Source organism: Zea mays, chromosome 3 (assembly GCF_902167145.1).
Source record: "Zea mays cultivar B73 chromosome 3, Zm-B73-REFERENCE-NAM-5.0, whole genome shotgun sequence".
NCBI lineage: Eukaryota > Viridiplantae > Streptophyta > Magnoliopsida > Poales > Poaceae > Zea > Zea mays.
The window spans coordinates 219,078,437-219,221,247 of record NC_050098.1 but is presented as its reverse complement, the minus strand read 5'-3'; the positions used below and the strand labels follow the sequence as shown (position 1 = coordinate 219,221,247).

Below are 142,811 nucleotides of genomic sequence, written 5' to 3'. Positions count from 1 at the left end.
CCGCCCCCTTTTATAGACAGGGCGCGGCTCTCCGGGAAACCCGCAATCCAACAGGGCGCGGCGCTTCGGGAAACCCGCAATCCAACAGTACGCTGTCAATCAACGGTCATGTCAAAAACCCCCGCGGAACCACTTCGAGCGAGGGCAGCGTCTCCGCCATCTAGCGACGTCTTCGGCACCAGGTGACTTTGTCGAACTGGTCCCTCGGAGGGCAAATGTTGGGGCGAAGGCAAAGACGCCACCCTTCGCTCGAGGCCTTCGCTGCAGTCGCTGGTCTGACAGAGACAAAACGGGCAGGGACACCCTTCGCTCTATTCGGCACAAGACGAAGGCCTGCGATGGCGTCATCCCACAGTGCAGCCTCGCCCAGCTCAGAGGCCCACGTGTGATCCGGCCCACTGTAACGGGCCCTGCGTGGCCGCCGCGTGTTACGGGCCTAATTTGTAAAGGCATCCCTGTAATTACAGTCTGTAACCCTGCTTTATGGGAATATTCTGGGGATAACCTAGGTAGCTGAGGGCACATGCGTCCTTAACACAAGGCGCTGGGCGCTCAGGTACCTATAAATACCCCCGCACAGTGCCCGTGAGAGGCCAGATCAACAGAGCTATTGCCCACACGCGCGAGAGCCTTGCTTACGTCATTGCTCATCTTTGTTGGATCCCCTTGCAACTGGAGCAAGTTCCAACAGCCGCGTGCCCGCAGGCCACCGCTGCAGTTGCCAGGCGCGATATCGCCGTCTTGTGGAGTCACGGTCTCACAGACTCGTCCCATCCGGCGGTCCAGCGACTTCAGTCCCTTGTCGCTGGCCACTCTCTCATTACCGCCATGGAGGCCCAAGACCTAGAGCCAGAGGCGTGTGAAGGAGCCTAATCTCAGCCACCACGACGAAGTTCTTGTAGCGAATCAGTGAGCAAGCACGAGGATCGAGCTAGCTCATGAGTTAATCGAGCAGATTGAACTAGCTCGCGAGTTAAATGAATGCTCAACTTTGTGGCTGTTTTGATATCAAGCTGGCTCACGAGTTTAGCGAGCTGCTAAACGAGACGAGTCGAGCCGAGCCGCTTCTTTAGCTCGTTATGTTAACGAGTCGAGTCGAGCTGGCTCGTTATCATAACGAGCCAGAACGAGTCGAGTCAGCTCGATATCCAGGCCTAGTGCAACCTAAGAATCGTGCCATGCCTGGGCGTCTTTCTGGACTTGCGGTACCGCTCTGACATGATTATATTTTATTTTAAAACAATATATATATATATATATATATATATATATATATATATATATATAACGAATATGAGCTTTACCGGTTAGTTGTTCCGAATCCTGGCGACCACGTTTCGATTCCTTCGTTCGGAACAAGGCATGACACCGGTGCGACAGGACTAGAGATGGCAATAGAGTCCCGATATAGCGATCTTCGATTCCTCACGTGAAATTCTTCCATTAGGAGATGAAGATGAGAAAGTTTATTCACCCAAGAGAATGTAAACAGAGGAAAATTCTTCTTCGAAGGGTAAATGTGGATGAAGATGGGGGAGCTAAAACCCAACGAAGAATTTTCGGTTGCCATCATGTGCGTGGCCAAGAGGACAAGAGGCAGGACCTGTGCACGAGGAAGGACCGAAGGAGACACGAAGCAAGTAAGGAGAATGGCTTATACTCCGTATGATATATGGTCACGAGGAGGAAGAAAAGAAAAGAAAACAGACCACACATTTTTCTTTGTGATAGATAATCCTAGCCAATTTCACTTATTTATGAGTTTTTGAGATGCTCCAGAAAATCTATAGATTTAATCTTAGATCTTAAGTTTTGATTGATCTAGAGTTAATAGAAATGAGATGTTTAACTACAAGAATAGAATCTAAATCTAATTTTATTCTATATTTAAATGTGAGTTTATTCGTATGTCGTCTCCTCTAGCTCGTGAATGAATTTCCCATCCCGCGCGATATAAAAATGTGGTGTGGAGGATTCGAACCCTACTCACTTGGTATAAAGCATTTGGTGCTACTACTATAACTTATGTCTGTTTGTGTTATATAAATGAGTAAAATAAAAAATAATAATGTTTGAATAAATATCTCATTTAAACAAGTCTATCTATATGACATATAGAAACATAGCAATGTACGGGGCAACTAACTTTTAAATATAGAGCATTAAGAACAAAGACCTTATGTATAATCTTAGCTAAATATAGAGTTTCATAGTAGGCTATTTTAAATAGATAGCTAAATAAAATGTGAGTAAGAGCACCTCTAAAAGACTCTTTATTTTTTTCTCTCTATTTGACTCTTATTTGTCTCTCCATAAATAACTCTATATATAACATCTCATTCCAACAGACTCTCCACCATGCAAGTTAGCTTGACTAGCGAGAGTTGTTAACCAAATTTGGATAGGGGAAATTGTTTGAATTCTGTAAATTCTGTAATAAGACTTACCGTAGTCATGTCGTATTTTTAACAGCGAGAGAAGGTGACATTAATGTTTGGATTCTGTAGATTTTGTAATAAGACTGACAACAACCATGTCTTTTTCTTTGTATATGAATTCTAATATGCCATGCATGAGAATTGTGAAATATAATATCTGTGATTTGTTATGTTAAAATGTGATAAAAATAGAGAAAATTGTTTATGGTATTAGAACAGAATAACTCTCATGGGCTGCTAGAGGATGACGAGGGTTATGAAAAGAACACAATTATTCCCATGGGCTATTGGTGACCGATGGGAATTAGTGGTGTAACTCCCGTCGGCCCTCTCTGGCCGACGAGGATTAGTGGTGTGTGCCACGGTCGAGACGACACACATACAAGCCGACGGGAATTAATTAATTTCCGTCGGCGGCCGACGAGAATTAACTAAACCCCGACTAGGTATTCCTGTCGGTCGAGAACCGACGGGAATAAGTACTATACCGACGGGAATAACTAATTCCCGTCGGTATAGTGCTAATTCCTGTCGGTTCTTGGCCGACGGGAATTACTTGGATTCCTGTTGTGATAGGATTGTATTTTGTTGGTTCTTGTTCTGATCTCCAGATATATTCTTCAACCATCTTTTCCCCTTTATTAATAATTTCTATTTAGAATCATTAATCTGGGACCTGTAACATTATCAAGTTACTCCTTGTGCTGATGACTTTCTGTATTCTGTTTTTTGCATGCTTAATGATATTGGTGTTACTCTAATGACTACAGAAAATGGCATCGGATTTTCTGGGTACTTCTAGATTTGGGTTGATACGACTTGGTTTGTCTGTACAGTTTTGATCTGGCATGGTGTTTTTGACGATAGAGCTGCCTGACGCCAAGGGTGTGAAGCAGAACTTAAAGCCTAAAGGCCATTTCAACTTGTCAGCTAAGGGCTCAGATGACTCGCCCTGCGAGTTTGATCTTGAGTTGTTTGATGTTGTCTATTTAATACATGTTGAATGTAACGTTTCAGATTTTGATTGTATTGGCCTTCCTATTTGCAGGAGAGCAAAGCAGTTGTTGTCCCAAGAATCATATGCTACCAGAATAAGAAAGATGAGAGCGGTTGGTGGCCAAGGCTCGTGAAAAAGGACTTGTGTTCTTGAAGGTTGACTGGACAAATGGTAGGATGAGGATGGCGAAGATGTTGGATGTTATTATTTCACTTTTGGTTGATTATGTTTTTTTATGCGCCTGACAACTCTAGATATGCAACCAGACGTGCTTTATTCTTGTTCTTGTTTTGTTTTCCTTATGTATTAATTCCTTAACTTGTAATGCACATGATGTTTTTCTTATGTATTAATTCCTTAACTTGTAATGCACATGATGTTTTTATGTATTAATTCCTTAACTTTTAAAGCACATGATGAAGGCTGGTTGTCGGGTAAGTTCTCTTAAACTTTGGTAAGCTTACATACTTTTTCTTTGGATCTTTTGAATCAATTACAAGGTAATTCATTTAAAAATCGTAGTAACACACGTGTACCTAAATATCATATATAAAAGTCTGCATGATATTGATGTTTGCAATGTAGTGGTGAAACAACTAGATTAAAATAACAAAATTTATGTATGGATAGGATCACAAATGTATTAAGAAACATTTTCTCATAACAGTATCGTGGTATTATGTGTTTCCGTTGTAATGCACGGGCACTCCCCTAGTAAATACATATTCTAATAATTTTAAAATAAAAAATAATAATGTTTGAATAAATATCTCATTTAAACAAGTCTATCTATATGACATATAGAAACATAGCAATGTATGAGGCAACTAACTTTTAAATATAAAGCACTAAGAACAAAGACTTTATGTATAATCCTGGCTAAATATAGAGTTTCATAGTAGGCTATTTTAAATAGATAGCTAAATAAAATGTAGAGTAAGAGCACCTCTAAAAGACTCTTTATTTTTTGCTCTCTATTGGACTCTTATTTGTCTCTGCATAAATAACTCTATATATAACATATCATTCCAACAGACTCTCCACCAAGCAAGTTAGCTTGGCTAGCGAGGGTTGTTAGCCAAATTTGGCTAGTGAGGGAGTTAATTTAGAGAGCCAGATAGTTTAACAAGTTAAATAGCTAGTTTATTGGAGAGCTATTATGCTATTAAGTAGCTAAAATTTAGCTTGACAAGCTATTTAGCTAGTCTCTTAAAGATGCTCTAACTTGCCTTTCTTCTTTTCCTTTCTATATTCTCTTTTCTTGTCGAACGCACAACCCTTGTTTCCATCATTGTCACATGCATGTTATTAAGTTGCATGTACCAACCCAAAAGTTTAAGTTGATAGGAAGAAATGAACAATTTATTTATATACCTATCACGTCGAACCTCTCCTGGGTCTCAGACGTGGAATAGGAGCAGACAACAATTATTTTATTTTAATAATGCTAACCAAGATTCGAACTTGTGACCTCTGACTTTGGTACCATATTAAACTGCATGCATCAATCAATCAAACCCAAAAAATTAAGCTCATAGGAAGACATGGATAATTTACTTATATTATATTTCAACACATGCATTGTTGCCATCAGATCGCCACTTGAGGCCAAGGCCCAGTCCCCGCTGCCGCCCTGACTTGCCTGCATTGTATACATGTCAGTTTCATGTAAGCAGGGGCCCTCAATCAACATCTGCAGCAAATGCCAGCAGTGAAAAAATAATGAAGATGTGTACAAGCACAAAAAAATGGATCCCTCATGACACAACATACTCTGCAGTACACATGGCAACATCTGTCCATGTTAGTTCATACACATCCTCTATCAAAACTAAGTAACCTGGTAGAAAGCAAGAAGCAAGTATGCTAAACTAAAACTCATAAACAGATAAATCAGAGAGTAGAGATAGCATTGAGAGCTCTTCATCCACCATCCGTCAAAGCAGAAAGCAGAGATAGCATTGACAATTCTTCATCCACCGTGTGTCAAAGGAGAAAGTAGAGAAAGCAGAAATCGTACAAAACAGATAAAGCAATATGAAACACATAAGTTTTTGGTAAACAAAAAATTGGATTCCCGAACTTTAAACTAGTATAAAGTTGTGATGTTGGAGGTCTATACATGGCGGGGCGGGATGGTTGCGATGATGCGGGAAGACAGCGACGACGCGGGATGGTTGCGACGACGCTAGAAGATAGTGGCAACGCGGGATGCTTGCGACGACGACTATGAGAGGGTGGGACAGCGGGAGGGCACATGTAAGTCACGATGGTGCTGACGGCGCGGGAGCGGGAAAAAGCGTGGGAAAGGGAAACTTACACCACGCGTGGGAGGGCTACATGGTGTGATGGAGGGAGATGCCGAGTCGTACGTCCTTGACAAATATGCCTTGCGAGGGAGAGAGATACCGATCAAGATGGAGATGAAAGATAGATAGTAAATATGTTGGATGTGTCTTGAACTGGTTTTTTTCCCTTACCAAATCTAACAATTTACCTAAACTGTTGGAGTTGCTCTTAGGGCTATCCAAACACTCGCTCATTCTTTTTTCTACCGAAGTGAAGATCAATTTTTGGTCTAGTTTGGAACTCCTTTAGGATTGAAGAGAATTTAGGGAGAAATAAACTAATTTCGCCTTTAATCACCTCTAATTTAGAAGAGTATTTGAGTTTCCAAATTTGAGGCCGTTGTATTTATATATCTGTCGGTAGCCATAGCGATGTGAGTATGTGACTGTCCTACTGTCGCCAACTTTTCTGCCCTACAATCCGTCAATCCCACACATAAAGAGCTCACGGACGCATCTCCGGAAATCCTCTCTTTCCAGCCACCTCACTCTTCACTAGCCTCTGCTCCTCTGAAATGGCGGCGGCGACTTCCTCTTCCACCTACCTCGCCATCGGCCGCAAAACCCTAAACCCCGCCCCCTCCGTAGCCACAGCCGCCACCTCCGTCTCCTTCCCCGCCACGCAGCACCCATGCCTCGTCGCCGCCTCCGCGGACCGCCGCCGCGCCGTGGCTGCGAAGGTCTCGTCGCCGTCGGTCATCGGCACCGCCATGCCGTCGCTCGACTTCGAGACCTCCGTCTTCAAGAAGGAAAAGGTGTCCCTGGCCGGCCATGAGGAGGTACGATTTACAGGCTTAGACCATGCTATTGCCTTCCGTGCTGGCGTGCTCCTTCGTTGATTAGTTTTTGCGAACCCACACACGCTGCTGATTTTTCTTGTTTGTGTTGCAGTATATTGTGAGGGGTGGGAGGGATCTGTTCCCGCTGTTACCGGAGGCCTTCAAGGGAATCAAACAGATCGGTGTAATCGGCTGGGGCTCGCAGGTTAAAAGGCCGGCAAACTCTATTTTGTCTGACGGAATTGTTCTTGTTTGTGTCACTACCGTCGTTTACTTCTGTCAAATGTTTAGCGTTATTATATCTGAGCATAGATAAAATTCTTTGTAAGTACCCAAATGATCGTGTACTCTTTGGGAACTACAGGTTTAGATTTAGATTATATGGCTATTAACATTTTTGCTCGGTCGGATGAATATGGTAGGCCCAATTTGCTTGATGGTGACCTTGAGTGTTCACTGTGGGCAAAAGAATAAAAACGTTGTATGCTATTATTAATCGATTGAAACTAATATCGAACAATACAGCGCGCATGGTCTGGCTTGGTCCCTGCTATTGACTTGAGTGTTGCTGTGCTACTGTTACTATATATGATTATTAGGTATAGTTTGGTTTAGTAGGCATTGATATTGACGTTGCTATGTTTGTTGGTGTTGGATGCAGTGAATGCCTTCCCTAATGGCAGTATCTATAGAATTATCTAGACTAGATGTAAATGTACCAATCTGTATTTTCTTGTTAATTAATTGTTTAAGACTTTAAGTTATAGTTGTTAGTTTGTTACCATTGATATTTTTCCCATCTACTTTTGGACACGATCTTTTCTTTTTCTTTTTCTATAAATTGTGTAGAAGATTCGAGGCCTCTGCACATTGATGAAAACCATGTGCATGCAGTGACATAGTCATTATTAATTTTGCAGGGTCCTGCGCAAGCTCAGAACTTGAGAGACTCACTTGTTGAGGCAAAGTCAGATATTGTTGTTAAGGTTAGGTTTTCTTTGTATTCTGCTAGTACAGCATATCTTAGCCCTGATAGGTATAACTCAAAAATTCTAACAGATGGTAGCTCTAAATCATTACTTCAATGGGCCATCATATTTTCCTTGGTTTCTTGTTGACTCGATATTACTTAAGCAATAAGCAACATTTGCATCTCTGATTCTGTTGTTTTGGTTTCAGATTGGTCTCCGGAAAGGTTCTAAATCTTTTGAAGAAGCCCGAGCAGCAGGATTCACCGAAGAGAGTGGGACGCTGGGTGATATATGGGAGACTGTATCAAACAGTGATCTTGTTTTGCTACTGATATCTGATTCTGCTCAGGTTTGCTTTTTCATTGATCATAAGCTTTGCACCTTTCTGTTGATCATTCCCTGGTGTCCACTTTGTGTTTTCAACTATTATTGATTTGATTGTGTTGCTTTGAAGTGAGACTGATTCTAGTTGGTCACACTCTTGTCTGTTTAAATTTTGATGACATTTACGGTACTTCAATACTCTGTACAGGCTGATAACTACGAGAAAATTTTCTCGCACATGAAACCAAACAGTATTCTTGGTTTGTCACATGGATTTCTCCTTGGACATTTGCAATCTCTGGGTTTTGATTTCCCTAAAAGCATCAGTGTGATTGCTGTATGCCCCAAGGGAATGGGCCCATCAGTCAGAAGACTTTATGTTCAGGGCAAAGAGATCAATGGTGCTGGTATCAATGCTAGCTTTGCTGTTCACCAGGTGTGTTACATATGAGTATTGTCTGAATAGTTTATTACTTGTTTACCTTCACCAGGTATATTACATATGTTACACATGCTTGTTTTGTGTGGTTCTTCCTTCAAGTGTATATTTTTGAATCTCTATTGACATTCTTGTGTTGTTCTTTGCATTTTATAGGATGTTGATGGAAGGGCAACAGATGTAGCTCTAGGGTGGTCAGTAGCTTTAGGTTCTCCTTTCACATTTGCTACTACTCTAGAGCAGGAGTACCGGAGTGACATTTTTGGCGAGCGAGGTGAGTGGTGACTTTTTCTGTCTAATGAAATAAAGTTTTGCACTTTGAAGTTTGAATCTGTATTTGGTTATTTATTATGCAGGTATTTTGCTTGGTGCTGTCCATGGCATGGTGGAGGCTCTTTTCAGGAGATACACAGAACAAGGAATGGACGAGGACTCAGCATATAAGAATACTGTAGAGAGCATCACTGGAATTATATCGAAAACTATTTCAAAGAAGGTACACAAAGCTTTTTGTATCTTTTGATTGTTTCATTTTGGCTTTACTCATCGCATGTATTTCCATGGTACCAGGGTATGCTTGAAGTGTATAACTCCTTGACTGAAGAAGGAAAGAAGCAGTTTATTGAGGCCTATAGTGCAGCATATTACCCATGCATGGACATATTGTATGAGTGCTATGAAGACGTCTCTTCTGGAAGTGAGATTAGAAGTGTGGTGTTGGCTGGGAGGAGATTTTATGTATGCTTTCCCGTCTACTAAAATGCTAAATCATATTCTATTTGTGGATCTCCAATGAAACAAAACGAAATGATTACATGCATTTTCCTTTCTCTTAACAGGAGAAGGAAGGGCTCCCTGCTTTCCCTATGGGAAAAATTGATCAAACACGTATGTGGAAGGTGGGTGAAAGGGTCCGTTCAACCAGGCCACAAGGTGATCTTGGCCCACTGCATCCCTTCACTGCTGGAGTGTATGTTGCACTAATGATGGCTCAGGTTCGATCCCATATCCAGAAGGGTAATAGCGTCTCATTACACGCCGGTTAGTGAAATGTTTAACAGTCTTTTGTTTGAATCATTGTAGATTGAGGTCCTTAGGAAGAAGGGCCACTCTTACTCAGAGATAATTAATGAGAGCCTGATCGAGTCCGTGGACTCGTTGAACCCGTTCATGCATGCTCGCGGTGTGGCCTTCATGGTCGATAACTGCTCCACAACTGCTCGTTTGGGATCTAGGAAGTGGGCACCACGCTTCGATTACATCTTGACCCAACAGGCGTTTGTGACTGTTGACAAGAAAGCACCGATCAACCAAGACCTCATCAGCAACTTCATGTCTGACCCTGTCCACGGTGCCATCGAAGTCTGCGCTCAGCTGAGGCCCACTGTTGACATCTCAGTGACCGCTGATGCTGATTTCGTGCGTCCAGAGCTTCGACAGTCTTCATAAGCTTGTATGGATCCGCAGTGTGACTGCAATGGCTAGTTTGTAAGAACTTAATATGCCTGGGCTTTTGAACTCTTAGATTGTGCCTGTATTGCTCGTGCTTGAGGACCAGAAAAGTAAACTCTTGGCGGTGTGGTACTGTTGTGATTTGCAAGAATAAAAATAAATTTCTGTTGATCATTCCCTGGTGTCCAATTGTACACCTGAAGCTAATTTTGTTCACCATTTCGACTTCGATTTGCTAGTTCATGCCTAACTTGATTCCCTGATAGAAGAAAGGTCCACGTGGACTAAAAAAGGAACAATCTCCACGAGTAGCTGTGACATTCTCTCAACGTTTGCAGTTCTTCTGATTGACAGGAGAAGCCTGAACCGTCTTGTTGAGAGAGGGACAAGCATAGAGCATCGCACCGGCGGCATTTGCCGGGCAATCGGACTAGGCAATGCTGCAAACCCTGCGCCAAGCTGACAAGCAGACAACACTACCAACAAGTAGCATCGCTCGGTCATTCCGCCGTCGAACTCGAACATCCGCATCGCAAACTTCTAAAACCCCCAACGATTAATTCGAGGCCTGTCAGCACTCGTTCGCTTGGCGTTTCTTGGTCCACCCCCCCTCCCCTTATATAAATAAGAGAAACTCCCGACAGCCAGACGCAAAGCACAGCGTCGATCGATCAGCACAGGTAATTGAACGAGCAGGTCGATCAGCTAGCTAAGCAAAGCGGGCATATGGCCGAGAGGGCGGGCGGCGTGGTGAAGAAGGGGCACGAGGAGGGCCTGAAGATGGCGGTGTCGCTGCTGGAGGAGTTCGGGCTGCCGCTGGGCCTGCTGCCCCTGGCGGACGTGATCGAGGTCGGGTTCGTGCGCGCCACCGGGTACATGTGGATCGCGCAGCGGAAGAAGGTGGAGCACCAGTTCAAGCTGGTGGGCAAGCAGGTGAGCTACGACGTGGAGGTCACAGGGTACGTCAGCGCCAGGCGCATCAAGAAGCTCAAGGGCGTCAAGGCCAAGGAGCTCATGCTGTGGCCGCCCGTCAACGAGATCACCGTCGACGACCCGCCCACGGGCAAGATCCACTTCAAGAGCCTCGCCGGCGTCACCAAGACCTTCCCGGTCGAGGCGTTCGCCGCGGGACAGTAGCCGCGCGCGCGCGCACGCTGTGTGGGAAGCTCGCTTTGCTTTGCTTGTTTATGTTACCCCACCTCGTTGCTTGATGATTTGCCGCATCATGCATAAAAGGGCACCTACGTGATGCTAAACCATAAAATAGCACCGCGAGTCCACGACGCGATATGGATTTGTACGGTTTCGCCATCTGGTTATAATTATAAGGATGAACTACTACTCCAGCCTTACAGCTGCGCAATAGTCGAGAGTGCCAACACGTACTGTATCCTCCCGGTACATGTTTCGCGTTCAGCCGCGCGTTCCGGCAAGCTCCCGCATCTTGTAGGGTTCGCGCGTTCATGCACGTGGGCCGGACACCGGCGATGTGGCTCCCGGCCTGGGAAACTTTTGTTCCGCGTTTCATCATAGGCCCATGCCAACTTTTGTTCCAACGCTATTAGGCCCTATGAGCGGCGGAGCTTGGATCGGCAGTCCATCACAAAAATAAGTATAGACCCCACCTACAGGTCCATCAGATAAAGTTTTAGTTATATTATTGGTCTACGGGTGGGGTCTATACTCATTTTTATGAGAGGCTACAAACAGCCTGATTTACAGCCGGTCTGCAGCAAATTTTTTTCCCATCCACCGCTTTACTTGCACGAATGTTTACTAATCTAATTAGTTCAACGTATTAATCATTAAATCAGCGTCTTTCTATGGATGATGTACTTTATTCCAGGACTACCCTAGAGCATCTTCAACATATCTCAATCCTTAATTTAGGTAAAAATTTAAAAAACAGCCGTCCAACATAACTCTATTAACTGATCACATCTTTCCGCACGCGAAAAAAATTCCTTCGATGCAGAAATTTCCGCAGGCGCATGTCCTCTCAATCCCTTCTTTTTACCGTTCCCGCGTGAGAATCATCGTTCCCGCTCCTACTGAATGGTATGATCCCATCATCACGCTCTGGCTCTGCGCTGCCCTCCGCCGCCATCTCCCTCCTTTCCATCTACTCAGAGTCGTTGATCGTCTTTCTCCGATAGGATTGGGAGACGTTGCGCTCTACCTGCACAACGCTCTTGAAAGGGAAATGTGCCTTTGGGCCATTTCTAAGTATTTTGGTGATTGAGTGCAAACACAAGTGCTTAAATGTGAAAATGTGCCCATGGTTGAACAAAGTGCAAATCACAAGTAAAGGTATGTTTCTAAGCCTTAGTACATTGGTTTTGTGTACTAATATCTTGTCTAAGTGTTAGAAACAGGAAGAAGAAGAAAAGAAAAGAAGTGGAGAGTGGCTGTGTACAGCCAAAGGCTGTTTCGGGCTGGGGCACCGGACTGTCCGGTGTGCACCGGACAGTGTCCGGTGCGCCAGACCAGCGCGGAGCAAACCAGCCGCTCTCGGGTTTTTCTCCAGCGACTTCGGCTAAAATTCACCGGACTGTCCGGTGTGCACCGGACTGTCCGGTGAGCCAACGGTCGGCCGCGGAATCTGCGCGCGACACGTGGCCTGGCCAACGGTCGGGAGGGGGCACCGGACTGTCCGGTGCGCCAGATCTGCAACGGTCGGCAACGGTCGACTGGACTGTTTAAGGAAAGAAATCGGGCACCGGACAGTGTCCGGTGTGCACCGGACTGTCCGGTGCGCCCGACGACAGAAGGCAAGGATGGCCTTCTAGATTTGTTCTCAACGGCTCCTAGCTGCCTTGGGGCTATAAAAGGGACCCCTAGGCGCATGGAGGAGAAAACCAAGCATTCCTTGAGCACTCTTGATCACTCACACATCAATCTTGCACACTTGTTCGATATTCTAGTGATTTGAGCTCCGTTCTAGTGTGCTAGTCTTTTGAGCTCAAGTCTGGGTCTTGTGTGTGCGTATTCGCTGTGATCTTTGTGTTGTGTGTGAGTTGCTAATCCCTCCCTTGCTCCGTGATTCTCTGTGAACATCTTTTGTAAGGGCGAGAGGCTCCAAGTTGTGGAGATTCCTCGCAAACGGGATTGAGAAAAGAAAAGCAAGAACACCGTGGTATTCAAGTTGATCATTGGATCACTTGAGAGGAGTTGAGTGCAACTCTCGTCCGTTGGGACGCCACAACGTGGAGTAGGCAAGTTTTTGTACTTGGCCGAACCACGGGATAACCACCGCGTCATCTCTGTGATTGATTTCTTGTGGTTATTGTGTTTTGACTCCTCTCTAGCCACTTGGCCATACTTGTGCTAACACTTAACAAGTTTTTGTGGCTTAAGTTTTTGAAGTTTTACAGGATCACCTATTCACCCCCCCCCCCTCTAGGTGCTCTCAATTGGTATCGGAGCCGTTCTCTTCAAGAAAGGGACTAACCGCCCGAAGAGATGGATCCTAAGGGGAAGGGAATCGTGATCAACGATAAGGAGAAGGAGTCCTTCGTCAACGAGCCCAAAGATGACAAGCCTAACGACTCTGGCTCGGGTCATAGACGGAAGGAAGGAAAGAAGAAGAAGACAAGGCGCATCAAGGAGATCGTCTACTACGACGACAGTGATGAGTCTACTTCTTCCCAAAAGGACGACGACCACAACGACTACGAATAAAGGAAACCGGTTAATTCTAACTTTTCTTTTGACTACTCTCGAATTCCGCAAAGTTCAAATTCACATTTGCTTTCCATTCCACTCGGCAAGCCCCCACACTTTGATGGGGAGGACTACGGATTTTGGAGCCACAAAATGCGTAGTCACCTATTCTCTCTCCATCCTAGTATATGGGAGATTGTAGATAGTGGAATGCACTTTAATAGTTCGGATAGTCCTATATTCATTAATGAGCAAATCCATAAGAATGCACAAGCTACTACTGTTCTTCTAGCTTCATTGTGCAGGGATGAATATAACAAGGTGAGTGGCTTGGATAACGCCAAGCAAATCTGGGATACCCTCAAGATCTCTCATGAGGGAAATGACGCTACCTTGCTCACCAAAATGGAGTTGGTGGAGGGCGAGCTTGGACGGTTCGCGATGATAAGGGGCGAGGAGCCAACTCAAACATACAACCGGCTCAAGACCCTTATCAACAAAATAAGGAGCTACGGAAGCACGCGATGGACGGACCACGACGTCGTCCGCCTAATGCTAAGGTCCTTTACCGTTCTTGATCCTCATTTGGTGAATAATATTCGTGAGAATCCCAGGTACACCAAAATGTCGCCCGAAGAAATTCTTGGGAAGTTCGTAAGTGGGCGAATGATGATCAAGGAGGCAAGATACGTGGACGATGCGTTGAACGGTCCCATCCATGAGCCTCAACCCATTGCTCTCAAGGCAACAAGGAGCAAAGAAGCGCTACCAAGCAAGGTGGCGCAAGTTGAGGCGGCCGGGCTAAATAATGAGGAGATGGCCCTCATCATTAAGCGCTTCAAGACGGTGCTAAAAGGTCACAAAGGGCAGCCAAGCAAGACCAAGACGAAGGGGAAGCGCTCATGCTTCAAGTGCGGTAAGATTGGTCATTTTATCGCTAACTGCCCCGATAATGATAGTGACCAGGAAAAAGGAAACAAGAGGGAAAAGGAGAAGCATTACAAGAAGGCAAAGGGCGAGGCGCATCTAGGCAAGGAGTGGGACTCGGATTGCTCCTCTTCCGACTCCGACAATGAAGGACTCGCCGCCACCGCCTTCAACAAATCAACCCTCTTCCCCAACGAGCGTCACACATGCCTTATGGCAAGGGAGAAGAAGGTATGTACTCGCAACTCTACCTATGCTTCTTCAAGTGAGGACGAATCTAGTGATGAGGATGAAGTAGATTATTCATGTTTGTTCAAGGGCTTAGATAGATCTAAGATAGACAAAATTAATGAATTAATTGATGCCTTGAATGAAAAGAATATACTTTTAGAAAAGCAAGAGGATTTATTATATGAAGAACATGATAAGTTTGTAGAGGCTCAAAAATCCCTTGCATTAGAAATTAAGAGAAATGAAATGCTTGCTTGTGAAGTGTCAACATGCCATGATTCTATTTCTAACTTAAAGAGCATAAACGATGATTTAAATGCTAAACTAGTAGAAGCAAATAAATCCAACTCTTGTGTTGAATATGTTGAAATGTGCACTAGGTGTAAGGATATTGATATTAATGCTTGTAGCGAACACTTAGTTTCTATTTCAAAATTGAATGATGAATTAGCTAGTCTTAATGCTCAACTTAAGACTAGCAAGAGTAATTTTGATAAACTAAAATTTGCTAGGGATGCCTACACGGTTGGTAGACACCCCTCAATTAAGGATGGGCTTGGCTTCAAGAGAGAAGTCAAGAACTTGACAAGCCATAAGGCTCCTATCTCCGCCAAGGAGAAAGGGAAGGCTCCTATGGCTAGTAGCACTAAAAAGAACCATGCTTTTTTGTATCATGATAGAAGTGCTTATAGGGGTTATAATGCTTATGATGATTTTGATGCTCATAGTTCTTCCTTTATGCATGGTAGAAATATGTCTAGGAAAAATGCTATGCCTAGAAAGAATGTTATTCATGCTCCTAGGAAAGTAGTGAATGAACCTTCTACAATTTATTGTGCTTTAAATGCTTCCTTTGTTATTTGTAGAAAGGATAAGAAAATTGTTGCTAGGAAGTTAGGGGCAAAATGCAAGGGAGACAAAACTTGCATTTGGGTCCCTAAGGATATTTGCACTAACCTTGTAGGACCCAACATGAGTTGGGTACCTAAGTCCCAAGCCTAAATTTGCCTTGCAGGTTTATGCATCCGGGGGTTCAAGCTGGATTATCGACAGCGGATGCACAAACCATATGACGGGGGAGAAGAAGATGTTCACCTCCTACGTCAAGAATAAGGATTCCCAAGATTCAATCATATTCGGTGATGGGAATCAAGGCAAGGTAAAAGGGTTAGGTAAAATTGCAATCTCTAATGAGCACTCAATTTCCAATGTGTTTTTAGTTGAGTCTTTGGGATATAATTTATTATCTGTAAGTCAATTATGCAATATGGGATATAATTGTCTTTTTACAAATGTAGATGTGTCTGTCTTTAGAAGAAGTGATGATTCACTAGCTTTTAAGGGTGTATTAGACGGCAAACTTTATTTAGTTGATTTTGCAAAAGAAGAGGCCGGTCTAGATGCATGCTTAATAGCTAAGACTAGCATGGGCTGGCTGTGGCATCGCCGCTTAGCACATGTAGGGATGAAGAACCTTCACAAGCTTCTAAAGGGAGAACATGTGATAGGTTTGACTAACGTGCATTTCGAAAAAGATAGACCTTGTGCAGCTTGTCAAGCAGGTAAACAAGTGGGAGGAGCGCATCACAGCAAGAATGTGATGACCACTTCAAGACCCCTGGAGTTGCTGCATATGGATCTCTTCGGACCCGTCACCTATCTGAGCATAGGAGGGAGTAAGTATGGTCTAGTTATTGTTGATGACTTTTCCCGCTTCACTTGGGTGTTCTTTTTGCAGGATAAGTCTGAAACCCAAGGGACCCTCAAGCGCTTCCTCAGGAGAGCTCAAAATGAGTTTGAGCTCAAGGTGAAGAAGATAAGGAGCGACAACGGGTCCGAGTTCAAGAACCTTCAAGTGGAGGAGTTCCTTGAAGAGAAAGGGATCAAGCACGAGTTCTCCGCTCCCTACACACCACAGCAAAATGGTGTGGTAGAGAGGAAGAACATGACGCTCATCGACATGGCGAGGACGATGCTAGGAGAGTTCAAGACCCCCGAGTACTTTTGGACGGAAGCCGTAAACACGGCTTGCCACGCCATCAACAGGGTCTACCTTCATCGCCTCCTCAAGAAGACGTCGTATGAGCTACTAACCGGTAACAAACCCAATGTATCCTACTTTCGTGTATTTGGGAGCAAGTGCTACATTCTAGTGAAGAAGGGTAGAAATTCTAAATTTGCTCCCAAAGCAGTAGAAGGGTTTTTATTAGGTTATGACTCAAATACAAAGGCGTATAGAGTCTTCAACAAATCATCGGGTTTGGTTGAAGTCTCTAGCGACGTTGTATTTGATGAGACTAATGGCTCTCCAAGAGAGCAAGTTGTTGATTGTGATGATGTAGATGAAGAAGATGTTCCGACGGCCGCTATACGAACCATGGCGACTGGAGAAGTGCGGCCACAGGAACAAGATGAACGAGATCAACCATCTTCCTTAACCATGGTGCATCCCCCAACCCAAGATGACGAACAGGTACCTCAAGTGGAGGCGTGTGATCAAGGGGGAGCACAAGATGATCATGTGATGGAGGAAGAAGCGCAACTGGCACCTCCAACCCAAGTTCGAGCGGTGATTCAAAGGGATCATCCCGTCGACCAAATTCTGGGTGACATTAGCAAGGGAGTAACTACTCGGTCTCGATTAGTTAATTTTTGTGAACATTACTCCTTTGTCTCTTCGATTGAGCCTTTCAGGGTAGAAGAGGCCTTGCTAGATCCGGACTGGGTGTTGGCCATGCAGGAGGAGCTCAACAACTTCAAAAGGAATGAAGTTTGGACACTAGTGCCTCGTCCGAAGCAAAATGTTGTGGGAACCAAGTGGGTGTTCCGCAACAAACAGGACGAGCACGGGGTGGTGACGAGAAACAAGGCTCGACTTGTGGCAAAAGGTTATGCCCAAGTCGCAGGTTTGGATTTCGAGGAGACTTTTGCTCCTGTGGCTAGGCTAGAGTCAATTCGAATCTTGCTAGCATATGCCGCTCACCATTTTTTCAGGTTGTACCAAATAGATGTGAAGAGCGCTTTCCTCAACGGGCCAATCAAGGAGGAGGTGTACGTGGAGCAACCCCCTGGCTTCGAGGATGAACGGTACCCCGACCATGTGTGTAAGCTCTCTAAGGCGCTCTATGGACTTAAGCAAGCCCCAAGAGCATGGTATGAATGCCTTAGAGACTTTCTAATTGTTAATGCTTTCAAGGTTGGGAAAGCCGATCCAACTCTTTTCACAAAGACATGTGATGGTGATTTGTTTGTGTGTCAAATTTATGTCGATGACATAATATTTGGTTCTACTAACCAAAAGTCTTGTGAAGAGTTTAGCAGGGTGATGACGCAGAAATTCGAGATGTCGATGATGGGCGAGTTGAACTACTTCCTTGGGTTCCACGTGAAGCAACTCAAAGACGGCACTTTCATCTCCCAAACGAAGTACACGCAAGACTTGCTAAAGAGGTTTGGGATGAAGGACGCCAAGCCCGCAAAGACGCCGATGGGAACCGACGGACACACAGACCTCAACAAAGGAGGTAAGTCCGTTGATCAAAAAGCATACCGGTCCATGATAGGTTCTTTGCTTTATTTATGTGCTAGTAGACCGGATATTATGCTTAGCGTATGCATGTGTGCTAGATTTCAATCCGATCCTAAGGAGTGTCACTTAGTGGCGGTGAAGCGAATTCTTAGATATTTGGTTGCTACGCCTTGCTTCGGACTCTGGTATCCAAAAGGGTCTACCTTTGACTTGGTTGGATACTCAGATTCCGACTATGCTGGATGTAAGGTCGATAGGAAGAGTACATCAGGGACGTGCCAATTCTTAGGAAGGTCCCTGGTGTCATGGAACTCTAAGAAACAAACCTCCGTTGCCCTATCCACCGCTGAGGCCGAGTATGTTGCCGCAGGACAGTGTTGCGCGCAACTACTTTGGATGAGGCAAACCCTCCGGGACTTTGGCTACAATCTGAGCAAAGTCCCACTCCTATGTGATAATGAGAGTGCTATCCGCATGGCGGAAAATCCTGTTGAACACAGCCGCACAAAGCACATAGACATCCGGCATCACTTTTTGAGAGACCACCAGCAAAAGGGAGATATCGAAGTGTTTCATGTTAGCACCGAGAACCAGCTAGCCGATATCTTCACTAAGCCTCTAGATGAGAAGACCTTTTGCAGGTTGCGTAGTGAGCTCAATGTCTTAGATTCGCGGAACTTGGATTGAATTGTAGCATACATGTGTTTATGCCTTTGATCATGTTCATTCTGCATTTTGTTGCTTATTGTGGTGCTCAAGTTGTACAAACACTCCCTGGACCTCACAAGTCCGTTGCAAAGTGATGCACATGTTTAGGGGGAGATGTGTTACAACTTGACCCTTTGAGACTAACCATTTGCTTGAGTTTGCCTGATTTAGTCTCGAAGGTGAATTGAAAGGGGAAAGATGAACTTGGTCCATGCAAGACTTCCACTGCACTCCGATGAGAGGGTAATTTATTCCAAGTTCATCTCTATGATCTTATTGCCTTTGTACTCTTAATTGAAGATTTTGGTGAGGCAATGGGGTTAAAGGGCCACAGTTGATCCCGTTTTGGTGCTTGATGCCAAAGGGGGAGAAAATAAAGGCCAAAGCAATAAATGGATCAGCTACCACTTGAGAAATTTTGAAAATAGTTAAATAGAGCTTTTTGTCAAAACTCTCTTATTGTCTCTCTTGTCAAAAGTGGCTTCTTGTGGGGAGAAGTGTTGATTATGGGAAATAGGGGGAGTTTTTGAAATCTTTGATCAATCTCTTTTGGAATGACTCTCTTTATGCTTCAACATGTGTGTTTGACTTAAAGATAGAGATTTGAGTTTGATTTCAAAAACAAACCAAGTGGTGGCAAAGGATGATTCATATATGCCAAAATTGAATAGAACTCAAAATTATTCTATTTGAAGTGATTTTGCACTTGTTCTAGTTGCTTTATGTTGTGTTGGCATAAATCACCAAAAAGGGGGAGATTGAAAGGGAAATGTGCCTTTGGGCCATTTCTAAGTATTTTGGTGATTGAGTGCAAACACAAGTGCTTAAATGTGAAAATGTGCCCATGGTTGAACAAAGTGCAAATCACAAGTAAAGGTATGTTTCTAAGCCTTAGTACATTGGTTTTGTGTACTAATATCTTGTCTAAGTGTTAGAAACAGGAAGAAGAAGAAAAGAAAAGAAGTGGAGAGTGGCTGTGTACAGCCAAAGGCTGTTTCGGGCTGGGGCACCGGACTGTCCGGTGTGCACCGGACAGTGTCCGGTGCGCCAGACCAGCGCGGAGCAAACCAGCCGCTCTCGGGTTTTTCTCCGGCGACTTCGGCTAAAATTCACCGGACTGTCCGGTGTGCACCGGACTGTCCGGTGAGCCAACGGTCGGCCGAGCCAACGGTCGGCCGCGGAATCTGCGCGCGACACGTGGCCTGGCCAACGGTCGGGAGGGGGCACCGGACTGTCCGGTGTGCACCGGACTGTCCGGTGCGCCAGATCTGCAACGGTCGGCAACGGTCGACTGGACTGTTTAAGGAAAGAAATCGGGCACCGGACAGTGTCCGGTGTGCACCGGACTGTCCGGTGCGCCCGACGACAGAAGGCAAGGATGGCCTTCTAGATTTGTTCTCAACGGCTCCTAGCTGCCTTGGGGCTATAAAAGGGACCCCTAGGCGCATGGAGGAGAAAACCAAGCATTCCTTGAGCACTCTTGATCACTCACACATCAATCTTGCACACTTGTTCGATATTCTAGTGATTTGAGCTCCGTTCTAGTGTGCTAGTCTTTTGAGCTCAAGTCTGGGTCTTGTGTGTGCGTATTCGCTGTGATCTTTGTGTTGTGTGTGAGTTGCTAATCCCTCCCTTGCTCCGTGATTCTCTGTGAACATCTTTTGTAAGGGCGAGAGGCTCCAAGTTGTGGAGATTCCTCGCAAACGGGATTGAGAAAAGAAAAGCAAGAACACCGTGGTATTCAAGTTGATCATTGGATCACTTGAGAGGAGTTGAGTGCAACTCTCGTCCGTTGGGACGCCACAACGTGGAGTAGGCAAGTTTTTGTACTTGGCCGAACCACGGGATAACCACCGTGTCATCTCTGTGATTGATTTCTTGTGGTTATTGTGTTTTGACTCCTCTCTAGCCACTTGGCCATACTTGTGCTAACACTTAACAAGTTTTTGTGGCTTAAGTTTTTGAAGTTTTACAGGATCACCTATTCACCCCCCCTCTAGGTGCTCTCAGCTCTTCCTAGCTACCTCACCATACCCAGCGCCGTGCTAACTAGGGATGTCAATAGATATACTCCCTCCGTCCAAGTTTAACTGGCGTTTTAGCTCATTTTATTTGTCCAGAATTATGTGTCGTTCGTGGTCTACACCTCGATGCCATCATAGTTATCTCCTCGTTTCACACACCCGTTCGCTTCGTTCCCACACCAACGGACTCTTGGCCTCCTCTCATCCACCGTGGGGGCTGGAGGTTGTGAACCGTTTCGTGTCCTCAGCAGTAATTGCAATTAATACTTCACGCTAGATCACAGGGGTACATGCGTCTATTCTCTTGGCTGGTATTATGTCTGAGAAAAGCTAAAACGCCAGTTAAACTTGGACGGAGGGAGTAGGTAAATAACCATAGATAATTATCTATTTGGTATGGATATGGTGGAATTTAGTATCAACGAGTATGTGTATGGATATAATAGAGTATTCGTAGATAATTTTCCCCTTAAGGAGAAGCGCAACTGCACCGGTGAGAGCTGCTTCGTCTTCCTCTGCGCTCTTGCTGTGGACACATTGAGGTCCGTGCTTCCCCATCTCTCTAAAAATTCTCTTCCCATCTTTCATGGGACTTCTGCTACGGATTTTTAGTAAAAATTAAATGGAGCTGTTAGAGTATTGACTATTAGGTACTCATGTATTGGGAGAATAATTTTAGGAGCTATTAGAGATGCTCTTAGCAACAAATGAGTACACCCTAAAAGCCTCTCAATCCACCATAGAGTGCGTGAGCGTTAGAGCGTCGTTTTTGTTCGAGGATAACACGACAGCTCGTTAGTACATTACAGCCTAATCTAAAATGTAACGACTAAAGCTAGTCTAAGGCTATGGCTAATGGATTATGAATATAGACGTGTAAAACACTGCTTTATACTCTCTCTGTTTCTTTTTAGTTGTTGCTGGATAGTGCAAAATTAAACTATCCAGCGACAATTAAAAAGAAACAGAGGGAGTACCATTTTGTATTGTAAATTTATATAGGTAGGATTTTAAATAAGAGATGATGTAGAGTAAGGTGTTGGAGATAGCATAACAGATGCTGGCCACGGATGGCGATGGCTTCTCGTACTCGCTCCATCAAGACTGGCGTACGTTGCGTCTGTCGCCCCCCGTGCTCAGATCATCAACAGAGCAGTGGTTATATAAGATGGCCGGCGCGAGTAAAGTCCCGGCCGAAAGCGTCGGTGCGCAGCAAAACCGCACATCGACTACCCCATCTGCTCTGCTCATTCCTGCCGGAGCCCCGAAGCCGCCTGCTCCGAAAATTACGCAACCCGGCAATCGTCTCCTGCCTGTCAGCACCACTGCCGTGTACGGCTATGAGTAGTCCACGAACTCTTGCTCGCGAAGTTACCATTGATGCACCCACTGATTTAGCTGCAAGTGCGCACCACTGGTTTTGCATCAAGTTCGGAGCTGCTCATGGGTGTACGGGCCGCTGCGTGACCGCAGACATCACTCTGTACACGTACACTGGACGGGACCATCGCCTTCTGTGTGCTCACATGCTATTGTTGTTGCAGCCTTGCAGGGCATAGGTGTTTGCTGTGTGCGTTGCAACCTTTTACGCTCCCCATTTCTATCGCCCATCTTTAACTCTCGCAGTCTCTGGACACTCGCACCTTACCGTTTATTGGAGCAGGTATAAAAAAATACTAAACTATGCAAAAAGCTGAAAGATGGTGCGAAGAAGAGAGAAAAAGTAAATAAAGAAGGAAAGTAGATTACAAATTTACAGCTAAGTTACACGTAGAAAAAAAAAACTTCGTTAGAGAAAAAAACATAATATATATTATTAGTAACTAAGTTGACTGGGAGATGGCCTGCAAAAAAAATAATATATACAGCCATTAACAAGCTGTATTATTAATCTTGCACTCGGACATAATGATGTAGCAAACCCACGCGCTGTCGGCGCGCGCGTGTTTGAAACCGAGAAAACGCTGTAACCTTTGTAACAGTACCCCCTCCAGTGCAGTAAAGGTAGTCATTTAGGACATGATTGTGCATACCAAGAGTGATTAATTATCATAAAGTTTCCCTGTTTGCCCCTATTAAATAGGGATATGGGTGCATTAATGTCACCAAAACAATCAGACTTGATTGGTTGCTGCAGCAGCCCCAAGGCATTTTAGACTGGAGGTCTCAAGTTCAATTTCTCTTAAATGCATCTTTTTTTGTGCAATTACTAGGGGCAACAACGTCCAAATCCCAGACCCACGCGCGCTATGACTTCTTTTTGTGCACGCTCGGTCACGCGCAGGATGACTTCTTTTACTACACCGAAGGGAGTACACCCTGCAAGGAATTGAGGCGTGAGCGTGACAACGATGCTCAGCTCGACCCAGTTTGATTTCGGAGAGCAGCCACGTCGGCTGGCAGAGATGGACCCGGACATGCACGGATGCAGGGCCCAGGGGACGGTCCTCGGCTCCTCGCGATGCGTGCGCGGGGTTCTCCTGCGCCGGGCCGATTCTAGAACGCCGCAGTACACTACACACCACCAGAAAGCCAGAGCCTAGAGGCCAGCAGCTCAGTAGGCAGCAGCGCTGCCTGGCCTGTGGCCCGTGCCTGTGTGCGCAGTGAGCGTCACCCATCACTGGTACAACCAGTAATAACCACACGCACACCAACCCCTGCTGCACACTCTCTTCACCGTTCGGTTCCCAGGCATTTTAAAAATCCAGATTCAAACAATGTAATGTGCTTTAGTATTTGATAACTTGCCTGTATCTTAAATTCTCCAAGGGTTGTAATCTGTTTCGACGGAATTCTATGACCTCCACGGGTCGCCGGCCCCGCTCCCCGACAAAGCGCGTGCCGGCCGGCTACTCTTTTTCCGGTCTTGCGGTGCGCGCACCCACCGCTTTTCCTTTGGCCCGGCCCCGGCCGCCATCAGTGCGATCCACCGACCACCATCCACCGCCGGTCCTCGAGAGTCCGGCCGGACGCGACGCGACACACCATTTCGAACTGCAACCAACGATGGCAGTGACCGGAACACGATACGCGCGGCGCGGGAGTAAACTTTCATTTCAATTCGGTTCGAAGATCAGAGGACGGCCGTGACCTTTTTTTTTCGACAGCTTGCGTGCGCCAGTCATATACTACTCTACAACAGAATCAAAGGCACCACCGCTGCGACTGCGAGCGGCCCCCTTTTGGTTGTTTGCTTTGCCCCTTTCCACGGCGCCGACCGACAGACAGGGAGCAATTTCGACACCACAGAACAAGCAGAGGAGGGAACGGATGATCTCGGAGGGTTACCGGCGAATTTCGAATCCTTGCTTGTCAAAATTGCACCATTTTCTTCTTTTTTTAAAAAAACGAAACAAGGCAAAAAAAAGAAGGCCAATCTGTGCACGGTTACCGGCGACCGAATTGCTGAGTTTTTTTTTTAATCTTTGCTGCTTGCTGCTAGGCGAGGAGCATCTGGAAGAGCATGTCGTTCCAGATGTCGATGGGTCCCGGGAGGCACCAGTGGATGCAGTCGTTGTAGAGCTGCACCTTCTCGTTGGGCCAGTGCCCGTAGCGGCTGGGGTGGCCGTCGGGCCGCATCAGCATCGCCGCCGTGGCGTCCATGAGCATCAGGCGCCGCCCCTTCTCGGCGGCGGCCTTCTCCGCGGCGCGGAACTCCTCCATCTGCGCGGTGTAGAAGTGCAGGTCGCGGCCCTCCATGGCGGTCTGGTTCGCCCGCAGCGGCTGCGTGCGCCTGCAGTCGCCGCCGTGGTCCCAGGTCCCGTTCTCGAAGTGCGACATCGGGGAGAGCATGCGCACGATGACGCGCCCTCGCAGGCGCTCCAGGTCGTTGATGGCGCGCAGCGCCACGCGCCACGCGCGGCGCTGCGAGTAGTAGAGCGTCAGGTCGGGCACGCCGTACTGGCGGCTGCAGAAGCTGCACCCGACGAGGCGCCGCCGCTCGTAGAAGAGGGAGGGGCGGGAGAACCAGTTGGCCGCCGACACCAGCACGTAGTCGAAGCGGGGCATCTGGGACACCCACTTGTCGTCGGGCTCGTCCAGGTAGAGGCTCCAGTGGCCCGTGTGCGCGGGGCCGTCGTGGTCGGGCTCCCGGGCGCGCACCAGGAACGGCGACCAGAACATGCTGATGGTGAAGTTGTACGCCCGGTAGTGGTACACCTTGTTCTGGTCCGACGGGTTCGCCGACAGGTCCTTGGGATACGCCACCTGCAGCCAGCCATGGAGACACAGTGGTCGCGAGGTCAGTTCGCTGCTTGCATGTGGCTGTCTCTGCTCTGGTGGTGTGGTGTAGTGTGGAAGTGGAAGCTTCAGCTGCGCAAAGTCTGATGCGTCTCGGCGGCAGAGCAGGCCGTTGTCATCATCATCACTCAGGAGCAGCCGAGCACATAAACGAAGTAACCAACGGACCTGGGACAGGAGGCAGAGCAGCGACTGCATGTGGTTCCGCGCCAGCGAGTCCCCGACGAAGGCCAGCGACTTCCCGCGGGCGAACTGCAGGAACTGCAGCGGGTCGAAGCGCGGCAGCTCGCATCCGGAGGGCCGCCACCGCCACTTGAGGAAGCCCAGGTCGGGGCGGCCGTACTTGAGGCAGTTCTGGTGCTCCTGGATCATGTGGCACGTCTTGTGGTTGTAGTAGGGCGCCTCCGCGTCCGGCACCCACTCGCCGCGGAAGATGTCGCAGTACTTCATGACGCTGACCACGGGCGCCGAGGAGGCCAGCTTCGCGGTGCGCGGCGCCACGCCGACGCCCACCAGCCCGAAGTACTGCGCGTTGGTGAGCACGATGAGGATGGCCAGCGCCGAGAAGTAGACCGGCACCGGCCCGAACAGGAACCGCACCAGCCAGTGGAGCTTCTTCATCCTACCGGCCTTCTGCCGCCGCCGCCTCGAGCGGCAGACCTCCGATTCAACTCCCCACACCGTACCTAGCTGGCTACCTAGCAATCTCTCACCCGCGCGGCTAGCAATTCATGCCCAAGTCGAGCGTCGGCTAGTAAGACGACGACGGCCTCCGGCGCTGGTGGCCGGGCTCACCGCTCTCGCTCGCTCGCTGTGTGCTATCCATCCATGCCGAAACCCCTTTTGGTGCTCTTGAATAAGCCGGTGGCCGCGTGAAGGCAGGGAGTAGGTGCGCGGCCGGTTTCAATAATACTGCCAAGTGGGTCTCGCAAGAGAACATGTCTGTCCCTGTCAATATTAATCGCGTAAGCCCCCGTCATTAAGAAAATGCCCTCCCGCTTGACCTCTGTTTTGGGAGAGGGGGGGGGGGGGGGGGGGGGGGGGGGGTCATCGCCCGCTGCTTGCCCTGCTGCCGAGCTGTAAAAATTGAGCTGTCTTTGACGAGTGCCCGGGTCGTGCCCCCCTGCAGATCTGAAACAGATTATCCCACCATATAATACGCGTTTTGCTGTACCACTACTGATGCAGGAGGATATAAAACAAATGCGACAGACAGCGGTCGACGTGCGTGCGCGCCCATCGATAAGAAGAACATCGGGTATTAGTTGTGGTTCGGGAGTGCTCGCCATGCTCGGTTTCAGAGGCGGGATGTTTGTCCGGTGGGAGCTTGGCGAGATTGACGGTGGCGGCGGGCGGCGGAGAAGATGCCTTCTGCTCGTGGTCGGCCTTTACCAGCCATAGCGTAACGAGAGAGAGAGAGAGAGAGAGGGAGGCAACTGCGACGGCAAGGAACCGGCGCCTGACCGGGCGTCCTGACATCAGATTGGATCCAAGTAGCCATCACGGAAGGCGCGTCGCCTGGTTGGGCCCCATCCGGCCGGCGATCTCAGTTCGGCAGGAGGCGGACGTTAACCCCGAGGTTGGCACGGTCTGTGCCACCATATGGAGCACACACAGCGAAGTCACCGAGCTGCTGTTTGAAATGGGCTGGACTGGACTAGTAGATAGATCTACGTGCGTGCGTGCGTAACGGCAGGAACCGCGTGGATTGGGCGCAACCATTCGTCCGGAAGAGCAGCGACGCGACACGAAAGGAACGCGGCGTGGCGTCGTCAGAGAAGAAAGCAAAAAAAAAAAAAGCAGGGCGTGTTGGCTCTCCTCCTTGCGTGCCCGACTCATTGCTCCCTGCCAAAGATTGTTTAGCAGAACGGCACAAAGAGAGACAGGCCTACGTGGAGTGAATAGCCGCAACAGCTGTTGCCTGGGACCGGTCCGCGGGATGGGAATGGGACCACGAGCGAGCAGCGTCCGGGCGCGTGAAGGCGCCGAGGAAATTATCTCCGGGGGTGAACGGCAGCAGTACACAGCGCACGGCGGTGGATCGATTGGTAACTCTTGGGGACCGAATCAATCCACACGGATAAAGTACGATTATCAGCTCAATTGGATGCATTTTTTTATATCCATGAATAATACATTTCAAGGAGCATTTATAGATGTTTCGTCTTGTCGGCGTTCCGAGACCGGGGGTCCCTAGCCGACGAGTGAATGTCGCCGCGTGCCCCAGCCCAGATGGGTCGAGCGCGAGGGCGAGCGCGAAGGGGGGAGAGCGAGGCGACCGGAGACCGGCGTGAGAGAGGTGGGAATCCCGCGGCCTTCGTGTTCGTCCCGCGCCCAGGTCGGGTGCGCTTGCAGTAGGGGGTTACAAGCGTCCACGCGGGAGAGGGAGCGAGCGGCCCCAAACGAGCGCCTGTTCTCGTCCTCGTCCCCACGCGGCCAACCATCTCTAAGAGGGCTCTGGTCCTCCCTTTTATAGGCGTAAGGAGAGGATTTAGGTGTACAATGGGGGTGTAGCAGGGTGCTACGTGTCTAGCGGAGGTGAGCTAGCGCCCTAGGTACATGCCATTGTGGCAGCCAGAGAGATCTTGACACCCAGCTGGTGTGATGTCGTGGCCGTCGGAGGAGCGATGGAGCTTGGCGGAGGGACAGCTGTCGGAGCGGTTGAGTCCTTGCTGACGTCCTCTTGCTTCCGTAAGGGGGCTGAGAGCCACCGTCGTCACAGAGCATGCGGGGCGCCATCATTGCCTATCTGGCGGAGCGAGCCAGATGGGACGCCGGTCTTATTCCCTACGGCCCGAGTCAGCTCGGGGTAGGGTGATAATGGCGCCTCCTGTTGACGTGGCTGGTCTGCGCCCTAGGTTGGGCGATGCGGAAGCTCCTTCGAGGCCGAGGTCGAGTCCGAGCCCCCGGGTCGGGCGAGGCGGAGATTGCCGGCTGGTGCTGGGGCGGAGTCCGAGCCCTGGGGTCGGGCGAAGTGGAGTTCGTCGTCTTCTGGGGCCGAGCCCAAGTCCGAGCCCTAGGTCGGGCGAGGCGGAGATCGTCGTCTTCTGGGGCCGAGCCCAAGTCCGAGCCCTAGGTCGGGCGAGGCGGAGATCGTCGTCTTCTGGGGCCGAGCCCAAGTCCGAGCCCTGGGCAAGGCGGAGATCGCCGTCTTCCGGGACTTAGCCCGAGTCCGAGCCCTGGGTCGGGCGGAGTTCGCCGTCTTCCGGGACTTAGCCCGAGTCCGAGCCCTGGGTCGGGCGGAGTTCGCCGTCTTCCGGGACTTAGCCCGAGTCCGAGCCCTGGGTCGGGCGGAGTTCGCCGTCTTCCGGGACTTAGCCCGAGTCCGAGCCCTGGGTCGGGCGGAGTTCGCCGTCTTCCGGGACTTAGCCCGAGTCCGAGCCATGGGTCGGGCGGAGTTCGCCGTCTTCCGGGACTTAGCCCGAGTCCGAGCCCTGGGTCGGGCGGAGCGGAGTTTCCTATGGTGCCTTCGGCAGGGCCTGACTGCCTGTCAGTCTTACTATGTCAAGTGGCACTGCAGTCGGAGTGGCGCAGGCGGCGCTGCCCTTCTGTCGGGCCGGTCAGTGGAGCGGCGAAGTGACGGCGGTCACTTCGGCTCTGCCGGCTGGGGGGCGCGCGTCAGGATAAGGGTGTCAGGCCACCTTTGCATTAAATGCTCCTGCGACTTGGTCGGTCGGTGCGGCGATTTGGTCAGGGTTGCTTCTTAGCGAAGGCAGGGCCTCGGGCGAGCCGGGAATATGTTCGCCGCTGAAGGGGGGCCTCGGGCGAGACGGAAATCCTCCAGGGTCGGCTGCCCTTGTCCGAGGCTAGGCTCGGGCGAGGCGTGATCGTGTCCCTCGAATGGACTGATCCCTGACTTAATCGCACCCATCAGGCCTTTGCAGCTTTTGTGCTGATGGGGGTTACCAGCTGAGAATTAGGAGCCTTGAGGGTACCCCTAATTATGGTCCCCGACAGTAGCCCCCGAGCCTCGAAGGGAGTGTTTGCACTCGCTTGGAGGCTTTCGTCGCACTTTTCTGTAGGGGGACCAGCTTTTCTCGGTTGGGTTTTGTTCCGGTGGGTGCGCGCGAGCGCACCCGCCGGGTGTAGCCCCCGAGGCCTCGGAGGAGTGGTTTCACTCCTTCGAGGTCTTAATGCCTCACGTAGTGCTTCGGCTGGTCTGATCATTCCCTCATGCGAGCTGGCCGTAGCCCAGGTGTACGGTCGGGTCCCAAGTTCTCGGGCTGGTATGTTGACGCTGTCAACGGTTCGGCCGGAGCCGGGTTTGCGAGAGCAGCCCCCGAGCCTCTGCACAGAGCGAGAGGGCGGTCAGGGGTAGACTCGGCTTTTTTACATACGCCCCTGCGTCGCCTTTCCGCAAGGAGGAGGGGGGAAAGCGCCATGTTGCCCTCGATGGGCGTCGAACATGGTGTCTCCGATGAGCTGCAAGCGGGTAATCCGAGTGGACGTCCGTGCCCCGTTCGTTAGGGGTTGGCTAGGGGCCTAGAGGCACGCCCAAAAGTACCTGCGGGTGTTCTGCCAGACCCGGTCCCCTGGCGACGGTCCAGTGTCCGGCTGAGTAGACCAGTGGACCGGGATCCCCCTGGTAGAAACCGGTTCAACCGGTTTGAAAACCGGTTCAACCGGTTTTTACCCACTTTCTCCCAACGGCTGCCAGCTTTTGGGGGGGTCCTTTATATACCCCTTCACACTCTCTCTCTCATTTACTTCTGCCTCTCCCACGAATCTTTGGCTGACCAACCCTCAAACAAGAGCATTCACTTCACCTCTCACACCCGCAATCGCATCTCCTTCAATCATTTGAAGGACCCTTGGTGTGAGGTGAACTCGATCGAACTCGCTGTCAATTTCATCTCGAATCTCCCATTCTTTTGTTCTTGAGCTCGTTGCAAACTTAACCGTGTGCGGATTTGTTACTCTTGGAACCTCGTGTTCCTTGACGGTTAGAGGTTGCTTGGGAGTCTCCAAATTTGTGGACGACCCCAAGAAGTTTGTATCACCCGCTCCTTGAGCAGATTTGAGAAGAGATTGCCTTGACCTTTGTGGTCGGTTTGTGGAGGATTAGGGTTGGAAAAGACCCGGCCCTTTGTGGGTTCCTCAACGAGGAGTAGGACACCTTTGTGGTGGTTGCCGAACCTCGGGTTATATCGCGTGTTCTTGTGTGTTCTTGTTAAGCACTTCATATTCGGTGGTTGATTCATATTATTCATTTAAGTAGTTCTTGTGTAGGGCAAATCTTTAACTATTTTCTTTACTACTTCGCATTTGTTCAATAGATTATTAAATTTAAGTTGAGTGGGTTCAAACTTGTTCAGTTGTGATTAAAATCGACTGAACCGGTTTGCACCTGTGCAACTTTAATTTAACCTATTTCGAAGTTTTTAGTGAAAATTTTCAGGTGTAGCCTATTCACCCCCCTCTAGGCTACTTTCAGAAATCTTCCTATGAAATACTTAGGGGTGCCAATTGATAAGAAAAAGATTAACAACAATCTTTGGATCCCCATGATTGAGAAGCTGGAAAAAAAGACTAGCTGGGTGGCAGGGTAGATTCCTGAGTCTTGGTGGTAGACTTACTCTTCTTAATAGTTGCCTTTCTAATGTTCCTTTATATATGCTCTCGATTTATCCTGCCCCTAAAACTGTTATCAAAAAAATTGATATGCTTAGGAGGAGGCTTTTGTGGCAGGGGGGTCGTCAGTCCAAGAAATTTCATTTAGCTAATTGGGAGTCAGTGTGCTCTCCCAAAAATCAGGGTGGCTTGGGGGTCTTGAATCTGGAGTTTATGAATGACTCTTTACTTTCTAAATGGATTTGGAATATTGAAAATTCGAAAGGCTTATGGCAAAAAATTATTACCAGTAAATACATTAAGGGAAAACCTCTTATTTTAGTTAAACAAAAACAAAGCGATTCTCATTTCTGGAAAAAAAATCCTGAGTTTACGAGACAATTTTTACAAATACTGTAAAACTGTAGTTGGGAATGGCTTGAAGACTAGTTTTTGGAAAAGTAATTGGATAGGTAATCAACCTCTGTCTTACCAATTTCCTGTTCTTTTTGACTTGGCTTATGATAAAGATGTTTCTGTTAATGAGGTTTTCACTTCGAATTTTGAGTCTCTCACTTTCAGAAGAAGGATTGTGGGTAATTTGAGGTTGTTATTCGATGATTTGATTAATTGTTGTAATCAGTTAATTCTATCTGATCAAGAGGATAAGATTGTGTGGACCTTGGGGAAGAAAGGTTTCTCTGTTCATTCTATGTACAAAAAGAAAATGGAGGATCAAATTTTGATTCCATATAAGTTTTGTGGAAATCTAAATTGCCTCATAAAATCAAGGTTTTCTTCTGGTTAGTGGTAAGAAATAAAATTCTTACTAAGGACAACCTGAAGAAAAGGGGCTGGATTGGTGATTGGAATTGTTGTTTCTGTGGGGTGGATGAATCTATTGATCACCTGTTCTTTCAGTGCCCCATTGCTAAATATATGTGGAGAGTAATTCAAGTTGCCTTGAACTTAAGGTTGATTCCTTTGAACTTAAGGTTGATTCCGACAAGTATAAAAAATATGTATGACAATTGGTTAGGTAAACCAAAAGACAAAATGGCTCATTTAGTGTTGTTTGGTTGTGGTGCTTTATTCTGGGCTATTTGGCGCACAAGAAATGATTGGTGTTTTGGAAAAAGTCATTTACTGGATCCTTCTAACATTATTTTTCTTTGTTGCTTCTGGCTGGACTCGTGGGCTATTCGTGAGAAAGAGGAGCAAAGAATGGTGGTGCTAGGAAGCAAGCTTATCCGAAAGACGGCAAGTGAAGTTTTCGGTAGGGCCTTGGGGTGGTGCCCTCTCGACAGGCGTATTTCTGGGTGATCTGGAGCTGGATCTTGGAAGTCGATGTTGATAGTGTCTGTCTTTTGTTGGCTAGTCTGTTCAGTTCCTATGTGGATTTTGCCTGTCCTGTTGGGGTTGTAAATAAGAAAGTCTTATGTAGTTCATCGTAGGCCAAAACTTTTTGTTGCTATCGTAGGCTCTTCACTGATCCAGTGTGGTAGTGGTTAGAGTCTAGATAGGGTGTTGGCCGTGTTCGATCTTTTGGGTTGCTTTGCCGCACGATGGCGGTTGTTCCAAACTTGCCTATTTTTTTAATGAAATAGGGGGCTTCGCCCCTTCATCAAAAAATATAGAGCAATTTGGTTAATTATTACCGTCTCTAGCTGCTCTTGGATCAGTGTTGATGATTAGGCTTGGCTTCTGGCGAAGACTATCCGGTGGCTTCGCTCGACTTTACAAAGATGTGACCTTTTTCCTGATAAAGCTCAGATCCGCAAGTACTGAGGCTTCGTATCGAGTATTCGTTGATGAATCGTTCGGACGTAGAGTGCAGGTGACGATCAAAGTTCAAACATACCTTCGTGCTTGAGTTTATTGTTTGCCTTTTTCATTTCTCTCTCTCTCTTATTACCATTTTCAAGGTAAAGATGATCCTAAAAACGCATACGAAAAAAAAAAGCAATCAGCTTTAAAATACCGATGACTACGTTTGTCTAACATAAAATCCCCAATAGCAGGAGCGCCCCCCTGGCCGCCGCACATGGGCGCGGGCCTCCCGTGCGACCACGATGGACCCAAACAAACGTGGATCCGGCACCGCGCTATCACCATGGGCGCGCGGGCTCCACGGCGATGGCGATTGCGACGATGTGGTAATCGCGACAAAGCGGCAGGGGCAGGCAGGTTCATGTCCCCGTCCGTAGCGCGCGCGGGCGCGGCACATGGCTGAGAAGCGGCTTGGGCAAGGGAGATCTCCTCACACCGGAGCCGTTGCCATGGAGCACCACCCATTTCGGCCGATCCAAGCAGCAATACTGCAATAGCACTATTTTAGTAGAAAAAGGCAGGCACGAACGGGAGCAAATTGCCGCTTGCGCGGTTGCACCGCCACGGCGCCACTGCCAGCAGGCCCGCGCGATCGACGAGCCGGACCGAGAGTGCAGGCTTGTTGTCAGCAACTCTCTGGACGGACGGGTCGACGCTGCAGGGCTGTGTAGGCGTGTCACGGCCTAGTAGAGAGCCCGCTATTCTATGCGTAGACGTCATCAATGACACGTGGGGATGTTTGCACGCGGCACATGGGGCAGGGATTTTTTGCACGTAGCATATACGTAAGTACTAGTAGCTGCAGTAGAGGTGTAATAAATACGTTCGTACAGTTTTGATTTTGAACACAAGTGAAAACGCAGTGCTCACTGACGCCAGTGAGTACTGTGGGGTGGGGTGGTTGCAGCTCCGCTCCGTCCGGCAGTGGCGTAAATTTCCGAGCTGGTACCGCGTCGTCGTTGGCCACCACATGCGAGCCGCTGGCGTTTGAACTGTTGCCGCACGTGGAAGGGCTAGTGTCACGAGATCAGGATCTGCCCAGTGCTACAACAGTAGAACACTACTACTCCTAAAGCCAAGTTAAAAGGCAGGTTACGGGTTAACTTTTGCCAATTTCTCGTAAAGATTAGCCTTGATGCTGTGGCTAGCTCTAGTACTCCCTACCCTTCCCTTAAACCGTTGTTGACACTCACTGATAGCTAGACGCCTAGACACCCACTTGGATTGACGTGTACAAATCGTAAAAGATTCCATGATGGATCGGTAATGCCTTGCATCGTGATAACCAGCTGACATGCAAGCCCTGTACAAAATCGTACGCGGTGTCGGCAGCCGCACAGTGCGGCGCACCGACACCCTCGAATGCATGGGCCGGGGACTGGGATGGGACGAGCTGCTGCCACGCCCACGCTCCGCTCGTTAGTGCAAGAAGCCAGTAAGCAAACGAAAGGCCTCGTCTGGCACGAGAAAAAAAAAAATACTGTGATTGTTCCTGTCGCATCGACGGTAGCGGCGGCACAATACCTGCCAAATCGCGCTGAAAAGGAATCAACCGACGGCGAAAGGAAAAAATAAAAGAAAGAGTAAGGGCCTGTTCCCAATCCCACGAGATAAACTTTGGCTTCTTGCTAAACTTTAGCCATATCAATTGAAATGTTAAAGTTTACCTCCTTTAGGTGTTTGGACCACCCTGATAAAGTTTAGCACATTAAAATAAAAAGACACTCATACCCCTAATGCTACATCGTCATATTATTGAATGCACAGTTAGAGAAGGGGTTGGAGGGTAAGAGGTGGAAAATGGTCTCTCCAGCCCACATTTAGCTCATTTTAGCACTCTTTGAGCAGCTTATGAGATAATAGGAGCTAAACTTTATCACATCACTATTAGCTCTACTGTTTAGATCACTAAATAGCTAAAAGTAGCTAAAAAGAAGCTGCTAAAATTTATCTCATAGGATTGGAACAGGGCCTAAGCTTGAACACAACGATTTGCAGCGCGACGCGACCCCTTTAGACCCTGTTCGTTTTTATCAAATCTATGGGGATTGAGAGGGATTAAATCCCCTACAAGTCAAAATCCCCCCTCAATACACTCTAATCCCCTCAATCCTCGTAGATTAGGTATGAAACGAACGAAGCCTTACTCAAGTTTACAGTGTCGGCTAGCGCGGGCGCTCCCAACCATGCAACATTCAACCCAACCAGCCGGGATGTACTGTACGTGCAACTCCTGTCTCTCCTGGTGTTGTTTGATCACCCCCGTGGCGTGCTGGTGCTGAACTAGATCAATGGGCAGCGCAACGCGGGTCGCACGTTCGTAAAGCTAGGCTGTGACGCAGCCCTCCGTCTCCGTTGATCAAGGCACGCATCCGGCTGCTTTCCCGGATTTTTAGTTAGTGTCGATCACCTACTTGTCCCGACCCAGCAAACGGATATAACCCAATAACTCCTCGCCTTTTGCCATTATTAAAAGGGGCCACGATTCACGTGCAATGAATCATTGTTCATCCTACGTGTTTTTTCGTATGATATCGTGGAGCATATAGTAGTGCGGCGATACATACGTCTAGCTAGCGAACCCTCTTACTACTCAACTACTCTCAAGTCGTGGTGGGCGCGACGATTTGATCTCCACAAGAGCAACATGATTTCTGTTGGCCCAACCAGCTGTTGCTGTTGGTGACTTTTATTATAGGTTCTTTTATATATATATATCGCGGTTTAGTTTAAAATGAACTAACGGACGACAAATAATAAAAAAACAGAGATAGTATGATACTGCAAGGACATTTGTGTTTCAGATCATGCAATGTTCGGTAGTGCTCGGCTGCACAGTTTTACAGCAGCAGCACCAGCTGTTTGTACAGGTTGTGACCTTCTTCCGGATGAGGAGGTTAAGCTGTCAAATGGGCAGATGGCTGACCTGATACCTTGGTGCCTGCCCAACACAGGCTCAGTGGAAAGGGCTGTAGTACGGGAGGCTGGACTGGGAAGGCAACTTCCCCACATCTCTCACTGATCCCCCAAGCCAATGGCATGTGCTTCCACCCTGATCAGGACATCACCGTCCGGGAATGTGCTCGGTCACAGCCTCACAGGGCCTCTCCAGACAGCTATGAGTTTGCGGGCAACATCCAGAACAAGCACCGGCAGATTGGCAATGCTGTGCCCCCCCCCCCCCCCCCCCCCCCCCCGCCTCTTGCCTATGCACTTGGGAGAAAGCTGAAGGAAGCAGCTGACAAGCGTCAGGAAGCCAGCGTAGGCGTGCCTGCACTGCACTATGAGAGAAGCATGACCCATGAAGCTAAGCGCTGAGGTCGTCCTTAAACAGCGAAGGGCAGAGTAGCTGTCATGTCATGTTTGAACTGCAGTAACTATGCGAGTTAATCTTGGTTTTCATCAGTGTTAATGGACTCCTGAGTGTGTACGCTAGAGAAGTGTTGATTGCTGATTGGTACCCTGATTCAGGGTAGCGGTTATATCTAAAAAAATAAAGCCTGTGAGAGTGGGCCGTAGCAGCCACAGCAGCAGCCTACTTCAGGAAATCAGCCCCCCTACCCCTCCCCCAAAATCTTTGTGGAGATTCGGCCCATCTAACTTGACGTAGCTATACCGTATACGGCCGATGAACTGAAGTCGATCCTCAATCGAAAGGTTAAGATTCCTCAGGGCTAGTTAGGTTCGTCCTTTCGTCTTGGGGGTTGAGGGCAAATGATCACAAACCTTACTCCCTTCAAGCCCCTTATGGTCCGACAAACCGAAAAATCCCTGTGGTGGAAATTTAATACAGGTACGGTTAATGAAAAAAGAAAAAGAAAGGATAAGCAACATGTCAAGCACAACGATAAGTGGAGCGAAACAGTGCAGATGGTACACACTCTTTGCCGCTTCAAAAAAACATTTTCAAACAGCAAACAAAATCAACAAGGAATGAAGGTACACGTACATATGTATTAAGGACCATAAGGTGGCAAAATTATGTACACAACCCAGCGAAACCATGAGTTTATTGCGCACACACATGGACTGGTTCTCATAAGACAAGACAAGAGTGAAGAAACTTCAGGAAAATACCAGGATTTTGACAAGGAACGGGAGGCAGAGGGAAGAGGGTTCAAACCAATGACAACCGAAGGATGTGACACCAAAAACATAGCAATGTAGTGCAGATAAAACCATACACTACTTAATCCTGCTGAAGGAACAGCACCAGGATGGAAGCAAAAGCCGTCAGTGTTTCTTTAATCAATCTATAGCTATAATGAAACGGTTTCACAAATACTGCTAAACCACTAACAACTGATCCAACCATTAACCCCCCAGCAAAACTGTAGCCCTCTTCTTCTTCTTCTTCTTCTTTTTTTTTAAAAAAAATAATTTCGTTCAAATGAACACTCAAGTTCCATTTCAATTACAGTTGCTAAGGCTTCACCTGAAATATTCTCGCTCCTTTGCATACAAACAGAGACAAATAACACACTCGAGCAATTTGGAGCCCGGGTCAGTTTCTCCACAACAATGTTTTTGTTACTTAAGCAGGAGCTCAGCCAATCAGTAGTAGCTAGGCCCACAATCAAACCAACACAGAGAACTCTTGGTTGTGCACCCTAACAAAACTGGGGCATACCTAACAGAATAAAAAGCTGTAGACCTAACTATATAAAGACTGGAGCATACCTAAGATCTTGAGAAATGAAGGCCCAATTCATGAGAAGGTAAGAATTTTGAGAAATCAGAGTATCTCAATGACGATGAATAGAGAACTCTTGGTTCTGGACCATAACGAAAACGAACCAGGAGTAAATTTGATTTGAGAGACAGAGCCCTTCTAGCTTCACGCTAAAAACTGACCTATGGCAGAATAAAAAACTCAAGACTGGCGGTTCGCCAGATCTAAGATTTTGAGAAATGAAGGCCCAATTGTCACTGTATTTTCTCCCGGTGGTGAAAGAAACATTGCATTGGATAGCGAAACGGATACATCAACAACAAAATGGCTCAAAAAGTGTCTGCAAGAAAACTTTATGTAACTTGCAAATGCTCCAATTGGTGCGTTACAAATGGAGCAACTTTGCTGAGTGGGTAAACCATCCAGCACGGTGCACGGAGTAGAGGACATTGTATACATCACGTCGAGGCAAGAACACACACACACACACTAAACTACACCAAATCAATGACCACAAACAAAACCACCGTAATCTGTGTTAACTAGAATGTGACAGCATGTGAAGCAGCATGTCGTTCCATGCGTCGATGGGTCCTGGCAAGCACCAGTGGATGCAGTCGTTGTAGAGCGTCCGCTTCTCGTCCGGCCAGTGCCCGTACCGGCTGGGGTGGCCGTCGGGCCGCATCAGCATCGCGGCGGTGGGGTCCATGAGCACAACGTCCAGGCCCTTGGCCTCCCTGAACTCCTCCAGCTGCGACGTGTAGAACTCCAGCTCCAGCCCTCCCATCGGCGCCGTCTCGTCGGCCCTGTACGGCCGCGTGCGCCGGCAGTCCCCGCCGGCGTCGTACGCCCCGCCCTCGAAGTGCGACATCGGCGACAGCGTCCGCAGGATGACCTTGCCCCGGAACCTGGCGCCGGCGAGCGCCCGCAGCGCCGTCCGGAACGCCATCCGGTGCGAGTGCTGGTTGGTGAGGCTGCTGGTGAAGTTGAGCGGGACGTACACGCCGCCGACGAGTTGCCCGCCCTCGTAGAAGTAGGACTGGCGCGTGAACCAGTTGGCCCCCGAGAGCAGCACGTAGTCGAGCTGGGACGCGACGGACAGCCACCTGCTGTCGGGCTCGTCCAGGTACAGCTTGAACACGCCGGCGACGTCCTCCTCCGACCTCACCAGGAACGGCGACCAGAAGAGGTACATGGTGAAGTTGTAGCCCTCGTAGTACAGGATCATGTTCGGGTCCGCCCTGTCCGTGACCGACACGTCCTTGGGCTTCTCCACCTGCGAAATCCGCGCGCACCGGCACCGCCATGCCATGCCCATGCATGAGCCAGCTGCTTCCAACTCTCCAACTACTTAAGAGCTGTAGTAATGTAACGCACCTTGGCCAAGAGGCAGAAGAGGGACTGCATATGGTTCCTGGCCAGCGAGTCGCCGACGAAGGCGACGGACTTGTTCGCGACGACCTGGAGGAACCTGTGCGGGTCGAAGCGCGGGAGGTCGCAGCCGTCCGGCTTCCAGCGCCACTTGAGGAACTCCAGGTCCGGGCGGCCATACAGCATGCAGTTCTGGTGCTCCTGGATGAAGTCGCAGGTCTCGTTGGTGTACTGCGGCGGGGCCGGGTCCGGCACCCACTCGCCCCGGAAGATGTCGCACTTGGGCACCGGCGCCGGCGCGACGTAGGAGCTGTCGAGCTCGCCGGTGTATTTGAGGCTGAGCTGCAGCTGCGGCACGTTGGTGAAGCAGGAGAGGATCACGACCGCCGACAGGAAGATGGCGGCCGTGGGGCCGAAGAGGAGCTTGAAGCACAGAACCATGCCTGCTCTCTCTACCGCTCACCAGACTGTGTACTGTGCACCGGAGAGTGTGAGCGTCTGGATCAGTGGCAGTTTAATACTGCTACTCGCGTGTTCCAATGTTCAACATTTGATCGATCGATCGGAGCTGAGATCACAAAGAATTCATAATTCAGTACTGCATGCTTGCAAATGGAGGAGAAAAGGGAACCTTCTTCAGATCGATGGATCAGATGGGTTGAAAACAATACTCGACAGTGGACACCACAGACTACAGCAGTAGCTAATCCTCTAGCTCTCTGTATTTTTCTAATGCAGGCAAATACGTTCTGGTGTCAGTGCTATAAATGCCCGAACGCTTATCTGCTGTATTGTAATCCGATCTCTGCACTAGCCACGAATGTTCAACGATGTCCTTGCTCGTAATTTGGGACTAGTGCGCCTCCTGAGTCATGCATGCATTGCTTCACACGATCAGTTTTTTCTCCTGGTGTCACAATTCAGAACTTCAGAATAAGAAAACAAATCCGAACAAGGCTTTGCCTGCACTTCGATCGATCTAAGCGTAGTTCACGCGCGATACTGGCAAGAGTACAAGAAAAACAATTAGGGCCTGTTCAATCTCAATATACGTGGATTGAATCGAATCACCTAACAGATCAAAATTTCTCCTAGTTGTTTTAATACCTAACAGATCAAAATTCCTCCTAGTTCCTATCAATCGCCTCCGATCAGCGTCGTTGTTTTTGGCCAATAAGGTTTTATGCTTTGTTTAATCTTATCGAGGAGTTGAACTTGGCAACAGGGAGAGGCTGTGGAGTCGAGTCTCACGTTGACGAACGCTAGTTTTATCCCCTCGAGGACTCTGCAATTTCAGGCCGGCTGCAATTTTTCTTTGTAGTATAGCATTATTGAAACAAGTGGGAGCCGGTAGACATCTCGCCTGCCTTGGTTTTGGTTCGAACAACTATTGAACTATATTAACTCCACTAGCTGTTAAAAGTTCAGATACGTGCATTTTCAATCCAGAACGGCAATGCGGCACTCCCATTGCGAGAAAGAAATTGTAGGGTTAACGATTTCTAACGGCACTCTCTTTTTTTTTTAAAGGAAGCGGCAAAAGACTTGCCTCTTCAATATATTAGAAGAGAATTAGATAACAGTCTTCAGAAGACGGAGCAAAAGAAAAAACAAAAAGGAGAAAAACATACACTAACTCAATCTAACATACACTGCAACTCCCAATTTGATCTTTCACCAATTGCGTAACCTGGATAGCAGATCTTTGAAGTCTCTGAAAAATTCTGTTATTTCTTTCCAACCATATATTCCACCAAAAAGAGATGAGGAGTCCATCGAAAATCTTCTTTGACTCCTTGCAGCAACGGTTCCTTAATCTCTTCCACCAATCATACAACGAGCCGAGGTTAGAAACGCCACTTAGAAAGAACAGATTGGCCCAAGATAGGATCATGTTCCAAACCTCTACAGAAAACGAGCAGTCTTTGCCTAAATGAGGCATAGTTTCTTGTGATAAGTTGCAAAGACAACAAATTGGATTGCAAGGCCATCCCCGCTTTTGTAGCTTGTCCGCAGTCAGAATTCTGTTATGCAACATGGTCCACGCGAAAAAACGACATTTTGGCTCAATTCTCGCTTTCCAGATAGGAGAAATTTTGATTTTACAAAAATTCGTTGTGAACTGAATTTTGTATGCACTACTTGAACTATAACTCCCATCTGTCGTCCACCTCCATAAAATAGTATCGTCGAGATCATTAAGTTCATGAGTGCTGTTGATACCTTGCCAGAGGGAAATGAATTCTTTTATCTCATCCTCATGTGTGTAAGGAGAACAAAAGTGCATCCAGCGATTATTTGTAAGGGCTTGGCACACTGAGATATTTTCCCTCTTTGCTTTCATGAATAAGGTTGGCACAATGTTCTTTGGCGCCTGACCCTGAATCCAGCTTGATCTCCAGAAATCAGCCATTTTGCCATCACCAATTGTTACAATCGTAGATGCATTAAATAGATCAACATCTGCTTTATCACAAGTTAATTGCAACCCAGTCCATGCTTTGTCTCTATTCGTCCATCGTAGCCACAGCCATCTAAGCCTTAACGCTCTTGCAAAGCGCTCTAGATCGAGTATGCCAAGACCTCCCTTATTCTTTGGCAAACAAGTTGTAGCCCAATTTATCAGGCAATGACCCCCGCTACATGAATCCAAATTTTCTCCTTTCCAAAGGAAGATCCTTCTTATCTTGTCAATCCTTTTAAGTAACCATTTCTGAGCTGGGAAAACAGTTAGAAGATAAATCAGTTGCGCTGTCAACACAGATTTAACCAAGGATTCCCTTCCTGCCTTTGAAAGAAGCCTACTGATAGTCGCCTAGAGGGGGGGGGGTGAATAGGGCGAAACTGAAATTTACAAATATAAACACAACTACAAGCCGGGTTAGCGTTAGTAATAAAGAAACGAGTCCGCGAGAGAGAGGGTGGAAAAAAAACAAATCGCAAGCAAATGAAGAGTGTGACACGCGGATTTGTTTTACCGAGGTTCGGTTCTTGCAAACCTACTCCCCGTTGAGGAGGCCACAAAGGCCGGGTCTCTTTCAACCCTTCCCTCTCTCAAACGATCCCACGGATCGAGTGAGCTTTCTCTTCTCAATCACTTGGAACACAAAGTTCCCACAAGGACCACCACAAGTTTGGTGTCTCTTGCCTCAATTACAAGTGAGCTTGATCGCAATGAAAGAATCAAGAGAGAAGAAAGCAATCCAAGCGCAAGAGCTCGAAAGGAACACAAGCAAATCACTCTCTCTAGTCACTATGGCGTTGTGTGGAATTTGGAGAGGATTCGATCTCTTTGGTGTGTCTAGAATTGAATGCTAGAGCTCTTGTAGTAGTTGGGAAGTGGAAAACTTGAATGCCATGAATGGTGGGGTGGTTGGGGTATTTATAGCCCCAACCACCAAAAGTGACCGTTGGGAGGCTGTCTGTTCGGTGGCGCACCGGACAGTCCGGTGCACACCGGACATGTCCGGTGCCCCCACCATGTCATCACTGCCGTTTGATTCTGACCGTTGGAGATTCTGACTTGTGGGCCCGCCTGGATGTCCGGTGCTGTTCCTTGTCCGGTGTGCCAGTATGGGCGCGCCTGACTTCTGCGCGCGCGCAGCGCACATTAAATGCGCCGCAGGTAGCCGTTGGCGCCGAATAGTCGTTGCTCCGGAGTTGCACCGGACAGTCCGGTGCACACCGGACATGTCCGGTGAATTATAGCGGACTAGCCGTTGGAGATTCCCGAAGCTGGCGAGTTCCTGAGGCCGCTCCTCCTTGGCGCACCGGACACTGTCCGGTGTACACCGGACAGTTCGGTGAATTATAGCGCGAGTGCCTCTGGAAATTCCCGAAGGTGGCGAGTTCGAGTTGGAGTCCTCTGGTGCACCGGACATGTCCGGTGGTGCACCGGACACAGTCCGGTGGCACACCGGACAGTCCGGTGCGCCAGACCAGAGGTGCCTTCGGTTGACCCTTTGCTCCTTTGTTGAATCCAATATTTGATCTTTTTATTGGCTAAGTGTGAACCTGTTACACCTGTATGACTTATACACTAGAGCAAACTAGTTAGTCCAATTATTTGTGTTGGGCAATTCAACCACCAAAATTAATTAGGGACTAGGTGTAAGCCTAATTCCCTTTCAATCTCCCCCTTTTTGGTGATTGATGCCAACACAAACCAAAGTGAAAGGGAATTAGGCTTACACCTAGTTCCTAAATTGTTTTGGTGGTTGAATTGCCCAACACAAATAATTGGACTAACTAGTTTGCTCTAGATTGTATGTTCTACAGGTGCCAAAGGTTGATCTACAAACTAAACTAATTCGACTGTCCGGAATACCGTAGATTATTCCGGACAGGAGAAGCTTTTTGGAAAAACAAGCCAAGCGCGGACCGTCCGGGCCCCTGCGGCGGACCGTCCGCGACACAAGAATGACCCTCGGACAGAACCAATGCAAAAACACAAGTTTCCACTACAGACTGTCCGGCGGAAAAGCAAAGACCGTCCGAGCCCTCGCGCGGACCGTCCGGCCTCAGGCGCGGACCGTCCGGTCGGTAAGAAACCGAAAAACCCGAAGGTGACGGGTTCGGAGAAATGAATTATAGGGGGCCTCGCGGACCGTCCGGGGTGCACGACCGGACCGTCCGCGACTGGCTCTGTCTGACATCTGACGACGCATTAAATGCAATATAGCCGTTGATATAGCCGTTACTGCTGACCGTTGCATTTTCAGCCGTTGATCTACAGGGGCGGACCGTCCGCACCAGGAGGGCGGACCGTCCGCGCTCAGCAGAATGGCCCAACGGCTAGGAAGTGGTTGGTGGCTATAAATACAACCCCAACCACCTCCATTCACTTCACCCAAGCATTCCAACCTTCAACATTCAATACAAGAGCTAGCAATCCATTCCAAGACACATTCAAAGCCTCCATCTCTCCAAGTTTCACAATTGAGAAAAGAGATCATTAGTGATTAGTGACTTGAGAGAGAAAGTGATCCGTGTGTTATTTGTAGCTCTTGTCGCTTGGCTTTTGCAATCGTGCTTTCTTTCAATCTTTCTTGCGTTCAACTCAATTGTAACCAAGGCAAGAGACACCAATTGTGTGGTGGTCCTTGCGGGGAAGTTTGTTCCCGTTTGATTGAGAAGAGAAAGCTCACTCGGTCCGAGGGACCGTTTGAGAGAGGGAAGGGTTGAAAGAGACCCGGCCTTTGTGGCCTCCTCAACGGGGAGTAGGTTTGCGAGAACCGAACCTCGGTAAAACAAATCCGCGTGTCACACTCGTTATTTGATTGCGATTTGTTTTGCACCCTCTCTCGCGGACTCATTTCTATTTCTAACGCTAACCCGGCTTGTAGTTGTGTTTATATTTGTAAATTTCAGTTTCGCCCTATTCACCCCCCCTCTAGGCGACTATCAATTGGTATCAAAGCCCGGTGCTTCATTAGAGCCTAACCGCTCGAAGTGATGTCGGGAGATCACGCCAAGAAGGAGATGGAGACCGGCGAAAAGCCCACTACAAGCCACGGGAGCACTTCATCGGAAGAGTCCCACACCAAGAGGAGGGAGAAGAAGAAGAACTCCTCCAACAAAGGGAAGGAGAAGAAATCTTCTTCTCACCACAAGGAGAAGAAGGAAAAATCTTCTTCCCACAAGCCGCATCGAAGTGGAGACAAGCAAAAGAGGATGAGGAAAGTGGTCTACTACGAGACCGACACTTCATCAACATCGACCTCCGACTCCGATGCGCCCTCCGTAACTTCTAAACGCCAAGAGCGTAAGAAGTTTAGTAAGATCCCCCTACCCTACCCTCGCATTTCTAAACATGCACCTTTACTTTCCGTCCCATTAGGCAAACCACCAACTTTTGATGGTGAAGATTATGCTAGGTGGAGTGATTTAATGCGATTTCATCTAACCTCACTCCACAAAAGTATATGGGATGTTGTTGAGTTTGGTGCACAGGTACCGTCTGTAGGGGATAAGGACTATGATGAGGATGAGGTGGCCCAAATCGAGCACTTCAACTCTCAAGCGACAACAATACTCCTCGCCTCACTAAGTAGAGAGGAGTATAACAAAGTACAAGGGTTGAAGAGTGCCAAGGAGGTTTGGGATGTACTCAAAACCGCGCACGAGGGAGACGAGCTCACCAAGATCACCAAGCGGGAAACGATCGAGGGGGAGCTCGGTCGGTTCCGGCTTCGCAAAGGAGAGGAGCCACAACACATGTACAACCGGCTCAAGACCTTGGTGAACCAAGTGCGCAACCTCGGGAGCATAAAGTGGGACGACCACGAGGTGGTTAAGGTTATTCTAAGATCCCTTATTTTCCTTAACCCCACTCAAGTTCAATTAATTCGTGGTAATCCTAGATATACTAAAATGACCCCCGAGGAAGTTATCGGGCATTTTGTAAGTTTTGAGTGCATGATCGAAGGCTCGAGAAAGATCAACGAGCTTGACGAACCCACCACATCCGAAGCTCAACCCGTCGCATTCAAGGCGACGGAGGAAAAGAAGGAGGAGGCTACACCAAGTCGACAACCAATAGACGCCTCCAAGCTCGACAATGAGGAAATGGCGCTCGTCATCAAGAGCTTCCGCCAAATCCTCAAGCAAAGGAGAGGGAAAGATTACAAGTCCCGCTCCAAGAAGGTTTGCTACAAATGTGGTAAGCCCGGTCATTTCATTGCTAAATGTCCCATATCTAGTGACAGTGACCGAGGCGACGACAAGAAGGGGAGAAGGAAGGAGAAGAAGAAGTACTACAAGAAGAAGGGCGGCGATGCCCATGTTTGTCGAGAGTGGGACTCCGACGAAAGCTCAAGCGACTCCTCCGACGACGAGGACGCCGCCAACATCGCCGTCACCAAAGGGCTTCTCTTCCCCAACGTCGGCCACAAGTGCCTCATGGCAAAGGACGGCAAAAGGAAGAAGGTAAAATCAAGATCCTCCACTAAATATGAAACCTCTAGTGATGAAAATACTAGTGATGAGGAGGATAACTTGCGTACCCTTTTTGCCAATCTTAACATGGAACAAAAGGAAAAATTAAATGAATTAATTAGTGCTATTCATGAAAAGGATGACCTTTTGGATTCCCAAGAGGATTGTCTTATTAAGGAAAACAAGAAACATGTTAAGGTTAAAAATGCTTACGCTCTAGAAGTAGAAAAATGTCAAAAACTATCTAGTGAGCTAAGCACTTGCCATGAGATAATTGACAACCTTAGACATGAAAATGCTAGTTTAAATGCTAAGGTTGATTCACATGTTTGTAATGTTTCAATTCCCAATCCTAGAGATAATAATGATGATTTGCTTGCTAGGATTGAAGAATTAAACATTTCTCTTGCTAGCCTTAGAGTAGAAAATGAAAATTTAATTGCTAAGGCTAAAGAACTAGATGTTTGCAATGCTACCATTTCCAATCTTAGAGATAAAAATGATATTCTTCATGCTAAGATTGTTGAACTTAATTCTTGCAAACTCTCTACATCTATTGTTGAGCATGTATCTATTTGTACTAGATGTAGAGATGTGGATATTAATGCTATTCATGATCATATGGCTTTAATTAAACAACAGAATGATCATATAGCAAAACTAGATGCTAAAATTGCCGAGCACAACTTAGAAAATGAGAAATTTAAATTTGCTCGTAGCATGCTTTATAATGGGAGACGCCCGGGCATTAAGGATGGCATTGGCTTCCAAAGGGGAGACAATATCAAACTTAGTGCCCCTCCTAAAAGATTGTCTAATTTTGTAAAGGGCAAGGCTCCCATGCCTCAGGATAACGAGGGTTACATTTTGTACCCTGCCGGTTATCCTGAGAGCAAAATTAGGAAAATTCATTCTAGGAAGTCTCACTCTGGCCCAAATCATGCTTTTATGTATAAGGGTGAGACATCTAGTTCTAGGCGACCAACCCGTGCTAAGTTGCCTAAGAAAACTCCTAGTGCATCAAATGAACATAGTCTTTCATTTAAAACTTTTGATGCATCTTATGTTTTAACTAACAAATCCGGCAAGGTAGTTGCCAAATATGTTGGGGGCAAGCACAAGGGGTCAAAGACTTGTGTTTGGGTACCCAAAGTTCTTGTGTCTAATGCCAAAGGACCCAAAACCATTTGGGTACCTAAAGTCAAGAACTAAACTTGTTTTGTAGGTTTATGCATCCGGGGGCTCAAGTTGGATACTCGACAGCGGGTGCACAAACCACATGACAGGGGAGAAAAGGATGTTCTCCTCATATGAGAAAAACAAAGATCCCCAAAGAGCGATTACATTCGGGGATGGAAATCAAGGTTTGGTCAAAGGTTTGGGTAAAATTGCTATATCTCCTGACCACTCTATTTCCAATGTTTTTCTTGTTGATTCTTTAGATTACAACTTGCTTTCTGTATCTCAATTATGTCAAATGGGCTACAACTGTCTATTCACTGATATAGGTGTCACTGTCTTTAGAAGAAGTGATGATTCAATAGCATTTAAGGGAGTGTTAGAGGGTCAGCTATACTTGGTAGATTTTGATAAAGCTGAACTCGACACTTGCTTAATTGCTAAGACTAACATGGGTTGGCTCTGGCACCGCCGACTAGCCCATGTTGGGATGAAGAATCTTCATAAGCTTCTAAAGGGAGAACACATTTTAGGACTAACAAATGTTCATTTTGAGAAAGACAGGATTTGTAGTGCATGCCAAGCAGGAAAGCAAGTTGGCACTCATCATCCGCATAAGAACATCATGACGACCGACAGGCCACTAGAGCTCCTACACATGGATCTATTCGGCCCGATCGCTTACATAAGCATCGGCGGGAGTAAGTACTGTCTAGTTATTGTGGATGATTATTCTCGCTTCACTTGGGTATTCTTTTTACAGGAAAAATCTCAAACCCAAGAGACCTTAAAGGGATTCTTGAGACGGGCTCAAAATGAGTTTGGCTTAAGGATCAAGAAAATAAGAAGCGACAATGGGACGGAGTTCAAGAATTCTCAAATTGAAGGCTTCCTTGAGGAGGAGGGCATTAAGCATGAGTTCTCTTCTCCCTACACTCCACAACAAAATGGTGTAGTGGAGAGGAAGAATAGAACTCTATTGGATATGGCGAGAACCATGCTTGATGAATACAAGACTTCGGATCGGTTTTGGGCGGAGGCGGTCAACACCGCTTGCTACGCCATCAACCGGTTATATCTTCACCGAATCCTCAAGAAGACATCATATGAACTCCTAACCGGTAAAAAGCCCAACATTTCATATTTTAGAGTTTTTGGTAGCAAATGCTTTATTCTTGTTAAAAGAGGTAGAAAATCTAAATTTGCTCCTAAAACTGTAGAAGGCTTTTTACTTGGTTATGACTCAAACACAAGGGCATATAGGATCTTTAACAAATCCACTGGACTAGTTGAAGTCTCATGTGACGTTGTGTTTGATGAAACTAACGGCTCTCAAGTAGAGCAAGTTGATCTTGATGAGATAGGTGAAGAAGAGGCTCCATGCATCGCGCTAAGGAACATGTCCATTGGGGATGTGTATCCTAAGGAATCTGAAGAGCCTCCAAATGCACAAGATCAACCATCCTCCACCACGCAAGCATCTCCACCAACTCAAAATGAGGAAGAAGCTCAAGTTGATGAAGAAGAAGATCAATCAAATGAGCCACCTCAAGATGACAGCATAGATCAAGGGGGAGATGCAAATGATCAAGACAAGGAGGATGAAGAGCAAAGGCCGCCACACCCAAGAGTCCACCAAGCAATCCAACGAGATCACCCCGTCGACACCATCCTCGGCGACATTCATAAGGGGGTAACTACTCGATCTCGTGTTGCTCATTTTTGTGAACATTACTCGTTTGTTTCCTCTATTGAGCCACACAGGGTAGAGGAAGCACTCCAAGATTCGGATTGGGTGGTGGCAATGCAAGAGGAGCTCAACAACTTCACTAGGAATGAGGTATGGCATTTAGTTCCACGTCCTAACCAAAATGTTGTAGGAACCAAATGGGTCTTCCGCAACAAGCAAGACGAGCATGGTGTGGTGACAAGGAACAAAGCTCGACTTGTGGCCAAGGGATACTCCCAAGTCGAAGGTTTGGATTTCGGTGAAACCTATGCACCCGTAGCTAGGCTTGAGTCAATTCGTATATTATTAGCCTATGCTACTTACCATGGCTTTAAGCTTTATCAAATGGACGTGAAAAGTGCCTTCCTCAATGGACCAATCAAGGAAGAGGTCTATGTTGAGCAACCTCCCGGCTTTGAAGACAGTGAGTATCCTAACCATGTCTATAAGCTCTCTAAGGCGCTTTATGGGCTCAAGCAAGCCCCGAGAGCATGGTATGAATGCCTTAGGGATTTTCTTATTGCAAATGGATTCAAAGTCGGAAAGGCCGATCCTACACTCTTTACTAAAACACTTGAGAATGATTTGTTTGTATGCCAAATTTATGTTGATGATATTATATTTGGGTCTACTAACGAATCCACTTGTGAAGAGTTTAGTAGGATCATGACACAGAAATTCGAGATGTCTATGATGGGGGAGTTGAAGTATTTCCTAGGATTTCAAGTAAAGCAACTCCAAGAGGGCACCTTCATCAGCCAAACGAAGTACACTCAAGACATTCTAACCAAGTTTGGGATGAAGGATGCTAAGCCCATCAAGACACCCATGGGAACCAATGGGCATCTCGACCTCGACACGGGAGGTAAGTCCGTGGATCAAAAGGTATACCGGTCGATGATTGGTTCATTACTCTATCTATGTGCATCTCGACCGGACATTATGCTTTCCGTTTGTATGTGTGCAAGATTCCAATCCGACCCTAAGGAATCCCACCTTACGGCCGTAAAACGAATCTTGAGATATTTGGCTTATACTCCTAAGTTTGGGCTTTGGTACCCTCGGGGATCCACATTTGATTTGATTGGTTATTCGGATGCCGATTGGGCGGGGTGCAAAATCAATAGAAAGAGCACATCGGGGACTTGCCAGTTCTTGGGAAGATCCTTGGTGTCTTGGGCTTCAAAGAAGCAAAATTCGGTCGCTCTTTCCACTGCCGAAGCCGAGTATATTGCCGCAGGCCATTGTTGCGCACAATTACTTTGGATGAGGCAAACCCTGCGGGACTACGGTTACAAATTAACCAAAGTCCCTTTGCTATGTGATAATGAGAGTGCAATCAAAATGGCCGACAATCCCGTCGAGCATAGCCGCACTAAGCACATAGCCATTCGGTATCATTTTCTTAGGGATCACCAACAAAAGGGAGATATCGAGATTTCTTACATTAACACTAAAGATCAATTAGCCGATATCTTTACCAAGCCACTTGATGAACAAACTTTTACCAAACTTAGGCATGAGCTCAATATTCTTGATTCACGTAATTTCTTTTGCTAGATTGCACACATAGCTCATTTATATACCTTTGATCATGTCTCTTTCATAGGCTATGACTAATGTGTTTTCAAGTCTATTTTCAACCAAGTCATAGGTGTATTGAAAGGGAATTGGAGTCTTCGACGAAGACAAAGGCTTCCACTCCGTAACTCATCCTTCGCCGTCGCTCCAAGAGTCTCTCCATTCTTGAGGGAGAAAAGCATGAGCATCAAGGAAAAGGACTTTGTCTTTGGGGGAGAAAGTAAGAGTCCAAAGCAAAAGGATCGAACTTCATCTTTGGTATAACTCTAACTCATTTATTTATGACCAAAGGGGAAGGATAGCACTTCGAGGGCTCTAATGATTCCGTTTTTGGCGATTCATGCCAAAGGGGGAGAAAGTATGAGCCCAAAGCAAAAGGACCGCACCACCACCAAATTCAAAATTCAAAAAAACTTAGTGTTGAATATTTTCAATTGGTTTTCCTATTTGTGTTCAAAAAAAAGGGGAGAAAGTAGTATTTCAAAATGATACATCAAAACCCTCTTGAACACTAAGAGGATTTCATTTAGGGGGAGTTTTTGTTTAGTCAAAGGAAAAGCATTTGAAACAGGGGGAGAAAATTTCAAATCTTGAAAATGCTTTGCAAATCTTATTCATTTACCTTTGACTACTTGCAAAAGAACTTTGAAAAGGATTTGCAAAAACAAAACTCGTGGTGCAATCGTGGTCCAAAATGTTATATAAGTAAGAAACAATCCATGCATATCTTGTAAGTATTTAGATTGGCTCAATTCCAAGCAACCTTTGCACTCACATTATGCAAACTAGTTCAATTATGCACTTTTATATTTGCTTTGGTTTGTGTTGGCATCAATCACCAAAAAGGGGGAGATTGAAAGGGAATTAGGCTTACACCTAGTTCCTAAATTGTTTTGGTGGTTGAATTGCCCAACACAAATAATTGGACTAACTAGTTTGCTCTAGATTGTATGTTCTACAGGTGCCAAAGGTTGATCTACAAACTAAACTAATTCGACTGTCCGAAATACCGTAGATTATTCCGGACAGGAGAAGCTTTTTGGAAAAACAAGCCAAGCGCGGACCGTCCGGGCCCCTGCGGCGGACCGTCCGCGACACAAGAATGACCCTCGGACAGAACCAATGCAAAAACACAAGTTTCCACTACAGACTGTCCGGCGGAAAAGCAAAGACCGTCCGAGCCCTCGCGCGGACCGTCCGGCCTCAGGCGCGGACCGTCCGGTCGGTAAGAAACCGAAAAACCCGAAGGTGACGGGTTCGGAGAAATGAATTATAGGGGGCCTCGCGGACCGTCCGGGGTGCACGACCGGACCGTCCGCGACTGGCTCTGTCTGACATCTGACGACGCATTAAATGCAATATAGCCGTTGATATAGCCGTTACTGCTGACCGTTGCATTTTCAGCCGTTGATCTACAGGGGCGGACCGTCCGCACCAGGAGGGCGGACCGTCCGCGCTCAGCAGAATGGCCCAACGGCTAGGAAGTGGTTGGTGGCTATAAATACAACCCCAACCACCTCCATTCACTTCACCCAAGCATTCCAACCTTCAACATTCAATACAAGAGCTAGCAATCCATTCCAAGACACATTCAAAGCCTCCATCTCTCCAAGTTTCACAATTGAGAAAAGAGATCATTAGTGATTAGTGACTTGAGAGAGAAAGTGATCCGTGTGTTATTTGTAGCTCTTGTCGCTTGGCTTTTGCAATCGTGCTTTCTTTCAATCTTTTTTGCGTTCAACTCAATTGTAACCAAGGCAAGAGACACCAATTGTGTGGTGGTCCTTGCGGGGAAGTTTGTTCCCGTTTGATTGAGAAGAGAAAGCTCACTCGGTCCGAGGGACCGTTTGAGAGAGGGAAGGGTTGAAAGAGACCCGGCCTTTGTGGCCTCCTCAACGGGGAGTAGGTTTGCGAGAACCGAACCTCGGTAAAACAAATCCGCGTGTCACACTCGTTATTTGATTGCGATTTGTTTTGCACCCTCTCTCGCGGACTCATTTCTATTTCTAACGCTAACCCGGCTTGTAGTTGTGTTTATATTTGTAAATTTCAGTTTCGCCCTATTCACCCCCCCTCTAGGCGACTATCACAAAGCAAATGTAGAAGTGCATAGTTGAACTAGTTTGCATAAAGTAAGTGCAAAGGTTGCTTGGAATTGAGCCAATATAACTACTTACAAGATATGCATGGAATGTTTCTTTGTTTTTAAGCATTTTGGACCACGCTTGCACCACATGTTTTGTTTTTGCAAACTCTTTTGTAAATCCTTTTCAAAGTTCTTTTGCAAATAGTCAAAGGTAAATGAATAAGGTTTTGCAAAGCATTTTCAAGATTTGGATTTTTCTCCCCCGGTTTCAAATGCTTTTCCTTTGACTAAACAAAACTCCCCCTAAATGAGATCCTCCTCTTAGTGTTCAAGAGGGTTTTGATATATCATTTTTGAAATACTACTTTCTCCCCCTTTTGAACACAATAGGATACCAAATGATAATATTCAACACTAAGTTTTTGAAATTGGTGGTGGTGCGGTCCTTTTGCTTTGGGCTCATACTCTCTCCCCTTTGGCATGAATCGCCAAAACGGAATCATTAGAGCCCTTTAAGTGCTATCTTCCTCTTTGGTCATAAATAAATGAGTTAAGATTATACCAAAGACGAAGTCCGATCCTTTTGCTTTGGGCTCTTACTCTCTCCCCCAAAGACAAGGTCCTTTTCTTTGATGCTCAGCTTTTCTCCCCCAAGAATGGAGAATCTCTTGGAGCGACGGCGAGGGATGAGTTATGGAGTGGAAGCCTTTGTCTTCGCCGAAGACTCCAATTCCCTTTCAATATACCTATGACTTGGTTTGAAATAGACTTGAAAAACACATTAGTCATAGCATATGAAAGAGACATGATCAAAGGTATATAAATGAGCTATGTGTGCAAGTCAACAAAAGAAATTCCTAGAATCAAGAATATTGAGCTCATGCCTAAGTTTGTTAAAAGATTGTTCATCAAGAGGCTTGGTAAAGATATCGGCTAATTGATCTTTAGTGTTAATGTAAGAAATCTCGATATCTCCCTTTTGTTGGTGATCCCTTAAAAAGTGATACCGAATGGCTATGTGTTTAGTGCGGCTATGCTCGACGGGATTATCCGCCATCTTGATTGCACTCTCATTATCACATAGCAAAGGGACTTTGGTTAATTTGTAACCGTAGTCCCGCAGGGTTTGCCTCATCCAAAGTAATTGCGCGCAACAATGGCCTGCGGCAATGTACTCGGCTTCGGCGGTGGAAAGAGCGACCGAATTTTGCTTCTTTGAAGCCCAAGACACCAAGGATCTTCCCAAGAACTGGCAAGTCCCCGATGTGCTCTTCCTATTGATTTTGCACCCCGCCTAATCGGCATCCGAATAACCAATCAAATCAAAAGTGGATCCCCGAGGATACCAAAGCCCAAACTTAGGAGTATAAGCCAAATATCTCAAGATTCGTTTCACGGCCGTAAGGTGAGTTTCCTTAGGGTCGGCTTGGAATCTTGCACACATGCATACGGAAAGCATAATATCCGGTCGAGATGCACATAAATAGAGTAAAGATCCTATCATCGACCGGTATACCTTTTGATCCACGGACTTACCTCCCGTGTCGAGGTCGAGATGCCCATTGGTTCCCATGGGAGTCTTGATGGGCTTGGCATCCTTCATCCCAAACTTGTTTAGAATGTCTTGAGTGTACTTCATTTGGCTAATGAAGGTGCCCTCTTGGAGTTGCTTCACTTGAAATCCTAAGAAGTACTTCAACTCCCCCATCATTGACATCTCGAACTTTTGTGTCATGATCCTACTAAACTCTTCACATGTAGACTCATTAGTAGACCCAAATATAATATCATCAACATAAATTTGGCATACAAACAAGTCACTTTCAAGAGTTTTAGTAAAGAGTGTAGGATCGGCCTTTCCAACTTTGAAGCCATTAGCAATAAGGAAATCTCTAAGGCATTCATACCATGCTCTTGGGGCTTGCTTGAGCCCATAAAGCGCCTTAGAGAGCTTATAGACATGGTTAGGGTACTCACAGTCTTCAAAGCCGGGAGGTTGCTCAACATAGACCTCTTCTTTGATTGGTCCATTGAGGAAGGCACTTTTCACGTCCATTTGATAAAGCTTAAAGCCATGGTAAGTAGCATAGGCCAATAAAATGCGAATTGATTCAAGCCTAGCCACGGGTGCATAGGTTTCACCGAAATCCAAACCTTCGACTTGGGAGTATCCCTTAGCCACAAGTCGAGCTTTGTTCCTTGTCACCACACCATGCTCATCTTGCTTGTTGCGGAAGACCCATTTGGTTCCTACAACATTTTGGTTAGGACGTGGAACTAACTGCCATACCTCATTCCTAGTGAAGTTGTTGAGCTCCTCTTGCATTGCCATCACCCAATCCGAATCTTGGAGTGCTTCCTCTACCCTGTGAGGCTCAATAGAGGAAACAAACGAGTAATGTTCACAAAAATGTGCAACACGATATCGAGTAGTTACCCCCTTATGAATGTCGCCGAGGATGGTGTCGACGGGGTGATCTCGTTGGATTGCTTGGTGGACTCTTGGGTGTGGCGGTCTTTGCTCTTCATCCTCCTTGTCTTGATCATTTGCATCTCCCCCTTGATCCATGCCGTCATCTTGAGGTGGCTCATTTGATTGATCTTCTTTTTCATCAACTTGAGCCTCTTCCTCATTTTGAGTCGGTGGAGATGCTTGCATGGAGGAGGATGGTTGATCTTGTGTATTTGGAGGCTCTTCGGATTCCTTAGGACACACATCCCCAATGGACATGTTCCTTAGTGCGATGCATGGAGCCTCTTCAATACCTGTCTCATCAAGATCAACTTGCTCTACTTGAGAGTCGTTAGTCTCATCAAACACAACGTCACATGAGACTTCAACTAGTCCAGTGGACTTGTTAAAGACCCTATATGCCCTTGTGTTTGAGTCATAACCAAGTAAAAAGCCTTCTACGGTCTTAGGAGCAAATTTAGATTTTCTACCTCTTTTAACAAGAATAAAACATTTGCTACCAAAGACTCTAAAATATGAAATATTGGGCCTTTTACCGGTAAGGAGTTCGTATGATGTCTTCTTGAGGATTCGGTGTAGATACAACCGGTTGATGGCGTAGCAAGCGGTGTTGACCGCCTCGGCCCAAAACCGATCCGAAGTCTTGTACTCATCAAGCATGGTTCTTGCCATGTCCAATAGAGTTCGATTCTTCCTCTCCACTACACCATTTTGTTGTGGCGTGTAGGGAGAAGAGAACTCATGCTTGATGCCCTCCTCCTCAAGAAAGCCTTCGATTTGAGAGTTTTTGAACTCCGTCCCGTTGTCGCTTCTAATTTTCTTGATCCTTAATCCGAACTCATTTTGAGCCCGTCTCAAGAATCCCTTTAAGGTCTCTTGGGTTTGAGATTTTTCCTGCAAAAAGAATACCCAAGTGAAGCGAGAATAATCATCCACAATAACTAGACAGTACTTACTCCCGCCGATGCTTATGTATGCAATCGGGCCGAATAGATCCATATGTAGGAGCTCCAGTGGCCTGTCGGTCGTCATTATGTTTTTGTGTGGATGATGGGCTCCAACTTGCTTTCCTGCCTGGCATGCGCTACAAATCCTGTCTTTCTCAAAATGAACATTGGTTAGTCCTAAAATGTGCTCTCCCTTTATAAGCTTATGAAGATTCTTCATCCCAACATGGGCTAGTCGGCGGTGCCAGAGCCAACCCATGTTAGTCTTAGCAATTAAACATGTGTTGAGTTCAGCTCTATCAAAATCTACTAAGTATAGCTGACCCTCTAACACACCCTTAAATGCTATTGAATCATCACTTCTTCTAAAGACAGTGACACTTACATCAGTGAAAAGACAGTTGTAGCCCATTTGACATAATTGTTCAACGGAAAGCAGATTGTAATCTAAAGAATCTACAAGAAAAACATTGGAAATAGAATGGTCAGGAGATATAGCAATTTTACCCAAACCTTTGACCAAACCTTGATTTCCATCCCCGAATGTGATCGCTCTTTGGGGATCTTGGTTTTTCTCATATGAGGAGAACATCTTTTTCTCCCCAGTCATGTGGTTCGTGCACCCGCTGTCGAGTATCCAACTTGAGCCCCCGGATGCATAAACCTACAAAACAAGTTTAGTTCTTGACTTTAGGTACCCAAATGGTTTTGGGTCCTTTGGCATTAGACACAAGAACTTTGGGTACCCAAACACAAGTCTTTGACCCCTTGTGCTTGCCCCCAACATATTTGGCAACTACCTTGCCGGATTTGTTAGTCAAAACATAAGATGCATCAAAAGTTTTAAATGAAATATTATGATCATTTGATGCACTAGGAGTTTTCTTTCTAGGCAACTTAGCATGGTTTGGTTGCCTAGAGCTAGATGCCTCACCCTTATACATGAAAGCATGATTAGGGCCAGAGTGAGACTTCCTAGAATGAATTCTCCTAATTTTGCTCTCGGGATAACCGGCAGGGTATAAAATGTAACCCTCGTTATCCTGAGGCATGGGAGCCTTGCCCTTAACAAAGTTAGACAATCTTTTAGGAGAGGCACTAAGTTTGACATTGTCTCCCCTTTGGAAGCCAATGCCATCCTTGATGCCCGGGCGTCTCCCATTATAAAGCATGCTACGAGCAAATTTAAATTTCTCATTTTCTAAGTTGTGCTCGGTAATTTTAGCATCTAGTTTTGCTATATGATCATTTTGTTGTTTAATTAAAGCCATATGATCATGAATAGCATTAACATCAACATCTCTACATCTAGTACAAATAGTGACATGCTCAATGGTAGATGTAGATGGTTTGCAAGAATTAAGTTCAACAATCTTAGCATGAAGAATATCATTTTTATCTCTAAGATCGGAAATTGTAACTTTGCAAACATCAAAATCTTTAGCCTTAGCAATTAAATTTTCATTTTCTACTTTAAGGCTAGCAAGAGAAATGTTCAATTCTTCAATCCTAGCAAGCAAATCATCATTATTATCTCTAGGATTGGGAATTGAATCATTACAAACATGTGAATCAACCTTAGCATTTAAACTAGCATTTTCATGTCTAAGGTTGTCAATCATTTCTCGGCAAGTGCTTAGCTCACTAGATAATTTTTGACATTTCTCAATTTCTAGAGCATAAGCATTTTTAACCTTAACATGCTTCTTATTTTCTTTAATAAGGAAGTCCTCTTGAGTGTCCAAGAGATCATCCTTTTCATGGATGGCACTAATCAATTCATTAAGTTTTTCTTTTTGTTGCATGTTGAGGTTGGCAAAAAGAGTACGCAAATTGTCTTCCTCATCACTAGCATTATCATCACTAGAGGATTCATATTTAGTGGAGGATTTAGATTTAACCTTCTTTTTGCCGTCCTTTGCCATGAGGCACTTGTGGCCGACGTTTGGGAAGAGGAGTCCCTTGGTGACGGCGATGTTGGCGGCGTCCTCGTCGTCGGAGGAGTCGCTTGAGCTTTCGTCGGAGTCCCACTCCCGACAAACGTGGGCATCGCCGCCCTTCTTCTTGTAGTACCTCTTCTTCTCCTTTCTTCTCCCCTTCTTGTCGTCGCCCCTGTCACTATCACTTGATAATGGACATTTAGCAATAAAGTGACCGGGCTTACCACACTTGTAGCAAACCTTCTTGGAGCGGGACTTGTAGTCTTTCCCTCTCCTTTGCTTGAGGATTTGGCGAAAGCTCTTGATGACGAGCGCCATTTCCTCATTGTCGAGCTTGGAGGCGTCTATTGGTTGTCGACTTGGTGTGGACTCCTCCTTCTTTTCTTCCGTCGCCTTGAATGCGACGAGTTGAGCTTCGGATGTGGAGGGATCATCAAGCTCGTTGATCTTCCTCGAGCCTTCGATCATGCACTCAAAACTTACAAAATGCCCGATTACTTCCTCGGGGTCATTTTAGTATATCTAGGATTACCACGAATTAATTGAACTTGAGTAGGGTTAAGGAAAATAAGAGATCTTAGAATAACCTTAACCACTTCATGGTCATCCCACTTTACGCTCCCGAGGTTGCGCACTTGGTTCACCAAGGTCTTGAGCCAGTTGTACATGTGTTGTGGCTCCTCCCCTTTGCGAAGCCGGAACCGACCGAGCTCCCCCTCGATCGTTTCCCGCTTGGTGATCTTGGTGAGCTCATCTCCCTCGTGCGCGGTTTTGAGCACATCCCAAACCTCCTTGGCGCTCTTCAACCCTTGCACTTTGTTATACTCCTCTCTACTTAAAGAGGCGAGGAGTATCGTTGTCGCTTGAGAGTTGAAGTGCTTGATTTGGGTCACCTCATCCTCATCATAGTCTTTATCCCCTACTGATGGTACCTGTGCACCAAACTCAACAACATCCCATATACTTTTGTGGAGTGAGGTTAGATGAAATCGCATTAAATCACTCCACCTAGCATAATCTTCACCATCAAAAGTTGGTGGTTTGCCTAATGGGACGGAAAGTAAAGGTGCATGTTTAGAAATGCGAGGGTAGTGTAGGGGGATCTTACTAAACTTCTTACGCCCTTGGCGTTTAGAAGTTACGGAGGGCGCATCGGAGCCGGAGGTCGATGTTGATGAAGTGTCGGTCTCGTAGTAGACCACTTTCCTCATCCTTTTTGGCTTGTCCTCACTCCGATGCGGCTTGTGGGAAGAAGATTTTTCCTTCTTCTCTTTATGGTGAGAAGAAGATTTCTTCTCCTTCCCTTTGTTGGAGGAGCTCTTCTTCTTCTCCCTCCTCTTGGTGCGGGACTCTTCCGATGAAGTGCTCCCGTGGCTTGTAGTGGGCTTTTCGCCAGTCTCCATCTCCTTCTTGGCGTGATCTCCCGACATCACTTCGAGCGGTTAGGCTCTAATGAAGCACCGGGCTTTGATACCAATTGATAGTCGCCTAGAGGGGGGGTGAATAGGGCGAAACTGAAATTTACAAATATAAACACAACTACAAGCCGGGTTAGCGTTAGTAATAAAGAAACGAGTCCGCGAGAGAGAGGGTGGAAAAAAAAAACAAATCGCAAGCAAATGAAGAGTGTGACACGCGGATTTGTTTTACCGAGGTTCGGTTCTTGCAAACCTACTCCCTGTTGAGGAGGCCACAAAGGCCGGGTCTCTTTCAACCCTTCCCTCTCTCAAACGATCCCACGGATCGAGTGAGCTTTCTCTTCTCAATCACTTGGAACACAAAGTTCCCACAAGGACCACCACAAGTTTGGTGTCTCTTGCCTCAATTACAAGTGAACTTGATCGCAATGAAAGAATCAAGAGAGAAGAAAGCAATCCAAGCGCAAGAGCTCGAAAGGAACACAAGCAAATCACTCTCTCTAGTCACTATGGCGTTGTGTGGAATTTGGAGAGGATTCGATCTCTTTGGTGTGTCTAGAATTGAATGCTAGAGCTCTTGTAGTAGTTGGGAAGTGGAAAACTTGGATGCCATGAATGGTGGGGTGGTTGGGGTATTTATAGCCCCAACCACCAAAAGTGGCCGTTGGGAGGCTGTCTGTTCGATGGCGCACCGGACAGTCCGGTGCACACCGGACATGTCCGGTGCCCCCGCCACGTCATCACTGCCGTTGGATTCTGACCGTTGGAGCTTCTGACTTGTGGGCCCGCCTGGATGTCCGGTGCACACCGGACATCTACTGTTCCTTGTCCGGTGTGCCAGTATGGGCGCGCCTGACTTCTGCGCGCGCAGCGCGCATTAAATGCGCCGCAGGTAGCCGTTGGCGCCGAATAGCCGTTGCTCCGGAGTTGCACCGGACAGTCCGGTGCACACCGGACATGTCCGGTGAATTATAGCGGACTAGCCGTTGGAGATTCCCGAAGCTGGCGAGTTCCTGAGGCCGCTCCTCCTTGGTGCACCGGACACTGTCCGGTGTACACCGGACAGTCCGGTGAATTATAGCGCGAGTGCCTCTGGAAATTCCCGAAGGTGGCGAGTTCGAGTTGGAGTCCTCTGGTGCACCGGACATGTCCGGTGGCACACCGGACACTGTCCGGTGGCACACCGGACAGTCCGGTGCGCCAGACCAGAGGTGCCTTCGGTTGACCCTTTGCTCCTTTGTTGAATCCAATATTTGATCTTTTTATTGGCTAAGTGTGAACCTGTTACACCTGTATGACTTATACACTAGAGCAAACTAGTTAGTCCAATTATTTGTGTTGGGCAATTCAACCACCAAAATTAATTAGGGACTAGGTGTAAGCCTAATTCCCTTTCACCTACCTTTCCACCCAGCAAGCCTTTTATTGATTTTCTCAATTAGAGGTTGCAACTCTATTCTTTTAATATTCCTGAAGTGAAGCGGTAGCCCGAGATACTTACCAGGGAAGTTAGAGTACTTGCATGGAAAAACTTCCATTAAATTTGACCATAAAGATTCAGGGTAACGTATTGGGAAATCTCTGTTTTCTCAAAATTGATCTTTAGACCTGAACACCATGTGAAAGCTTCTAGAATTCTTTTTAGAACTTTGAGATCTAGTTTGTCTGCTCTAACAAACACCCCCGCATCATCTGCATATAGAGTACATCGAAACTTTGCCCCATTGGGTAATACCTGGCCCAAGCCCCTCATGAGCTACCCTTTCAATCATTCGTTATAGGGGATCCATTGCGAGGATGAAGAGAAAAGGCGATAGTGGGTCACCCTGACACACCCTTCTCATGTGCTTGATTTCTTTGGTTTGCTAACCATTAATGATGATTTTGGATGAAGATGAGCCAAGGATGGTAGCAATCCAATCTCTCCATTTTTGGGTGAAGCCTAGGGCTCTTAAGACGTCTAGAAGATATGCCCAATTAAGAGAGTCAAAAGCTTTTGATATGTCTAGCTTGACGAATAGGGCTGCTTGTTTGCTCTTGTGAAGTTTTTTAATCACTTTCTGGACGTAGAGGAAGTTATCATGAATTGATCGCTTTTGAATGAAAGCATTTTGGGTAGTGGAGACAATTTCATTCATACGCGGCGCCAGCCTTGTTGCCATTATTTTGGTTATAATCTTCATACAACTATTGATAAGGTGGATTGGTCTAAATAGATCTATCATGTCAGGGTTCTCCCTTTTTGGTAGAAGAACAATGTTTGCCTCATTGACCAGATGCAAACTTTTGCATTTATGATGATAAAAATCATTGATCGCTTTGGAAAGGTCTTCTCTAATCACCTCAAAACATTCCTTGTAGAAAAGCCCTATAAAACCATCAGGTCCAGGCGCTTTCTCTGAATGCATGCCCATAACCGCATTCCTAATCTCATCATCATTGATCATGGTGTCCAACTCGGATAACTCAAAAGGCGAGTAGCTTAGATTTTCCCAACGAACAACACTATTCCTCCCGCCTCTAGTGCCAAGGATCTCATGTCAGGTAAATAGGATGTGGATGAGATAATCAATTGGACTATCTGAAAGGGAAATGTGCCCTTGGGCCATTTCTAAGTATTTTGGTGATTTAGTGTCCAACACAAGTGCCTAAGTATAAAATGGTGGACAAAGTACAAATCAAGGATAAAGGTATGTTTCTCAGACTTAGTACATTGTTTTGGAGACTAATGTATTGTGTCTAAGTGCTGGAAACAGGAAAAATCGAATTGGAAATGAGATGGCCTTGTTCAGCCGAAGTCTGCTCAGTCTAGGAGCACCGGACTGTCCGGTGGTGCACCGGACAGTGTCCGGTGCGCCAGGCTGGCTCGAGCAAACTGGCCGCTCTCGGGAATTCACCGGCGACGTACGGCTATAATTCACCGGACTGTCCGGTGTGCACCGGACTGTCCGGTGAGCCAATGGTCGGCCGGGCCAACGGTCGGCCGCGCGATCTGCGCGGGACACGTGGCCGAGCCAACGGCTAGAAGGGGCACCGGACTGTCCGGTGTGCACCGGACATATCCGGTGCGCCAATGGCTCTCTGGCTGCCAACGGTCGGCTGCTCCAGTTAAGGAAAGAAATCGGGCACCGGACAGTGTCCGGTGTGCACCGGACTGTCCGATGCGCCACACGACAGAAGGCAAGGATTGCCTTCCCAGATTGCTCTCAACGGCTCCTAGCTGCCTTGGGGCTATAAAAGGGACCCCTAGGCGCATGGAGGAGGATACCTAGCATCCTTTGAGCACTATTGATCACTCACACATCATTCTTGCGCACTTGTTCGACATTCTAGTGATTTGAGCCCCGTTCTAGTGTGCTAGTCTTTTTGAGCTCAAGTCTGGGTCTTGTGTGTGCGTATTTGCTGTGATCTTTTTGTCTTGTGTGAGTTGCTCATCCCTCCCTTACTCCATGATTCTTTGTGAACATCAAAAGTGTAAGGGCGAGAGGCTCCAAGTTGTGGAGATTCCTCGCGAACGGGATAAGAAAAGAAAAGCAAAACACTGTGGTATTCAAGTTGATCATTGGATCACTTGAGAGGAGTTGAGTGCAACTCTCGTCCGTTGGGACGCCACAACGTGGAGTAGGCAAGTTTTGTACTTGGCCGAACCACGGGATAAACCACTGTGTCATCTCTGTGTTGATCTCTTTGTGGTTATCGTATTGAGCAAGATCTTCTCTCTAGCCACTTGGTGATTATTGTGCTAACACTTAACCAAGTTTTGTGGCTTAAGTTTTAAGTTTTACAGGATCACCTATTCACCCCCCCTCTAGGTGCTCTCAATTGGTATCAGAGCCGTTCTCTTCAAGAAAGGGACTAACCGCCTGAAGAGATGGATCCTAAGGGGAAGGGAATCGTGATCAATGACTGCGAGAGAAGGAAATCGGTTAATTCAAACTTTTCGTTTGACTACTCTCGTATTCCGCAAAGTACAAATGCTCATTTATTATCCATTCCACTTGGTAAACCTCCTCATTTTGATGGAGAAGACTACGGATTTTGGAGTCACAAAATGCGTAGTCACTTGTTCTCTCTCCATCCTAGCATATGGGAGATAGTAGAAAGTGGAATGCATTTTGATAGTAGTGATAGTCCCATGTTTATCAATGAGCAAATTCATAAAAACGCACAAGCTACTACTGTGTTGCTAGCCTCATTGTGCAGGGATGAGTACCACAAAGTGAGCGGCTTGGACAATGCCAAGCAGATCTGGGACACCCTCAAGATCTCACATGAGGGCAACGATGTCACCATGCTCACCAAGATGGAGTTGGTGGAAGGCGAACTTGGGAGATTCGCCATGATAAAGGGGGAGGAGCCAAACCAAACATACAACCGGCTCAAGACCCTTGTCAACAAGATAAGGAGCTACAGAAGCACGCGATGGACGGACCACGACGTCGTCCGCCTAATGTTAAGGTCGTTTACTGTCCTTGATCCTCATCTTGTGAACAATATTCGTGAGAATCCTAGGTACATCAAGATGACGCCCGAAGAGATACTTGGAAAGTTCGTGAGCGGGCGAATGATGATCAAAGAAGCAAGATATGTGGACGACGCATTGAATGGTCCAATCAATGAGCCTCAACCTCTTGCTCTCAAGGCAACTAGAAGCAAGGAGACGCTACCTAGCAAGGTGGCACAAATTGAGGCGCCCGGACTTAACGATGAAGAGATGGCTCTCATCATCAAGAGATTCAAGACGGCGCTAAAAGGTCGCAAGGGGCAGCCAAGCAAGACCAAGACAAAGGGGAAGCGCTCATGCTTCAAATGTGGTAAGCTTGGTCATTTTATTGCTAACTGTCCCGACAATGATAGTGATCAGGATCAAGGGAACAAGAGGGAAAAGAAGAAGAACTATAAGAAGGCAAAGGGCGAGGCGCATCTAGGCAATGAGTGGGATTCAGATTGCTCCTCTTCCGACTCCGACAATGAAGGACTCGCCGCCACCGCCTTCAACAAGTCATCCCTCTTCCCCAACGAGCGTCACACATGCCTTATGGCAAGGGAGAAGAAGGTATGTACTCGAAACACTACTTATGCTTCTTCAAGTGAGGACGAATCTAGTGATGAGGATGAAATAGATTATTCATGTTTATTTAAGGGCCTAGATAGAACCAAGGTAGATAAAATTAATGAACTAATTGATGCCTTGAATGATAAGAATAGGCTTTTAGAAAAGCAAGAGGATTTGTTGTATGAAGAACATGACAAATTTGTAGAAGCACAAAAATCTCATGCTCTAGAAGTTAAAAGAAATGAAATGCTTTCTTGTGAGTTATCTTCTTGCCATGAGACAATGTCTAACTTAAGGAGCATTAATGATGATTTGAATGCTAAGTTAGAAATAGCTAGTAAATCAACATCTTGTGTAGAAAATGATGTTATTTGCAATAGGTGTAAAGATTCTGATATTGATGCTTGTAGTGAACACATAGCCTCAATTGCAAAATTAAATGATGAAGTTGCTAGTATTAATGCCCAACTTAAGACTAGCAAAAGTGAGTTTGATAAACTAAAATTTGCTAGGGATGCCTACACGGTTGGTAGACATCCCTCAATTAAGGATGGGCTTGGCTTCAAGAGGGAGGCCAAGAACTTAACAAGCCATAAGGCTTCCATCTCCACAAAGGAGAAAGGGAAGGCCCCTATGGCGAGTAATGCTAAAAAGAACCATGCCTTCATGTACCATGATAGAAAATTTTCTAGAAATGTTTATGATGATAGGAGTTGTAATGCTTATAATGCTTTTGACTCTTATGCCATGTTTGCTTCTAGTTCTTCCTATATGCATGGTAGAAATGTGTTTAGAAGAAATGTTGTTCATCATATGCCTAGGAGAAATGTTGTCAATATTCCTAGGAAAGTTAATGAACCTTCTACAATTTATCATGCTTGTGATGCTTCATTTGCAATTTGTAGAAAGGATAGAAAGGTGATTGCTAGGAAATTAGGGGCAAAATGCAAGGGAGATAAAACTTGCATTTGGGTCCCTAAGACAATTGTGACTAACCTTGTAGGACCCAACAAGAGTTGGGTACCTAAGTCCCAAGCCTAAATTTGCCTTGCAGGTTTATGCATCCGGGGGTTCAAGCTGGATTATCGACAGCGGATGCACAAACCATATGACGGGGGAGAAGAAGATGTTTACCTCCTACGTCAAAAACAAGGATTCCCAAGATTCAATAATATTCGGTGATGGGAACCAAGGCAAGGTAAAAGGGTTAGGTAAAAATTGCAATTTCAAATGAGCACTCTATCTCTAATGTGTTTTTAGTTGAGTCTCTGGGATATAATTTACTATCTGTTAGTCAATTATGCAATATGGGTTACAACTGTCTATTCACTAATATAGATGTGTCTGTATTTAGAAGATGTGATTGTTCACTAGCTTTTAAGGGTGTACTAGACGGCAAACTTTACTTAGTTGATTTTGCAAAAGAAGAGGCTGGTCTAGATGCATGCTTAATTGCTAAGACTAGCATGGGCTGGCTGTGGCATCGCCGCTTAGCACATGTGGGGATGAAGAACCTTCACAAGCTTCTAAAGGGAGAACACGTAATAGGTTTAACTAATGTAAAATTCGAAAAAGATAGACCTTGTGCAGCATGTCAAGCAGGTAAACAGGTGGGAGAAGCACATCACAGCAAGAATGTGATGACCACATCAAGGCCTCTGGAGCTGCTACATATGGACCTCTTCAGACCCGTCGCTTATCTAAGCATATGGGGAAGTAAGTATGGTTTAGTTATTGTGGATGACTTTTCCCGCTTCACTTGGGTATTCTTTTTGCAGGATAAGTCTGAGACCCAAGGAACCCTCAAGCGCTTCCTAAGGAGAGCTCAAAATGAGTTTGAGCTCAAGATAAAGAAGATAAGGAGCGACAACGGGTCCGAGTTCAAGAACCTTCAAGTGGAGGGGTTCCTTGAGGAGGAAGGGATCAAGCACGAGTTCTCCGCTCCCTACACACCACAACAAAACGGTGTGGTAGAGAGGAAGAACAGGACGCTCATCGATATGGCGAGGACGATGCTTGGAGAGTTCAAGACCCCCGAGCGTTTTTGGTCAGAAGCTGTGAACACGGCTTGCCACGCCATCAACAGGGTCTACCTTCACCGCCTCCTCAAGAAGACGTCGCATGAGCTTCTAACCGGTAACAAACCCAATGTATCTTACTTTCGTGTATTTGGGAGCAAATGCTACATTCTAGTGAAGAAGGGTAGAAATTCTAAGTTTGCTCCCAAAGCTGTAGAAGGGTTTTTGTTAGGTTATGACTCAAATACAAAGGCGTATAGGGTCTTCAACAAATCATCGGGTTTGGTTGAAGTCTCTAGCGACGTTGTATTTTATGAGACTAATGGCTCTCCAAGAGAGCAAGTTGTTGATCTTGATGATGTAGATGAAGAAGATATTCCGACGGCCGCTATAAGAACCATGGCGATTGGTGAAGTACGACCACAGGAACAAGAGGAGCAAGACCAACCTTCTTCCTCAACTATGGTGCATCCCCCAACTCAAGACGATGAACAGGTTCATCAACAGGAGGCGTGTGATCAAGGGGGAGCACAAGATGATCATGTGATGGAGGAAGAAACTCAGCCGGCACCTCCAACTCAAGTTCGAGCGATGATTCAAAGGGATCATCCCGTCGATCAAATTCTTGGTGATATTAGCAAGGGAGTAACTACTCGGTCTCGATTAGTTAATTTTTGTGAGCATTACTCCTTTGTCTCTTCTATTGTGCCTTTCAGGGTAGAGGAGGCCTTGCTAGATCCGGACTGGGTGTTGGCCATGCAAGAGGAGCTCAACAACTTCAAGAGGAATGAGGTTTGGACACTGGTGCCTCGTCCTAAGCAAAATGTTGTGGGAACCAAGTGGGTGTTCTGCAACAAACAAGACGAGCATGGAGTGGTGACAAAGAACAAGGCTCGACTTGTGGCAAAAGGTTATGCCCAAGTCGCAGGTTTGGACTTTGAGGAGAGTTTTGCTCCTGTGGCTAGGCTAGAGTCCATTCGTATTTTACTAGCATATGCCGCTCACCATTCTTTCAGGTTGTTCCAAATGGATGTGAAGAGCGCTTTCCTCAACGGGCCAATCAAGGAGGAGGTGTACGTGGAACAACCCCCTGGCTTCGAGGATGAACGGTACCCCGACCATGTGTGTAAGCTCTCTAAGGCGCTCTATGGACTTAAGCAAGCCCCAAGAGCATGGTATGAATGCCTTAGAGACTTTCTAATTGCTAATGCTTTCAAGGTTGGGAAAGCCGATCCAACTCTTTTCACTAAGACTTGTGACGGTGATCTTTTTGTGTGCCAAATTTATGTCGATGACATAATATTTGGTTCTACTAATAAAAAGTCTTGTGAAGAGTTTAGCAGGGTAATGACGCAGAAATTCGAGATGTCGATGATGGGCGAGCTGAACTACTTCCTTGGGTTCCAAGTGAAGCAACTCAAGGATGGCACCTTCATCTCCCAAACGAAGTACACGCAAGACTTGCTAAAGCGGTTTGGGATGAAGGACGCCAAGCCCGCAAAGACTCCGATGGGAACCGACGGACACACCGACCTCAACAAAGGAGGTAAGTCCGTTGATCAAAAAGCATACCGGTCAATGATAGGGTCTTTACTTTATTTATGTGCTAGTAGACCGGATATTATGCTTAGTGTATGCATGTGTGCTAGATTTCAATCCGATCCTAAGGAGTGTCACTTAGTGGCAGTGAAGCGAATCCTTAGATATTTAGTTGCTACGCCTTGCTTCGGGCTCTGGTATCCAAAGGGGTCTACCTTTGACTTGATTGGATATTAAGATTCCGACTATGCTGGATGTAAGGTCGATAGGAAGAGTACATCGGGGACGTGCCAATTCTTAGGAAGATCCCTGGTGTCATGGAATTCTAAGAAACAAACCTCTGTTGCCCTATCCACCGCTGAGGCCGAGTATGTTGCCGCAGGAAAGTGTTGCGCACAACTACTCTGGATGAGGCAAACCCTCAGGGACTTTGGCTACAATCTGAGCAAAGTCCCACTCCTATGTGATAATGAGAGTGCTATCCGCATGGCGGAAAATCCTGTTGAACACAGCCGCACAAAGCACATTGACATCCGACATCACTTTTTGAGAGACCACCAGCAAAAGGGGGATATCGAAGTGTTCCATGTTAGCACCGAGAACCAGCTAGCCGATATCTTTACCAAGCCTCTAGATGAGAAGACCTTTTGCAGGTTGCGTAGTGAGCTAAATGTCTTAGATTCGTGGAACCTGGATTGATTTACAGCATACATGTGTTTATGCCTTTGATCATGTTCCTTATGCATTTTGTTGCTTAGTTATGGTGCTCAAGTTGTACAAACACTCCCTGGACCTCACAAGTCCGTTGCAAAGCGATGCACATGTTTAGGGGGAGATGTGTTACAACTTGACCCTTTGAGACTAACCATGTGCTTGAGTTTGATGATTTAGTCTCGAAGGAGGTTTGAAAGGGAAAAGGTGGACTTGGACCATGAAAGACTTCCACTGCACTCCGATGAGAGGGTAACTTATTCCAAGTTCATCTCATGTACTCTTATTGCCTTTGCATTCTTATTGAAGATTTTGGTAAGGCAATGGGGTTCAAGGGCCAAGATTAATCCCGTTTTGGTGCTTGATGCCAAAGGGGGAGAAAATAAAGGCCAAAGCAATAAATGGATCAGCTACCACTTGAGAGATTTTGAAAATAGTTGGTTGAATAGAGCTTTTGGTTTGTCAAAACTCTTTTATTGTATCTCTTGTCAAAAGTTGGCTTCTTGTGGGGAGAAGTGTTGGAATAGAGCTTTTGGTTTGTCAAAACTCTTTTATTGTCACTCTTGTCAAAAGTTGGCTTCTTGTGGGGAGAAGTGTTGATTATGGGAAAAAGGGGAGTTTTTGAAATCTTGAATCAATTTCTCTTGGAATGACTCTCTTTATGTCTTAACATGTGTGTTTGAATTAGAGATAGAAATTTGAGTATGATTTGCAAAAACAAACCAAGTGGTGGCAAAGAGTGATCCATATATGTCAAATTTGAATCAAAACAATTTGAGTTCTTATTTGAATTGATTTTGTATTTGTTCTACTTACTTTATATTGTGTTGGCATAAATCACCAAAAAGGGGGAGATTGAAAGTGAAATGTGCCCTTGGGCCATTTCTAAGTATTTTGGTGATTTAGTGTCCAACACAAGTGCCTAAGTATAAAATGGTGGACAAAGTACAAATCAAGGATAAAGGTATGTTTCTCAGACTTAGTACATTGTTTTGGAGACTAATGTATTGTGTCTAAGTGCTGGAAACAGGAAAAATCGAATTGGAAATGAGATGGCCTTGTTCAGCCGAAGTCTGCTCAGTCTAGGAGCACCGGACTGTCCGGTGGTGCACCGGACAGTGTCCGGTGCGCCAGGCTGGCTCGAGCAAACTGGCCGCTCTCGGGAATTCACCGGCGACGTACGGCTATAATTCACCGGACTGTCCGGTGAGCCAATGGTCGGTCGGGCCAACGGTCGGCCGCGCGATCTGCGCGGGACACGTGGCCGAGCCAACGGCTAGAAGGGGCACCGGACTGTCCGGTGCGCCAACGGCTCTCTGGCTGCCAACGGTCGGCTGCGCCAGTTAAGGAAAGAAATCGGGCACCGGACAGTGTCCGGTGTGCACCGGACTGTCCGGTGCGCCACGCGACAGAAGGCAAGGATTGCCTTCCCAGATTGCTCTCAACGGCTCCTAGCTGCCTTGGGGCTATAAAAGGGACCCCTAGGCGCATGGAGGAGGATACCAAGCATCCTTTGAGCACTATTGATCACTCACACATCATTCTTGCGCACTTGTTCGACATTCTAGTGATTTGAGCCCCGTTCTAGTGTGCTAGTCTTTTTGAGCTCAAGTCTGGGTCTTGTGTGTGCGTATTTGCTGTGATCTTTGTGTCTTGTGTGAGTTGCTCATCCCTCCCTTACTCCGTGATTCTTTGTGAACATCAAAAGTGTAAGGGCGAGAGGCTCCAAGTTGTGGAGATTCCTCGCGAACGGGATAAGAAAAGAAAAGCAAAACACCGTGGTATTCAAGTTGATCATTGGATCACTTGAGAGGAGTTGAGTGCAACTCTCGTCCGTTGGGACGCCACAACGTGGAGTAGGCAAGTTTTGTACTTGGCCGAACCACGGGATAAACCACTGTGTCATCTCTGTGTTGATCTCTTTGTGGTTATCGTATTGAGCAAGATCTTCTCTCTAGCCACTTGGTGATTATTGTGCTAACACTTAACCAAGTTTTGTGGCTTAAGTTTTAAGTTTTACAGGATCACCTATTCACCCCCCTCTAGGTGCTCTCACTATCAAGTTGACCAACGCAAATAACATAGATAGCTAGTTTTCTCGGTCTAACATCACAGTATTTTGTAATTGAATATTGTTTGCGTCTTTTCGTACCAAATACTAACGATTTCTAGAGCATGCGTACGACGTGCAGGACCTTGAGGACTTTTTTGCAATAACGCAGAGAGTTCTGAAAAGAACCATAATCCCGTCTTCCGGGAGGGATCACGTCGAGATAAAGGATCTTGAGGTTACTTTGGAGTCGGAATGCCACCTAACCTAAAATGTCTCAAGACGACATAGAGCTGAAGCGATGTGAAAAGTAAGGTTAGGAATATATAACTAAGTTAGTACTACTTTTAAGACTAATGCATAAGGTAATAAGATAAAACTGGTTTATAGATCGATTGTTGATTGCCCCATTTATCGTACCCCTTTATATCCATAGGAGGCATGTTTCCATTTCTAGGCGAAATCTAACAAAATCACACGATATATTAGGATAACCCCACAAAAGATCAGGACTACATCCTAAACTAAACTATTCCCGGACGACCATCGTACCGGAGCCAGACCGTCCGACCTACCAGATCTGGTGCTCAACAAACATAATTTCATTTGTTTGTTAACTAATTGTAATAGTTCTCGTTTCACAAGTCTTCACGACATCTATCAGGATCAAAATCATATAGTTATCGTCTACATTTTCTTGCAAGACTAGGCCTGGTTGGTTTCTTGAGTTATCCTCCTAAATTAGATTTTCAGACGCAAATTGTCTTCCATTAGGGCTAGTTTGGGAACTCCATTTTCCCGAGGGATTTCTATTTTTACAAGAGAAATTAGTTTATTTTTTCTTGGAAAATAGGAATCCTTTGTAAAATTGAGTTCCCAAAATAGCCCTTATAAAGTTATCTATCTGAATTTCCATGTGAGTTTCCTGATTCACCCATAACCCTGAAGAAATAGTCTGTGATCGCTGCTATTTTTTATTCATGACTGAACAGTTCCCGCTCGTGTCCTGTTTAGAAGTAACATAGTTTTTAAGAAACCAAATTTTATCTTTTAGTTAGAAGAAACCAGCTTCTTAGTTTTAAGAAACCGATAATCTAATTTCTATAAATTGAGTAATAAACTGGTATATTTAAAACCACCTCAATTTCTATAAACTAATTTCTTAAAAACTGGATGCACCCAAACAGAGTCATCTTACCAATATGATTCCTCCTCAATCTTTCGGTTGCCTGAGCACGGTGGAACGCGGTGTTTGCAACCCCTCCCTGATTGCATTTTGTTTCCCTCGCTGCTTCCAATATGCAGCAGTCTCTCTGATGTGTTGTTGGAGACAAGATTGGCATAATTCCTTTACCTGCATTTCAGCTTTAGATAGCGTCCTATACTCTTCTAGAAAATCAAGCATCATAATAATGAATTTGCAGTTTTGTACAAAGAAAGGGGGCGACCTTTGCTGCAGCTCTGATGTTCTTGAGGCAGCTCGCGAGGCACGCAGTAGCATCGGTCGAATTGGTGCAATGACCAAAGTTAGAAATATTAACCTTAATAACTTAAGTAAAAAATATCAATAGATTTGGAAATAGTTTAGGGTCTCTGGCGCAAAACAATTTATTAGTTTTCTATATTTTTGGGCAAATCCATCGCTGTAGGTGTAGATAAAAATTTGTGGCTCTAATATAGATAGTAACACACGGTCTATCTAGTAGTTTTCGAACATCTCTTATATTGTTCATGTCAGACTTAAGCCCAAAAAGGCACCTCTCACGTTATTTTCGTTGGGCCACGCCATAGCCCGTTCTGGGCCCAAGTAATATAGGGCTTTGAGTTTTGATCTCCTAAGTCCTATTTGATACTCCCTCCGTTTCTTTTTACACTATCCAGCGACAAATAAAAAGAAACGGAGGGAGTACAACTTTATCAACCACTTTATTTGTTTTTGCCAAGCATCTTTTTTGATGTTTTATGGGTGAAGCTTCTTACTTTCTCGCAAATGAATGGAGAGAGGTGAAACTGAAACAAAAATACTTGCTTTTTATAATATTATCTCTTATTTCCCTCTATGAGTCATTTGCCAAACAGGCTTTCCTAGAAATGGAGGCTATCTTTGGTTAAAACAGCGGTCATGAGCTTGCGTCGATCGAGTAGCACTGTACACTATCAAAGCGCATGGAGTTAGTTCCGCATGCATCACAACTGATCGATCCCACCGCTCGCATGGCATGCATCGCCGCTTCTGTAAGTAACTTGAGCCATGGAAAGCAAGCATGGATCGATGATTAAGCTGCTAGCAAGCTCCGATCCAAGGGAAGTCAAATGCCTTCAAGACACTCCACCCTCACTGCTCCATCTCCAAAAGCAGCTCTGAATTCTGAACCGCGGCTAGAATCCTGCCCCTTTGCCGCCATTTTGCGCTGCATCCCTGCAGCATGCGTCCATGTACGCCTAGCTAGAGCTAGAGCTAGCTCGCGCGCTGCGTGATCGATGGCCCTGCTCACCTCCCTGCCGAGGCCCAGGAAGCAGCGGTGCCCCTCCCACACAATGCTCCCCCTCTCGCCGTCCCTCCTCTCCCTGATCCTTCTCATCCCCTTCCTCTCCCTCCTCCTCCTCCACCGTTCCTCCTTCCCGGGCTCCTCTTGCTCCCCGGCCCTGGCGGGGGCCGCTTCTCACCGGGGAAGAAGCGCGGCCGGCTTCGAGGGGGACCTGCGCGACATCGAGTTCTCCTGGAACCACCTGCCGTTCTCGGCGTCCAGGCCGCCCCCCGCCAAGCTGAAGATCGCCGTGTTCTCCCGGAAGTGGCCCGTGGCCACGGCGCCCGGAGGCATGGAGCGGCACGCGCACACGCTGCACACGGCGCTCGCGGCACGAGGCCACCGCGTGCACGTGTTCACCTCCCCGCCGCCGCACACCGAGGCCGCGCCATCGCCCTCCGCCGACGGGCCCCAGCTCCACTTCCTGGACGGCGAGCCGGGGCAGTGGCGCTGCGACGAGGCGTGGAAGCTCTACGAGGCCGAGGGAGAGAACGACCCCTTCGACGTGATCCACTCCGAGAGCGTGGCCGTGTTCCACCGCTGGGCGCTCGGCGTGGACAAGCTGGTAGTGTCATGGCACGGCATCTCGCTGGAGGCCCTGCACTCGGGCATCTTCCAGGACCTGGCCCGCGGCGACGAGGAGCCCAGGTCGCCGGCGCTGAACCAGAGCCTGGGCCAGTCCGTGTACCGCGTGCTCTCCGAGGTGCGCTTCTTCCGGAGCTACGCGCACCAGGTGGCCATCAGCGACTCGACGGGGGAGATGCTCCGCGACGTGTACCAGATCCCCTCCCGCCGCGTGCACGTCATCCTGAACGGCGTGGACGAGGCGCAGTTCGAGCCGGACCCCCCGCTCGGGCGCGCGTTCCGGGAGGAGGTCGGGGTGCCCAAGGGCGCCGACCTCGTGCTGGGCGTGTCGGGCCGGCTGGTCAAGGACAAGGGCCACCCGCTGCTGTACGAGGCCTTCTCCAAGCTGGCGCTGCGCCACCCGAACGTGTACCTCCTCATCGCCGGGAAGGGGCCCTGGGAGAACCGGTACATGGACCTGGGCCGCAACGCCAAGGTGCTCGGCGCCGTGCCGCCGGGGAAGCTGAAGGCGTTCTACAACGCGCTGGACGTGTTCGTGGACCCGACGCTGCGGCCCCAGGGGCTGGACCTGACGCTGATGGAGGCGATGCAGTGCGGGAAGCCGGTGGTGGCGACGCGGTTCCCGAGCATCAAGGGCAGCATCGTGGTGGACGAGGGGTTCGGGTACATGTTCGCGCCCAACGTGGAGTCGCTGCTGGAGAGCCTGGAGGCCGTGGTGGCGGAGGGCGCCCGGCGCGCCGCGCAGCGCGGGCGCGCGTGCCGGGAGTACGCCAAGTCCATGTTCGCGGCCACCAAGATGGCGCTCGCGTACGAGAGGCTCTTCCTCTGCGTCAAGAACGACACCTTCTGCGGGTACCCAGCCGAGTTCGATTGAGCAGCTCCTGCATGCATGTGCGTTTTGCTAATAATTATACAAGTGCTGTACGGTGCTTTTTCCGTCGCGTTTTTACGTTGAACTACCAGGCATATAGATATTTAACTTGGAGTCCGTTTTTATGAATACAAACAAATGAACAAAAATCTACGAATTGCTCTTTTTTACGCATGACGACTACACAAGCAGTACGAATTCTGAGTTCTGTACGAGCTACCCATTTGATGTTGACACACACTTGACAGTTGACACTCCCCTATTACTGCTACTGTGGTACGGACGGAGGTTAAAGTGTACTACGTGTACGCCGTACGAAAACTAGTGACAGTGTAGCCCTTTTCGTTTGATGAGTGCTTATGTGGCAAGCATCCAAAGTCCAAACAGTGCAGCTGCGTTGACCTGCCGCATGCTAGAATGGCCGACATGCAGGGGACGTCTCGGGATTGCCTTGCTTACACGAAAACGAAACACGCCTTTACGCAGCCATTCCAGAAAGTACCGTACTAGAGCGACTTTTGACTCGGTCCGTTGCAGGCTTGCAAAGTGCCTGTGAATTCCACGCCTAATCCTCAAACTGTTTACTTTGGAGTTTGGACTTTGCTCGCAGGAGGAAACCTTTGTGATATCAAAAAGTCAAAATGGCGTTTTCTTTTTCAGCAGTTTTGGATGGATGTGTCAAGGACGACATTAATTGGAGAATAGACAAGTTTGCAGTGAGCACATGTTTCATATTCGCGTAAGAAAAAAAAAAGATGTTATATATTAATACAAAGGTGATCCATCATTGGTTCACCGGTAAATACAGATGGGGAAGGAGGTTTGGATTCCTCTCACAAACTGGGCAGGTCAGGAGATTCGGTTGTCTCAGCCCGAAGATATATCTATACTACTCTATAAGACAGTAGTGTAGACGTCCACATTCGTATGGTGCACGGTTCTGCCAGTCTCCTCTCCGCGACGCACGCCGGAGATCCTCTCCACGACGCACGCCTCCCTCTCCTCGCCCCACCCTCCTCCCCACGCCATCAGCGCCGCCATCATCGGATCCAGCCAAGACGCCTCCGCCCCACGCGCCCGAGTCGTCGAGGCACACTCCTGCCTGCCTCCGGCGTCCACGCACATCTCTGCTTCACCTCGGCGCCCGAGTCGTCGCATGCGTTCGCGGTGGCGTCCATCCCCGCCGTCGCCCGTGCTCGGCCCGCTGCAGGCCGGCGCGCCCTGGGGCCTCTCGAGCCCCGGCTCCGGAGCCTCCGTCGCCGACGACGCAGCGACCACCACCACTCGCCCTTGCCCCTCTCCCCTCCCGCACCTCTAAATCAGATCATCATCCGCGCCTCCCCCTTCCATCCCTCACCTCCTTCGCCATGCCGCAGCCACCACCTCCGGCGACTGGAGCCTGACCTAGATGCGATGGACGACCTCAATCCCACGCCGCCAGTGGATTTGGAGCGCTGGCCCTCACCGTCGCGGAGCGGTGGCACAAGGCGGTGGATATGCAACCGCTCCCCCAATCCCCGCCGGCATTTAGCGCCCCTCCCTCGCTCATCCACGCGCACGTAGCCGCTGCGTCGTCGACCCCGACCGCCGTCGCAAGTCCGGTCGCGTCGGTGCTCATGGACTTGCCATGGTAGGCGAGATCTGCGGCCATGGTAGGCGAGATCCATGGTAGGCGAGATCTGCGGCCCCTTCCATGGTAGGCGAGATCTGCGGCCATGGTAGGCAGCCCCCTTCCATATTTGACTGCCATGGCATGCACTGCACCGCCTTCCCCGCCCCCATTCCAAAATCAGCCCTCAACCACGCATGCACCCACCTCAATGGATTGTTATTGTTTGCATCAGTAGCGCTATTGTTCTGGTTGGCTGGAACTTGGGGAGGTGTGCAGAGGTGGTGGTGAGTTTGCTGTTCATTTTTCTGTAGGTCAAAGGGCCGTTGGGGCTGGATTTCGCCGTCGCAACACCGAACTACTGGGTGCACAAGGGCATTGCCTTCATCTGCGAGATCAGGTTTTCTTCCCTCTCCTGTTTTGATCTGTCATGGTTCAACGTGGTAGAAGCGGTAGAACTGAGTGCTTGCCCGTTCGGTCTCTTGAAGTAGTATAGTGGCACAAATTTCATGCCCCTTTTGCTCCTATACGAGTTATATTCTTAGATGTGCTTGATTAATCTGCGCATTCATTCTATCATTTTTTCAGTTTTAAGATTGGAAGCTAATATCAAGTGTCTGTGTACACAATTTTGCTAGGAATCAGATCCTGTTTAATATATAAGTTACTGGCCAATGATTATGGATCTTGCTGGTAGAACGATCTGATCCGCGCGTCTGTATTCCGTAAATTTCTTACGATGATTTTTATTTTGTGTATCTGATGCCACATTATGGGTAAATCCGGAGATCTATTTTATAAAAAGTAGTAATATGGTCTGGTGCTGTTGGGTAAATCTTGAGATCTATTTTGTAAAAAGTAGTAATCTGAACACCTTTTTGGACTGTCTTATAAGTGGCTTCTATATTTCACTGCACATTTCAGCAAATGGAACCAGCGAAACAGATAAAGGTCATGAAAGGATTCTAGAAACGATCAACACAGTTGGACATGACGGTAATAACATTGACACTGCTGATTTTTGTTTATGTTACTTGAAAGTTTAAAGATCTCTTGTGTCATATAATTTATGCTATGATGATTTGGTGGTTTTTTTAGACTGAGATTTTCAACTGTTGTTGACATGAGTGCCTTAATACCTATCAAAGCTTTCGTGCTTTTGCTATAAACAGATGTTGCAAATATGTTGTTTGATCATGCTATTGGATGTTGCTTCCACCAAATACTCTCTTTGCAAAACACTGCTTTAGCCTAATTAAGGGCTTCAAATATTTGATCTTTTGAATTCAACCTAGGTGCTTTGTGAAGCTAACATTGATTATATGAGTTTGAAGCTAAGCCAATTGTTAGATCTCATGTACCGCGTGGGGTGTCACTGCAGGACCTCCTTGTGCGGCTCGCCGACACATACGACACAAGCCATTGTCCGCCTCCAGCCCGACATAGGTAGCAGCGGCGATGACACATCCTTCCATCTGCAACAACCCATGGAGGCCGACGGCGGTGCATCTAGGGTATGGAACAACGGTCGCGTGGATGCCCCTACCCCTCAAGGCATGTGATCCACCCTGGCTCCCTCCCTGGATGCAGCTAGCGCTCGCTGCGGGTGCCCGTGGACAAGCAATCGCTCGGGATGGCGGTGGAGGTGGATGCGAGGTGGGAGCCCATGGGGGCGCAGGAGTACTACTACTACTGGCGGGCCATGTACAACGCCCGCGGAAACAGGTGATCGCTCGGGAGTCGGGATGGCAGAGGAGGTGGCTGAATTAGTTTATTACATCCTTTTTGTTCATATTAATTAGTTTGAATTTTATTTTTATGGTCCTATTTGTGCAGGTAAATATATTTAGAGATTGCTAAAATTATGTTATGACCTTATACTTCTTGTTTATGCTTAATTATGTTTATGCGAAGGTATATTAAATGACATGCTCCAATGACTTCATTGCCTACATGCTGATATTTTTCAGCAACTACAATTACCGTGGAGTTGATATTGAAGGACGCCCGATTATGGTGGTTGTTGGTGCACAGTTCCTTTTTTAATGCCTTGATCTTGAATGGTTTGTTCTACATGTAGTGATGGTACGGTAATGTATCATGATGTCCTAAAGCATTTGATCAAGTGTCAGTATGCACTTTATAATCATCTGGGGTGTGTATATCATGTACATTTGTATATCAAGTGTCCTGCTGCCCCACGCTCTAGAATTTTTTTAGAGCAGGTCATGCACATTTGTAGATCGACAACAACCAGCCTTGTCTCGATGTTGTGCAGTGCTCGCATCTTATGTGCCTTGCCTGGATGCTTTTGGCGAGATGTGTGCTTGGAAAACTTCAGGTGCATCGTCTGGTGAAGCATGTGTGTCCAAAAGTAAGATATGAGCTTAAAATAGTGCTAAATGGTTGTTTTAATTGAATTTGGAATTTACATGCCTTGGTCATTGCTATATAAGATCACAATCATTGATGTAGTAGCTATTTTGCTGTGCTCATCGATAGTTGTTTGCTTGTTTACTCAGGTGAATATTCAAAAAGATAATGGGGTGCAGATGAAGATTATTGGTACTCATGTCGATGCTACAGAAATTGTCTACGATGAGGACTCCTACAATAAGGTATACATAGACTGGACTACAGATTTCAGTCTACCTTTTCTCCAGTGAACTTTCAACTGATTTCCCAATATTCCATGACTTATTCCTTGCAAGGTACGGTTTCATTCTCTCATGCACCATCGTCTCTGTTCCCTTGTGATGCATGTATCATTCTGTCCTAGAATTAATTGCCATTGCACACCTGTTGAGTTGATCGCCACGTTTTGCAGGGCTTGTCATGCTATATTTTTCCTTGACTACTAGATACAAAATGCTACGTGCTTACTCTGCCTTTTTTATAAAAAAGTGTCATCGGATTATTATGATATGTGATTACTAACTACATATCAGAGGCTTATATTTCCAATGCTTTTGATGTTTTATTTTTAATTTATATCAGAAATGTTATTTGATCTTACTGCATGGTAGATTTGTTTTCCTATTGTGTGACCATGATACAAAGTCATAAGCACTCCCTGTTGCTATTAATATTTTTTTGTTTAACTGGATGGCCTGTGCTAACATGATGGAAAGAGTGCATTGTAGCCATTAAATCAAGTATAGGATCTGTTGTGCTTCATCTTAGAAAGTTGCCTATCGGTCTCTGCATGCACCGCTCATTGCTATTTAAAGTATGTTTTTTGTTTTAAGTTGTTTTCACAATTTTCATCTGTCCTGCTACGCCATGGAATCTTCAAGGGAAGATTACTTTTTTCATACTCTCAACAACTTTTGCACTATGGAAGAAAAAATATTTTTTATTAGAGATCACTATTTATGCCTGTTTGTAGCTTTTTTCTTCTTATTATTATTTTTAAATGGTGATTGAATTATTGTAATAATATATGCCCAAGAATACTGCAAGTTACAACAAAAAATGAATTTAGGTGATGTCGCTGTTCCATTTTGCCAGATTCATGCTTCCCCGCAAGTCCCCTCAACTCTGAAGGCATGCCTGTTTCTGTATCATGTTTCCATTTCATCCTTGAACTCATGGAATCCATCGATGGTGTGGAATTCAGTTTAAAATTGGAAGTCAATACTCCTCAGACAAGAATAGGTACGCTGCTTAGCCTATGCATTTCATTTAACAAGCAAAACAATGGGGTTGTGACTGTTGCTTTCTCATTTTCTTCAACTGTACAGACTTTCAAGAGGAAGGGATCTGATCTAGATCCTCGAAGTTATATATCTGGAAAACAGGCTCTTCAGATATCGAACCTCCTTTATATAAATGTTGTTAATCAGCTTCCAGCATTTGTTTCATTTGAGTTGTGTTTACTGCCTAGCTCTCCATCCAACAATTGATATCTTACTGACTGGTGGTCGAGATTCAATTTGCAGGGTATGATCTCTCTTGCAATCACACCTTATGAAAAAAAAAATCATTGCATTTAATGGTCACTTGGTTTTGCTTGGGTTATATATACATGTGTGGGACATCAGAACAAAAGTATGTGTTTCTGCTTTAACAGGACATGACAACATTGTATGTTCAGTGTTTGCTCGGCCTATGGTAAGAATGCATTTTAACCTGTCAAGTTCACGATTCACCACAATATTTTCGGCCAAATGGTACACAATATTTCATGATGTAGTTTTATTTGGAGTCACTCCCTCAGTTAACCAATGGATTATTTGAAGCAGTGTCTCTGTTCTATAGATACTTTGCTTCTTTGAAAATACCTGCCATCGATTGTTTTACTAAAGTTTAGAGTGTAATAATAAGGCAAATGAGCAACCTTGATAGAATTCATATGCCATCAGTAGTTTTACCATTTAAGCTACACTATTTTAAAATATATTTTTGCTATGGTAAGTACTCTTATGTGTCCTGCTTTACTGTTCATCCATTCTCAAGTATACTCTTTGATCTTTTGATATGTGTGCAGGCCCAGAACATCTGCAATTTATTTTTTGATAAGTCCTCCAAGATTTGGTTAGTTGCTTCATGCTTTCTCTTTTTCTCTCTTAATACTCTTTGATCTTTTCTCCAAGATTTGGGCAATGAACAAACACGTTGAGTATGATAGTGATGCTAAAATTATTGCAATCGATTGAAGCCCTACCATGTGGCAACCATTGATCCATGCCCAAAATTTGCCTGCCACTGGTGTTCTTATCCCAACACTCGATCAACATGCAAGTAGAAATGAAGCCTAGAGCCAAACGATGCGAGAGGAGGTACATTACTTGATGGATTGTTTTAGCATTATGATTATGACATGCTTTGTTCTCTTCTCTTGATGATGATTATATTTGCACCTAAAATGCAGTATGGTCTAGACACGAGCCAGTTCACATAAACCCTTCAGACCCAAGCAGGTACCAGCAGAATGGCACGCCAGCTAAAGAAAGGTGTCATGGTGTTGTTCAAACTTCGAGTGGTGTGTGGAATAGAAGAATCCCAATTCCCAACCATATTATTTGTCACGCTTGGTATGTCTTCTATATAAATGTTCTATGCACCTGTAATTTTATTGTGAATGAGGAACTGTTAGCCATTGACATCATTTATTTGTGTTTTTAGGGAGTTTGTTTATTGTTGCCAATCTCAACCTTTTTTCATGTAGCTAAATTTAACCTTGATGATTTACTCAAATATATGTAAGATTTGGTTGTGCCATGAAGTGAGATGATATTGATAGATCTCTTTTGCTTTGTGTACATCAGAAATGAGTTAGATTCTAGATTTCTTGAGATGGCAAAACTTCCCATTGGGTTTTCAGCCAATGTGAAAAGAATAAGCTGGTGTTCCATTGGTGTTAAATGGCAGTGACTCTATGATTCAATTTTATGTGCCATATCTTTCTGCTATCCAACTATTTGCAGATATATTGAGACATGCCTCAAGAAATAGTTTATTTAGAGCAACTAAACCAGCCAGATTAGTGTCTGCTACAATATGTTGCCTTTTCCCCATGACAGATATGATACCAGTTTTGATTGAATCACCTTCATATTTTCATCTAAATCATTTTTTGTTTTATCTCTCTACCTGTTTGAGTTTGCCGGTAGGTACAGGGGAAATACGACAACATCATCGCGGCGGTGAAGAGCTACTACATGTCGATGAGCGGGTACACTACCAATAGTGTCGGTGAAGAGCTACCAATCTGAATGAATGGTTTCAAGTGTGAGAGTGAGCAATGAGCTTGGTGCAAGACACCCAAAATATGCTTATTTCTCAGTGTGGGCAGTGACTGCAATCTCTATACTAATATTTATCATTCTTGCCATTGTGATCCTCTACCTGTGCAACTACACCAGCTACATGTTGCATGTTCACATATGCACTTTTGTATTAGTAATATCTCTTGTATAGTGCTTTCCTCCTCTTTATATCCATGAAATAGAACTCATTTCTCTCTCAAATAGAAATGAAAAAATGATTTTGTTTCCCTTTCCAAGTGGTTCAGTTCCTGAGCAAGTGGCGTTGTTTATGTTCATGGCCATGTGAATGGGTCTCCAACATAATACTTGTCTAATACTCAAGATCTGATGCCCTATTTTGTTAGCAGAAAGATTGATAGATTCACTTTTGTTTCTAATCCGGTCCCCTATTTTGGTATTGGGTCTCCCAAGGGAGTCATATTATAAGGAGAACATGGAACAGGAAAAACTCTTCTTGCCAAGGTTAGTGTTCTGTCTTACAAGCATATAATATGCCAATATATTGCTTAGTATTGCTGGGCAAGCTTCGATCCTCATTGATATGTGTTTTTGTCTATGTTTATCTGAATTACACATTCATTTTTCTACTTTCAGTTATTTATATATCGTCAATATAATATTATTGTTATGACGATATTTTGCTACACGGATTTTGCAAATCATAGTGATGTTTGTCGTTATGTATCTATGTTTCATACATATTTTTTACTTCCGTAGCAACGCACGGGCACGTACCTAGCAGCGAAAAATCATCGTTATGAAACTGAGGAACATTTACTTCGAATATCATTATTGGCTTGGCTCTGATTATTCATGTTTTCTGGTTCTCGTTAGGACCAATGAATGTTCTCTCTTTTAGGAATCTTAATAAGCCACGGGAGCAAAGTTGGATGGTATACATAAGTCTATTCACCGTAACCAACAACAGCGGCCTCACTGTCACGCACCGCCAACTGAAGAGCAAGGTGTGAAAATGTGTCATCCTGGAAATGTCAGCTGCTCCCATTAGAAAATTAGAATATACTCTCTCCGTTCTTTTTTATTTGTCACGGTTTAGTTCAAAAATAAACTAGCGGGCGACAAATATTCGAGAATGTAGATAGAAACCTTTAGTATTGATGTTTTAAAAAAGCACCCTTACATGAGTGGTGAGTTCAAACGACGTCGGATAGCTGTGAACAACCGTGCACAGCCGCTCGCCCGTCGCCCTGCATCAGCGGAGGTCATCGCTAGCGATCCATCATGGATTTTGTCGTCACCATTATACTCACGTCGTCCATCTCCAGGGCCCTGAGCCGTTTAAGGCTCGTCAATTTGTGTTTCGTGGCATCGCACGGGCACATACCTATAACACACATATGTATATTAGTTTTCGTGTTATTATACGGTTCCGTTGCAACGCACGGGCACTCACCTAGTAACAATAGAAGACTACACAAGCCTGCCACAACGCAAGACAAAAGAGAACAATATATTGCGGCGCTCCTCAAGTGCTCATATATACGGCGTCCTTGCATCCATGGATTTATTTAGCTTATCGAGTTCTCGGTTCTATCTGGATGGGTAGATTTTTGAAAACCTGATTCTAGATGTGAGCAAGTTGTTGCAAGCTAATTGTTGTGGGAAAGCTAAAATATGTATGGTTAAAGCAATTGCCAACTATATATTCTATAAAAGCATGATAATAATATGGATGGTGGGAATCTGAAAAAATGTGGCGTACGGATTGATTCTCAATTGAACTAGTGGAATATATAGGTTTTCATAAATCTACAATTGGTTGGTTGAACCAAATACACCCTAGTATCTATATGGAGCGCTGATTCAAAGTTCCAAAAAAAAAAGAAAACAAATTACAGATGGACATCAACAGCTCTCGTCTTTACACGCGTGGCGATCAGCGAAGGGCCTGCTCGCTTGCTTGCTCGTAAACCCAGCAGCCCGCTGCGCCGCCGCCTCTTCATATGATCCACGGTCGGGCGCCCCTTCCGAGTAGTCGCCGCCGCCGCCGACCACCGCGTCTCTCCCCGTGAGCCTCTGGACGATGGACTTGAAGCTGTACCGGTCCGCCTCCACGTGCACCGTCTCGATGATCTTCACCGTCGCCTGCCTCGCGGCCTCGCCGCCTCTCGTCGACATGGAAGCAAAACCTCGGAACAGACGGTCTCTTTTCACGTCGAAGTCGAACCCCAGTCGCAAAGCCCGAGCGGCGATCTGCGTCTTCTTATAGGCCGGTCGGGGGTTGTTGTTCGGTCACGGATGAGAAAAGATCAGCCGACATCGCGTAAAAAAACTAGAGCCGGACGAGACGTGCAGCCACGAAATCCTTGGTGAACTGGAGTTGCTTGACGGCGGCGGCACGAGCCGGAGCGGCTACCGTACGGTGGTAGATATGTGACAGCTGACCGGAGAGTGATGACCGGCACCGCGGCTGCTGTTTGCGCCACATATTTCCTCATGTCAAAGTCAGCAATGCCGGTCCGGGAGGTGCCGGCCTATTCGCTAGTCAGAATAGTTGTCACTTGTCACCTTGCTGTTGTTGCCTACTTGGCTTTTGACACGCCTCGACCAATCAGATTACTTAATGGATAGAGGGCAAACCAACGGGCGACTGGCCAAAACGTGGTACTTGCACTGCAGCACGGGCCGACATAGCGCTTTCGGTACGCACAGATTCCCAAGTTAGATGACCCAACAAGACATTTTGCGAACCTCAGCAGTTACGTTAGATTCCGCAAGAGACGAATCGGTCGTCCAAGACAGGGATATTGGTGGTGCAGCTCGATCAACTCATCAAGCAAGAATTGAACTGTGGTCACCAACAACATAAGATATGGCCACACAGTGTCAGTGACACAACGGTAGCACGTTCTCGTGAGACGCAGACAGCAGATGTACAAAGCTACTCACATACTGCCTGGCGTCTGCGAAATCTGTATACCACAGGCAACAAATACCTATACCAGCGCGCGTGGTGGAACGAACGAACCAGAATACAGAAAATTCGGCACACTGCTAAAAGAGAATCAGAAATATTTATACACCAGAAACACTGGGTGGAGGTGGCAACGATGCCTCTGCTGAAGATGGCTTATCCGTCAACTCTGGTGGTGCCTCCGTTGAGGGGGCAGAGACGGTATCTTCCGTGGGATTAACAGCAGGTGCGTCCGAGCTAGTATCAGCTGCAGGAGCAGCAGCAGAGTCAGGGCTGCCTGCAGCAACTGAAACTGCAGCTGCTGTGGCTTCCTCGTTGATTGGATTTGATGTGCCTTCCTCATTACCAGGTGCTGCTTTAGCTTCCTCACTGCTGGGAGTTGCTGTACCTTCTGCAGCCGGAGGAGCTGATGTACCTTCTGCAGCCGGGGGAGCTGCTGTACCTTCTGCAACCGCGGCAGCTGCATCAGCCACTGTAGCATCTGATGGCCTTGCCTCGTCATGACTGCCCTGTGATGGAGTAACTTGATTCATGGGGACTCCTTGTGGCCCAGGAGTACCATGAGCCATGGGAGCACCTTGAGCCATAGGAGCACCTATAGGCCCATTTGACGCCTTTGCTGCATTAGGGAGACCAGGTTTTGCTCCAGCCTTTTTAATCACGATCGGAGGTGCAGATAGGGGAGGCATCCCAGGAGGAAGTATTTCGATGGGAGGCTTTTTCTCAGTTTCCCCCAAGCTTGTGAGCTTTGGATCCTCGAGAGAAGCCAAGAATGCGGCGGCGGCATCGGTTTTTACAGTCGGTGTGTGATCCAGTTCCTTTTGTAGCATCTTGTTCCATGTTATAACCAAGTTCCTTAATGATGGACGACCATGGGCCTATAGAGTTTATTAGGCTAGTGAGCATACCAAAATCATACAAAGTGTGGACAAATTCGGCCCAATAAAAAAAGGTGGATAATGCAATAACGGCGATGGAAGTATGGATGAAAATTTGAAGACACGGAAATGTGTTATTGGACAAAACCATAATGGTATGCAGCTCATAAAGTAGGATTGAGCATGAGAGAATTCAATTAAACAAATAACCTACCTGAGCATGTAAAACAGCCTCAGCTAACATTCCTGTGTCCTGCCATGCTTTCTCCATTAGGGCATTATCTCCCAGAACTGCGGCAGCAAATGCTGCTTCGCGTCCATGGCCAGCTGTAATCAAATTGCTTACCAGACCCTGGGCATGTACACTGGCGTTAGTGGTTATTCCTATGAATTTGTGGCAATTCAGAGAACAGTATTGCATTTGCAACAGGTGAAGTTAGACTTAGACATAGTGCCCATGATTCTAAGCATGTGCCTGGGCCCATGTTCCCTCATATACATGCGTATGAGCCTGTCAGTGTGTCTCCCAGCATTGTAATATGCCAATATCAAAAGAGAAGACACAATCCAACACCAAAACAAAAAAAGGAAACATACACACTTGCGCATGAACTGTGTCATGCTATACCCCATAAAGCTGCACAAGAAAAGCTCTCAACTGTTTAATAACAATTTTCTACTCTGTCTGGAAAAGATGACAATTCTAGCATAGTACCGAGTCAAACATCTTAAATTTGATCAAATTTATTAAAAATCAATATTTATGATATCAAATTCCTCATGGAATATATTTTCATAATACACCTATGTGGTATCACGAATATTGACACTTTTTTCTACAAACTTGGTCGTAGTTTGACTAAGTACGGAACTAGAATTGCATCATTCTCGGGACAGAGGTAGTACCAGACATTGGTGCTATTATGAATGAAAATTAGAACTTTATAATCACCAATACTCCTCATGGGTAAGAATCTCAAGTTTTCAATGTAAATTATTAGCCATAAATTTGTGGTCAAACATACCGACAATCTAGTAAGCTCCCCATGATTTCCAAGACGGAGTGCCAGGCCTCGCAGCATTTGTCCATGGAGTGCTCCCTTTACAGAAGCTGCAGCCGCTAATCTCTTTAAAACTTCACGAGCAATGTCAGATTGACCAGTGGCATCTGCTGCATCAATAAGGTCAAAAAACTCCTTGACGAATTTCACTATTCCCTGCACGGCATCTGTAAGACTTTCCTGCTTAGCTTGCTTAGCTACTGCCAAACTAAGAATCTGGGTAACGTCAGTGGCATCAGCAGCAGCTGTTTCTTGTCCCACATCTCGGCTATTGCTCATTGTTAATAGACAAGCAAGTGCTCTTTTCAGGTCATTGCTCTGCATTGCAAGGTCGAACTCCAGCCTGCAAGGTATCATCGTGAAATCAAATAAAGAAAAAAAATCAACATGTCCACCGATAATTCTTGATATCCTACTCAAGACATTACTTTGAGAGTGAAGTTAACTCAAGACATGTCCAGATGTCCTAGCATATTACGTATAAAACACAGCTCAAATAGGCAAAACAAAGGTCTTACCTCTTAGATATTCCAGGCAAATGGAGAGCTTCAGTGGCATAGCCCATACCCAGCATAAACTGAGCCAGGTCATCGTGATGCTCTCTGCCAAGTCTCGTTGCCCTGCATAATGGGTATATATGTTATTCTTCTTCTCAGGTCCTAAACACAAAAAGGGGCAATGCTCTACAAACATACCATTTCACAGCACTAACAGGGTCCCCATATGCTGCAAGGCAACGGCATCTTATACCAGGATGGCTGAGTGATAAGGCATGTGCACACATATACCTGTAAGGCACATGAAATATTGCATAGTTACATCCAGGTAAGCATATCAAAGAGTAACAAAATGTAACAATGTAAGTTGTTTGAACAAAAATTTATGGATTAAGGAACTCCTCTTGCTCTTTCAATAAAGAAATGAGATGATCAGGAATTCAGGAGGGTATAAGTTACCTGTCAACAAGCCAGAGAACTCCATCTCTTACACCAACCACAACAAGAGGTCCGATAGGTCTCTTCTGTTCAGGAGGGAAGCGAGTTACTGCAACAGACACACCTCCTCCAGCGACAGCAACTTCAGCATACCTTCTGTCATCCAGTTCTTTCTGAAACACTGAATCATCTCCATCGAACTTGGATTGCTTTGGTACTATAAATGGTGGTATCGATGGAGCGTACTGAAAGGAGGCTAAACGAACAACCTGGAACAGAAGTGAAGGATGTAAGAACAATAAAATGTCAATGTAAGAACAATAAATATGTCAATATGTACATCATTCAATATATTAACAGATTGCCAGAGAAAATAACAAAACATTGAAAAAATTACCAGGCTGTTTGAAACCACAGCTTATTAAGGAAGTACATTACCACATTAAGTAAATGTACCCTGAAGTGATAGATTACTACTCAGATTAAAAATACCAGGTTACCTGGTCCTGATTTTTCAAGATAGCTTTGGTTCAAAAGATTTTACAATAAATTGTGGCCATGGAGAGCTTTGATCTGTTCCATTTGTAAGGGTTAGAAATACTTGAAACAAAATATCAATTTTTCAACTCAGCATTGGGCAAATCTTGGCTTCTCAACATATAACATTTCTGCTTCTCAAACAAACTCAGATAGATAGCCACAAAATATTGACTAATACTCCCACCGTTTCAAGATGTAGGTCATTTTAGTTTTGTCCTAAGTCAAACTTCTCTAACTTTGACCAAGTTTATAGAAAAAATGCACAAATATATACAACATCAAATCAGTTTCACTAAATATGTCAATCAAATATATCTTGATATTGCATTTATTTGGTATTTTAGATGTTGATAGATTTTCTAGAACCTCCGTTGACGTTAGAAGGCCAGGCCTGATGCAATGGTGAGAGATGTCCCACACCAGGTCGCGGGTTCGAAGCAGCCTCTCCGCATTTTGCAGGGGAAGCCTTGCCTCGGTTTATCCCTTTCCGAGATCCCACTCATGTGGGAGCCTCCGACACTAGATCTGCCCTTTGATGAAGTCAGAGAAGTTTGACTTATGACAAAACTAGAGGGAATAAGCATTGTTCCATATATTTTGTCTAATGATAAGGAATGTGCACCTTCAACACTTAGCCCCAAGATCTCAAGTTAGCCATTTTCATTATTGGTGGGGGGAGATGGAACGAAGAGTTCAAAAGGACAAATGGAAGGGCTTCAATTCTCTAGTCATTTTGGTGGCTTGGTGGATTTGGAAGCATCGTAAGGCCTGCATCTTTGAAGGAGCTTCGCCTAATCTGCTTGGCCTTCTTCAAAATGTCAAGAATGACGCCGGCCTTTGGTGTAGGGCGGGGCCTGCCACTTTGGGTTCCCTATGGCCAGTATGGTCATGAGTTTGGTTGCTCTCATGTAATAGGCACATTTGTTTTATTTTTTTCTTTTTCTTTCTTTTTGCCCCTGGGGCGTCTGTACTCCATTTTTCTGGGATTCTTTTTTTCCCTACTTAATATTAATGGTGTGCAGTTCTCTTGGGCGTTCGAGGAAAAAAATAAGGAATGTGCAACTATTTTTTATATTTATATAGAACTTCAAAAGTGTATATTGCATCTTACATGGCTCGATACCTTTAACTGATCACTAAGGTGAAAGATCGGCGCTTCAGAAACAAAGTGAATCATGTGGGTCATATTGAGCTTTTTTGTTGATATGTGCGGAAGTCTAAAATACTAAAAAGAAAAGGATCATGTATAAAGAAGTTGCAAATACAGGAAAGTACATATTGATTATGTCAGTTCATAATTTATTATTATACACTAACTTCAGATAACACTTACGAAGTCAGAAAACAGCATATCAATAAAGAAAATGGGCACTAAAAGCATCCATCACACTGAATGTCATACCTGCAACATTGGTGGCCTCAATGATACTTTTTCACTCACAGTAACCTGGGGAGCTTCAACAGTGATAAGAGCCAAATCTCCATGCTCTTCAGCTGCCCGACTCTGAGCTTCTCTTGCTTTCATTTCTTGTTTTATCCTTTTTGTTTCAATGTCAATCGCTGCCACTCCAGCATCAACAAAGACACACCTGGGAAACATTGTTTACAAGATCAAGGAACAGAAGGCGTGTCCTTGAGCCATCTGCCATCATCAAAAGTTGAAAACATTGTTCGCTTGACACAACCTAGACTACACGTTCCACTTGTATGCAACTATAATCCAGGAAGTAAGAAAATTTCGAAGAAGAAACAAATAAACCACATGCTCAATATATTGGCACTATCATTTTCGGTACCACTGAACGCAATCCAAATTTTAAAATGTCCCTGAAAAATGAAATTATTTGCTAAGTTGCCGGCTACTAAAATTTTAACCATAGAAGCAATCATAAGTTCATGACCTTCATATGGCATTATCCATTTCTATATACAAGCTTGCACATAATCATAGCAATATTGAGATATCTTCTTTCAAGGGAAAAAGCCGAACATCATTGAAGTATAAAGAAGATTAAAATCTTACTCAATTGTTGTTGGTGTAGACACAAATAACTGCCTTCGATGCCAAACGGCACCAGTTGCAAAGGGAATTGAAACATCTCCAAGGTACCTAAATTGGGGCCGCAAGGAAGAAATCACTATATACTGCTGATAAGCAAATGCACAATACTCAACAGTTTGGTCCCACACAGTCCACTCAGGTTGTGCAAGTAGGCCACTAACAGGCTGATAGGTCTCCCAGCTGCACCAATTTAAAATGTAATTTTTAGTCTCACAAAGATGTTAGCTGTTTAGATCATAGTACAAGGAAGCAAAGTGAACTTTACAGGTACATCAGAGCAATGTATCAGCCAAGAAATAACTATCCAGACACTACAGGAATCAGGAACTAGCATAAAATGTAAAAAGAACATACTTAAATATATACCTGTACAGTTGGAAATTTTGTGGAGGCCCTTCCTTAGAGGAAAATGGATCATCAGATGCAAAAGATGATCCACTTCCACCAAAACCTGATAAGGGCATCGATTGAACAGTTGATATAGCTGTTGCTGTCAAAGGACTGATTCTACGAGATGTACGGTATGTGACACCAAGTAAAGCACCACCATGCAATCCAATAACCTGAAATATCATAGCCATTACACTAGACAGAAGACTTTCTGCTGCCGAACTTATACTAATGGACAGAAAGTTCAGTGTTTTTATTTCTATGGTCAAACAAAGATGTATTCAGAAAGTCAGAAGTGAAAGAAAGAAACTCAACCAGGCAAACACCTATGTCAGTATCACTCTGCTAATGATCAATGCAACTACAGCATGATATGATCATATGAAAGCACAACTAGTTTCCAACGACACCAGCATGATGACACAAGTGTAAAGGCAACATAAGATTCAATATAAAGAATTGTCAGTGTGTTATCACATTCTCCACAAACAGGAATTTTTATGCAATTGAAAAGTGCAGACCCAGTGCCAGAGGCTCACACATGAGTAAGGTCTAGGGAAGGGATAAACCAAGGCAAGCATTCCTCCTGCAGATGAGGAGAGGTTGCTTCGAACCTGCGGCCTGATGACTCAGTGAGACAACTCTCAGCATGCCCTTCTAACATTTATGAAATTGAACAAGCATAAAAAAGTTCAGCCAATGATTTAAATCAACCGCACATCATATAGCTTGTCAATGCTAAAAAATCAAGTTAATTAGAAGGAAACATGTTACTACTTACTATGAAATGCAATTTAAGTTCTTTAAGCTGAAATTTTTCCATCACACGCTACCACTGCAGCATGTTTTGGACACAATATTAGGGTATCTACAGAAGATAAGTTCAGATATCCAGAAAACTGATAATAAAGAGAAAATTCGAATTGAAGACCAATTAGTGCTAAAAACAATAAAGGGGAAGCAAAGATTACTGACTGGTTCATTACGACCATCAATCGATCTCTGCAAAACATGTGCTGTTCCATCATCTAATAAGATACGCACTTGCACTGTGGCAGCAGAAGCAGCACTAGCTGCTGCAGCTGCTGCTTGAGCTGCAGCTGCTGCTGCTTCTTTTGCCTTTTTAGAAGAACCACCTTTAACAACAAGTGGCATTCTTGGGGCCAATGCACTCTCTACCAGAGCATATCTGTCTCGACAAGTGTCCCAGGCAAAAAGCTTCCCTGTGCCTGAATCAACAACTGACCAATCATTTGCTTTGTATACAGCAAAAGAAGGGATATCTGGCCATACAATTGCAACATACCTGAAATGAAAGTATAAAACTCATCATTAGAAAATTCATTTTAAATCTGGAGAGCAGCTAAAATTCCACAGGTATGCAAGCAATAGGATACTGGAGAACTGAACCAGACAACAAACCATACTAAGGCCTTGTTTGGATGTACTCAGATTTGCATCAATCCCTATGTGCTGGGGTGGACCGGAGTGGAACTTGAACTAAATTTCACCCCAATCCACCGCAACAAATGTGGATTGAGGTGAATCCAACAACATCCAAACAACACCTAATGGGGTTTTCCAGTTTTGGCCTGTTAGATAACAAAAGGGCTGGGGTTTTTTACTACATGTTGAGAAGTTTTTCATGATTTGATCTCCAGACCATGACTAATAAATAAAAAAATAAAGTATTCAACTAAACCAGGACCGCAGCGTGTTCTAGCCTTCTAGGGCCTAAACCATTTTCTTTTCAGGAAACAGACTTCAAATCGTGGAACCAGAACTCAGAAATTTTCCAACAGCACTACAGTAAATGCAAAGCAGATTAAAGGCATTAAGCATAAGCAGCACTGACTTGAAAGGTGACAGATTGCACCAAAAATAACACAGCTTAAGCCAATGACTACCTTGCATTACTGGAAAATAATGTGGTTGGTGAATAATGCAACAATAACAACACGAAAGGTCAAAAAAACTAGTTCAAATTCAGCTAGGAACGACGTGTAGTGTAGCCGCCACAGGCTGGTTGAAAAATTGAAATAGCTAAACAAAGTACAAAATTGCTAATCCATAATGTATTTTAGTGAAGTTCAGCTTCCTCCAACCAGAAATGTAAGTCCATCTAGGTTTCTTCTAAGTCAAACTTTTCTACCTTTGACAATCAATAACTAAATTTATAGACTGACAACAACACAAGATTAGCATTGCTAGATTCATCATGAGAAATACGTTTTGATGCATAACTCTAAAAATTTAAAGTAATATACTTTTACAGATACATTCCTAGTCAAAGCATAATATTGCAGACTGTGTCGATGTTCTTGTTATGAATTGCACATGTATTCAATATGAGGCCCTAAGGATATCTCCAGGAGCTTACCCATCCACTTACCCATATTCAAACTCCACGCTGCGAACAGTGTGATCTACATGCAAAACGGTGTTTGGATGACCATATAGGTGAACTGCTAGACACGGTTTAAGGCCAATATATATACATTGGTACATGACGGTAAATATGCACTAAACCCCTTATATAATGAGGGCATATAGAAAACATAAATATGCATCTAACATCCCCCTCAAACTCAAGGTGAATTAACCACACTGAATTTGGAGAAATGGAACCGATGTTGAGCTCTAGTATGTGCCTTGGTGAATAAATCAGCCAACTGAAGCTATAAGGACGCATAACGAAGATCGATGACATCATCATGAACTTGTGCTCACGTATAAGATGCATCAACACCAATATGCTTAGTAAGCTCATGTTTTATCGGGTGACAAGCAATACTAATAGCACCAATACTATCAGACAAAAGAGGAGTTTGGTATAGATACAGATACACCAAAATCAGCAAGCAACCATTGTAGCCAAGTCACCTCTACCGTCACAAAAGCCATAGCACGCAACTCAACCTCTGTACTCGAACGAGAAACTGCCAGTCTGCCACCTGGTTCTTAGTCTTCCAAGCAATGAGGGAATCACCACGAAAAACACAATAGGCAATGAGGGAATCAACATAAAGGAGAAGAGTCCTACCACGAGATGATGTATGCACAAAGTAGAATTATGAGTATTGTCAGAAAAACCAGTAGTTGTGACCATAGAAGCAAAACACTGAAACCAAGTTTGAGGAGCCTGCTTGAGGCCATAAAGGAAACGATGAAGACGACAAACCATGCTCTCAAGAACAAAATACCCAGGTGGTGGTTGCATATAAACCTCCTCATGCAACTTGCCATTAAGAAAGTCATTCTTGGCATCAAGCCGAGAGATGGATCACTCACGGACAGAAGCCACAACAAGGAGGGTGCGAACAGTGGTCATGTGAGCAACAGGAGTAGAAGTCTCATCATAATTGCGTCCATGTTCCTGCTGGAAACCACGAACAACAAAACGAGCCTTATAAAGCTCAAGAGAACCATCAGAGCCGGTTTTAATCTTATAGACCCACTTACATGTGATAGACCAAACATGAAGGGGACGAGGAACAATCTCCCAAGTGTCAGTACGTTCAAGAGAAGCAATCTCCTCAGAAATAGCAAGTTGTCATTTAGGATGAAGAATAGCATCACGATAGGAAGTCGGCTCAGAAAGAGTTTACTATGAGACTTCATACACCTTAAAGTTCATAGAACAAAAAGAAGTTTTTTGGAGGCCCTTATCCTCATTACGCCTAGCATTGAGTGGGCTGGATATTTACCTTATCAACTAGCAAAGCAATAGGAGTTCTATTTGAGTAAGCACCTTAATTGGCACCTGAATCAGACTGAACCAGTTGTTTGTCATCGTCAGGCTACTGGTCTTCTATTCTTTCGAATCCAGATCCGACAAAACCTTGCCATGTAACGGGGCCAAAACCATAGCGATCTATACGCTGATGAGTACAAAGACCACGGCAAGTAATCAGCTCAGGAGAGCTATCACCAGAAGATGGCCCAGCTAAAGAAGAATCAACAACCACCAAGAGAGGCTAAAACGTCAAGAGAAGAGGGCACACCAGAGGAAGGTGATGGAGCAACAGTTAAATAACAGTGTCGTGTATGAACCTGTGTCATATGAGGCTTGACAGTGTTGTCAGGAATCAGAACAAAGTATCTGAAGAAGACATAGATGGGGCATAGAAGAAGGCACAACTGGAGATGGAAGCGGGAGAGCGGCACACGTGCTCAGTGGCGGACCTAGCTGTTATTTGTAGGGTGCCAGGAAAATATTAAAAAAGAAACAAAAAAGCATGGTCAACAAGACTCGAACTATGATGACTGATAAGTTCAAGACACAATGCTTACACCACTAAGCTAACTACTCTTCTGTGTTTTTATGGTGTGTCGTGGCCCATATGGACCACCCGTTGGGTCCGCCCCTGCACGTGCTATAGCAGAGTCAGGAATAGACAAGAAAGACAAAGGATCAACCAAAGATGCAGAGGACACATCATTCGAAGGACGAGGATAGATAGGACGAATCTTAGTAAAGATAACATCCCAAGAAATCTGATTCTGACGAGCAACTTGATCCTAGCAACGATAGCCCTTATGCTCAGCAATGTACCCAAGGAAGACACACTCACCAAACTACGCACGCAATCTGCAAGAAGCACATAACACACATAGCCAAAAAACAGTAATCAGGTATCTCGCCACAAAGGCGCTCAAAAGGAATGCCACCCTTAAGAGATGAAGAAGGTTGAATGTTAGTTAAATAAGTGAAAGTAAAGCCAACCTCAGGCAAGAAGTTAGGGGGGGAGGACAGAGGAAGCAAGCATGAGAGGGCAAGCAATCTCAAGAAGATGACGATGCTTGCGCTCAACAACACCATTTCGAACATGAGCACCATGACAAGAAAACTGAGCAAGCGTACATTGTGCAACAAGAACCTTGTGATGAGCCCTAGAAAGGTATTCTCCTACAAAATCAGCACGAAAGACACGAATAGGTGTGTTGAATTGAGTGAGAATCATACAGATAAAATCTTATAGATGGATAAAACCTCACTACGATTTTTTATAAAATCCATGTGTGGCGAGAAAAATCATCTATGAAAAAAAGGACGAACCCAGTGCCTAGAGGCTCCCACTTTGTGTGGGGTCATGGGGAAGGGATTAACCAAGGCAAGCCTTACCCTCACACTGCGGAGAGGCGGCGTCGAACCCCTGACCTGGTGATATAATATCGATGACCCCCTTTTGAAGCAAAGGGGGTCGGGCCCCATACATCTGAGTGAACAAGACCAAAAGGACGCTTAGCACAGACTCACTAGAATGATAAGGAAGTTGAATCTGCTTACCAATCGACAACCCTGACACTGAGCTAAGGACTCATGACCTAAAACCGAACCTAGGAGACCACAACGAATCATAGTAGGCAAACGAGAGCCACAAAGATGACCCAGACAATGACGCCACCGAGCAAAAGACGATGTGGGCAAAGTAGTTAACGTAGAGCGACAAAACTGGTAGGTGTAGCAGAAGGAAGATGAAGCTAGTCAAGCTCCCAAAAGGCGTTGAGAGTCACGGCGGCGAGGGTCAGTACCAACCAGGCAACCCGTGAAACGATCCTAAACATAACAGAAATCGGGATCAAGAATAACACAACAGTCATGATTAGTAAGCTGACCAATGAACATAAACTGCATGATGAGGTTAGGAATATAAGAAACATCAGGAACACGAAACAAGATAGATAAAAGAGTGCCCTGTCCAGCAACAGGCAAAAGGAACCATCGATTGTATGAACGAAGAGAGAACGAGATGGAGCCCGCATTGAAGAAAGATGGGTGGAATAAGGAGTCATGGAAAGAAGCACCAAAATCAAGAATTCGGGCATGAGTACATGGAGTGATAGGTGGTCCCTCAATAGAAGACATCGAAGCAGCAGCAAAACTTGTCGAAGTGAAAGAATGAGTTACTGAACCAACGGCTCCTAGTGGTGTAGAGGCAGCAAGACGACGAAGGAGCATGAGCATCTCCTAGGTAGCTGCATCAGTAGAACTCTGAGAACCTCTAACAGTAGAATTACTAGTAGTCTGTGAAGAACGATGGGCAGTCTGCTGAATCTTCCTCTTCCTGTAACATAAAGACTCCACATGTCCATCCAGTCCAGAATGATCACAATAAAGATCACTACCCTTTCCATGTGCAGAAGGAGGTGTTGACGACGACGGCGGGGGGGGGGGGGGGGGAGCAATAGGCGAGGAAGGCGAAGACGAAAACCGAGCAACCGAAACCAAAGAAGACAACAAACCAATTGTATGAAGACGAGTCTCCTCATTGTGAACATTAGCAAGATCATCCACAAGAGGCACGCAATGGTGACGAGCAAGTAACTAGGCACGAAGAGGCTCAAACTCATCACACAGATGGGTCAAGAAGTCATGAGTGCGATAAAACTCAAGATCAGTCTTCTGACCGAGACAGAGTGATAGGAGACATATGTGAACCAAGAGAATCAAGTTGACACCAGGCACCAAACATCTAATTGTAGAATTCATCAACTGTAGAATCACCCTGTCGTAAGTACTGCTCCTGACGAATAGTAGCAAGATAAGTAGAGAGACCAATATGCTCGTAGCAATCACGAAAATTCCATATCTGATGTGAACTATCAGACTCAATAACCTCTGCAGCAAAGTGATCATCCATACTGACAGTGAGAATAGAACCAACTCGAGCATCATCATCCAGCCATGTTCGATAAGCACTAAACTGAGCCTCATAAGATGCCAGTTGCTCATCATAATATGCAAGCAGCTGCTCCTTAGCCTTAGAAGGCACTTTGTCCGATATCACGGGTTGGGAAGGAGCGCCTTAGGACGAGGCGAACAGGGAAGCTCGCCGGTAAAAAAAACCATAGACAAAGAACCCGCATATGCCACCGCATGCAAAGAACCCAAACACGATAGTTGGTGCCATCAAAGATGAGTGGACAACATGTAATGGGTACACCATTGTTTGGTGAAGACAAAGATGGTGCCATGACAGAGCAGCAACAATCGACGACGAAAGTGCAGAGAAATAAGTGGCACGAGCAATTTTTTACTATGCTCTTAATAGAATAGAGCAGAGGAAGCCGTTGAGCGTATGGGCCCAGCAGGCGCGGAGGAAAGCCGGCAACGACAGGAGACGACGAATCACGAGGGGACAGGGACCACCGGCTCCTTGATGCGAGATGCAGCCGCCTCCATGGTGCATGCGTGCTGACCAACAGGCAGGCGAGTGATGGCCTCCCGACGGGCGGCTGGCGGGCAGACGGCCAACAGGCGCGAGAAGAACTGCGCGGCCTAGCAGGCGAACAGAGAAGAAAATTCAAGTCTGCGGAGAAGGACAAGTCGGAGACAGGGCCCTCCGAGAAGAAACCAGCGGAGGCCAAAGGAGCGGAGAACAAAAACCACGCGTCCAACAGAGGAACGTGTGGACACGCACTTTCACTGTTGTTGCGCACGAGTGAACGAGCCGGCAGCGGCGATCTTCAAGATGAAGAAGATTGGCGGCGAGCGGGTGCGTATGAAAGATTAGATTGAAAACTAACCCTAATTTCTAGCTCTAGTACCATGTTATGAATAGCACTTGTATTCAATATGAGGCTGCACAAAGCCCCTTATACAATGGGGAAATATAGAAAACATAAATATGCATCTATATACATCTAACAGTTATAGTGGACTTATATTTGTGATCGGATGACGTAGAGGACAAGACAGCATGCATAGCACTTACTTTCCAGAACTGCTAACTGAAAGGACCGAATAGGAATCGTGGGGAGCAGGAGTGCTGATATGCTTCTTGGTCTGCTTTACTATCAACTGTTCTATTGAATTGTTCATTGACCTTCCTGCATCAGATGCAACACCAGCATTCCCAAGGGATGGATTCGCTGTGTTTGACAATTGGAAATTCAGTAACTTAAGTTCTCTTTCAACTATGTAAACAGCAGAATGTTCCTTGTTGCCTGTTGGTGTTGGTAAAGGAGCAATAGCTGGAAGTGCTCTTGGGTCAAACTCGCTTAATATGATACCAATATTAGTTCCAGTAGCAACAAGATGCGGCTGCAAGGGGTGTGCCACCATGCAGTAAACCTATAATATAACCACAAAATTGAATCTATATTTAGCAGCACACTTGAGGAAAATGCATTTGCACAATAGAGTACTGAGTTTTTTTTTTGGAAGGGGGGAAGGGGAACTACCTCTCTTTCATGTACTACATTGCATGTTTCAAATACAGTTATTCTACTCGGAAAACAAGCTTCAATTTGAAGAATATAGATCAAGCAGAGATTATTGCAAGAGTTTTATCACTAGTCTCTTGAATGAGAGCCGACCTAAATAAACGTGGGTACAGGCGGTTCATTACTTTGTGTCATGCTGGTATTAATGATTCTGGAGGTTTATCCACAACCAATCAAGTAATCGAAGATTCAACCATCAATAACGACTGCCGATGAAATTGTAGGCGTAGGGTACTGGAATAAGAACCATTGGAACAGTACATATCAGCTCCATTTTCTCTTTTTTGTTAGGTAATGATAATGATATTTGAGATGTCCAAATGTGTGCATGTCCCATAAAGACTCAGTATCAATGGTGACAATTTTTCTTTGCAGGGCACAGCATGCAATCTATTCCAACTATTGCAAACAACAACAAAAAATCATCAAACTGTGAATTGCCTAACCTTGGACATAGCAGTTAATAAAGTTGAGATGAGTGAGTAAAAAATATTTCAGATTATCAAAATGTGTTAAACATAAAATCACATACAGTAACTAAAAATATCGTCACTGAGATGGAAAATCAGTACACTCCATTCAAGGAATAAGAGCAGAAGAATACCCTCAGTTTCTTATGCAGTGCAAGGACCTGTGGGGGAACTAGTGATGACAGCTCGCAGAGCGGTCTTGTTAAAGCAGAATAAGTTGGGTGCTCTATGGCCCTGTAATAATAGAGCGTTGAACAGTCAATAAGCTATGATTAGCATCATTAGAGAAAAATCTCCAACTAATGTCTCTGGAGACACAGAAATACATACCAAATATGTGAGTCCTTGACACAAGTTAGAATATCAAGGTTTGGTGCACGGGGATGACACCACGATGCAACACTATGACAAGCAAGTTTAGGCACTGGTTTAATGCGTCTTATTTCCTGAGCAGCAAACAGAAAATGTGATACTTTAAGGTCTATTTGAAATAATAAATAATAAAACTTCATGGAAATATTTAATAATAAATACCTTGAAAGTAACAGTATCCCATATGGCTAAAGTTTTATCAGCCCCTATTGTAATGAGCTGCGGAGCACTCCCCATCACCCTAGAAAGTTCAACTGCAACAACACCTCCATCATGGGCCTTCAGAAAACACCCAAAAAAACATTATTAAGCAACCTGCATGCTAAGTAATGTTTTTACAAGTTATTTACAAACATTTTGTACCATTTTATTTTTTCTTGATACATAAATAATCAGTGAATCAAAGTCAGTATGCCAGTACCTTCATACTAATTTTAGGCACAAGCTCACGTGAGTCATGGATATGATCAGCACTCCATAATATCAGCAGGCCATCGCTGCCACCAGAAACTAAATGTACCTGAAGAGAATGCATTGTTAATTGGAAGATATGACAGTAATATCTGAAGAAATGAAAATCAGAAGAATTAACAACAATTGATTGTTAAGAAATGAAACATGAGAATAGAAAATTACAACATATGAACACAACAAAAGGAACATAATTGTAACTACCACAATGAAGCAACCAGAGTCAAAGACAAGACATATTTATGCAAAAGTTTACCTCACCAGCTGCAGACATGTACGTCATTAAGCAAGCTATTGCTCCTTTATGTCCACCCGTATACCTACGCACAAGCTGCAAGGATCAAATGACTCAGTTTAAACTTGCAGCACACCAGTAATGAAGAAAAGGGTGTAGGGTAGGGTATATTTAACCTTCCATGTCAACATCGAAAGGACCCTGATGACACCATCAGATGACCCAAAGGCAACAAGAGGAGCATCGCTAGAAGATGTCCTAGAGAGGAATTCCATACTGCAAAATGCATAGGGTTTTAAATTATTACATAACAGATGAATGTTGAGTGAATACAGCGCATACTGTTTGTGTCATACAACCAAAGAACAAAGGGCAAACAGGAGCAGCGCCTTTGCTACTTTTTTTATCTAGTATAGGTGTGTCATGGACCTTCGGTCCATGGGGATAGCTGTCTTCTCCGGCGAGGTTATACCCCTCTGCCGCAGGCTTAGTTCTAGGGTAGCAGCCCTAGGCGCTTGAGAGGGTCATTGCAAAAGAGAGAGATTGGTTTGATAATGATCTTGCTTGATTTATTCCCTGCTGCCATGCGGCTTATAAATAGCCCTATAGCTAACCAACTTCTCCTACAAACTCTCAACTAACTCCTACTTTCTTGGACTTATCTACTGCTAACCAACTCTCCACAATTCTCTCATCTCAATCTTATTCTCTAGCCTTATCCCAGCTCATCTCAATCTTATTCTCTAGCCTTATCCCAGCCTGGCTGTTGCCTCTCGCTCCCTATGATGCCCATGACATCTCCCCCTCCCTTGAGGATCAGATCGTCCTCGAGCTGCCATAGACTTACCTGACACGACTTAAGGTTAAGCCTTTTACATCTCGGCTTACCTTTATTATTTAAGACGAAAATACAAAATAATTGTGGAACTAAAATATAAATTTGAACTCCAGCTATGTCCTCCTGTCCTCCTGGATCCCAAGGAAAGAGCTGAACTGTGGACTTCACGTTGGATGACAGGTGAAGGAGGAACCAACCCGTTCTTATGTTGGGTCTGTCCAGCACCAAGGCAGTTGCCCGAATGAAGGAGACGACCCTCTCTGGCCGTGCAGGGGGGCTGCATACCCAGATCTCGACTTCTGCAGGGGGTTCAAAAAGTATAGACGAGACCTGGTGGTTGGGCGCGCAGGCTGCGAGTTGGTGCAGCGATGAGCTGATCAGCAAGTGCAGCTTCCGCACCGCCCGCCTAACAAGGAAGCCGCGCACTGCGGCTTGCAGGCGCACCACGGCCTGCTCATGTGATGACGGCCATGGGGTGGCCCTGGAGGCCACAGCAAGGTGCTTCTCCCCACGAAGGGACTGTACCTGGCGGCGTGCCAGGAACCCTCGCGCTGCCGCCTGAAGCCGCACCGCTGCTTGGAGTTCCTTCTCTGTCTTCTCCTTGTAGCGGTGGAACATCACAACGAATTGATCCCACTTCTCTTCGAGACGGCCAAAACTCTCTTCGAGCCGAGTGAATGCATCTGGAGTTGGAGAGGGCGAGTGGGAGGGCGTTGCGACGGCTGGTGGTGGTGAGGGATGGGCGGCTGGTGGTGGTGAGGATAACCTGGAGCTGATACCAGGTGTCATGGACCTTCGGTCCATGGGGATAGCTGTCTTCTCCGGCGAGGTTATACCCCTCTGCCGCAGGCTTGGTTCTAGGGTAGCAGCCCTAGGCGCTTGAGAGGGTCATTGCAAAAGAGAGAGATTGGTTTGATAATGATCTTGCTTGATTTATTCCCTGCTGCCATGCGGCTTATAAATAGCCCTATAGCTAACCAACTTCTCCTACAAACTCTCAACTAACTCCTACTTTCTTGGACTTATCTACTGCTAACCAACTCTCCACAATTCTCTCATCTCAATCTTATTCTCTAGCCTTATCCCAGCTCATCTCAATCTTATTCTCTAGCCTTATCCCAGCCTGGCTGTTGCCTCTCGCTCCCTATGATGCCCATGACATCTCCCCCTCCCTTGAGGACCAGCTCGTCCTCGAGCTGCCATAGACTTACCTGACACGACTTAAGGTTAAGCCTTTTACATCTCGGCTTACCTTTATTATTTAAGACGAAAATACAAAATAATTGTGGAACTAAAATATAAATTTGAACTCCAGCTATGTCCTCCTGTCCTCCTGGATCCCAAGGAAAGAGCTGAACTGCGGACTTCACGTTGGATGACAGGTGAAGGAGGAACCAAGCCGTTCTTATGTTGGGTCTGTCCAGCACCAAGGCAGTTGCCCGAATGAAGGAGACGACCCTCTCTGGCCGTGCAGGGGGGCTGCATACCCAGATCTCGACTTCTGCAGGGGGTTCAAAAAGTATAGACGAGACCTGGTGGTTGGGCGCGCAGGCTGCGAGTTGGTGCAGCGATGAGCTGATCAGCAAGTGCAGCTTCCGCACCGCCCGCCTAACAAGGAAGCCGCGCACTGCGGCTTGCAGGCGCACCACGGCCTGCTCATGTGATGACGGCCATGGGGTGGCCCTGGAGGCCACAGCAAGGTGCTTCTCCCCACGAAGGGACTGTACCTGGCGGCGTGCCAGGAACCCTCGCGCTGCCGCCTGAAGCCGCACCGCTGCTTGGAGTTCCTTCTCTGTCTTCTCCTTGTAGCGGTGGAACATCACAACGAATTGATCCCACTTCTCTTCGAGACGGCCAAAACTCTCTTCGAGCCGAGTGAATGCATCTGGAGTTGGAGAGGGCGAGTGGGAGGGCGTTGCAACGGCTGGTGGTGGTGAGGGATGGGCGGCTGGTGGTGGTGAGGATAACCTGGAGCTGATACCAGGTGTCATGGACCTTCGGTCCATGGGGATAGCTGTCTTCTCCGGCGAGGTTATACCCCTCTACCGCAGGCTTGGTTCTAGGGTAGCAGCCCTAGGCGCTTGAGAGGGTCATTGCAAAAGAGAGAGATTGGTTTGATAATGATCTTGCTTGATTTATTCCCTGCTGCCATGCGGCTTATAAATAGCCCTATAGCTAACCAACTTCTCCTACAAACTCTCAACTAACTCCTACTTTCTTGGACTTATCTACTGCTAACCAACTCTCCACAATTCTCTCATCTCAATCTTATTCTCTAGCCTTATCCCAGCTCATCTCAATCTTATTCTCTAGCCTTATCCCAGCCTGGCTGTTGCCTCTCGCTCCCTATGATGCCCATGACATCTCCCCCTCCCTTGAGGACCAGCTCGTCCTCGAGCTGCCATAGACTTACCTGACACGACTTAAGGTTAAGCCTTTTACATCTCGGCTTACCTTTATTATTTAAGACGAAAATACAAAATAATTGTGGAACTAAAATATAAATTTGAACTCCAGCTATGTCCTCCTGTCCTCCTGGATCCCAAGGAAAGAGCTGAACTGCGGACTTCACGTTGGATGACAGGTGAAGGAGGAACCAACCCGTTCTTATGTTGGGTCTGTCCAGCACCAAGGCAGTTGCCCGAATGAAGAAGACGACCCTCTCTGGCCGTGCAGGGGGGCTGCATACCCAGATCTCGACTTCTGCAGGGGGTTCAAAAAGTATAGACGAGACCTGGTGGTTGGGCGCGCAGGCTGCGAGTTGGTGCAGCGATGAGCTGATCAGCAAGTGCAGCTTCCGCACCGCCCGCCTAACAAGGAAGCCGCGCACTGCGGCTTGCAGGCGCACCACGGCCTGCTCATGTGATGACGGCCATGGGGTGGCCCTGGAGGCCACAGCAAGGTGCTTCTCCCCACGAAGGGACTGTACCTGGCGGCGTGCCAGGAACCCTCGCGCTGCCGCCTGAAGCCGCACCGCTGCTTGGAGTTCCTTCTCTGTCTTCTCCTTGTAGCGGTGGAACATCACAACGAATTGATCCCAATTCTCTTCGAGACGGCCAAAACTCTCTTCGAGCCGAGTGAATGCATCTGGAGTTGGAGAGGGCGAGTGGGAGGGCGTTGCAACGGCTGGTGGTGGTGAGGGATGGGCGGCTGGTGGTGGTGAGGATAACCTGGAGCTGATACCAGGTGCGGTCCATGGGGATAGCTGTCTTCTCCGGCGAGGTTATACCCCTCTGCCGCAGGCTTGGTTCTAGGGTAGCAGCCCTAGGCGCTTGAGAGGGTCATTGCAAAAGAGAGAGATTGGTTTGATAATGATCTTGCTTGATTTATTCCCTGCTGCCATGCGGCTTATAAATAGCCCTATAGCTAACCAACTTCTCCTACAAACTCTCAACTAACTCCTACTTTCTTGGACTTATCTACTGCTAACCAACTCTCCACAATTCTCTCATCTCAATCTTATTCTCTAGCCTTATCCCAGCTCATCTCAATCTTATTCTCTAGCCTTATCCCAGCCTGGCTGTTGCCTCTCGCTCCCTATGATGCCCATGACAAGGTGGGAATTGATTTATTTTACCCGCAGGCCTCTGTGTGGATCAAAATATAGCAGAAAATGCAACAGTGGGTCCACAAAGTTGTATGGCCATAAGTTTACAAACAAGCTTAAGACTGAAAAAATAGTCTAAACTACAGAATACGCAAAATACCATGAACGGTCATGATGGGCAACTGAGCCATTCATTCATGAATGTTACTTAACAGTCACAAATGCACTTTGGCTACTTTGTTCATGAATGTTACTCAACAGTATGATACACATAAGATGTTTCAGCCCAGTTCAGGTCCAGGTTACAGTTGATAAAGTAATCCTTTAGTTTCCACAGTACCAAACACAGTCATCTGGATGTTTATTATCGCCACAAAAGTACCCAGTGAAATCAGCGTATGCCTTTTTTTCTCGAACACGCAGGAGAGTTGCGTATCTGTCATGGGCATCATAGGGAGCGAGAGGCAACAGCCAGGCTGGGATAAGGCTAGAGAATAAGATTGAGATGAGCTGGGATAAGGCTAGAGAATAAGATTGAGATGAGAGAATTGTGGAGAGTTGGTTAGCAGTAGATAAATCCAAGAAAGTAGGAGTTAGTTGAGAGTTTGTAGGAGAAGTTGGTTAGCCATAGGGCTATTTATAAGCCGCATGGCAGCAGGGAATAAATCAAGCAAGATCATTACCAAACCAATCTCTCTCCCTTGCAATGACCCTCTCAAGCGCCTAGGGCTGCTACCCTAGAACCAAGCCTGCGGCAGAGGGGTATAACCTCGCCGGAGAAGACAGCTATCCCCATGGACCGAAGGTCCATGACACCTGGTATCAGCTCCAGGTTATCCTCACCACCACCAGCCGCCCATCCCTCACCACCACCAGCCGCCGCGCCATCAGCCGCCGCAACGCCCTCCCACCCGCCCTCTCCAACTCCAGATGCATTCACTCGGCTCGAAGAGAGTTTTGGCCGTCTCGAAGAGAAGTGGGATCAATTCGTTGTGATGTTCCACCGCTACAAGGAGAAGACAGAGAAGGAACTCCAAGCAGCGGTGCGGCTTCAGGCGGCAGCGCGAGGGTTCCTGGCGCGCCGCCAGGTACAGTCCCTTCGTGGGGAGAAGCACCTTGCTGTGGCCTCCAGGGCCACCCCATGGCCGTCATCACATGAGCAGACCGTGGTGCGCCTGCAAGCCGCAGTGCGCGGCTTCCTTGTTAGGCGGGCGGTGCGGAAGCTGCACTTGCTGATCAGCTCATCGCTGCACCAACTCGCAGCCTGCGCGCCCAACCACCAGGTCTCGTCTATACTTTTTGAACCCCCTGCAGAAGTCGAGATCTGGGTATGCAGTCCCCCTGCACGGCCAAAGAGGGTCGTCTCCTTCATTCGGGCAACTGCCTTGGTGCTGGACAGGCCCAACATAAGAACGGGCTGGTTCCTCCTTCGCCTGTCATCCAACGTGAAGTCCGCAGTTCAACTCTTCCCTTGGGATCCAGGAGGACAGGAGGACATAGCTGCAGTTCAAATTTATATTTTAGTTTCAAAATTATTTTGTATTTTCGTCTTAAATAATAAAGGTAAGCCGAGATGTAAAAGGCTTAACCTTAAGTCGTGTCAGGTAAGTCTATGGCAGCTCGAGGACGAGCTGGTCCTCAAGGGAGGGGGAGATGTCATGGGCATCATAGGGAGCGAGAGGCAACAGCCAGGCTGGGATAAGGCTAGAGAATAAGATTGAGATGAGCTGGGATAAGGCTAGAGAATAAGATTGAGATGAGAGAATTGTGGAGAGTTAGTTAGCAGCAGATAAGTCCAAGAAAGTAGGAGTTAGTTGAGAGTTTGTAGGAGAAGTTGGTTAGCCATAGGGCTATTTATAAGCCGCATGGCAGCAGGGAATAAATCAAGCAAGATCATTATCAAACCAATCTCTCTCTCTCTTGCAATGACCCTCTCAAGCGTCTAGGGCTGCTACCCTAGAACCAAGCCTGCGGCAGAGGGGTATAACCTCGCCGGAGAAGACAACCCCATGGACCGAAGGTCCATGACAGTATCATTATATTAAAAGGAGAAAGTAAGAAGGTCCAAAATAGACCGAGGTACAAGAGACGCCTTACGGCGGTGTAAATGTAACAAACAAAAACTGATTCATCTAGAAAAAAAACTCCCACATCTGGGAGAGGGGCAGCGAGGGAGGACAACCCCTTGACCCCAGCAGATTCCCACAGACGACGCTCCTCCCCAACTTGAATTAAGACACCAGCAATATAGGGGAGAGACCATCAAAGATGCATCTATTTCTATGATTCCATAACACCCAAGCACCTAGCACAATAAGAGAGTTGAGGCCATCTCTAAAAGGACCATGAGTAGCTTCACTGGCTTCTTGCCACCACTCCTTGAAATTTATACTGGATGGCTGGTATCAAAACTTGTAGCCTGAATTTCCTGAGCAAGAGGAACCAACATTCCCTACAGAAGACACAAGCCACAAGTAAATGGTCAATTGTCTCCCTTTCCTGGTCACAAAGAGGACATCTTTTCGGGTGATCATGGCCCCGCTTTTCAAGTCTATTTGTCGTCCAACACTTCTTATGAGCAGTCAACCACAAGAAGAAACGCCATTTGGGTGCGGCCCAAGTTTTTCAAATCCTCTCATAAGGCTCGAACTCCACTGATCCAAGAAAGAGCCCCTCATAGGCAGCTTTAGCCGAATATTTACCATTAGCAGCCGGCCGAAAGATATGATTGTCCTCTTTATCTAGGCAAAGATCAACTTGAGCAACCATGTCCCAAAGGAGAAGAAAGTCTGCAAGGGCTCCAACTAATAAAATCCCGCTAATGTCATTAATCCATAAATTATCTTTGATCACCTCCTAAACTGTCCTCTTGTTAATCAACTTCTTAGGAATGATCTCTAGAAGGCGAGGAGCAATATCCACTGTCTGCTGCCCTCCCAACCACCGATCACTCCAGAAGAGGGTAGAGGCCCCATTTCCGACCTCAGATTGCATGGCCATTTTTAAAAAAATCACGGATTTTCCTTGGGACATAAAGAGGCAGAGATGACCAAGGTCGATTTGGCTCAGTTTTTTGCAGCCAAGCCCATCGCATTTTTAAAGCCCAACCCAGCGCAGTGATGCTGAAAATACCCAGTCCTCCAAGCTCGCGGGGTCTGCATACTCTTCCCCAGGCCACAGCACAATGTCCACCCACGACATTTTTTCGACCACGCCAAAGAAACCCTTTTCTAATTTTATCAATGTCCTTCACCATTAAAGAAGGCAAATCCACAGCCATGGCAATGTAAATTAGCATATGCCTAATGATTCAGGGCATAGAAAGAGTGCACTGGTTACTCGACATTCTATAATACATATAAGGCATGGTGTGAAGTAGCCAAAGTGCAGGAAGTAGTCGATAGGCCTTAAGCGATGTGCAATGTATGTTAAATTCTCAACAACAACAAAGCCTTTTTGTCCCAAGCAAGTTGGGGTAGGCTAGAGTTGAAACCTAACATTCCAACAAAAACCACAAGTCAATGTTCAGGGACATGATAGCTATTTTTCATGCACTACTATTCAAGGCTAAATCTTTGGTTATATTCCATCCCTTCAAGTTTCCTTTTACTGCCGCTTTCCATATCAACTTTGCCCTTCCACTGCCTCTCTTCTCATTGCTATCGTGCCTTAGAATCCCACTATACACCGATGCCTCTGAAGGTCTCCGTTGGACATGTCCAACCCATCTTGATCGGTGTCAAACAAACTTTCTTCAATTGGTGCTACCCCTATCCAATCATGTATACATCGTTCCGGAATCGATCCCTTCTTGTATAGCCACAAATCCAAGCAACATACACATTTCTGCAACACTTACCTATTATACATGTCAGCTTTTTATAGGTCAACATTCTGCATCATACAACATAGCAGGTCTAGAAACTGGAAACGTGGAAGTTGGCCACGTTCCTCGTTCTAGGAACGTTTGTTCCGTTCCAGGAACGTGGGAACAATCTCGTTCCTGTGGTGTTAAATTATAGTTTTAGTAGCATACCACATACCACGTTCCCGTTCTCGTTCCTTGATCTCATCAATCCGGGAACCTGGTTACTAACTCTTTGTCGTGCCATAGAACTTGCCTTTTAGCTTTTGTGGTACTCTCTTGTCAATTGTCATATAGAATGTCAAATGCTTGATGCCACTTCATCCACCCTGCTTTGATTCTATGGCTAACATCTTCATCAATATCCTTGTCTCTTTGTACCATTGATCCTAAATACCAAAAGTATCTTTCCCAGACACTACTTGACCTTCCAAACTACCATCTCCTTCCTCATGTGTAATAGTGCCAAAGTCACATCTCATATATTCGGTTTCAATTATGTTGAGTCTAATACCTTTGGACTGAGTATCTAGCCACAACTCTAGTTTGCTATTAACTCCTACCCGACTTTCATCAACTAGCACTACATCATCCTCATAAAGCATATACCAAGGAATATCCCATTGTATGTTCCCTGTGACCTTATCCATCATTAAGACGAAAAAGGTAAGGGCTCAAAGTTGATCCTAGATGTAGTCCGTCCTATTCTAATCTGTAAGTCATACCATCACTTATTCGAAGACTAGTCACATTGTTGAAAATAGCTTCACCAAATAATATTCCTTGGTATTTTGTTGTAAGCCATTTCCAAGTCAACGAAAACCATGTATAAGTCCTTCTGCTCCCTATAGTGCTCCGCCATTTATCCTATTAAGAAAATAGCTTCCACGGTTGACCTAGGCATGAAACCAAATTGGTTCATAGAGATCCTCGTTATTCCTTTCAAACAATGCTTGATAATTCTATGTCGTAGCTTTATAGTATGGCTCGTCGACTTAATTCCCCAATAATTAGTATAGCTTTGAATATATCCCTTATTCTTGTAGATCAATACCAATATACTTATCCACTCGTCAGGCATCTTGGTTGACCGGAAGATACTACTGAACAACTTGGTTAGTCATACTATATCTATATCCCCAAGGCATCTACATGCCTCAATTGGGATACCATCAGGGCTCATAGCCTTACCCGCTCTTTCATCATTTTCAATGCCTCTCTAACCTCATATTCTTAGATCCTATGCACAAACACCTATTGGTATTATCAAAAGAGTCATCTAACTGAAATATTGTGTCCCCATTCTCCCCATTAAACAATTTCTCAAAGTACTATCACCATATATGTCGGTTCTCATCCTCCTTCACCAAGAGGTCCTTAGTTTCATCCTTAATGCACTTAATTTGGTTGATGTCTCCTTGTCTTACTCTCACGGACCCTAGCCATCCTATATGTGTCCTTCTCTCCTTCCTTCATACTCAAACATTGCTAAAGATCCTCGTATCCCCCTTTGCCACACTTACATCTCTCTTTGTGGTATTCTTTACTATCTTGTACTTATGTTGTCCACACTCCTATCATGGCAGGAACGTCTGTAGCATTCTTTCTTCATGCCATTTAGGTTAAATTCTCAACATCCATAAATATGTAACGGTTTTGCTCCTAAATCAGCTACTCAAAATAAACATTGTTAGAGAAAATCAGCCCGGTATGCATAATCCAATTAGGCCCATCTAAATGCCATGAACAAATGAACAAAAAATTGTACTCATAAACTTAAGTAACTAGAGAAAAATAACCATACCAAAGAAGTGACCTATTGTCAAGCTCCTGTTTAGGAACATCACGGCCCCGCATAGTCACCAAGTCCAAAAATATGACTTTGTTCTCACAACAAATGACAACAAAGTGCCTTCCTCGTGTCGAAGGTGCAGGTGCAATGAACGTGGAAGACTGCTGACTGACTGCAGTTGGGGCCTCAGCAGCAGCAGAGCAATTACGCCAATGTTGCCAAAAGCGAACATCATCATCATAAAAGGAAACCTGCTTTACACTTGGGGAAGAACAGTAGGCCCATAGGGAGTCAGGTGAAGGTGCTAAGCATATGATCATCATAATTAAGGGGCCAAAAACTCAAATCGATACCTTCCCCCTCGAATAGCCTCGGTGGGCTTTCCTTTTGAATCTGCACAAAAGGTTGCAAATGGGTAGAACGAGAAGCGCATATTACTTCCACTGGTCTGGCTTAAAAAAGATAATAAACATAACGATAAATCTCATGGATATTGGAAGTGAAGGGGACAGCAAAAATGTGAAGCCAGGAATGACAAAAATAACAGTACAGCTAGCTTCAACAAGGGTCAAGATTTACATTTAGGATAGGGTGTTAAGCATGTTGCAGATAAGTATGTTCTGTGAAAGATGTTTAAAACATAAACTTAGTGGTGATATCAAACCCATACTTAATACGCTAAGATGTACAAATTGAACGCAATCATATCTCTACAAGAAATCAAGCAACGTAGCATAGCTTTACAAGGACAAAGAAATGACATTTCAGCACTCAGATAAATTCAACTCGTGCCAACTAGTAAATAAAGGCCAATTTTAACAAATGAACAATCATATGTCACAATTCAACAGTGTGAATAGCATTACCACTATGCACAACAACCACATGACATGCCCAAACCACCAATAATAACGAAAGATGTACTGCACCACATACCATCTCCCTCAGCAAGTTTCTCAAGCTTCGCTCCAACCAAGCGACGCTCATCAACGCCACCTGCCTTCAGCTCATAGATCACCTAACGGGTTACAAAGCACCGTGAGACTAAATGGAGCCACAAACAAAGCCTGGAAGCCGCCTCTGTATTGCGAGATCAAATTAGCAAGCGGTACCTGGCGGTGCTCCCAGTCCCAGACGGAGACGCGGTCGTTGGCGTCGGCGGTGACGAGCCAGGGGTGAGTAGGGTGGAGCTGGATCTTCACGACTTTGTCGCTCGTCGGCCGGAACGCCCGCAGGCGGAGCATCTCGCCGCGGCCGCCGCGTGCTGCGGCGGAGTTGTCGCGAGCGAGAGGCGGGCGGGGACCGGAGCAGGGAGAGAGGCGAGCGGGGTTGTCTGGAGATCGAGGGATCGACAGAGAAGGTAGCAGTGATGTTGTGCAGGGCTCGCGGGTGGTGGCAGGTCGGGGAGATCTGAGTCGGACAAGAGGCGAAGGACAAGGAAGAGAAGGGAATCAAGAGTATGCTTCTCTGTTTGCTAAAAATGCAGCAAAAAAACCTAGAAAAAGTTTTTTGGGCTTGGTGAAAGTCATTGAAGGTGAGGTTAGATGTGAGGATCTGGAACATAATTTTAGCTTCCACTTTTCATGGGGTAGAACTTGGAAAGCTACCAAATGCCCATCTAGTTTTTTTGATGCATTTTTCTTCTCAAGAAAGATTGAATGAGGTTGTTAACTTTCCTGAGTTAAAAATGAAAATATCCAGAGTTAAAATCAGTGTTATACCTTGGTTTTCTCAAGCTAAGGCCAAGTCCAGACTTCACACTACTTGGGTTGTTGCTGAAAATGTTTCAGAAGAATTGCTCAATTATCAGGCTATATGTGAACTTAGCTCAGCAATTGGTGCTGTTGAGGAAATAGATTTGAATTCCCTTGAAACTAAAGATATGGTCAGGTTTAAAGTTCATGTCAGAAGCATTGATATGATTCCAGAAGTCATAGAAGTGGGGGTGAAACCTTATCTGTATGACATATTCTTCAAAGTAGAGAATTGAAAGTCGTCTAGAGGGGGTGAATAGACGGAATCTGAAAATTATAAACTTAAGCACAACTACAAGTCGGGGTTAGCGTTAGAAATATAAACGAGTCCGAAAGAGAGGGCAAAAAACAAATCGCAAGCAAATAAAAATGGATGGCACAGTGATTTGTTTTACCGAGGTCCAGTTCTTGCAAACCTAGTCCCCGTTGAGGTGGTCACAAAGACCGGGTCTCTTTCAACCCTTTCCCTCTCAAACGGTCACCTAGACCGAGTGAGCTTCTCTTCTCAATCAAATGGGACACTTAAGTCCACTACAAAGACCACCACACAATTGATGTCTCTTGTTTCGATTACAAGTGTTATGGAAACAAGAATGAGGAAGAAGAAAAGCAATCCAAGCGCAAGAGCTTAAAAGAACACAAAAGTCTCTCTCTAGTCACTAATTTGTTTGAAGTGATTCCGGACTTGGGAGAGGATTTGATCTCTTTGTTTGTGTATTGTATTGAATGCTATAGCTCTTGTATGAGGTTTGAAGGCTGAGAACTTGGATGCAATGAATGTTGGCCGTTGGGGATGGCTTCTGTCGACGGGCGCACCGGACCAGCCACGTCACCCAACCGTTAGGGTTCGATTGTTGGAGCTCTGACTTGTGGGGCCATCGGACAGTCCGGTGGTGCACCAGACAGGTCCTGTAGACTGCCTGGTGCGCCTTCTAGCGCCTGCTCTGACTTCTGCGCGCGCAGACACGCACTGTAGCGCATTTAATGCCTTCTGCAGATGACCGTTGGCGCGAAGTAGCTGTTGCTCCGCTGGCTCACCGGACAGTCCGGTGTTACACCGAACAGTCCGATGAATTATAGCGGAGCGGCCTCCCAAATTCTCGAAGCCGACAAGTTCAGCGTCGATCTCCCTGGTGCACCGAACACTATCCGGTGCGCCAGACTAGGGCTGCCTTCGGTTTAACTTTGCTCCTTTTATTTGAACCTTTTCTTGGACTTTGTATTGGTTTGTTGTGAACCTTTGGCACCTGTAGAACATATATTATAGAGCAAACTAGTTAGTCTAATAATTTGTGTTGGGCAATTCAACCACCAAAATTCATATAGGAAAAGGTTTAACCCTATTTCCCTTTCAATCTCCCCCTTTTTGGTGATTGATGCCAACACAAACCAAAGCAAGTATAAAAGTGCTGAATTGAACTAGTTTGCATAATGTAAGTGCAAAGGTTGCTTCGAATTGAAACTAATATACTTATTTTAATAGATGTGCATGGATGGTTTTCTTCTTATTTAAAATTTTGGACCACATTTGCACCACGAGTTTTTTTTGCAAATCCTTTGTAAAATTCTTTTCAAAATCATTTTGCAAATAGTCGAAGGTATATGAATAAGATTGAAGAAAGCATTTTCAAGATTTGAAATTTTCTCCCCCTGACTTAAATGCTTTTCCTTTGACTAAAACAAAACTCCCCCTAGATAAAATTCTCCTCTTAGTGTTCAAGAGGGTTTTGTAAGTTTTGAAGATACTCCTTTCTCCCCCTTTTGAACATAATAAGATATCAATTTGAAAAACTTCATTTTTAAAATTTGGTGGTGGTGCGGTCCTTTTGCTTTGGGCTCATACTTTCCCCCCCTTTGGCATGAATCGCAAAAAACGGATACTTGAGTGAGATATAAGCCCTTCTTCAAACTTTCTCCCCCTTTGGCAAACACAAAAATATGAGTGAAGATTATACCAAAGTGGAGAGCGATGCGGAGTACCGGCAAATACAATTGGAGTTGAGTGGAAGCGCCTTCTTTGCCGAATACTTCATTTCCCTTTCAATATCTATGACTAAACATAATATTAACTTGAAAACACATTAGTCATAAATATAAAAGAGATATGACCAAAGGTATATAAATGAGCTATGTGTGCAGAGAATCAATCAAAATTTCTAGAATCAAGAATATTTAGCTCATTCCTAAGTTTGGTAAAGGATTGCTCATCTAAAGGCTTGGTAAAGATATCGGCCAATTGATCTTTGGTGTTTATATAGGCTATCTCGATATCCCCCTTTTGTTGGTGATCTCTCAGAAAGTGATACCAAATGGCTATGTGCTTAGTGCGGCTGTGTTCAACGGGATTATCCGCCATGCGGATTGCACTCTCATTGTCACATAGGAGAGGGACTTTGCTAAACTTATAGCCATAGTCCCTAAGGGTTTGCCTCATCCAAAGCAATTGCGCGCAACAATGGCCTGCGACAATGTACTCGGCTTCGGCGGTAGAAAGAGCTACTGAGTTTTGTTTCTTTGAAGCCCAAGACACCAGGGATCTCCCCAGAAACTAACAAGTCCCTGATGTGCTCTTTCTATCAATCTTACACCCTGCCCAATCGGCATCAGAATATCCTAATAAATCATATGAAGATCCCTTGGGGTACCAAAGACCAAATTTAGGTGTATAAACTAAATATCTCATGATTCGCTTCACGGCCCTAAGGTGAACTTCCTTAGGGTCGGCTTGGAACCTTGTACACATGCATATAGAAAGCATAATGTCCGGTCGAGATGCACATAAATAGAGTAAAGAACCTATCATCGACCGGTATACCTTTTGATCTACGGATTTACCTCCCGTGTCGAGGTCGAGATGCCCATTGGTTCCCATGGGTGTCTTGATGGGTTTAGCATCCTTCATTCCAAACTTGGTGAGAATATCTTGAATATACTTCATTTGGCTGCTGAAGGTGCCCTCTTGGAGTTGCTTGACTTGGAATCCTAGAAAATACTTCAATTCCCCCATCATAGACATCTCGAATTTTTTAATCATGATCCTACTAAACTCTTCACAAATAGATTTGTTAGTAGACCCAAATATGATATCATCAACATAAATTTGGCATACAAACAAATCATTCTCAATGGTTTTAGTGAATAAAGTAGGATCGGCTTTTCCGACTTTGAATCCATTAGTGATAAGAAAATCTCTTAGGCATTCATACCATGCTCTTGGGGCTTGCTTGAGCCCAGAAAGCGCCTTAGAGAGTTTGTAGACATGGTTAGGATACTCACTATCTTCAAAGCCGGGAGGTTGCTCAACATATACCTCTTCCTTGATAGGTCCATTAAGGAAGGCACTCTTCACGTCCATTTGGTAAAGCTTAAAGCCATGGTAAGTAGCATAGGCAAGTAATATACGAATTGACTCAAGCCTAGCTACGGGTGCATAGGTTTCACCAAAATCCAAACCTTCGACTTGTGAATACCCCTTGGCCACAAGTCGTGCCATGTTCCTTGTCACCACACCATGCTCATCTTGTTTGTTGCGGAAGACCCACTTGGTTCCTACAACATTTTGGTTAGGACGTGAAACCAAATGTCATACCTCATTCCTTGTGAAATTGTTAAGCTCCTCTTGCATAGCCAGCACCCAATCCGAATCTTGAAGTGCTTCCTCTATCCTGTGTGGCTCAATAGAGGAAACAAAAGAGTAGTGTTCACAAAAATGAGCAACACGAGATCGAGTGGTTACCCCCTTATGAATATCTCCTAGGATGGTGTTCACGGGGTGATCTCGTTGGATTGCTTGGTGGACTCTTGGGTATGGCGGCCTTTGATTTTGTTCATCTTCCTTGTCTTGATCATTTGTATCTCCCCCTTGATCGTTGTCGTCTTCTTGAGGTGGCTCATCTTCTTGATCTTCTTCATCATCTTGAGCCTCATCCTCATCTTGGGTTGGTGGAGATGCTTGCATGGAGGAAGATGGTTGATCTTGTGCTTGTGGAGGCTCTTCAAATTCCTTAGGACACACATCCCCAATGGACATGTTCCTTAGCACGACGCACGGAGCCTCTTCATCATCTAGTTCATCAAGATCAACTTGCTCCACTTGGGAGCCGTTAGTCTCATTAAACACAATGTCACAAGAAACTTCAACTAGTCCAGTGGACTTGTTAAAGACTCTATATGCCCTTGTGTTTGAATCATATCCTAGTAAAAAACCTTCTATAGCCTTAGGAGCAAATTTAGATTTTCTACCTCTTTTAACAAGAATAAAGCATTTGCTACCAAAGACTCTAAAATATGAAACATTTGGCTTTTTACTGGTGAGGAGTTCATATGATGTCTTCTTGAGGATTCGGTGTAGATATAATCGGTTGATGGCGTAGCAAGCAGTGTTGACTGCCTCAGCCAAAAACCGATCCGAAGTCTTGTACTCATCAAGCATGGTCCTTGCCATGTCCAGTAGAGTTCTATTCTTCCTCTCCACTACACCATTTTGTTGTGGCGTGTAGGGAGAAGAGAACTCATGCTTGATGCCTTCCTCCTCAAGAAAACCTTCTATTTGTGAGTTCTTGAACTCCGTTCCATTGTTGCTTCTAATTTTCTTGATCCTCAAGCCGAACTCATTTTGAGCCCGTCTCAAGAATCCTTTCAAAGTCTCTTGGGTTTGAGATTTGTCCTGTAAAAAGAATACCCAAGTGAAGCGAGAATAATCATCCACAATGACTATACAATACTTATTCTCGCGGATGCTTATGTAAGCTATTAGGCCGAATAAATCCATGTGGAGGAGCTCAAGTGGCCTGTCAGTCATCATGATGTTCTTGTGTGGATGATGAACCCCAACTTGCTTCCCTGCTTGACATGTGCTACAAATCCTGTCTTTCTCAAAATGCACATTTGTTAGTCCCAAAATGTGCTCTCCCTTTAGAAGCTTGTGAAGATTCTTCATCCCAACATGGGCTAGTCGGCGATGCCAGAGCCAACCCATATTAGTCTTAGCAAATAAGCAAGTATCGAGTTCAGCTCTATTGAAATCAACTAAGTATAGCTGACCCTCTAATACTCCCTTAAAAGCTACTGAATCATCACTTCTTCTAAAGACAGTAGCACCTGTATCCGTGAAAAGACAGTTGTAACCCATTTTATATAATTGGGAAACAGAAAGCAAGTTGTAATCTAATGAATCTACAAGAAAAATATTGGAAATAGAATGATCAGGTGATATAGCAATTTTACCCAATCCTTTGACCAAACCTTAATTTCCATCCCCAAATGTGATAGCTCGTTGGGGATCTTGGTTTTTCTCGTAGGAGGAGAACATCTTTTTCTCCCCAGTCATATGGTTTGTGCACCCGCTGTCGATGATCCAACTTGAGCCCCCGGATGCATAAACCTACAAAACAGATTTAGTTCTTGATTTTAGGTACCCAAACAGTTTTGGGTCCTTTGACATTAGATACAAGAACTTTGGGTACCAAAACACAAGTTTTTGATCCCTTGTGTTTGCCCCAACATACTTGGCAACTACCTTGCCTAATTTGTTAGTTAGCACAAAAGAAGCATCAAAAGTTTTGAATGAAACATTATGACCATTTGATGCTTTAGGAGTTTTCTTCTTAGGCAATTTAGCATGAGTGGATTGCCTAGAACTAGATGTCTCACTCTTATACATAAAAGCATGATTAGGGCCAGAGTGAGACTTCCTAGAGTGAATTCTTCTAATTTTGTGTTCGGGATAACCGGCAGGGTATAAAATGTAACTCTCGTTATCCTGAACCATGGGAGCCTTGCCCTTAACAAAATTAGACAATCTTTTAGGCGGGGCATTAAGCTTGACATTGTCTCCATGTTGGAAGCCAATGTCATCCTTAATACCAGGGCGTCTCCCACTATAGAGCATGCTTCTAACAAATTTAAATTTCTCATTTTCTAAGTCATGCTCATTAATTTTGGCACTAAGTTGAGCTATGTGATCATTTTGTTGTTTAATTAAAGCTAGGTGATCATGAATAGCATCAACATTAATATCTCTACATCTAGTACAAATAGTAACATGCTCAATGGAGGATGTAGAGGGTTTGCAAGTATTTAATTCAACAATCTTAGCATGCAAAATATCATTCTCATCTCTAAGATTGGAAATAGAAGCATTGCAAACATCTAAATCCTTAGCCTTAGCAATAAATTTTTCATTTTCAATTCTAAGGTTGGAGACAATGTCATGGCAAGTGCTTAGCTCACTAGTTAATTTTTCATTTTTCTCTACCTCTTGAGCATAAGCATTTTTAACTTTAACATGCTTTTTGTTTTCTTTAATTAAGAAATCCTCTTAGCTATCCAAGAGCTCATCCTTCTCATGAATAGCACTAATCAATTCATTTAATTTTTCCTTTTGTTGCATGTTTAAGTTGGCAAAGAGAGTAAACAAATCATCCTCATCATCACTAGAATTAGCCTCATCACTAGATGTTGCATACTTAGTGGAGGATTTGGATTTTACCTTCTTCTTCTTGCCGTCCTTTGCCATGAGGCATTTGTGGGCGACGTTGGGGAACAGGATCCCTTTGTTGACGGCGGTGTTGGCGGCGTCCTCGTCGGAGGAGGAGTCGGTGGAGCTCTCGTCGGAGTCCCACTCCCGGCAAACATGGGCATCGTCACCCTTCTTCTTGTAGTACCTTTTCTTTTCTCTCCTCTTTCCCTTCTTGTCATCGCCCCTGTCACTATCACTAGATAATGGACATTTAGCAATGAAATGACCGAGCTTACCATATTTGTAGCAAACCTTCTTGGAATGGGGCTTGTAATCTTTCCCCTTCCTTTGCTTGAGGATTTGGCGGAAGCTCTTGATGATGAGCGCCATCTTCTCATTGTCGAGCTTGGAGGCGTCGATGGGGACCCTACTCGGTGTAGAGTCTTCTTTCTTCTCCTCGGTTGCCTTGAATGCAACGGGTTGTACCTCGGGTACGGAGGAGGACATGCCTTGCTCGATGATCTTTTTGGAGCCTTTGATCATTAATTCAAAGCTCACAAATTTACCTATCACTTCCTCGGGAGACATTAGTTTATATCTTGGATCACCACGGATTAATTGAACTTGAGTGGGGTTTAGAAATACGAGTGATCTAAGAATAACCTTGACCATTTCATAGTCATCCCACTTGGTGCTCCCGAGGTTGCGCACTTGGTTCACCAGGTTTTAGCTGGTTGTACATGGCTTGCGGGTCTTCTCCTTGGTTGAGCATGAAGCGACTGAGCTCCCCCTCGATCGTTTCCCTCTTGGTGATCTTCGTCACCTCGTCTCCTTCGTGCGCCGTTTTGAGCACGTCCCAAATCTCCTTAGCGCTCTTCAATCCTTGCACCTTGTTATACTCCTCTCGACTTAGAGAGGCGAGGAGTATTGTGGTGGCTTGTGAGTTGAAGTGCCAGATTTGGGCAACTTCGTCTGAATCATAGTCCTCATCCCCTACGGATGGTACCTGTACACCAAACTCAACAACGTTCCAAATACTAGTGTGGAGTGAGGTTAGGTGATGTCTCATTTTATCACTCCATATGTTATAATCTTCACCGTCAAAAACCGGTGGTTTGCCTAATGGAACGGAAAGTAATGGAGTACGTTTAGAAATGCGAGGGTAGTGTAGGGGAATCTTACTAAACTTCTTGCGCTCATGGCACTTAGAAGTTACGGACGACGTGTCGGAGCCGGAGGTGGATGGCGACGAGGAATCGGTCTCGTAGTAGACCACCTTCCTCATCTTCTTTTTCTTTTTGCCACTCCGATGCGACTTGTGTGAAGGGGATTCCTTCTCCTTCCCTTTGTTGCGGGACTCTCCCGATGGAGCCTTCCCGTGGCTTGTAATGGGCTTCTCGCCGGTCGCCATCTCCTTCTTGGTGTGATCTCCCGACATCACTTCGAGCGGTTAGGCTCTAATGAAGCACCGGGCTTTGATACCAATTGAAAGTCTCCTAGAGGGGGTGAATAGGTGGAATCTGAAAATTATAAACTTAAGCACAACTACAAGTCAGGGCTAGCGTTAGAAATATAAACGAGTCCGAAAGAGAGGGCAAAAAAATAAATCGCAAGCAAATAAGAATGGATGGCACAGTGATTTGTTTTACCGAGGTTCGGTTCTTGCAAACCTAGTCCCCGTTGAGGTGGTCACAAAGACCGGGTCTCTTTCAACCCTTTTCCTCTCTCAAACGGTCACCTAGACCGAGTGAGCTTCTCTTCTCAATCAAATGGGACACTAAGTCCACTACAAGGACCACCACACAATTGGTGTCTCTTGTTTCGATTACAAGTGTTATGGAAACAAGAATGAGGAAGAAGAAAAGCAATCCAAGCGCAAGAGCTCAAAAGAACATAAAAGTCTCTCTCTCTCTAGTCACTAATTTGTTTGAAGTGATTCCGGACTTGGGAGAGGATTTGATCTCTTTGTTTGTGTCTTGTATTGAATGCTATAGCTCTTGTATGAGGTTTGAAGGCTGAGAACTTGGATGCAATGAATGTGGGGTGGTTGGGGGTATTTATAGCCCCAACCACCAAAATGGCCGTTGGGGATGGCTTCTGTCGACGGGCGCACCGGACAGTCCGGTGCGCCAGCCACGTCACCCAACCGTTAGGGTTCGACCGTTGGAGCTCTGACTTGTGGGGCCACCGGACAGTCCGGTGGTGCACCAGACAGGTCCTGTAGACTGTCTGGTGCGCCTTCTGGCGCCTGCTCTGACTTCTGCGCGCGCAGGCACGCACTGTAGCGCATTTAATGCCTTCTGCAGACGACCGTTAGCGTGAAGTAGTCGTTGCTCCACTGGCACACCGGACAGTCCGATGTTACACCAGACAGTCCGGTGAATTATAGCGGAGCGGCCTTCCAAATTCCCGAAGCTAGCAAGTTCAGCGTCGATCTCCCTGGTGCACCGGACAGTCTGGTGCACCAGACCATGGCTGCCTTCGGTTTAACTTTGCTCCTTTTATTTGAACCCTTTCTTGGACTTTGTATTGGTTTGTTGTGAACCTTTGGCACCTGTAGAACATATATTCTAGAGCAAATTAGTTAGTCCAATAATTTGTGTTGGGCAATTCAACCACTAAAATTCATATAGGAAAAGGTTTGACCCTATTTCCCTTTTAAGAATATTGATGCAGAAGGGTGGAATGATGAGTCTATCAGCCTAGGAAAAAGGGCATCGGTTGATGTTCAGAGAACTGGAAAATTAATGATGGAGAAGAGTGGGAAAAAGGCAAAAAATGAAGAGTTAGGGACAGAGGAAAATGATATGATCATTGAATATCATTCTGGGTCAACTTCTAAAATGATTGGGACTTTGATCACTACTGACAAATCTGATAAACTATCAGATGTGGCAAAAGATGTTGGTGAAAAAGAAGGTAGTGAAGGGGATGTAGAATTTAACGAAAGTGAAGATGACTTACTTAGTTCTCAAGAACTCGATGTGCTGGTCAAGGATATGGGAATGGATATCACAAACTCTCAGGATGAAATGTTGAATGAAAAGGTGGATTCTGAAAAGCAAGATGGGAATGCAAAAGAAAAAACAAGAAAAACAAGGGAAAAGGAGCTGATCTAATGGAAGGAACTAGGAAAAGTACCAGACTGGAGGCGAATGAAGACATTAAGATAACTGAAAAGGCTATATCAAGGGCGGGGCTAAAGATGCTTTTCTGAACAAAGGTATGTCCTCCAATCCTTTCTCTGTTTTGAATTCCAATGATAGTACTTTAATTGATATTGCTGATTTGCTTAATGTTAGTCTAGGAAAGTGAAAGGGAAATGTGCCCTTGGGCCATTTCTATAAGATTTTGGTGATTAAGTGCTACACACAAATGCTTTGAGTGATATTTGTGCCAAAGACTCAAGAAGTGCAAATCAAGATTAAAGGTATGTTTCTAGACTTAGTACATTGTTTTGAAGACTAATGTATTATGTCTAAGTGCTAGAAACAGGAGAAATCGTTCTGGAGAAAAGTTGGCTATGTACAGCCAAAAGGCTCCTCGGTCATGGTGCACCGGACTGTCCGGTGGTGCACCGGACAGTGTCCGGTGTGCCAGGATCAGTCCCGATGAACAGCCTTCTCTCGGGTCTCGACGACGGCGTACGACTATAAATTACCGGACTGTCCGGTGAGTCGTCTACGGCGAAGTCGTCGCTCTCGGAAAACAGTCAACAGCGTATGGCTAAAAATCATCGGACTGTCCGATGGTGCACCGGACTGTCCAGTGAGCCAACGGTCGACTGCGCCAACGGTCGGCCACACAATCCGCGCGTGACGCGTGGGCGCGCCAACGGTCTGATGGGGGCACCGGACTGTCCGGTGTGCCAACGGCTCCAAATCTTCAACGGTCGGTTGCGCCAATTTAGGAAAGCAATCTGCACCGGACTGTGAACAGTGGATGTCCGGTGATGCACCGGACCGTCCGGTGCGTCACTCGACAGAAGGCAAGAATTGCCTTCCCAGATTGCTTCCAACGGCTCCTAGCTGCCTTAGGGCTATAAAAGGGACCCCTAGGTGCATGGAGGAGCACATCAAGCATACTTTGAACATTCTAAGACTCCCACACTCCATCTTCACACATTCGATTGACATTCTTAGTGATTTGAGCTCCGTTCTAGTGGTGAACTTGTTGCGTTTCATTTGAGCTCAAGTCTTGGCTTGTGTGTGTGCGTATTGCTGGGATTTGTGAGTGTTGCTTCCCTCCCTTACTCTAGTGCTTTCACATTGATATTTGTTGTAAGGGCGAGAGACTCAAACTTGTGGAGATTCCTCGCAAACAGGAAAAGTGATAAGAAAAAGGAACACCATGGTATTCAAGTTGATCATTGGATCACTTGAAAGGGGTTGAGTGCAACCCTCGTCCATTGGGACGCCACAACGTGGAGGTAGACAAGTGTTGTACTTGTCGAACCACGGGATAACTCGCGTGTCTCTTGTGATTGCTTTTTGTGTGATTGTTGTGATTCGCAAGAGCTCGCTTTATAGTCACTTGGTATTATCTCTCTAACACTTAACCATGTTTTGTGGCTATAAGTTTCAAGTTTTTATAGGATCACCTATTCACCCCCCCTCTAGGTGCTCTCAATTGGTATCAGAGCCGTTCTCTTCATGAAAGGGACTAATCGCCCAAAGAGATGGATCCTAAGGGAAAGGGGATGGTGGTCAACGATAAGGAGAAGGAATCCATCTTCAACGAGCCAAGAGACGATAAGCCCACTGACTCTAGCTCGAGTCACAAGAAGAAGGACGGGAAGAAGAAGAGGCGCATCAAGAAGATAGTCTACTACGACAGCGACGAGTCCTCTTCTTCCCAAAAAGACAACGACGACTATGAGAAAAAGAAAGCAGTTAACTCAAACTTTTCTTTTGATTATTATCGTGTTCCGTCTAACTCCAATGCTCATTTACTTTCAATTCCACTTGGGAAACCTCCGCACTTCGATGGAGAGGACTACGGATTTTAGAGTCACAAAATGCGTAGCCATTTGTTCTCTCTTCATCCAAGTATATGGGAGATAGTAGAAAATGGAATGAATTTTGATAGTACGAATAATCCCATGTTTATAAATGAACAAATTCACAAAAATGCACAAGCTACCACTGTTCTATTAGCATCCTTGTGCAGGGAAGGATACCATAAGGTGAGCGGCTTGGATAACGCCAAGCAGATTTGGGACACCCTCAAGATCTCGCATGAGGGGAACGACGTCACTATGATCACCAAGATGGAATTGGTGGAGGGCGAACTAGGAAGGTTCGCAATGATCAGGGGGAAGGAGCCAACCCAAACGTACAACAGGCTCAAGACCCTGGTCAACAAAATAAGGAGCTATGGAAGCACGAGATGGACGGACCATGATGTCGTCCGGCTTATGCTAAGGTCCTTCCTATCCTTGATCCTCATCTTGTAAACTCTATTCGTGAAAATCTTAGGTACACCACGATGACGCCCGAGAAAATACTCAGAAAGTTTGTAAGCGGGCGAATGATGATCAATGAGGCGAGATATGTTGATGAGGCGCTAAATGGCCCAATGCCGATCCATGAGCCTCAAACCGTTGCTCTCAAAGCAACAAATAGCAGGGAGGCGCTACCTAGCAAGGTGGTGCAAGTTGAGGCGGCCAGGCTTAACGAGGAAGAAATGGCCCTCATCATCAAGCGCTTCAAGACAGCGCTAAAGGGTCGCAAGGAGCATCCCACCAAGAGCAAGACGAAGGGAAAGCGCTCCTGCTTCAAGTGTGGTAAGTATGGTCATTTTATAGCAAATTGCCCCGACAATACTAATGACCAGGAACAAGAGAAAAGCGGAAAGAGGGAAAAGAAGAAGGCCTACAAGAAGGCGAAGGGCGAGGCGCACCTCGGCAAAGAGTGGGACTCGGATTGTTCGTCGTCTGACTCCGACGACGAAGGACTCGTCGCCTCGGTCTTCAACAAGTCGTCGATCTTCCCCAACGAGCGCCATACTTGTCTAATGGAAAAGGAAAAGAAGGTAAACACTAGAGAAACTCCTAAGTACTCTACTTCTAGTGATGAGGACTCTAGTGATGATGAAATTGACTACACTAGCTTGTTCAAAGGATTAGATAGAGCAAAAGTAGAAAAGATCAATGAATTGATTGATGCTCTAAATGAAAAGAATAGATTTTTAGAAAAGCAAGAGGATCTTTTATATGAAGATGTAAGCCCCAAAATTTATATAAGAGAAAAAATATAATAATAAAATAAATATATGAAGTGACAAAATTTTAAAGAGGGACATTTATGTTCAAAATAGAATTTAGACTTAAACTGGAATTTGAGAATTTGAGAAAGAGAAGGAAATTCTAGGGTTTGAGGAAAGGGGAGAAAACACTAAACAGATGAGATAAAATAAATATATACAAATCTTCCACACTAGTATGTTCTAATTGACACATGTAATATGAGTGCAAGTCACATTTAAATTTGAATTCAAAACCTGAATAAAAAAATTAGAAAAGGGAAAGGAGAATTATAAAAGAAAATAAAAAGGAAAGCAGTTTTTTTCCTGTTGGGCCTATTCCCTCAAACTGGCCCACCCCACCCTCTCTACTGCACGCCAGCCAGCTCTCAAGCCCACACGCGCGCGCTTCGGCCTTCACTGGCTTGTGGGCCGATCTGTCAGGCGCGTGTTGCCCAGGCATCCTCGCTGACTCGTGGGGCCCATCTGTCGGATTAGCCTCCTGCATCCTCGCACTCGGGTAAACTACCGGCGCTAGGAAGCCGCACAGACCCCGCCTGGGCTGCCGTGATTCTCGGCCATATCCGCAATCCAGGCGCTACCGACCTCCTCTCCTCCGTATAAAGGTGGCCAGGGCAGTTCCTTTTTCTTCCCCACCTGGCCATGCTTCGTAGCGTGTTCACCCACCCGCGCCACCAACAGAGAATAGGGGAGAGGAAAGTACGCCGCCGCCAGCCCAGCTGCGCTAGACCACGGTCCGGACTTCGCTGGGGCAATCCTTGGAGCTTGCCGCTCGTGCTTATCCACTTGGGGGCGTCAATCATCGGCCGAATTCGACTGGATTGCTCACCGGAATCCCTGGTGTGTCGTCGACCGCGCCTCGCCGTCGCAGGGCTTCACCGCATCTTTGCCGAGGGTATGAATACTTCAAGCATACAGACTCGGTTCTTAAAGCTTGTTGCGTCGCATCGGTGGGCGAAGATGAGTTCGGTGCGCGGGGTAATTTCACGCCGGAGATGGTGCTCCGACGTGGTGGATTCCCTGGCCGCCGTGTTCAATCCGTGGTGCCTAGGGAAGAAGGAAAGGGTTGGGGGAGTCGACCCGAGTCCGTTAGATCTTCATCCGATGGATAGGATCCAACCGGAACGTATACCTTCGTGCACCTAATCTAAACCATTAGATTGATGGCCAACGATCGTGAACGCACAGATAATACTCCCTTCGGGATCGATCGTGGGTCGTTGGATGAAATCGGGCGGTTCAGAACTCTCCTTACCCCTTTAAAACCGTCGCCGTCGGATCGTGATCCTGCGGCCCTGGTGCCATACCGGTTCAAACCCCTGGCGATTTAATCTGGCGCGTCCGGTGTTGATCGGACGGCTCTGATGCCGTGATACCCCTTCGCTATGAAACGTTTTCTAAAAAGCCCCTAGAATATTATAGAATCAACCCGCAGTCCAGGGTGACTGTGCTCTGAGTCTGGAGAATCTTGCGCTGAGGCCCCTGCACTTTCCAGATTTCTTGTGCGCAGACCAGAAGTAGTGAAGTTCATTTCAGAATTAGTTTTTAATGTAAAACTAATTCTAGAAACTTAGTTAATTCATAATTAATTGGTTTTAACCCCTTTTTACACCATTCCAGTTGCAATAATTTGGTATTAATATTTTCTATCAATTAGTAGCTCTGTTTAGTCATGACACTTGAATTAAAATTATTCACTTGGGTCATTCTATTCTAGCTATTAAATAACTTTAGGAATGCCTAACTCTTTTGTTTTAATTCCGAATTGACTCGTTCCAGTTGCGTTAGTGAGAGCACCTAGAGGGGGGGGTGAATAGGTGATCCTGTAAACTTGAAACTTAAGCCACAAAAACTTGATTAAGCGTTAGCACAATAATCGCCAAGTGGCTAGAGAGGAGTCTCAACAAAACACAATAACCACAAGATACCAATCACAGAGTTGGCACGGTGGTTATCCCGTGGTTCGGCCAAGACCAACGCTTGCCTACTCCACGTTGTGGCGTCCCAACGGACGAGGGTTGCAATCAATCCCTCTCAAGCGGTCCAAAGACCCACTTGAATACCACAGTGTGTTGCTTGCTTTTCTTAATCCCGTTTGCGAGGAATCTCCACAACTTGGAGCCTCTCGCCCTTACACTTGAAGTTCACAAAGAAGCACGGAGTAAGGGAGGGATTAGCAACTCACACAAGACACTAAGATCACAACAAATACACACACACAAGTCCCAGACTTAAGCTCAAAAGACTAGCACACTAGAACGAAGCTTAAATCACTAGAATGTCGAACAAGTGCGTAAGAATGGAGTATGAGTGATCAAGAGTGCTCTAGGAATGCTTGGTGTTCTCCTCCATGCGCTTAGGGGTCCCTTTTATAGCCCCAAGGCAGCTAGGAGCCGTTGAGAGCAATCCTGGAAGGCAGATCTTGCCTTCTGTCGACTGGCGCACCGGACAGTCCGGTGCACCACCGGACACTGTCCGGTGCAGATATCCTTCCTTATTTGGCGAAGCCGACCGTTGGAGTCTGAGAGCCGTTGGCGCACCGGACACTGTCCGGTGCACACCGGACAATCTCGTGCACCAATGTGACCGTTGGCTCAGCCACGCGTCACGCGCGGAATCCTCGGCCGACCGTTGCCCCGGCTGACTGTTGACTCACCGGACAGTCCGGTGCACCACCGGACAGACCGGTGAATTTTAGCCGTACGCAGTTAATCATCTCCCGAGAGCGACGAGTTCACCTGTGAACGGCTCACCGGACAGTCTGGTGCACCACCGGACTGACCGGTGAATTTTAGCCGTACACCGCCGTCGAAGTCCCGAGAGCAGCCTGTTCGCCAGAGCCAGCCTGGCGCACCGGACAGTCCGGTGCACCCAGACTGAGCAGACTTTAGCTGAACAAAGCCATCTCATTTCCAATTCAATTTCTCCTGTTTCCAGCACTTAGACACAATACATTAGTCCATAAAACAATGTACTAAGTCTAGAAACATACCTTTTGACAAGATTTGCACTTTGTCCACCACTTTGCATAGATTAGCATAAAAGCACTTGTGTTGGCACTCAATCACCAAAATACTTAGAAATGGCCCAAGGGCACATTTCCCTTTCAACCTCCCCCTTTTTGGTGATTTATGCCAACACAACATAAAGCAACTAGAACAAGTGCAATATCAATGCAACTGAAAACCAAAAGTTGTTTGAATCAAATTTGGCATATATGGATCATACTTTGCCACCACTTGGTTTGTTTTTGCAAATCAAACTCAAATTCCTATCTCTAAGTCAAATCAACTTGTAGAGACATAAAGAGAGGTATTCCAAAGGAAATTGATCAAGGATTTCAAAAACTCCCCCTTTTTCCCATAATCAACACTTTTCCCCACAAGAGGCCAACTTTTGACATAAGAGACAATAAAAGAGTTTTGCCAAACCAAAAGCTCTAATCTACTATTTTTCAAAATTTCTCAAGTGGTAGTTGATCCATCTATTGCTTTGGCCTTTATTTTCTCCCCCTTTGGCATCAAGCACCAAAACGGGATCAATCTTGGCCCTGGAACCCCATTGCCTCACCAAAATCTTCAAATAAGAATGCAAAGGCAATAAGAGTACCTGAGATGAACTTGGAATAAGTTACCCTCTCATCGGAGTGCAGTGGAAGTCTTTCATGGTCCAAGTCCACCTTTTTCCTTTCAAACCTCCTTTGAGACTAAATCAAGCAAGCTCAAGCAAACGGTTAGTCTCAAAGGGTCAAGTTGTAGCACAACTCCCCCTAAATATGTGCATCACTTGCAAAAGGACTTGTGAGGTCCAGGGAGTGATTGTACAACTTGAGCACCATACATAAGCAACAAATGCAGAAGGAACATGATCAAAGGCATAAACACATGTATGCTATAAATCAATCCAAGTTCTGCGAATCTAGGACATTTAGCTCACTACGCAGCCTGCAAAAGGTCTTTTCATCTAAAGGCTTAGTGAAGATATCGGCTAGCTGGTTCTCGGTGCTAACATGAAACACTTCGATATCTCCCTTTTGCTGGTGGTCTCTCAAAAAGTGATGCCGGATGTCAATGTGCTTTGTGCGGCTGTGCTCAACAGGATTTTCCGCTATTCGGATAGCACTCTCATTGTCACATAGGAGTGGGACTTTGCTCAGATTGTAGCCAAAGTCCCAGAGGGTTTGCCTCATCCAAAGTAGTTGCGCACAACACTGTCCTGCGGCAACGTACTCGGCCTCAGCGGTGGATAGGGCCACAGAAGTTTGTTTCTTAGAGTTCCACGACACCAGGGACCTTCCTAAGAATTGGCACGTCCCCGATGTACTCTTCCTCTCGACCTTACATCCAGCATAGTCGGAATCTGATTATCCAATCAAGTCAAAGTTAGACCCCTTTGGATACCAGATCCTGAAGCAAGGCGTAGCGACTAAATATCGAAGAATTCGCTTTACAGCCACTAAGTGACACTCCTTAGGATCGGATTGAAATCTAGCACACATGCATACGCTAAGCATAATATCCGGTCTACTAGCACACAAATAAAGTAAAGACCCTATCATAGACCGGTATGCCTTTTGTTCAACGGACTTACCTCCTTTGTTGAGGTCGGTGTGCCCGTCGGTTCCCATCGGCGTCTTTGCGGGCTTGGCGTCCTTCATCCCAAACCGCTTTAGCAAGTCTTGTGTGTACTTTGTTTGGGAGATGAAGGTGCCGTCCTTGAGTTGCTTCACTTGGAACCCAAGGAAGTAGTTCAACTCGCCCATCATCGACATCTCGAATTTCTGTGTCATCACCCTGCTAAACTCTTCACAAGACTTTTGGTTAGTAGAACCAAATATTATGTCATCGACATAAATTTGGCACACAAAAAGATCACCATCGCAAGTCTTAGTGAAAAGAGTTGGATCGGCTTTCCCAACCTTGAAAGCATTAGCAATAAAAAAGTCTCTAAGGCATTCATACCATGCTCTTGGGGCTTGCTTAAGTCCATAGAGCGCCTTAGAGAGCTTACACACGTGGTCGGGGTACCGTTCATCCTCGAAGCCAGGGGGTTGCTCCATGTACACCTCCTCCTTGATCGGCCCGTTGAGGAAAGCGCTCTTCACATCCATTTGGTACAACCTGAAAGAATGGTGAGCGGCATATGCTAGCAAAATACGAATTGATTCTAGCCTAGCCACAGGAGCGAACGTCTCCTCAAAGTCCAAACCTGCGACTTGGGCATAACCTTTTGCCACAAGTCGAGCCTTGTTCCTCGTCACCACCCCGTGCTCGTCCTGTTTGTTGCGAAACACCCATTTGGTTCCCACAACATTTTGCTTGGGACGAGGCACCAGTGTCCAAACTTCATTGCGCTTGAAATTGTTGAGTTCCTCCTGCATGGCCAACACCCAGTCCGGATCTAGCAAGGCCTCTTCTACCCTGAAAGGCTCAATAGAAGAGACAAAGGAGTAATGTTCACAAAAATTAACTAATCTTGAACGAGTAGTTACTCCCTTGCTAATATCACCCAAAATTTGGTCGACGGGATGATTCCTTTGAATCATCGCTCGAACTTGGGTTGGAGGTGCCTGAGGTGCTTCTTCCTCTTCAACTTGAACATCCTGTGCTTCCCCTTGATCATGCGCCTCCACTTGAGGTACCTGTTCGTCATCTTGGGTTGGGGGATGCACCATAGTTGAGGAAGACGGTTGATCTTGCTCCAATTGTTCCTGAGGCCGCACATCTCCAATCGCCATGGTGCGTATCGCGGCCGTTGGAACATCTTCTTCATCTACATCATCAAGATCAACAACTTGCTCTCTTGGAGAGCCATTAGTCTCATCAAATACAACGTCGCTAGAGACTTCAACCAAACCCGATGATTTGTTGAAGACCCTATACGCCTTTGTATTTGAGTCATAACCTAATAAAACCCTTCTACAGCTTTGGGAGCAAATTTAGAAGTTCTACCTTTCTTCACAAGAATATAACACTTGCTCCCAAATACACGAAAATAAGACACATTGGGTTTGTTACCAGTTAGCAGCTCATATGAAGTCTTCTTGAGGAGGCGGTGAAGATAGACCCGGTTGATGGCGTGGCAAGCTGTGTTCACGGCTTCCGACCAAAAGCGCTCAGGGGTCTTGAACTCTCCAAGCATAGTCCTCGCCATATCGATGAGCGTCATGTTCTTCCTCTCTACCACACCATTTTGCTGAGGTGTGTAGGGAGCGGAGAACTCGTGCTTGATCCCCACCTCCTCAAGGAACTCCTCCACTTGAAGATTCTTGAATTCGGACCCGTTGTCGCTCCTTATCTTCTTCACCTTGAGCTCAAACTCATTTTGAGCTCTCCTGAGGAAGCGCTTGAGGGTCCCTTGGGTTTCAGATTTATCCTGCAAAAAGAATACCCAAGTGAAGCGGGAAAAATCATCAACTATAACAAGACCATACTTACTTCCTCCTATGCTTAGATAGGCGACGAGTCCGAAGAGGTCCATATGAAGCATCTCCAAGGGTCTTGATGTGGTCATCACATTTTTGGTGTGATGAGAGCCTCCCACCTGTTTCCTTGCTTGACAAGCTGCACAAGGTCTATCTTTTTCGAAATGCACATTAGTTAGACCTATCACGTGTTCTCCCTTTAGAAGCTTGTGGAGGTTCTTCATCCCCACATGTGCTAAGCGGCGATGCCACAGCCAGCCCATGCAAGTCTTAGCAATTAAGCATGCATCTAGACCGGCCTCTTCTTTTGCAAAATCAACCAAATAAAGTTTGCCGTCTAGTACACCCTTAAAAGCTAGTGAACCATCACATCTTCTAAAGACAGACACATCTACATTTGTAAATAGACAATTATATCCCATTTTGCATAATTGACTAACAGATAACAAATTATATCCAAGCGACTCAACTAAAAACACATTAGAAATAGAGTGCTCAGATGAAATAGCAATTTTACCTAACCCTTTTACCTTGCCTTGGTTCCCATCACCGAATATTATTGAATCTTGGGAATCCTTGTTCTTGACGTAGGAAGAGAACATCCTCTTTTCCCCCGTCATGTGGTTCGTGCATCCGCTGTCGATAATCCAACTTGAACCCCCGGATGCATAAACCTGGAAGGCAAATTTAGGCTTGGGTCTTAGGTACCCAACTCTTGTTGGGTCCTACAAGGTTAGTCACAATTGTCTTAGGGACCCAAATGCAAGTTTTATCTCCCTTGCATCTTGCCCCTAATTTCCTAGCAATCACCTTCTTATTCTTTCTATAAATGGCAAAAGAAGCATTGCAAGCATGATATATTGTAGAAGGTTCATTAACTTTCTTATTAACAACATTTCTCCTAGGCATATTATGAATAACATTTCTCCTACCAACATTTCTATCATGCACATAGGAAGAACTAGAAGCAAACATGGTATGAGAATCAAAAGCATCATACGCATTACAACTCCTATGAGTATTTCTAGATTGTCTCCTATCATGGTACATAAAGGCATGGTTCTTTTGCACATTACTAGCCATAGGGGCCTTCCCTTTCTCCTTGGCGGAGATGGGAGCCTTATGGCTTGTTAAGTTCTTGACTTCCCTCTTGAAGCCAAGACCATCCTTGATTGAGGGGTGTCTACCAATTGTGTAGGCATCCCTTGCAAATTTTAGTTTGTCAATTTCACTTTTGCTAGTCTTAAGTTGGGTATTAAGACTAGCCAATTCATCATTTAATTTGGAAATTGAAACTAGGTGTTCACTACAAGCATCAATATCAAAATCTTTACACCTAGTGCAAATCATGACATGTTCTACACAAGAGTTAGATTTATTTGCTACTTCTAATTTAGCATTTAAATCATTGTTAATTCTCTTTAAGCTTGAGATAGAGTCATGACATGCAGACAATTCACTAGAAAGCATTTCATTTCGTTTAACTTCTAAAGCAAGTGAATTTTGTGCACTAACAAATTTATCATGCTCTTCATATAAAAGGTCCTCTTGTTTCTCTAAGAGTCTATCCTTCTCATTCAAGGAATCAATCAATTCATTGATTTTATCAATTTTATTTCTATCCAATCCCTTGAACAAGCTAGAGTAATCTATTTCCTCATCGCTAGACTCATCATCACTAGAAGAATCATAAGTAGTACTATCTCGAGTACATACCTTCTTCTCCTTTGCCATGAGGCATGTGTGACGCTCGTTGGGGAAGAGGGATGACTTGTTGAAGGCGGTGGCGGTGAGTCCTTCATTGTCGGAGTCGGAGGAGGAGCAATCCGAATCCCAATCCTTTCCTAGATGTGCCTCGCCCTTGGCCTTCTTGTAATTTTTCTTCTTTTCCCTCTTGCTCCCGTGTTCCTGGTCACTTTCATTATCGGGACATTTAGCAATAAAATGACCAATCTTACCGCATTTGAAGCATGAGCGCTTCCCCTTGGCTTTGGTCTTGCTTGGCTGTCCCTTGCGACCCTTAAGCGCCGTCTTGAAGCGCTTGATGATGAGGGCCATCTCTTCATCATTGAGCCCTGCCGCCTCAACTTGCGCCACCTTGCTAGGTAACGCCTCCTTGCTTCTCGTTGCCTTGAGAGCAACGGGTTGAGGCTCATTGATTGGACCATTCAGTGCGTCGTCCACGTACCTCGCCTCCTTGATCATCATTCGCCCGCTTACGAATTTTCCAAGGACTTCTTCGGGCGACATTTTGGTGTACCTGGGATTCTCACGAATATTATTCACCAAATGAGGATCAAGAACGGTAAAGGACCTTAGCAATAGTCGGACGACGTCGTGGTCCGTCCATCGCGTGCTTCCGTAGCTCCTTATTTTGTTGATAAGGGTCTTGAGCCGGTTGTATGTTTGGGTTGGCTCCTCGCCCCTTATCATCGCAAATCTTCCGAGCTCACCTTCTACCAACTCCATCTTGGTGAGCAAGGTGACATCATTCCCCTCATGAGAGATCTTGAGGGTGTCCCAGATTTGCTTGGCATTGTCCAAGCCGCTCACCTTATGGTACTCGTCCCTGCACAAGGAGGCTAACAACACAGTAGTAGCTTGTGCATTTCTATGAATCTGTTCATTAATAAAAATAGGACTATCCGAGCTATCAAACTTCATTCCATTCTCAACAATCTCCCATATGCTTGGATGGAGAGAGAACAAATGACTACGCATTTTGTGACTCCAAAATCCGTAGTCCTCCCCATCAAAGTGTGGAGGCTTGCCGAGAGGAATAGAAAGTAAATGTGAATTTGAACTTTGAGGAATACGCGAATAATCGAAAGAAAAGTTTGAGTTAACCGTCTTTCGTTTGTCGTAGTCGTGGTCATCATTGTCCTTATGGGAAGAAGTGGACTCATCACTGTCGTCGTAGTGGACGATCTCCTTGATGCGTCTCGTCTTCTTCTTCCTTCCATCTTTGCATCTATGGCCCGAGCCCGAGTCGATAGGCTTATCATCCTTAGGCTCGTTGACGAAGGACTCCTTCTCTTTGTCATTGATCACGATTCCCTTCCCCTTAGGATCCATCTCTTCGGGCGATTAGTCCCTTGTGAAGAGAACGACTACGATACCAATTGAGAGCACCTAGAGGGGGGGGTGAATAGGTGATCCTGTAAACTTGAAACTTAAGCCACAAAAACTTGATTAAGCGTTAGCAAAATAATCGCCAAGTGGCTAGAGAGGAGTCTCAACAAAACACAATAACCACAAGAGATCAATCACATAGTTGGCACGGTGGTTATCCCGTGGTTCGGCCAAGACCAACACTTGCCTACTCCACGTTGTGGCGTCCCAACGGACGAGGGTTGCAATCAACCCCTCTCAAGCGGTCCAAATACCCACTTGAATACCATGGTGTTTTGCTTGCTTTTCTTAATCCCGTTTGCGAGGAATCTCCACAACTTGGAGCCTCTCGCCCTTACACTTGAAGTTCACAAAGAAGTACGGAGTAAGGGAGGGATTAGCAACTCACACAAGACACTAAGATCACAGCAAATACACACACACAAGACCCAGACTTAAGCTCAAAAGACTAACACACTAGAACAGAGCTTAAATCACTAGAATGTTGAACAAGTGCGTAAGAATGGAGTATGAGTGATCAAGAGTGCTCTAGGAATGCTTGGTGTTCTCCTCCATGCGCCTAGGGGTCCCTTTTATAGCCCCAAGGCAGCTAGGAGCCGTTGAGAGCAATCCTGGAAGGCAGATCTTGCCTTCTGTCGACTAGCGCACCAGACAGTCCGGTGCACCACCGGACACTGTCCGGTGCAGATATCCTTCCTTATTTGGCGAAGCCGACCGTTGGAGTCTGAGAGCCGTTGGCGCACCGGACACCGTCCGGTGCACCAATGTGACCGTTGGCTCGGCCACGCGTCACGCGCGGAATCCTCGGCCGACCATTGCCTCGGCTGACTGTTGACTCACCGGACAGTCCGGTGCACCACCGGACAGACCGCTGAATTTTAGCCGTACGCAGTTAATCATCTCCCGAGAGCGACGAGTTCGCCTGTGAACGGCTCACCGGACAGTCCGGTGCACCACCAGACCGACTGGTGAATTTTAGCCATACACCGCCGTCGAAGTCCCGAGAGCAGCCTGTTCGCCAGAGCCAGCCTGGCGCACCGGACAGTCCGGTGCACCCAGACTGAGCAGACTTTAGCTGAACAAAGCCATCTCATTTCCAATTCAATTTCTCCTGTTTCCAGCACTTAGACACAATACATTAGTCCATAAAACAATGTACTAAGTCTAGAAACATACCTTTTGACAAGATTTGCACTTTGTCCACCACTTTGCATAGATTAGCATAAAAGCACTTGTGTTGGCACTCAATCACCAAAATACTTAGAAATGGCCCAAGGGCACATTTCCCTTTCAGTTAGTCCTGTATAAATATTTACTATGCAGTAACAATATTTATTATACCTTGTCTCATTATTTTATAATTAGATCTATAGTTAACTGATGTTGGTTAGTCTGGTTAAACTGCTTATCACTATTGATTACTAGAATATGATCTATGGTCAATTTATAGCTTAGATTAAAGTTGAATAACCTCTCATATGATTTATATTAACCAAATAATAATATAGTTTAAATATTTTAATCACATAGATCTTTTATAAGATTGTAACTCCTTAATCGTAACTCCGATCTTAGTAGTTCTCGAACCCGCGATCTTGTAGCAACACGTAGATTATTATTATTCAGTTTGTACTCATGTTTGGTGTGATGTTAATTTTGTGTACACCATGTTTGTTTGTATTGCTACGACTAGCAGCGAGGTCTCGAGTCACCTGAAGTTCATCCTGTCACCTAGAATCTCAAGTGCCAGGCAAGTTGTGCCCTTGATCATATTTATTACCCAATAATATTCTTTATTATCACTATTCAATGCATAGGTTTAATTTTGATAGGACCCAATAGGTCACCCTAGTCTGTTTATCCTATTTACCTTGTTTACCCCTGAATCACTTGGGTAGTTATGCTATTGCTTATTATGGTTTTGGGATAATATTTCATTGCATCCATGTTCCAATTATTTTGTTATGTTATTTATGTTCATGATAAGATCATTATTTTAATTGGAACATGGAGCGACCACCTGCGAAAACAGTGCTACCACAAGGGTTTAATGGGACGCTCTTGGCTGATTAACTAGGGAAGCTAGTGGATGACTACCTTACCCGAAAGGGGCAAGGGCAGTAGGGGAGTGGTCAGTGTAGGGAGGTCCTTGGGTTGATTTTGCTGCGATGGCGGTCAGGCGAGGGATTCCTGCACTGGAGCTTCCTATAAACTGTAGCGGGTTTTCTGAAGCTAGTGGAACTTTGTAAAGGCCTCGTAGTGTTACCCTGCCTCGCTTCCTTGGTAGAGGTGTATGGGATTCATGACCCCTTGGCAGATGGGTAACACGGCTTGTGGGTAAAGATGCGCAACCTCTGCAGAGTGTAAAACTGGTATACTAGCCGTGCTCACGGTCATGAGCGGCTCGGACCCTCACATCATTAAATATGGAACCTAAAATCAATTTGTCATATGCATTTGCATGGGATTTGTTATTAATTTTGTTCTATTATTTATTCTGGTTTGATATTTACTTACATTTAGTAATTGCTAATAAAAATTTGACCAACTTTAAAAGCAATGCTCAGTTTTAACCATTCTCTTTGGTAAGCCTTACACTTCATGAACTCCCACCTTTGGTGAGTTCATGCACATTATTCCCCACAACTTGTTGAGCGATGAACATGTGTGAGCTCACCCTTGCTGTCTCACACCCCCCACAGGAGAAGTACAGGTGGTTCAAGAGGAGCCACAACGAGGAGCTCGATTCGATCTAGGTGGCGTCTCCCAGTTGACTTTCTGGCACCAAGGATGGATTTTAGATCCTGTTATATTTACCTTTTATTTTGTAAGACTTCCGCTATGTAATAAATACTCTGATTATTTTGTGACATTTATATCTATACACTCTGTTATTATATATGTTGTCTTCTTTGGCGCATGTATGAGATGCACCCGGCTTTGTTCCTTAAAGCCCGGGGTGTTACAGAAGTGGTATCAGAGGAAATGTTGACTGTAGGACGAAACCTAGATAGAAATGGACAAAACCCTTACCTACTTACCTTATTCTGATTCCTTCTATACTTATCTTACTCTGATTCATTCTCTACCTATCTTATCTTGATCCTGTCTCACCTTCTACTGTTCTACTCTGATCATTCTTACCTTCTCTATTCTAAGACAAGACGGATTTCACACCTTGGAATCCCTACCCCTATGACATTTTTAAGAGATAGGAGGCCTAAGACCAAACCAAAACTATTTTCTATATTTAAAAATGTTGTTTGTTTGTTCTTATGATATTTGTCTGATTTGAATCTTTGATTTAGTGTGTGTAGTCGTGGAGTAATGTCCACAATTACATCTACATATAAAAAAAATTCATGAGATAAATAAACAACTTATATTATCCTCCATTAAAGTATACCTATTTCATATAGATCCATCTTATCTTAAAAGACTCTCTCTTATCTTAAAATGATCCATCCTATCTTAAAAGATACTCTCTTACCTTAATAGACTCATCTCTTCTCGAAAGGACTCTCATCTTATCCTAATAGATCTAACCAATCTCAAAAGATTCTACCATGATCTTAGAGACTCATCTTGACCTAACAAGCATACTTATCCCCACCAATTTGCTTATCTCAATAGTGTAACAAATAAGATCTATTCCAAAATAAATTAAGTAGATCTCATCTAGTCTAATCTGATTACACCAATTTAATTCTGATCCCATCTAATTTGATCAGATCTACTCTAATGGACAAACATGTTAGATAATATTGGTGAAATAAGATTTGTTCCTACTCTTATAAATATGTTTTAATTAAATTGGAATCTTAGTTCAACCTGGCAATATGCAACTACTTTAACCACTCGATAGTTGCATAACCCCTATGTTTAACCGACAAAGATTCTGACCTACCTACCCATATAATCCGTCCTATCTCAAAGGATTCTAACATATATTAATAATATGTATTCTACCCTGGTAGATTTATTTAACTTAAACTAGTCTAATCCAGTTATATCCAATCTAACCTATACCCTACCTCATCTGAAGATCTGTTTCTACTAAATCAGGCCCAAGAAGAAGGTTAATCTCAAAAATGAAGGATACAAGTAAAAAAATCTTCAGATGAATCAAGATTCACCACCCAGAATAAAAGTCTCCATTACTTAACTTCCTTTTTACCTCCAAAACTTCTCTGCACTCACCAAATAGCTAAAATCTCATGTACCCTTGATTCCTATGCCACACTTGTTAATGCATGAAGAATTTCAGGCGTATAAAAAATACTAATTGGAAGTTCCACTTAAAAAATATATGTATATATATACTAGAATTTCATAAAGATAAAGTCAGCTGGATATGCTCAACTACATGGTATTCTTAAATAGGATTATAGAATCTAAGATGATTTATCTAATGTGGTCTACTTAAACATATCAGTGATATTGGTAGAAGAGATTAGACTCTTTTAGTCAAGTGTTAATTTAGCATATAAGATCAACTCAACCATGAGCAAAAGAGTTAACCCAACACATAGTCATGATGAATGGCATAATCTATCTGTCCCCACCAAATGTCAAACAAGTTTTTGACCTACGCCATATAGTTTAACTTATCTTGACAAATTTTATCCTACCTTTGGATATTCACCTTATACGACTAGTTACCCCAATCTGTACATACAAATATTAAGCCCTACTAAAGAATCTTCAGATCATAACCAGCTACTGGCCTATTCATTCTTCTTACCAAATACTTTTCATTGCAAAACTATATTCGCATATGCTTCTAACTTTCATGGTCAATACTAGGAAGGGAAGATTACCATACAACAACAAACAGAAATGAATCCTCCAAATCCTCCACCTGTTGAAATTGATCAAGTGGTTGCCGCCCAAAGGCTGGTAATACAACAATTGACAGACATGGTGACCAAAATGCAAAATCAGATAAGACAAGAACGCGAGGAAATACGCCAGGTCCGTTTGGAGATACGTCAAGAAATACGTCAATTAACAAGTCAAAGGGCTCCCATCTCCGCCAAGGACAAAGGGAAGGCCCCTATGACTAGTAGTCAAAAGAATCATGCATTTATTTATGATAGAAAATTTTCTTGGAATGCTCATCATAATAGGAGTTTTAATGCTTATGATTCACATGCCATGTTTGGTTCAAGTTCTTCCTTTGTGCATGGTAGAAATATGTCTAGGAACAATGTTGTTCATCATGTACCTAAGAAAATGCAAAATAAATCTGCTACTGTTTTTCATGCCTGCAACACTGATTTTGTACTTTCATGTAAAAATAAGAAAGTGGTTGCTAGGAAATTGGGGGCAAAATGCAAGGGAGATAAAACTTGCATTTGGGTCCCTAAGGCTATTGTTACTAACCTTGTAGGACCCAACAAAAGTTGGGTACCTAAAACCCAAGCCTGATTTGCCTTGCAGGTTTATGCATCCGGGGGCTCAAGCTGGATTATCGACAGCGGATGCACAAACCACATGACAGGGGAGAAGAAGATGTTCACCTCCTATGTCAAGACCAAAGATTCCCAAGATTCAATCATATTCGGTGACGGGAATCAAGGCAAGGTTAAAGGACTAGGAAAGATAGCAATTTCATCCGAGCATTCCATATCTAATGTGTTTTTAGTTGAATCGCTCGGGTATAACTTGTTGTTCGTTAGTCAATTATGTAATATGGGTTACAATTGCTTATTTACAAATGTAGATGTGTCTGTCTTTAGAAGGAGTGATGGTTCATTAGCCTTTAAGGGTGTACTAGATGGCAAACTCTATTTAGTTGATTTTTCGAAGGAGGAGGCATGTCTAGATTCATGCTTAATTGCTAAGACTATCATGGGCTGGCTGTGGCATCGCCGTTTAGCACATGTTGGGATGAAGAACCTTCACAAACTTCTAAAGGGAGAACATGTGTTAGGTCTAACAAATGTGTTTTTTAAAAAGGATAGACCTTGTGCAGCTTGTCAAGTAGGTAAACAGGTGGGAAGCGCTCATCACAACAAGAATGTGATGACTACATCAAGACCTCTAGAGCTACTGCATATGGACCTCTTCGGACCCGTCGCCTACCTCAGCATCGGGGGAAGTAAGTATGGTCTAGTTGTTGTTGATGATTTTTCCCGCTTCACTTGGGTATTCTTTTTGCAGGATAAATCAGAAACCCAAGGGACCCTCAAGCGCTTTCTAAGGCGAGCTCAAAATGAATTTGAGCTCAAGGTGAAAAAGATTAGAAGCGACAACGGGTCTGAGTTCAAGAATCTTCAAGTAGAGGAGTACCTTGAGGAGGAAGGAATCAAGCATGAGTTCTCCGCTCCCTACACACCACAGCAAAATGGTGTGGTAGAGAGGAAGAACAGGACACTTATAGACATGGCGAGGACGATGCTTGGAGAATTCAAGACGCCCGAGCGGTTTTGGTCGGAAGCTGTGAACACAGCTTGCCATGCCATAAACCGGGTCTACCTTCATCGCCTCCTCAAGAAGACGTCGTATGAACTTCTAACTGGTAACAAACCCAACGTGTCTTATTTTCGTGTACTTGGGAGTAAATGTTATATTCTAGTGAAGAAAGGTAGGAATTCAAAATTTGCTCCCAAAGCTGTAGAAGGGTTTTTACTAGGTTATGACTCAAATACAAAGGCGTATAGGGTCTTCAACAAATTATCGGGTTTGGTTGAAGTCTCTAGCGACGTTGTATTTGATGAAACTAATGGCTCTCCAAGAGAGCAAGTTGATCTTGATGATGTAGATGAAGATGTTGTTCCAACGGACGCAATACACACCATGGCTATTGGAGATGTGCGACCATAGGAACACCAAGTGCAAGATCAACCTTCTTCCTCAACAATGGTGCACCCCCCAACTCAAGATGATGAACAGGTTCCTCAAGAGGAGGCGTGTGATCAAGGGGGAGCACAAGAGACCAAGTTGAGGAGGAAGAAGTACCACGGGCCCCTCTAACTCAAGCTCGAGCGACGATTCAAAGGAATCATCCCATCGACCAGATTTTGGGTGACATAAGCAAGGGAGTAACCACTCGCTCTAGATTAGCTAATTTTTGTGAGCATTACTCTTTTGTCTCCTCTATTGAGCCTTTTAGGGTAGAGGAGGCCTTGCTAGATCCGGACTGGGTGTTGGCCATGCAGGAAGAGCTCAACAACTTCAAGCGAAATGAAGTTTGGACACTGGTGCCACGTCCCAAGCAAAACGTTGTGGGAACCAAGTGGGTGTTCCGCAACAAACAGGACGAGCACGGGGTGGTGACAAGGAACAAGGCTCGACTTGTGGCAAAAGGTTATGCCCAAGTTGCAGGTTTGGACTTTGAGGAGACTTTCGCTCCTGTGGCCAGGCTAGAATCGATTCGTATTTTGTTAGCCTATGCCGCTCACCATTCTTTCAGGTTGTTCCAAATGGACGTTGTAAGGAAAATGGACCTCGGGCCATTTGGCTAATTGAGTTTTGGTGTTTGATGAACAACACAATCCGTGAACTAATAAGTTTTCTAGTGTTTGTGTTTTGTAGTTCACAGGATGCGAAGAGAATTGGACCAAGGCAATGAGGATGCAACACCTCAAAAGAAGACATAGAAAGATGCATAGGAGTCCAATACTCAAGAACAAAGAAGCCCGAAGAAATCAGCGAAGAAATCCAAGATAAGGGCTGTCAGCCAGCGCCTGGTGGCGCACCGGACATTGGTGTCCGGTGTGCACCGGACTGTCCGGTGAGGCACCGGACAGTCTGCGCAGAGAGGCCGCAGACAGGCACTCTCTGGCTGTAGCACCGGACTGTCCGGTGTGCCAACGGGCAGAAGGCAACGGTCGGATCCAACGGTCGACTGCTACAGGCGCCAACGGTCGGCTGACGTGGCGTGCACCGGAAATCTACTGTTCAGTGTCCGGTGGTGCACCGGACTGTCCGGTGCACCCGACCGGACTGTCCAACGGCTAGTTGGGGGTGTGGAGGCTATAAATACCACCCCAACCGGCCATTCTCAAGTGTGAGAGCCCAAGCAACATACCAAGGCATATAGTGCACATATCCAAGAGCTCAAACACCCAAGTGCTTAATAGAATCACTCGGTGATTAGCGTAGGTGCTTTGCGAAGTGCTTAGGTTAGTTAGACCGCTTTAGCGCTTGCTCTAGGTGAATCCTAGTTAGTTGAGTGAGTTTAGATAAACCTCACAACCCCTCGGCTCTTGCGTGAGTCGTTGTAATTGTACCGAGTGGGGCAAGAGTCTTGCGAGACCGTGACAACCGCGTTTGTGTCACGGCCGCCACCGTGTACCGGAGGGAACGAGGCCCGCGGCGTTTCGGCCGGAAGCTCGATATTGGAGACGGCGGGGAGCGTCCGAGAGGAGCCGGAAGCGGAGCACCACTTGCGCGTGGAGAAGGCCCGCGGCTCTCTACGGAGTTACTCGACCGTGGTGCTTGGCCCTCGCGTGGGCTTCCCTTTGCGTAGGGGCACCAACGAGGATTAGTCGGGACCTTGCGCGGTTCCGGATACCTCGGTAAAAATACCGGCGTCATCCACAAGAGTTTGCTTCTCTACTTAGCTCTTTACATTCCACATTTATATTAAGCATTTAAGTTTCAATCTTGTAGTCATACTTATCTAGTGTAG

General features: G+C 45.6%; 7 protein-coding genes and 1 long non-coding RNA gene across 17 annotated transcripts; 4 read left to right on the top strand and 4 right to left on the bottom strand.

The window, feature by feature from the left end:
* The first annotated feature begins 6,266 nt into the window (after nt 1-6,266).
* On the top strand, nt 6,267-9,921 carry LOC100193695 (ketol-acid reductoisomerase). The gene is made up of 10 exons (NM_001138787.1): nt 6,267-6,562; nt 6,675-6,767; nt 7,483-7,548; nt 7,742-7,882; nt 8,066-8,293; nt 8,453-8,570; nt 8,653-8,792; nt 8,867-9,034; nt 9,136-9,291; nt 9,380-9,921. Exons 1-10 carry the CDS (start codon nt 6,299-6,301, stop codon nt 9,743-9,745), a joined length of 1,740 nt encoding a protein of 579 aa, NP_001132259.1. The 5' UTR covers nt 6,267-6,298; the 3' UTR covers nt 9,746-9,921.
* A 470-nt stretch (nt 9,922-10,391) lies between these two features.
* Nucleotides 10,392-11,113, top strand: LOC103651416 (DUF538 family protein). Its single transcript, XM_008677049.3, has one exon. It carries the CDS (start codon nt 10,475-10,477, stop codon nt 10,883-10,885), a length of 411 nt encoding a protein of 136 aa, XP_008675271.1. The 5' UTR covers nt 10,392-10,474; the 3' UTR covers nt 10,886-11,113.
* A 12,989-nt stretch (nt 11,114-24,102) lies between these two features.
* On the bottom strand, nt 24,103-26,008 carry LOC100277263 (uncharacterized). The gene is made up of 2 exons (NM_001150882.2): nt 25,238-26,008; nt 24,103-25,036 (listed from the first exon to the last, which is right to left on the bottom strand). Exons 1-2 carry the CDS (start codon nt 25,688-25,690, stop codon nt 24,269-24,271), a joined length of 1,221 nt encoding a protein of 406 aa, NP_001144354.2. The 5' UTR covers nt 25,691-26,008; the 3' UTR covers nt 24,103-24,268.
* Nucleotides 26,009-37,394: 11,386 nt separating this feature from the next.
* LOC103651415 (protein trichome birefringence-like 20) lies at nt 37,395-39,266 on the bottom strand. The gene is made up of 2 exons (XM_008677048.3): nt 38,499-39,266; nt 37,395-38,397 (listed from the first exon to the last, which is right to left on the bottom strand). Exons 1-2 carry the CDS (start codon nt 38,931-38,933, stop codon nt 37,660-37,662), a joined length of 1,173 nt encoding a protein of 390 aa, XP_008675270.1. The 5' UTR covers nt 38,934-39,266; the 3' UTR covers nt 37,395-37,659.
* A 32,947-nt stretch (nt 39,267-72,213) lies between these two features.
* LOC103651414 (UDP-Glycosyltransferase superfamily protein) lies at nt 72,214-74,311 on the top strand. The gene has a single exon (NM_001350288.1). It carries the CDS (start codon nt 72,637-72,639, stop codon nt 74,140-74,142), a length of 1,506 nt encoding a protein of 501 aa, NP_001337217.1. The 5' UTR covers nt 72,214-72,636; the 3' UTR covers nt 74,143-74,311.
* A 566-nt stretch (nt 74,312-74,877) lies between these two features.
* LOC103651413 (uncharacterized) lies at nt 74,878-81,746 on the top strand. 8 transcript variants are annotated; one of them, XR_004857384.1, is made up of 14 exons: nt 74,878-75,857; nt 76,063-76,148; nt 76,673-76,744; nt 77,130-77,262; nt 77,339-77,473; nt 77,719-77,833; nt 78,027-78,122; nt 78,271-78,459; nt 79,259-79,405; nt 79,492-79,690; nt 80,238-80,284; nt 80,409-80,529; nt 80,622-80,784; nt 81,364-81,746. It is a non-coding gene; the product is annotated as an uncharacterized lncRNA (long non-coding RNA). The 8 variants fall into 8 exon arrangements; XR_002268224.3 differs by having other exon boundaries at nt 77,130-77,473; nt 77,719-78,122; nt 78,271-78,366; XR_564727.4 differs by having other exon boundaries at nt 77,130-77,473; nt 77,719-78,122.
* A 1,499-nt stretch (nt 81,747-83,245) lies between these two features.
* LOC100275201 (uncharacterized) lies at nt 83,246-83,839 on the bottom strand. Its single transcript, NM_001149349.2, has one exon. It carries the CDS (start codon nt 83,656-83,658, stop codon nt 83,386-83,388), a length of 273 nt encoding a protein of 90 aa, NP_001142821.2. The 5' UTR covers nt 83,659-83,839; the 3' UTR covers nt 83,246-83,385.
* On the bottom strand, nt 83,246-111,643 carry LOC100384414 (uncharacterized). 3 transcript variants are annotated; one of them, XM_008675064.4, is made up of 21 exons: nt 111,252-111,641; nt 111,076-111,157; nt 110,493-110,532; nt 110,152-110,390; nt 100,274-100,373; nt 100,119-100,193; nt 99,813-99,911; nt 99,554-99,670; nt 99,350-99,465; nt 99,154-99,253; nt 98,039-98,397; nt 91,296-91,626; nt 90,297-90,493; nt 89,892-90,110; nt 89,271-89,457; nt 87,350-87,597; nt 87,089-87,181; nt 86,912-87,013; nt 86,358-86,736; nt 85,547-85,684; nt 83,246-85,332 (listed from the first exon to the last, which is right to left on the bottom strand). In XM_008675064.4, exons 4-21 carry the CDS (start codon nt 110,202-110,204, stop codon nt 84,556-84,558), a joined length of 3,690 nt encoding a protein of 1,229 aa, XP_008673286.1. In that variant the 5' UTR covers nt 110,205-110,390; nt 110,493-110,532; nt 111,076-111,157; nt 111,252-111,641; the 3' UTR covers nt 83,246-84,555. The 3 variants fall into 3 exon arrangements, with proteins under 3 accessions (XP_008673286.1, XP_035821910.1, NP_001337216.1); XM_035966017.1 differs by having other exon boundaries at nt 100,119-100,182; NM_001350287.1 differs by having other exon boundaries at nt 84,310-85,332; nt 110,152-110,400; nt 111,252-111,643.
* Nucleotides 111,644-142,811: the final 31,168 nt, after the last annotated feature.

What these genes read in the sequence shown, in the direction of transcription:
- LOC100193695 (NM_001138787.1), top strand. Translation starts at nt 6,299, where the DNA reads ATGGCGGCGGCGACTTCCTCTTCCACCTACCTCGCCATCGGCCGCAAA. An exon ending in CTAGCTTTGCTGTTCACCAG is followed by an intron (nt 8,294 to 8,452) that starts GTGTGTTACATA and finishes TGCATTTTATAG; the next exon opens with GATGTTGATGGAAGGGCAAC. An exon ending in TTGCACTAATGATGGCTCAG is followed by an intron (nt 9,292 to 9,379) that starts GTTCGATCCCAT and finishes GAATCATTGTAG; the next exon opens with ATTGAGGTCCTTAGGAAGAA.
- LOC103651416 (XM_008677049.3), top strand. Translation starts at nt 10,475, where the DNA reads ATGGCCGAGAGGGCGGGCGGCGTGGTGAAGAAGGGGCACGAGGAGGGC.
- LOC100277263 (NM_001150882.2), bottom strand. Translation starts at nt 25,690, where the DNA reads ATGAAGAAGCTCCACTGGCTGGTGCGGTTCCTGTTCGGGCCGGTGCCG. An exon ending in TGCTCTGCCTCCTGTCCCAG is followed by an intron (nt 25,037 to 25,237) that starts GTCCGTTGGTTA and finishes GGCTGGCTGCAG; the next exon opens with GTGGCGTATCCCAAGGACCT.
- LOC103651415 (XM_008677048.3), bottom strand. Translation starts at nt 38,933, where the DNA reads ATGGTTCTGTGCTTCAAGCTCCTCTTCGGCCCCACGGCCGCCATCTTC. An exon ending in TCTTCTGCCTCTTGGCCAAG is followed by an intron (nt 38,398 to 38,498) that starts GTGCGTTACATT and finishes CGGATTTCGCAG; the next exon opens with GTGGAGAAGCCCAAGGACGT.
- LOC103651414 (NM_001350288.1), top strand. Translation starts at nt 72,637, where the DNA reads ATGGCCCTGCTCACCTCCCTGCCGAGGCCCAGGAAGCAGCGGTGCCCC.
- LOC100275201 (NM_001149349.2), bottom strand. Translation starts at nt 83,658, where the DNA reads ATGTCGACGAGAGGCGGCGAGGCCGCGAGGCAGGCGACGGTGAAGATC.
- LOC100384414 (NM_001350287.1), bottom strand. Translation starts at nt 111,383, where the DNA reads ATGCTCCGCCTGCGGGCGTTCCGGCCGACGAGCGACAAAGTCGTGAAG. An exon ending in GTCAAGGACTCACATATTTG is followed by an intron (nt 99,254 to 99,349) that starts GTATGTATTTCT and finishes CTATTATTACAG; the next exon opens with GGCCATAGAGCACCCAACTT. An exon ending in TCAGTTAGCAGTTCTGGAAA is followed by an intron (nt 91,627 to 98,038) that starts GTAAGTGCTATG and finishes CTTTCATTTCAG; the next exon opens with GTATGTTGCAATTGTATGGC.